The 144,179-nt window shown below is 45.5% G+C and overlaps 3 protein-coding genes across 4 annotated transcripts in view; 2 read left to right on the top strand and 1 right to left on the bottom strand.

Annotated features, from left to right (window-relative positions):
* Positions 1 to 33,807, top strand: part of LOC119435085 (synaptopodin-2-like) — a 116,641-nt gene extending 82,834 nt beyond the window's left edge. Inside the window, exons 5-11 of the mRNA XM_037702043.2 lie at positions 8,284 to 8,508; positions 16,838 to 16,985; positions 18,177 to 18,359; positions 22,739 to 22,842; positions 23,944 to 24,279; positions 29,456 to 29,723; positions 32,629 to 33,807. Of these exons, the coding sequence (XP_037557971.1) occupies positions 8,284 to 8,508; positions 16,838 to 16,985; positions 18,177 to 18,359; positions 22,739 to 22,842; positions 23,944 to 24,279; positions 29,456 to 29,723; positions 32,629 to 32,903 (1,539 nt within the window). The 3' untranslated portion in view covers positions 32,904 to 33,807. The remainder of the gene's footprint in view (positions 1 to 8,283; positions 8,509 to 16,837; positions 16,986 to 18,176; positions 18,360 to 22,738; positions 22,843 to 23,943; positions 24,280 to 29,455; positions 29,724 to 32,628) is intronic.
* Positions 2,561 to 5,121, top strand: LOC119435095 (uncharacterized). Its single transcript, XM_037702050.2, has 2 exons — positions 2,561 to 3,323; positions 4,918 to 5,121. Exons 1-2 carry the CDS (start codon positions 2,979 to 2,981, stop codon positions 4,978 to 4,980), a joined length of 408 nt encoding a protein of 135 aa, XP_037557978.1. The 5' UTR covers positions 2,561 to 2,978; the 3' UTR covers positions 4,981 to 5,121.
* A 30,308-nt stretch (positions 33,808 to 64,115) lies between the features above and the next one.
* LOC119435068 (stress-activated protein kinase JNK) lies at positions 64,116 to 127,800 on the bottom strand. 2 transcript variants are annotated; one of them, XM_037702037.2, is made up of 13 exons: positions 127,610 to 127,800; positions 124,484 to 124,519; positions 117,324 to 117,519; positions 107,287 to 107,416; positions 97,320 to 97,378; positions 87,011 to 87,149; positions 79,060 to 79,225; positions 78,415 to 78,486; positions 72,590 to 72,775; positions 72,273 to 72,397; positions 70,565 to 70,628; positions 68,526 to 68,615; positions 64,116 to 66,670 (listed from the first exon to the last, which is right to left on the bottom strand). In XM_037702037.2, the coding sequence occupies exons 3-13, from the start codon at positions 117,437 to 117,439 to the stop codon at positions 66,570 to 66,572; spliced, it is 1,248 nt and encodes a 415-aa protein (XP_037557965.1). In that variant the 5' UTR covers positions 117,440 to 117,519; positions 124,484 to 124,519; positions 127,610 to 127,800; the 3' UTR covers positions 64,116 to 66,569. The 2 variants fall into 2 exon arrangements, with proteins under 2 accessions (XP_037557965.1, XP_037557962.1); XM_037702034.2 differs by lacking the exon at positions 124,484 to 124,519 and having other exon boundaries at positions 127,610 to 127,799.
* Positions 127,801 to 144,179: the final 16,379 nt, after the last annotated feature.

Genomic DNA, 144,179 nt, shown 5'->3' with positions numbered 1-144,179 from the left:
CACTCAATAATTAACACCAATTACGGTAATTAACTTTTCATTGTTTACTTTACGGCACATTTAAATCTGCGAATCATAGCCGGGGATTTCGCATGGCGTATCCACATCGAACGAATTCTCAGGAGTGCACCAGCTTCGAGATAATAATTTTTAAGGTGTCCGACGAAATTGCATTGGCGTTCCAGTTACTTTAAGAAAACGTGGTTTTATGCATTGAAGCACAAAAGTAACTTTCGTTGGACACTTTGAAAATTAACATCTTGCTACTGGTGCAGTCCTGAGAATTATTTACAAGTGGATACGCCTTGCGAACTCACCCTTGCGAACTCCCGGTTTATATATATATATATATATATATAATATATATATATATATATATATATATTGGTGTGTTTGTGTGTGTGTGTGTGTGTGTGTGTGTGTTGTGTGTGTGTGTGTGTGTGTGTGTGTGTGTGTGTGTGTGGTGTGTGTGTGTGTGTGTTGTGTGTGTGTGTGTGTGTGTGTGTGTGTGTGTGTGTGTGTGTGTGTGTTGTGTGTGTGTGTGTGTGTGTGTGTGTGTGTGTGTGTGTGTGTGTGTGTGTGTGTGTGTGTGTGTGTGTGTGTGTGTGTGTGTGTGTGTGTGTGTGTGTGTGCGTTGTGTGTGTGTGCGTGTGTGTGCGTGTGCGTGTGCGTGCGTGTGTGCGTGTGTGCGTGCGTGCGTGCGTGTGTGCGTGCGTGCGTGTGTTTCACTAAAACATACAAAACAGGGCTGCACCCATAACGGCGCCTAACAAATCAACGCTAATAATAATTTTTACGAAACAGTTTATTCTGGAGCACATATACCAAAATCTCCTAAATCTTCAACATGTTTGTGCGTTAGAAGACCAAAAACTGGGCGTCCTGAGAAATTTCAGGACGGCCCTAAGCTTCGAGGTATGTCCTAACCCTAGTTAACACTGCCTTCAAGTTTCTCAAGCTTAATTTTTGCTTAACATACATATCAAAGTAAATGTATAAACAGAAGCCATGAGGTATCGTGGACAGCTGATCATGTGTGTGTGCCAATGTTAGGGACACTCACAAAGTGAGACCCTTGAGGTTGCGTTATGATATTATTTGTCACAAAATGTTCAGCTGCTTATATATTTGTACTTATTTTCATATTATCATGACTCAGAACCAGCGTCATGAATATTTCTTCGTGACAGGAAGCGCACTTCCTGGTGACTTGTTATCAGGGCGAGACACCACTCGCGAGTCTAAACTGCGTATTCCTCATCACCCGTCTACTTCCAGTTTCATTGGGCACTAAATTGAAGAGCAGTATTTCATAGAACCAAAAAGCAAGGCTCAACTGAAATGAACGTCGAGCAGTGACCTTATAATTTCAACAACAGTGTGCAAAATAAGCATTTTATTAACTTTGTGAATTCACAGATTCCGGACTATCGTTATGCACTCGCCGCTTCTGAAGTTTCACTCCCTAAAATTCGTTTTAATAACATCGTTATTTACTAATACCTGCCCCTTCCTATGCTTTAGCAAACCAGTATAGCGAAGTGAAACGTGGCCTATTTGCTGTCTTAAAAATATTAGTGCTATGTTGCTATATATTCAAGTCTCGAGGCAGCAATGTTAAGATTCTTGGTTGTCTACTTTAAAAAATATTTTCTTTATCGCGTGTTTTCTTTTCTTCACTTATTTAAAAACTTCACTTATTCATAAAAACGACCTTCCTGTAACTTCCGCCCTTGGCCAGTGTGCCCATCCGATGAGTTCACCTCCTCCCAAGATTTTTCAGTTTTAATGTTTTTTTGCTGCCTTCGCTATATATATACTTGCATGTACGACATTATGGATAACTTGGGAACATAGACGGCGGCACCGCATCGCTGCGTTTCGACTTAGGCTGCTTTCTGTGAGCTTACGTGGATCCTCACCTTACTTCCTACAATGCCTCGCCAGGTCCCCAGATTAAAAAAGAAAGAAATTTCGCTGCACACGCGCGCTTTCCTCGAGAAACGCTGTCGGTCGTCTCGTCACCAGTTGGTGCAAGAAGGCAAGCGAACCGTTTGCACGCTTTCGTTTTCCCAGCATATCCACGTGAGCATTGACTCCCGAGTTCGACATCGGCTCCAAAACTGACGCAACCCAAAAGTGACTCAGGGCGACCTCGGCGCGGCTAGGTCCTGGCGCTGCGACGCGCGCAGGATTCCTCGAGGGAGCGGCGGCCATGTGGGTGCTGCGCATGACCGTGCTCTCCGGACGCGCAGTTCAGCGTTGAGCTTGGCACTTGCACAGCGCATATTTTGGTATTGTTTTAGATCAAGCCAGCTGCGTAATGACTGCGGCACCAGCTTGAACCCAGTCTCCAGTTACGCGACCGCGGGGCAACATCTTTCGGGCCGAAGCCGCGCTAAGTTTAGCGCAACCGACGCCTCAGTGCGGGGAGAGCCTCCTCTCCCTTGTAAATGGCCCCTTCTCGTCTCGCTGGCCCGGCGGCGTCTGTGGAGGGCAGACAAACAGAACGACATTCCAGCCCGTTTTAAACCTCCTGGGTATTCAGTCCCTGTACACCGGGCTCTAGCAACAGAGAAGCAAAAGAACCCCCCAGTGTCATTAATTGCGTCCATATTTTCATACTTCGAATCAAGCGAGTAAATCGGCAGGAAATAGCGAGAGCTCGAAGGGCTCGGAAAGAACTGCCTTTTTACTCTTTGCTTTTTTCTTTCCTTTGGGCCGGTGGAAGAGAGAGCCTCCTGGTGTTGCCCCTCCCCTTTCCCGCTGCTTCTCGGTAGATGTGCTTGGCTTTTACAACACGTCACGCTGACGAAACTCCGCCTTCCGCGAAGCCAGCGCATCTTCTCCCTCTCCGCGACTACAATTGACGCAGCCCTGGAGCGCCGCTTTATAGGCGTACTCTGAATCTCAGTCGGCTCACGAGTCGAGCACTCGAGCAGTCGCACACCGCCACCGAAGCCCTACCTCTGAGCGCAATGGAGGACAGCACCAAGGTTCCGCTGACGCCCGGCTCGGTCATCAACGTGCCGCTGGGCGCCACGCTGGAGATGCAGCTTAAGCTGCCCACCGAATCTGGCAGCGGCATCATGGTGCCCGCCGGCTGCGAGACCGACGAGGGCCAGACGGTGATGAAAAAGACCACGCAGTCCCGCACTGAGACGCAGCAGTCCAAGCGCGTGGCCACTCACGGCGACCAGACGGTCAGCGAGTCCAGTCAAGCCGTGCGAAAGATGATGCAGGACACTCGTTCAATGGTGCACCAGTCTTCCACCGAGTCCAACGAATCCCAGAGGATCGTGAAGAAAACGACTGCGCAGCAGGTGAGCTTCGTGTTGCCCAATCGGGTGTTAGTTGTAACATTTTGCACTGAACAGAGCCGCAATAATGTGCTGGCTTGAACTGTCGTCCAGCGAGCACGTTATTGGCCGGTCCACCCCTGACAGAATTGCTATTCCAACGTGCAGACTTGTCTAGCGCCAGCTTGAACCTGAACAGCAAAGAGAAAACTCGTGCAATCTTATGATTATAAAGTCAGTAAAAATTTTAAGTTGTTGTGCAAGCACTGGTGAGCCCATGAGCTCAGATTACGCCACGTCTCCAGTTCATACGTGTGCCCTCCTAGTTCCGCATTTTGTAACGGTCCGTTCATTTTCCCATTCTTTTCGCACCTCGTCATTAGCTCGGACGTCGCTGCGCCTCTGTTATCGCCTAGATAGGCCACTCGACTCAGCGTCTGATAAGAAAATAATTTAAAATGTAATGGATCGTTACGAATGCGGCCTTTGTTTTCATCAAACTAATGATCAAGAAATGAAAAGTTTTTTTTTTCCTAAAGCGCGTTCTTGGCGGACACTCTGACAATACTCAATACTTCTCAAGACTGTATTTCATTATTTGCCTTTAGAGTCAAGGGCTGAATTCACAAAGCTTTTCGTTCGGAAGTGTTCTTTGCTCCTGGCCGGCCACCTCCGCTCATCAAATGTCTTGCCTCAGGATTGGCTGAAATTTGCTTTTACGAACAATTCTAGCGTAAGAGAATTTCGTGAATATGGGCCCTGGGACCAGATTCACAAAGCTTTTCTTTCGTAAGTGCTCTTTGTCATTAATCGGCTGCCTTTGCGAATGATACGTCCAGCATCTGAATTGGCTGTCGTTCGCTCGTACGAACAATTCTAGCGTAAGAACCTTTTGTGAATATGGGCAGAGCGCCCGAATTCCCCCCAAGAAAAAGCTCTTATGCTAGAACTGTTCGCGAAAGCAGATTCTTCAGCTAATCGCGATCTTGGAAATATTAACGAAGATTGCTGTCCGATGGCGAACAGCTTGCACGAACGAAAAGATTTGTGAATTCATCCCCAGGAACCGTATTCACAAAACTTCTTTCCCGTTAGAGCATTGCCTCATTGGTCGGCATTCGGGCGCCCGCCCGTCATGATAGCGATCGGCGTGAGAACGAGATCACTGTCCATGCAACGGCCAATCGTGTGCCGCACTTGCACGAGTGAAGGTTTGTGAACACAGGCCCATCTTTTCTTGATAGTTTTTCATTTCAATGCATCGTCTCGTCGATGTTGGAAGTGGTGACAATGTGTCCCGTTGGCCGTGCAATTCAGTGTAAATAGCGGCGTGTTCTCCGCATCAGTGGCACTCCAAATGTGCAGCTTGACTAAACGAGGCACTTTGTTGGCACGACTTGTTTTAAGCCAGCCTACAAGCCCTCACGTCGTCAATTCTTTTTCAGCTTTACAAACACTAGTCTGCCCCATTACTTTCGAAAGCTGGCGTTTAACCTTCAATAGATGAATACATATATCTTTATTTCTTGGATTTGTATTGAAAAGCTGATCACTACACGCGAAACAGTGTTTCGTGTTCGGGCCCTGTTTCATATGTTCGTTTGTCTTTCGTTTGCAGCAAATGAAGTACTCGAAGCAGACCTTCTCATCAACCAGCAGCTTTGAGTCCTCTCACAACTGATCTGGCAAGCCGGGGACGGCGGTTTTTGGCTGTGACGACCTCGTGGACCTCTCTCATTCACTACTCCGTTGAAATAATACACAGAGCCTATTTACTACGGACGTACCACATCGCTCAATAAACAATTTTTATGTAATAGCATTTGTGTCTTAAATTACGTTTTTCCTCGAAGAAGGCATAACTCAAATAGAAATGATGCCCTTTCAGTATATACTTCTCCCGCTTCGCATTACCACAGAGTCACTACTAGCGCGAAAGCGTAAAGGGCCCCGTGTCGCAGAAAATCCCGTGTCGGCGTCGGCGCTGGCGTCCCGTGAGCGAACATTGCCGTACATATTTAGGTATGTGTGTATGCCATGCCTTGCTATATGACATGCGGTATATGCGGGTTATGTTGCCACACCATTCTATCACTAAAGTTGTTCATACCAGGTCTTACATTCTTGACAAAGTTATTCCTCGAAATTTGGAGAATGACAGCCCACAAACAAATTCATGAAACTAGGATCATGAACTAGGCAAATTCATAAACAATCATGGCGAAGTGGGCGTAGCCAGAAAACATGGGACCAATAGCAGAAGGGCTAATGGTGAAAAGGCGTCGCATCAGGAATTATTTTTTGTGCGGTTTAATCATGCATAATCAGTTAGTACACGTTATATCAGACAGGGAGCTATCGCGGTTTTCGTTACGTCGCGTGACAGACAGGCGAAGTTGGGAGTGGCCCGAAAATGTTTTCACCGATCGTGGAGGCTGATTTCAGAAATTATAATCAAAACAGTTTGGGATCATTTTACGTTATAGCGCCCCTGCATTGCATTACACGTGCCATGCATTGCCCGGCCGTCGCCATGGGTAGGCCCCGGGTGCAGCGCACGGCAGAAGAGGCTGCCGTACGCGAACGTAAGCGCGAGCGCGATCGTGCCCGTAAGGCCGATCCCGTGTGTCGGCAACGGCAGAGCCTCTGACCGGTCGTCTACTACAGCGCTCATAAGGCAATACTATGCAAGTGTAGAGTCGTCCGTGAAAGTGTGAGTGTGTGCGTGTAATCAACGGCTACATGGTCTAAAATGAAGGCTATGCAACTTAACGAAATCGGTCTTCATTCAACTTCAACGTTCGAAAAATACAATTCTAACAAGCAATCAAATCACATATGCAGCGCATCGGGTCGCTCAGCCTTTCTTGGGTTCGTTGCGCGGTCGTTGGCTTTGGAGTTTTACTTTGATTCAGTTTGCATGGGAAAAAGCTTCGTGTTCAACCATCTTTCTTTAAGAAAGGGGCTTTGATATTTAGGTGTATCAGTACCAACAAGCCCAACAGTTAACACTGTTGTGGATGCTTAAAGCAAACTTCTAATCTGCGACTACTATTACAATACTTAATCGTAGTAAATGCTTCATTATCACTCGCACTAATTCGAAATTTCGACACTGCTAGCAGCACACAGTGAAATCAATCTAGAGCAACACTACATAAATAAGACCGTGCGCATAGGGAGCTTGCACTTTGTTTCAATTTATTCGAGAAACATTAAGCTGCCTGAGCGTCAATTGCACAGAATACCGCTTGTGTCCCTTCCAACTGTATGGCCCAAACAATCCACGTGCAGGTTGCGGACGCGTTCAGGCCCAGGTTTTCTGCGATTATTTGTTATGGCAATAAAGACATCAAATATTTAGTGTTAGGAAAGCTCACTATTTATAGAAATATTAAGCTCGCTAAGCTGACTGAATTGTAAGAAAGCAATACAAATTGTCGCATAGAATCACTTAAATAAAGCGTACATATAATTTTACGAAAGCAGCCATAAACTATCTTCCATCAGGGCCTCCTCCCTATCGTCGTACCTTAAGATTTAGTAAAATGGCAAAGCCCAGCCGAACAGGTAACAGCTAATACGACAAGGGTGCATTGCTGAATTAGGAGCCTACGGCATTAAATCACTTTGTGTGTCAAGTTACGCATTGGGTTGGACGGGCTTTGTCATCCCAGGTCAGCCTTGATCTCAGTCCCCTTATGTATGACTGCTTGAGACCACCAGGTGGTAAAATGCAGATTTCCATAGCGTTCACTGTGACATAACTCCATTCTTGTATTCTCTCTCTCTCTCTCTCTCTCTCTTTCTTTCTTTCTTTCTTTTTTGTTTGTTTTAGCGTGAGTGACGAGACAAAAGGCTTGGCTGGTCAAACCGAGCACTCGCGATGGAGGACTTAAAAGTATAATAACAATAATAGTACTACTACTACTACTACTAATAATAATAATAATAATAATAATAATAATAATAATAATAATAATAATAATAATAATAATAATAATAATAATAACAATAATAACAATAATAATAACTACAACAACAATATGGTAGATCCAGCGCACTCATTGGAATCAACGTTAAGCGAAGCTTTCTTGAAGCGTTGCAATTAAGTGGTATGCAAACTGACACATGATGCGTGTAATTTTATTTTGTATCCTAGTACTCGCAAGAAACTTCGTGTTCTACACCGCATTTTGGAGCATAACAAAGACGTGCCTACCCGGAAACAGGGCATGACGCCGAGGCACCCCCCCCCGTGATCCACATGACCCACGCGATGGCGGATTACGTTGTCTCCGGGATAGGCACAGTTTTGATTACACCATCTCCGGAATGAGCCCATTTTACTGGGCGAGAAGCCGACCGAGCAGACGTGCCGCCATACTCCGGGAAGAAATGCAAGAAAGCTTCCCTTTAATAAAGAATTACGCGCTTGAGGACAGATATTCGCTGCTGCGAGAATGTTCAGGTACCGTTTCTTGGTTTCATTGCGTAATTGCGTAGAGAACAGTGCCGGTCACCGGCACATGTGTATGGCCAGTACATGTGGCTCTATAAGCCGAAAAAGTGAGGCAGGATGATAGGCAAATAAAGCTTCGCTTTAAAACAAAAATGATAATAACAATTATTTGCGATGGTTTCACCGCAGCGTTACTCCTTATGCAGCAGTGCACGCTTTACAGGGGAACACACGCACGCGCACATCCATCATTGCTTGCATCACTAGTAATGGGAAGATGCGCTCGAAAGCCGCTAACTTTCAGCATTCGGGTTTACGCATACGAATTAATGGCTTCATTTCGCCAGTCTCAAAGGCATACGTGTCACAAAGCAGCACAGTAGGTGCACCTAAGTTGTTTCTTTAGTGCATAACAAACATTTTTACAGTGAATCCAAAAAATTATCCCATTGGATCTGCCACGTAAAGGTAGAGCAATCTTCTCTTTTTTTTTTTTTTTTTGGTCTTCGCTTCACCGTGCAGAGTGTGACGGAGACGAAGAAGGAGACCTCGCAGCTGCCGTCGGGGGGGTCGCTGCTCTCCACAACCACCACGGTGACAAACCGTTCGACCAGCACTAGCAGCAGCACGACCAAGAAAGCCCCGCCACCCACGGCACCCAAGCCCAAACTCAAGCTGAACACGGAGCTGGCCTCAGACGTGGCCCGTTTCGGCTTCCCTCCCGAAAGGCCCTGCTCCAGTGCCAGCGTAAGTGAGCTTGATCCTTGCAACACGCCGAATTTCGGTAAAATGTAGCGACAGTGGTACATGACAAGAAAACAAGGGCGATATAGTGAGCAGAAAATGATTTTATCCCGTGCTGAGGACTGGCGCAGAGCAAAATAATACTAATAAGAGAGCTCGGCGTAGCTGAGAGAGTGAGAGAGAAAGAGCAAGGAGAGGAAAGGCAGGGAGGTCAACCAGACGAGCGTCCGGTTTGCTACAATACACTAGGGGTAAGGAAAAGGGGAATAGAATAGAATAGCTAAAAAGTGCCGTAAAGTATTCATCAAAGTACAGCAGGCTTCTGTGATTTTTATGCGTCCCAAAATATCTGTTTGCTGCAATGTTACTCACAAGGAAAGACTAACGTGCACGTATTATTCAAAGAGGCAGCTCTAATGCTACGCCTGACTGCGAAATTCCAGGAAAATAGGAAAAGGTGTTTTGTGATTTCTACTCTAAATGCAAAAGGTCGTTGTCTCGTAACATAATGTCGCGATGTTTCATAGTTCATCTTCTGCCACTCTGAACAGTTTTAAAGAACACTTTCCACGTATTTTGCATGGCGTCCTCTACGAAGGTGCTGCAACGGCGATTCGAGATACAGGGTACATATTTTAGCGAGTCCATCAAGTCAGCTCGAACGCTTTGAAGTCTGACAGCTATGCGATCACGATAAGACGAACTTGTGACACGATGCGTTGTCCGAGTATGCAGCAGTCCACGCCGTAAGGTCATTTAGCCTTGTAAGGATTTTGTAGTTATTTTGAGCAGCTGTGTCTCGCAGTGTGTATGCATTCGTCCCTCCTCCCACAGTGGATGAAGACTGGAACGTGCTCGCCGACCACTGAAATGCTAGATCAACTGTGGTCAACTTAGACATTAGTATCGATCCAAGCATAAGTTTCCCGCCCTTTTGCTCATAAGCAACAAGAGCTCCACATTCCATATAATGAACGAAAGTTCCGATAAACAGCACGGAAATATTATTTTACTTGTTACAGGAACCACAGAACGTTTGGCAACAATTTAAACGACGTGCCAGGGAAAAGTTTCTTGGTCGGTCAGATAGCTCAACTTTATTCAAGCTTCTCTCCGCAATTGATTAACAAAAAAATCCGGAAGAATTGTGAAACCTTGCAGAATAAAGCAGCATTTGAGACAAAGAGGACGCAGTTTCCGGCTACCACGACTGCTTTTTTTTTTGGCAAAATGGCGTTTCCAGTTCCTGTGACACTTTTCCGTACACGAATGCACCCTCCTCACCACTTCCATCCTGTCGGGCTGGGCCAAGGTTGCTGCGCCAGTGACGGCAGCGTTTAACGTGCGACGGTTTACAATTAACACTCTGAAATTAAACCTTCTAAGGTAATAACGATACATTTAATGTTTGTTTCCACCTGTAGAAGGTACGCACAACGTTTCAAGCATAAATTATTAATCGTTTAGTTGCAGAAACAATTTCAAGCTTTAACTAACTGCCCGAAGGAGCGTTTCAAAGGCACCGACTGCACTCGCAAAATTTTCTACGGCACCTGCAACGTAGCTACCACTTTGACTTTCATCAGCACTTTCCTGGCAACGAACATTTCATTACTACGAAGAGTCATCTTGATACATCCAGCAGTTCGCAAACTGCAAACGTTATAGTCCCTGGCAAGCACCTAGAAAAATCCCTATTATGATTTATAACTCACTATGGTCCCTCCAATATACCAACAACTTTGAATATTTTCCCAGCGAGTTCCTTCTAAAACACAATTTATTCCCAACCTATAAAGCTCCGAAGCGCAATAAAGATAATTTTGTTCGGCCTCGGGCACACTCAAGCTGTAGTTTTGTAGTTTTTAGACACCGATCCCTTCCTCCTTTGTTATATGCAGGAAATATAGACAATTTCAAAAAATATTTCACTACGCACCTGATTATTCCATATTCTTGTAACTTTGCCCACACTTCGAGCTTAACATGGCCAACATTTCTTACAGATTTCACTGGGAATTCCAATGGTTCCATTAATTAAGTAAATTATTGTCGACATTTGGAGCCATCGCCACTAATCTAGCCGCAACAACAGCTTCAGTGCAAAAGTTTCTCAGAAAAACAAAAACAAATTTAACATAAGCCCCCCTCCTCCTCCGCCTCCTCCTCCTTTAAAGTGCGCATTCTTCGAAATAATCCGGTTCCTCCGCGTTCAGGCATCTGTAAGTTTATACATCATCATTTCTTCGCGATCACCATGCATGTAAGAGTTTGAAGCTCACTAGAACTGTAACAAGTAGAGATTGTGTGTTTCTCCTCCAGTACTGATTACTGCACACTTGTTCTTTTTTGTCAAAACTGTGCGGAAGTTGGATTGCCTTCGAACCAACAATATACTCTAGTGCGATTGAGGTCTGTTCAAGAATGTCATTGAGCCCGTAGACCCATTGAACTAGGCAAGAGCAGCTGCTGTATGCGTTTGTTGAAACAGGTGAGCTTATGTCTGCTCTTTCTCTTTCCTTGTTTCCAGCAATTCCTTGTTTCCAGAGAAGTGTTGGCATGAGTGACATTCGTGTTTAGGCGTACGTAAAATGGTATAAATATTTCCTAGAAGCAAGAACTACAATTACAAGCTGTGCGAAGCATCGAAGAATGACCACCTTCTGTGCTTCACTTGGCTTTTCATTATTAAAAGAATAGCGCTCTGTTTTCTTGTTTTTGTTGTTTTCAGGATATAACATTTCGAAGGATTGATGCTGTTTTATACTTTCTTTGACAGCTTGCTACAATAGTGTCTCTTCGTGGTGCAATTATCCCTACATTGGGAAATACGCAGGTTTCTGAAAGCATAAGAGATAGGTCAGTGAACGCGGAGAAATGGTCTTTATGGATGAGGGCTATGCTAAACACATTCATTGATAAAATATCTAGGACAGCCGTCAGTAGTATAATACAAGGTCGCTGAAATATCAGGCTAAGTTTTACATAAAGTATCACCGACTTTTAGTCTCTCAACAAATAAAGTCTGTAACTGAATTTTTGGTGTTTGTATTCACAAATACAGACGATAAATGAATGCGCAGTTCTGGAATCGGTGGTCGACTATGGTAGTGGGTATGATGACGACGGGCGGTGCGTGGCACCAAGCCCCAATTGTCTGCTTCGCCGACGCGCTCTGGAATCTAACTGTACCACGATCTCATCACGCCCCATAACGCTCCATCCGCACAGGTGTCGCTCACCAGTGCATGGCTTCTACTCCTAAAGGAATAATTTTTAAGTTCGAGAAGTGGCTGCGGTAATGACCCAGGCTTTCGAAAACATGAGCTCAGAAACCCATGATTACAATTTACTACAGCCATGATTACATTCAGCTACCAGTGCCATTTCATGGCGCTGGTAGGTGGATGTTGGAGCCATTAAGGAAGTTGACTGAGAAATACGCTTACTATATAGGTGGTACACGGAGCCATCTGGCTCCCACTACTTGCAGCAAGATCTACTGCCTTATCATAAGTGTTAATGCACTTTCACGTGCTTTACCATCATCCCTAATTAGGAAAGTTTAAGAGCCTGCAAAGCGCGATCTTTATATGGACAAATGAAATATGTCATCGTTCAAGCAGTGATAGACGATTGCACGGGTTTGCCTATCTCACTGTCTTTTACCACACACCTGGCTCTAACGTGCGATTCCTGTAGACCTGAAAAAAAAAACATTGAACATCTGTTCTGCACCAGTCCTCAATACGACGGCAGGCGCATCGCTCTAGAAGACGCACTAGACCGGCTTAATTCGAGAACATTTACTGTGACGGAAATTCTTGAACGGGGACCAGGAAGCTGCTCTTGCGCTACCGCAGTTACTGAAGCCTCTCAGTGACCGTGTAAAGTCCTCCTGTGCATCCTGCTGCGAGCACGCACTATTCATTCTGTTCCTCTTGCCTCTTTCTACTCCCTCTTTCCCTTACACCCAGCGTAGGGTAGCAAATCAGACGCTCTACCTGACCTCCCTAACTTTCCTCTCCTTACCGCCTCTCTATCTCTTAAATTTTGCTTTAAGCACGAGATTCCCGCAATAGATATAATACTGCCAAGCTCCTGCCATCTACTTGTTACTAAGCTTCTGTTTTTTCGGTAAGCTGCACAAGACCTTTTCAATATTACAAACTGCTAGCAATAACACTAATATTGTGAGTTGGCCAGTTAGCAACACACAGCGTGCAACCCTGCATGCTCTAAAAATAATTTTGCTCAAGTAGACCATGCGAGCTTCTTTCGAGGGAAACCTGTGCCACTTTCTACGAACACCCTAAAAAACTAAAGTCATTCTTCAACAGAAAAGGAAGAGTAAACTGAGCATGAGTAAATAAATTAGAATGAAAAGCAGCAGACTAAACTAGCCTATTGGCGGGCTAAAATAACCGGGCTTTATTGCCGTGGCACGCACAGGCCTGTCGAAGCACGCTCTCCCTTTTGACCCGTAAAATTGCTGCTCAGTGCAGACAGAATGAGACAAACGAAGGGTGGAGTTAACCAGAATAGCACCCGGTTATCCACCTATGTTCGGCGTCAGAGGGCGAAGACATGAAAATGATCTCCACCGCAAAACTTTTGCGAAAGCTTCTATACAAAAGAGATTTTTTTTTTCTTTTTGTCGTGTGCCGAACTTGTCTGGCAAAGCTTGTGTGCTCTTATATTCTTCTCTGAAAGAACCACGAGAACGTGACTTTCTTGTACTGCGTTGACAACTGCTTATTCAACGGATGTGCTCGGAAAGGGACGCAATTGCGGCGCAGTCTGCAACTGCACCTTCACGAAACGCGATGCTGCAAAACTCATGTTGCTAGGTTCTTTTATTATTGCTAATACTTGCCCTTCCTTGTCCGATATTACGAGCACATCACGGCAATTTGCTTGACTGATTGTGGTAGTGTCCATGCCTGCTGCTTTGGGGCGCTATCTTCATATGCAAACTGCTAATGTTAATGAATTGATGCTGAAGCCGATCGAGCAGGTGTGTTGTCCTTAAGAATTAACAGTGCCTTCGTCGCCCTATGCTGCGACAGTTTATGAGGTTGGCATTCCGGAACGGTTTATTCTGGAAATGGTCTGGTCATCAAAGCGAGCAAGCTAATTTTGACCTCGTGTTTATGAAGTGCTTATGAAGTCGGCATTCTAAAATTATTTGTTCTGGCAACGGCGCTAGTTACTTAACAGTTACCGTGTGCTGCGCTCGCGAGCGGCTGTGATCGTGTGTCTGTATCTGTTCTTATCTTTATACCTGTTCAGTCCCCCAGTGTTGGGCAGCAAAACCGGATCTTCTGTTCTAGTTAACATTCCTGTCTTTCTACTTTCTTTTCTCTCTCTCTCTCTCTCTCTTTAATTCAACATCCCGATTATTTGTTTCACATACCGCTTTCATATAATACCTGCGGGTGCATATTTTCGGACAACAAAGCAGAGGCTGCTCATTGCATTGCTACTTTTTTACTCAGTACAATTCAAGAACAGACAGTTCTGAGCACAATATCATAATACCCCGGTTTTTTATACATGTCATTTTGAAAAGTTCGAAATTGTGGAACTTGAAAAATCCTCTGTCCGTGCTGTCGGTGAACACTAGGTTCGAAATTACGTCAACTGAGTGATAATACATAACACAGTTCCACCTGCAAGGCAACATTAAGTTTATATAAGTGTGCCTATCCAGAATACAACAACATTTGAGAAAATCAGATTAAAAGCACAAAGGTGACCTCAAATATCCAAATAAGCCCCTAAATAATAAAAGGAATAAGCGCAGCGCAGAAAATAGCCGAGGCTATTTCTTTTCTTTTTTTCTTTCTTTTTTTATTTATTTTTCTTTGTTTGTTTGTTTGTTTGTTTGTTTGTTTGTTCTTTCTTTTTTTTCTTTTTTTAGAAAAGAAAGTAAATAGACGCAGAAGAATTCGCGGTATGTCTTGAGATTCAACACCGGGCGCGTCCATTAAACACCGAGAGGCGCCTCCAAGCTTCCTGTCAGCGACTCGATGGCACAGTCGCGATGGGCCCGCACTCCAGTCGCAGAGGCGGCCCGTTTATTTCGGGCCGAATTTACCCTTTGTCGTTCCCCTCCTTCCGAGCTCCTTTTTCCGGAGCGCGGCGTGGGTCGAGCGCTCGCAGCGCCGCCCTCCGAGAGGCCCGCTACACTGCTGACTACTCTCGAACAACTTCTGGACCGTAGCCACAGCTTACCCTTCCTCTTCGTGTACCGCTTGCAGCGTGCTTCGTTTCGGGGGGAGCCAGCGCAGTCGTCTGCCTCCCCCCCTCTTTTGCGCTTTCCTTGAGTCCACCTTGAGCCCTTGGAAGCCTCCAATAACGCAAGCAAGAAACACGCAGGACGACCGCGCGCACGGCCCGGCCGCTAAAGTTTTACTCTCGGCGGTGCGCCGCGCGAACCTCGATGAATCGTGATGAAAGCGAAGGTGATCTGTAGAGTGACCGGGAACAGCGATACGCGACGCGAAGGAAGTGGAGGCGAAAGAGGCCGGCCACCCGCGCAGGCGAACCCGCCCGTACAAGTGAGAAGGTGAGACGCCTGCGACTCCCTCCCGGACCGCCCATCCAACACCACTGCTTAGATTTCTGCGTTACGACATTTCTTTTTCTCTCTCTCCCACACTTTATTCCGGCGCATGCACCCTTGAGCACGCACCCACTCCGTGCTCTTGCTTGGCTCTTCTCCGGAAGTTGACAAAATGTGTTGTTATCAAAACAAGTCGTCGACGGCTTGGAGCGGCTTCGGCATTGCAACCTGGCTTCACGTGTGCAGTCCTCTAGCGTCACCGCAAGCCTCTGGGCTCTATTTTCAAAGCGCTTGACTTTCCCTGGCTGCGCAAAACGGAAGCGGACTATTTGAGAGGAACTTCGTTTGCGCTTAGCCTAGCTTGCGGAAGGTTACCGTGCTTTTTTTTTTTTTTTCGTCCTTTCGCTTCCGCGACCTTAACCCTGGTGGCTGTTGGTGCCTGCCTCATTTCCGCATTTTTTCCTTTGCCCTTACAACATGCAACCACCATAAATAACGAATGTATGGTTCGTGGTCATGCCAATCTTGTTCAATATTAGCACTGCTCTGACTCGTCTTTTATCTAGTTATTCGCATTGCATTTAACGTGCTCGTCTTTTGTTTAAATATTCTTTAAACGTGTTATCCTGCACATGAACCACAGTTTTTGTTCAACAAATTGTTTGCATCCATTTCATTTGCAGCATGTTTTTAGTCACTTGTGTTGATACAGGAGCAATGTCGCGCGTACTTATCCTGTCACATGCGGTGACAGAACTATACCAACAGTCTTGTTTGTTCCATGTCTGTAGTTGAAATGCCCCCCCCCTCCCCCCCAAAAAATCTAAAGAAAAATAAAGAAAAATAGTTATGAGGATTAGAAGAGCAAAATAGGATGAGTTCGTAACGATCGAATATAATTAAAAACGCCACGCAAATGAAATCATGAACAAAGGCCACATAAAACACGTTAATTCTGTCGGATGACACAAACACGAAATAAAAATGAATGTTATGAACCATCCGTTTAATGATGTGCTCTCCTAATTTTCTCAACCAACTTTTAGAAACTTTCATCAAATATTTTCTATGCTCAGTGTGGTTCCACGCACTTTAGGAGGCATATTTTGTATTTATTTATCCGATTAATTCATTTCTTTTCACCCGTCACGCCGAGTGGCCCGTGATGCCACTGACGCAGGCGTAGCTTCATGCGAAGGCGAAAAGAACGACAAATGAAGAGAGTCTTTAAGGAATGCGGCCCCAAATGCATGTATTTATTAATGTGAACTCCACGCGCCATTTCTCAATCATAGTGTTGAGTCGAGTTTCGCAGCACAAATAAGTATGAAAACCGTGAAACGAATGAAATGAGGCCCATGCAGTTTTCCAAAGTATAGAACTTGTTAGGTGCAATAAGGCATTAAATTCATTGTGGCGTCGTCGCGCTTACTCAGCCACCTCAACTGTGATGGCAACTATTGTGCTTTTTTTTTTCCTTTTTTTTTTTTTGGCATGCAACAGCCCAGGGAACTCCTAGCATTCGCGAGCTGTGTTCCTCACGTCGCCGAGAGACACTCTGATCGCGTCGTTTGCGGCTTGCATTCTGCGCTGCTTGATCATTGTCGAGCGTTTAGAGGGGCACACATTTTCAGTCGCAAGCAATACCTCGCGTCGCTTCCCCGAAAGTCTCTGCTCGTGCCTGTAGGCAGCGCTGGCGCCAGCGTTCCTTCTCCACACGAGTTCGCCCGACGCACGATTTCTCCTTTCCCCGCGCATGTGCAGGAAGCCAGTGGGCAGCCGGCGCAGCACGCCGGAGGTTCGCAGGACAGTCCGCTGCTGAGCCCCACGGGGCTCCTGCTGCTGCCTAAGTTCTACGAGCCGCCTACGCAGAACTCCGCGATGGACGTGCACCCGCTCAGCCTCCACAGGAGTAAGGCCGGTCACCCCTCAGTAACCTATAATTCTTTTTTTCTTCTTTATTTTTAATACTTTTGTGTGGTACGGCGAGAACGGTACCTATGACAGTGCTGATGACAAACCACCGTACTCTAAATCAGGGTGCCAAGACTTGAAAGAATATAAGTAGTATATACGCACCGCGTCTTTTAAATATTTTTCTTTTTTTCTTGTTGCTGCAAAACGTCAGACAAGGTTATATAACCGAAAGTGACAGTCATGCTGCCCCCGCTTTAACGGGGAAAAGGTCGAGTATGATCACAGAGCGACGCAGAACGTTTTTACTGCACATATTTGTGAAATAATAAAGCTAAATGCAGCAACGTACATAATGTGTAACATAACACACTATCATTTCACGAGGGAAAACACATTAGTAAAGGGTACTGCTGTGACTGCTTAACGCAGCCAGCCCGATCTAATCTGGTGCAAGGTGTTCTGCCTAATTACTGAATAAGCTTCATGATTAAAGGTCGCTGGTGGAAGAAGCACTTCGGCCTCTTTTATAGAGCCCTCTCTAAACGTTTTTATCGTGGCATACACGCGCAATTTGTGAAAGAAACGCGCCTTCTGGGCCTCTATCACATCTGTTATAGGCACGTAAAAATTTTGCACAACTACATAAGGTGACGCTACTGCACAAAACATTTTTTTTAAAAGGCAAGCGTTCTACAATGCGAGAGCATCAAAAGCTTCAACTCCAGTCAGAAACGTCCGCCGACGGACATATAATGTACTAGCATTGTTGTATTCATTCGCAGCAAAACTGATTATTTTAGTTTAGTAAATCAACAAAACTTGTAGAAGTTCAAGTTGTAAACAAAAACAGGGTATTTCTGTTGGTTCTGCACCACTTATCTTTGTATTGCAGTCGCAGCCCTCGCTCAGCGGCTAAAGGTAAAATTGCGTTAAGGGGAGCACTCTGTAATAAACGTGCGCCATTTCCAGAAACATAACTTCCCCAACCTAAAGCACTCTTGTTTTTTTTTTTTTGTTTTTGTTTTTCGCTTGTGGGTGAGGGGGAGTGTGAGAGGTCAAGGGCGAGAAGTTTGTTCCGAATGTGACATAAAGACGTTGCGCAAGACATCACGTTGCTGCAAGACTTGTTTTACTCACTGCTGTATTAGATGTCACAAAGCCCTTTTTCTCTTCTTTCTCCCTGCAGAAAAAACTTTCTCTTCATCGAGCTTCTACGAGGAGCCTAACTGCATTTACCCCACCGTAGAAGAACAAGTAGAGCTAGCTCGCAAAATCGCCGACTCTCTCTCGGCGGACACCAACCGGAAATCTCGGGGCGCCAACATGTTCTTCAAGAGGGTCAAACGCTCCCACAAGTGGGTCCATGAAGGTTTGTTTCCTGATCACAACGTGCTAGTCACCAGTGTTAATGTGCACAGTATTGTTATTTTTGTTCTTGTTTTCTCCTTCTTTTCTTATTCTTTTTTTCTATTTTACTTCTTTGATGAGCAGCGTACTTGACATTTTGGAAAAGCCGCTCTAAAGAGTCCTATCCCCATTTTTCTTCGCTTAAAGGGGCATCGAAGAGAAGATTCATTTCAGCTGTATTAGTAGATTATCCTTCTTGAATACTAAAACAGCCACTTTTACTACGAGGAGAGGCTTGGCAAGCCAGAAGAGACGCAAATGCGAACGACGGCTGGAGACACTGCCTGGAGACGCTGCCACACTCGCTCCCTATCCGCAGTGGGCCCGCCGGGGTGAAAGGTGGTGGGCGCGCAGTGGAATCCCTCTGTCTCGCTGACCGATTCTCTCCGCCATTTCTGGACCTATACGTGTCGAATGCGGGGGACGGCGTAGCCGAGCAACCATCAAATTGTGCCGTGAACTCCCTCAAACGCGACTACCGCCGCTCGAATCGACAAACGTACTGGCGAGCTGCGTCAACAGCGTTAAAAAATTGTAAGCAAGTGTTCGAAAGTATCACGCTGCTGCTCTCAGCTAGGTTTCCCAATATCCCAACTGCGATTCAGTTATTTTATACTTTTAAGGAATTGGCAGCATTTAAGGGCAATGTGTAGCGTAGTTTTCACTTTTCTAGCTTATTTAGAAACGTTACGAATAATTATTTACCCCTCATATTTTCTTTCTTTTTACTTTTTCATGCATGATTGAGGCTTCGCACTCAATTGAGGCTGCGAACAGCATCAATCTGTCCCAGTTCCAGAAATTGAACAGCTTGCCGAGATCGTGGTCGACACCAGTTTCACCTGGTGTCGACCTCGCTGAACTAAAGGATGCAGCTTTATTATTTTTGGTGACTGCAACGACAACTTTAAGAGTGATGTGCACGTGAAGTTCAAAATATTAGATAATTGGGGCTTTCAAAATAAATTACGCATGCAATCACTCTAGAGTGTGATGAGCGTGTCTAATGAGCGGGGAAGAATTGAGCCCGCTGCCCTGGCAGAACTATAAAAGCCACCAAGGCTAAACGTAGCGAAAATTGGGGCTACACTATGGAAACTCTGTGCGAAATTAAATGCGGTTGGATCAAACACAGCCTTTGTAAAAAAAAAAAAAAAAAAAAAAAAAAAAAAAGTCTTATTCAAGTGTTAGAGTGTGTGATATGGCAGCTATCAGCTATATTTCCCAGTGTTCAGACATAGCTGTAGGTTACGACAGGTTTATATTTTGGTGAAAGGGGAGGGAGGGGCATGGTATCTGCAATGTGCGGCAAAATCTTTACGTTCCTGGTCCAGTAGAAGCGTTGCAAATAATTGCTGAGCCGTCGTTTTTTACAGCGAACCTCTTTACGGTTAGGGTTCCGTGAAATTTTCATGTGTGCGAGCAAAATCTACCATCATCAGCAATCGCTCATACTTCCCTAAGCAAGCAAAAAATGCAATGACTCATCCCTCTCGTTTTCCGGGGGAGCAGTAGGGCCCGTAGTGGAGACCAGGCCGGCTCTCCTGGAGCAGTAACTTCGCTCGTGCCAGTCTTTTCGTATGCTCCTTCTCTCTGCACGCGCCTATTCCTTCTTTCTAGTTTCATTCTGCTGGAAGGAATTTATGTTTACTATGTGATTTAGTCCTATCAGATAATTTAGCGTGCGAAACTAAAACAATAATACCGGCAAACAGAGGCCTCGGGAGAGCAAGGGAGGGAGGGTAAATGGTAAATGTTATGGCGAAGTAACATGTGTGTTGATTAATTACTGCCTTTTTTAAAAATTTCCAACTAGAAGTGTTCCAACGCATTATATGCGGGAAAGTTTTCAAACGGAACAGCCATATATATATAAATATGGACAACTTTTTAAAGTATGCGATATATTACAAGAAACTGCAGAATTTATAGCAACCGTTCGAAAGATACAGCTTCGCAGGAAATCGGGTAGCAATTCTCTAAGGTCGCACACATCTGCTGTCTTTTTTTCTTGTGAATATTGCAAGTAATTTATGTGATTTTACATCGTTCCGTATAACCTCGACAATACTATTACCTTTATGCTGTAGACAAACACCAAGTACAATTCTTGGTTAAAATTGTTTGTAGCAAATGTGAATTTTTTCATGTGCGCTGTACTGCTCCTATACTGGGCGGGATCAGGGACCTTTGTAACGTACTCATTGCTTCTTGTCCCTGTATCATCTTGAGAGTTTATGTAGTTGCGAGAAGTAATTGTCAATACAAATAATTTTTGCGGCCCCCATGGTTCACGATGTGTGATTGATATACAGGTATTTGCCTGGTATATATATATATATATATATATATATATATATATATATATATATATATAGAGAGAGAGAGAGAGAGAGAGAGATGGTCACATCGTTTGCGGTCCCCCCCCCCCCCCCCCCCCCCCCACGTCGAGGAGGTACGCCACTGGTGTTATCGCGCTGTATGCTCGGCGACTGTTCCTTTTCAGTGATCAGACACAGCTTCCGCTCAGCGAACTGCGCGATATGTAGAAAACGAGCTATTATAGGTATGACCGCGGTGAGGAAATGAAAAAAGGAAGGTCCAGCGGTACTCACGTGCTGCAAAGTCTTCACTTCGTGCTTGGTAAAGGCGAGCTGTTCTTCATTATCCTGACACATCATTATCTGCCGCTTCCAGAAATCATAACGAGGGCTTGTGCGTTTTTAAAACGTCCTCAACATTTTTTTTTTTTTTGTCGCAGTTCTTATTGTCGTTATTGCTTGGAAATAGATTTTTTTTCTCCTTTTTTAAATGTAAAAAAATGGAGGATGGGCCTCTCGTGAGCCTAGGGAGATGTTCAATCAACCCAACTCGCTTTTGTTGTTGTTGTTATTGTTGTCGTTGTTGTTAACAGTAGAGAGAAATTGTTGGGTGAAATAAACCACATAGCGTTTAGCGTCCTTGATTTGGGAGATTAACACCTGGCTGTTCAAGTCGGCATATTAGATTAGGTTACCAGGCCTCGATTGATGGCGACAGGACATGCAAAGAAAAAGTTGGCCAATGCGTAATGTACACTCTTATGGAATGTGGGAGAGAGAAATGGCTTCGCCACTGCCCGAGATTTTGTTACGCGAAAAACCTGATCTCAGTCGTTTAGCTGGCTTATTTCATCACGTCCTTTGCACGACCGCCCCTGCCAACACCGCTTATATAACATGAGCCCCACAAATACTTGCAGGCGTGCATGCGTGCGTGCGTGCGTGCGTGCGTGCGTGCGTGCGTGCGTGCGTGCGTGCGTGCGTGCGTGCGTGCGTGCGTGCGTGCGTGCGTGCGTGCGTGCGTCTCGGGTACAACGCCGCCGTCGACCTACTCGACGTTCACGCGGGGTTTGTTCCGAAACCCTATAGTAAACTTTAGGCAAATTGACTATCGACAGTACCGGTAGAATTTTTAGTATCGATGATACTATAGATAGCTTTGCTGTAGTTCACAAAAGAAGCTATCGATAGTAGTGCGATAGTTTACTACCGTTTGGTATTAATAGTGTTATCGATAGCTTTGCGTTTGTAGGTTAACGATATTACCAAAGGCTTTGCCAGTAACTGACAGTCAGTAACACTCATGTTCATGCATTTTTGCTACTCTTTTTTGTTTGTTGTGGTGGGTTTTGTGTAAGTTGTGTTTCTGTGGGGTGTCCCTGCGTGTATCATTTCCCTTGTCATCGTTTGCGTCTATAGCAACACGCTAAGCGTTCCACGATGTAAGCATCCAGTTTGCATTGAATAGCCTCTCTCTCTCGTAAGTATACGTTCTGTCGATGAGTACCTGGCAGAAACCACACGTTGATGCTACTCATCAAACTCACTGCGTTAGTTAAGTGCTTAAAATGAAATCATATTTTCGGTATGAATGGTGCCTATTGTTTTAGAACTGTCTTTAGTAAGTTTGCATCCATGTGCGTACTGCCGTAATAAGAAAAAACAGCATAAATAACACGAACATTACTAGATTTGAGAGACCATATGCAGACGGCGCATTGGACATGGCGAACGGTGGACGTGACACCGGAAGACGTTTTTATCATTTGGATTCTTATAGATTCTACAACGTGGATGTTGATATAACCTGCGTTTCGCTATCACGTTAACCTCGCATTTGTTGTGTAAACGAGGCGGTTATCTTTTTTTTGTTGTTGTTTTTGTTTGGGGGGAGATACCTTTGTTACCTTGCAACCTTCTAGTAAATGGCGAAGAATAAGTGACCTATACTTCAGATATATAATGTCCATGGCTGAGCAAGTGTGTGACTGTATTTGTCCTTGCTGCCTCTTTCCTCCAGCTCCCGACTACTCAGACTCTGAGGCGACTCTGTCTGGCACAGAAACGTCCAGGGAGGAACTTGCAACACCAGATCCAGCGACTGTGCCGTACAAGATAAGCAAGGTTGGTTCAAAGAATGCGACGCGGCCCTCAGCATGGCGAAAGACGACTAAGGAAAGGAGAACACTTTGTCTGGCGTCAGCATTTTGTTTCGGTGCCATTCTTGCCGTTCCTTTCTCGTCTATGACTCCTGCTGTAGGTATTCAGGTCGAGGAACCCTGCGAATTATTAAAAAGAAAGAAGGTTCACACAGCATGTTGTGTAGATGGGCGACATGCTAATGAGGCCCGTTTAATTTGTCGACTTTTTCATGGTTTCCTTTCATTTCAGTTCAATACGAAAACATAGTTACGTTGTCATGTCTGTGCCGATACGATTCGCGAATCTGATGCCCTTAAGACAAAAGCTGCTTTCCTTGTGCGGCTTTACACCCCGCTTCGCTTTAGCTGGCCAGTATTAAAAACACAGTTGTAGTTAGCACCGAGCCTCGTCTTCATACAAAATTGCACAAGTGTTAATGTCGCGTCACGCACCTAAGTTACGTTCGAGTAAAGGCCTTGCAATGCTGCGTAGATGGGCCCTGCGACGTTATTTCAAATGTAAATCATTTTGTTTGAAATTATCCATTGTACGGCCCCGAGTGCACGTGCAAAGGGAAAGTAATTCAACCTAACCGTTTAAACGAGAAGCAGATGAAAGTAAACCCGTCCTCTTTCAAATTCCACTCGCCCAGTGACTCCATAAACTGCTACCAATGAGAGCAGCGCTATCATGAACGTGCACGGGAAGCCTACTATCTATATTCAGCTTTCTCGCCATACTCTGTGCTCGCACTTTTTACGGCGGCATTCTGGGGTCGTAAACCGACGATACCGATGTCGCGGGGGGCTCAGGGGAAAACTGGGCAGGACTATTAATCTCAGCTTACTCCTTCGTGAGGAAGAAAGGATGAGCAGTCGTCCAAATAAAACAAATACATCCTTTAAAGAGGTTCGTGTTGAAGCCGATTCGCTACGTAGGGCAACTACACCCCCTTGTTTCGTCTGACTGGATTGTCGACGTGCCGGTTTTTCAACTATGCTAGAGTGACGGCTTTCAATCGCATCCCCATGATAGGCCTATGTGGTCTTGCAGTACAACTTTTGCTAAACTTCCTACACGCAGGGTCCCCCGAAACTGAAACTTATCCTAGACCCAAGGCACCTACAAGACGCCAACACGCTGCGCTCGACGGGTATCAGCATCGTCGAGCACAACGCCATCAGTCCGGAGGTGTGCCTCGATCTGGTGAAAGACCTGAACTCGCCGTGCGGCAAAGGAGCGGCCATGTTCGCCAAGCGCAAGAAGAAGTCCGAAGACTGGGTGGTAGACGTGGAGCGCATCAAGGCCCAGCTGGGAGACCGCTGGCCGGAGCCGCACCAGCCGGTAGCTCCCATTCGCACGCCCATCAAGACACCCGTAGATCGCTTCAAGGAGTCGCTGGTGAACCCCAGGCTCAGGGTGAGTGCGAAGGCAGCCGTCACCTCCTTGACGTCACCACGACGAACCAAGGCACCAGCTGGTGCAATGGCACTATATAGTTAGACGAAGTATTAGCACCGTGGCCAACAAGATTAGTCTAAAAACGTGCACTTTACGCCTCACCGAATTCAGTATAAAGGGTGTTTTGAATAACTTGCGCCAAACCTCGAAAAAAGTAGGCACGCGCTACATGAGCATAGCCGGCACATTGTTCACAGTCCTCTTGAGCAACACGCATTTCCTTTTTTTTTTTTTTTTTTTTGCATTGAGCGATAATTGACTACTTAATGAAGATTATGAAGCTGACTGTTTAACTGTCGACCCTAAATATAACATTCGATGTATAAGATCTTCAAGAGTGAGTTCAGAAACACGCTAACGATTTATTTCAACGAAAATAGCTCTTTTTTTTTTTTTTTTCTTGTCGAGTTCCGAAGAAATCGCGCAGGATCTAAAAAAGTACCACGTGTCTAGAGACGCTGGTGCGCTGCCGCGTTATAGCGCTCGAACATGCTTCTATCTAAAACCCCTCTTTTTAAAAAGTAGCGCCAACCACTTCCCTCCTCCTCCGTTCCACTATAGTGTTCTAGAATAGGGGTAGTGGGCTCAGATGACGGCTCCGCTTGAGGCCCTTGATGTCGCCTCCGAGAGGTGGCGCTACAAACATTCTCACCTGAAACGTTTTGCAGTCTGGCGCGTACGCTATGCGGGTTATTTCACTGCATAGCGTAAATCTAAATAAGTTCTTGCTATCTGTATTACCGGAAAGGCGTCAATTCGCATTTTGTGCTATATATATAACTTTGCCATTGTGACTGCGACGGCTCGGGAGGTGTTATCGATGACCTCGCGAGTGCATGAATTTGGGCGCTGGTTCACCACTAAAATGGGCAGCTTGCGGTAGTTTGTAGCAGTTGCCAGTTACTGTGATGATAATGTGAGCGCGATGATTCCTTTAACGATGATTCGTTTACAGTACTAGTTATCACCGTGTAATCGTCCACTGCGGTCCAGTAAGGCCAGCGTCGAGCTAGCGCCGCTCTCATTAGCAGTGGACCGTTGCCCAAGCTGACCGCACTTGGTCAAGTTGCGGACAGTTTTATTGCATCATAAATGCATATACACGACGTGTGGGTACACATCGCCGGAAAGAAAAACACGGCGCATCTATTTATGAAAAATTGTTTTCCCTAAACTATCAAACAAGCTTATTTCTCATTGTATACAATAATTCGAGCAATGATTTCAGCGAGCAGGCGGCAGTATCATTGAGCGCATAAAATTGCTTTTATTTTCGAATGCACTTTCAAGTTCATACATTTTATTAGGAACAGCATCGAAACAAAAACGATGTAAAATATTGTTGCAGCAGTGAAAAATAGGCAAAAAGGAGCCCAACCGAAGAATACTCGAAGAACTGCACAGATTCCAACAATATTACAAGCTCCCTGTTAGTGCATGCAGGAAATATTTCTGTTTACAACAATAACAATGTTTACAAAAAAAACATTTTTTTTTTCTCACAGAGCACACACTAGATCACTTTAAGAGCAAGCTTAAGAATATGCAGTACGGCGAAATGAAAAAAAAAAAAAAAAGCTCTTTGCCGTGAACGACATGAACGAAGCCCCTGATTATGTAACGCGGTTCAAAGTGCAATTCGCACACGGCACATGTTTGGTCAAGCTTCTTTTCTTCACAGTGTAAGTTCCTTTCCCACTGTTGTCTCCTTGTGGGACGCTGAATAGAGACGCCTTCGGCGAGCCTGTCCGGCACCCTGGTGCAAAACAATAATTGCGCCGGCGACTAGGCATAGTTTCTTAGCGCACCGTAGAACGAGCACAAAGGATGTCCGAGGACGTTGCAGAGACAAGTCGACGAACGTTGCACTTTACAAAAACAATCAAAATCAAGTCGATTCGCGTACTCGTGTGCAGACTGCAGCAAGCAAATGGCAGTGACAGGAGCGCACGCGCTGGCACGGGTCTTCAGGTGGAACTAGCTTCAGCGCCCCTAGCGGCCTCCGGCTCCGGCGACATACGCGGCTTCAGCTGGAAGCGTGCGCCGCATAGGGCAGAGAGCACACTACCCAATATTCTAGTACACTGTAGTTCCACTGTCGCGCTCGGCGCGGCCAGCGCGATCTAGGCGCGATCTCGACAGTGGCGCCGCTCATGTCGACCCTGCCGTAGCAGACGATGGCTAACGCGCTACTAGAGGAAATTCGCGGAAAACTTCGATCGCGCCCTGCGGGGCAGTTTTTGAGGCGCGATTTTGCTTCGTCAGTCAGTAACTGGCCTTAATAATGCCTTTTTGGAAGTAGCAACGCAACGATGCGAGACGGCGCAAATGCCAAGTGTGCAGCAAGCGTTTGCGCTCGCCGGATGGTAAAAAAAAAAAAAAAAAAAAAAAAAAAAAGCATTTTGCCCTCGTCTTGTCGTTTGCGGCAACTGAAGGCACAGCAGCATGCCATCACAACGAAGTTCTTGTCCCTAACACGTTTGATCCGTTTGTGCGTACAGCACTTTCGTCGCACAGGTCCGAGAATGGCGGTCGGAGCGAGCTGGAAAGAAAAAAATATATACAAAAGCGCAACGCGTGCTTCCGCATGACACGGATTGGCCAATGGGAGAGCCGATAAGTGGTTCTTGAGGGAAAGGGAAAGGTTGGCGCTATCTTCTGCAGCCCTTGAGGGAGCACGGCTCAGCGCCAACGGGGAGGGGTAAGTGGGAGCGAAAGAAGGGATAGAGTGGAGTCGCCATGGCTGGGCGAAGCAAAACCGGCAGGCATAGGCGGCACGTATCAGGCCGAGATGGAAGGCCTTGGTGTGCTGCAGAGCGGAGGAGGCTGGGGCGATAGGAGGCGGCAAGGAGGAAACGCCGGGGTGAGCGCGGTGGCGGCAAGATCTAAGAATGGCGCTACTTTTTATGTAGAGGGGCTTTACTTTTATCGAATGATCCAACCATGACTGCTGCTGCGCGTAGACAGGGTATACGCCTACTCTTAATCGAAGGTGATGGATTCGAGACCACGGCCCTCGCCTTCACGTTTGTCACAATAACTTGCCTGCTGAAGTGATGTGACCACATGATATAGCGATAGCTCATGATGCTGCGTTATCGTTTTCGCTTTAGACAGGCTATGGAAAGGGTGAAAGGGCTGTGCCAGCGAATAGCGATGCATCCGAGACGAAGGTTTTGGGTCGTTGCCTCGAAATCATCGTTTTCATGCATTCAGTCTACGTGTAACACAGTATTCACTTAAACAAGTTAGATGACACAATGTGGCTGCGCAAAAGCGCATCGTTACTTGGTGCTTCCAGGGCTTCATTTAGTTATCGTGCGCTTTCTTTGGGGCCCGGAAACATCTAAACCACAGCAGCTGTCTCAATGGAAACATATAGATCGGGTGTTTCTAAATATGTTCTACAACTTCTCCACTGATATTCTTGCGTTGAAATCAGTCTTTTGATGCATAGTTCACTATCTTTAAATTCTCATCGCAAAAAAATACTCTCAGTGCCTCACGAAGCTGGTCAACAATATATTGAGTTGTTTGTTGTTGCTGCCTCTAGAGTTGGTGCATTCACCTGCTGTGCACCTGCCTTTTTTTTTTAATTAAACGTTCTGTATACTTCGTATGTAAAAATTCGATATATAGATAATGCGATATATAAAATGATAGGCCCTTAGGCAAACGGTGGCTAACTGATTGGTGCGTCCGAGAGCCGCTGAGTTACTGCACGCAACTCGGGGAGCAGTTTCACCCGAAAGGCGAAGCATCAATTGCGATAGCAACTTAGCCGAGAGCTATACGGAGTAAGGATAGTAGTTTTATCAGCTGTATAACTTGGACATGCAGCAGCACCAGCAACGCGCAAAACTGTTGTCGACGCCGTCGCCGTTTTGCCCGCGTTCGCACCGAACGCGCGCGGCGTTGGTGACTATTGCCAGGGCCTCTGGGGGCGGCTCGGAGGTTTTCGACGAGATCAGAACGGGAAACTCGTCGAGCAGCGTCGGAAATCTTTACCACCTTCTCGCCTCGCAACGTTTTTATATAAATACGCATTTGGTGCCGCAGCTAAACGTCGCCTCTCCTCCCTCCCTCCAGAACGCGTGTTTGCTCTCCGCGGTGTGTTCGCTCCCCGTGAAAGCGCGCGTCCCTCGCGCCCTTTCACTCGCACATACAGCGTCCGGCGCGCGGTGACGATTTCCTCGCCGTTGACGTCATACGGAACCTCACGGCGACCGCGACGGCGATGGCGACGGCGACGACGACGACGACAGCAGAAATCCTCTTAGGGTGTCCATATAATTGCTATCGCAATAATAAATGTGCGAGTATTTAAGCTATACATACCCTGCATTTGAGTTCATTTTGATTTGTTGTTTTCCCATGAGTAATTTCAGATCCTCTTTTGTGATGATCTCGGTGATGCATCTGTTCGAAGCGCTCTATGCCTCCGAACTTTAATGTGCTCTATATTGTTAGCTTTGCATCATTTGCGACGTCGCTTACTCAATTTTGCTTGAATTATAGCATTGCCAAACTTTCTAAGCCACTGCACGCTCAAGCGGGCCTGTCATCGGACTGCGTACTGGGGCACATATTGAACATTTGCCCTTCCAAGTCCCCAGAGATTAAGACCAGGATAGGCAATGTTCGTCCCTCTTCGTATCTTCAAAGTGCCAGGCACACCTTTTCTTTTTTATTTATTTTATGAAAATAAACGAAATAAATGTAGTCATCCTATAATAGTGATGGATACTCGTGTTCGCATAATAATAATAATAATAATAATAATAATAATAATAATAATAATAATAATAATAATAACAATAATAAGGAGACCTAGTCATTCAGTGGGTGGCTCCAAAACATTTGACAAATACTGTACATTCTTCCATTGGTCAGCTGCGATATGTCCGTAAGAGAATACCTGACGAAGCTTTTATTCGACTAACATGGCGAATACACGTTCTGAACTATCAGGGCTTTCGATTAGGACAGCGCATTAGTTATGGAAACGTTCTGCCGCTAAACAATGGCAACAGCTCGGAAGGAGCTACCATCACCTATTACACAAAATGAGGTAGGAAAAAGCAGTCACAAGAAACATAAGTGCCACGAATTTGTGTTTCGCGCTTCTCTGCAGCTGGTGAAGAGTCCCTGGGAGGCGGCGCTGGAGTCTCCCATTGGCAGCTGCGAGAAAGCTTTCGCCATGGTGCGTCCCGAGGAGGTCGTTGAAAGCGTGATCCGTGCCGCTGAAGCCAAGGGGGTCCCCGAACCGGCTGCGTACCAGAACGGGCTGGCTGGCGCCTATGAGCCAGCCGCCTACGAGCCGCGGCCGTCCGCCGCCCTTTACAATCCCAAGGACCCGTGCTTGGCCAGGGCTCCTCGGGGCTGGCGGGGCACCGCCACGCGTAAGTGCGATGCATTAGCCACTGACGTTCAACTTCGCAGAATGCTGACAGTTGTGCGGATTTTTACACGCTATCCTGTCACTGACGCCTACCAAGATCGCTCCGTAGGAAGTCATTTTTGTTGATTATTCTTTCAGACTGGTACCTCCTCGTAATTGTGTGTTGCTGGATACAAGGGCCGTTGCATCGGTTTTCTTATGCCCAAACCTGGGGCCATATTCTCGGCCAAACACCCTTTAGGGGATATTTCCACTTTCGCAAGACTTCACGTGCATAGCACAGGACATGTTGGCGTCCACGGGCGTCAGTGTTCTATGGCATTGTGCTAAGACAGCGCGCTTGGCACAGTGCCAAGAATGCGGTCGCTCTTAGACGCTCATGCATCCGGTGCTGTCGTGCGAGGTATCTCGAATATAACAGTATCCCCGAAAAGTGATCAACCGAGAATACGGCCCCTGGTGCGTTATAAAGTAAAACTATTCCAAGCTATTTCTATTCCATTTCCGCAATGAGCCATCCACGATTCCCCAGCAAACTTTTGGGCAACCTCCACTTCGCCTGTCTGTCACGCAACTTCACGCAATGTTACGAAAACCGCGAAAACTCCCCACCTGACATGACATGTACCCACTGATTATGGATAATTAGAACGAACACAAGAAAAACATTTCCTTCCGATTCTACGCCTTTCTCACCATTAGCCTTCTATGATTGGTCAAAATGTTTTCGGGCTGCGCCCACTTCGCCTGACGTCACGCGACGTCACAAAACCGCGAGAACTCACCCCGTCAAAGTGGCATGTACGCACTAAAGATGCATTAATATGCCGAACAAAACTGGGCCCGAATTCACACAAACTTCTTACGCTAGAATTTTCCGTAAGAAATGATTTTAGCCAATCCGGATGCCAGACATATTATTAGTGAAGGCGGCCAGCCAATGGCAAAGCGAACTTACGAAAGAAAAGCTTTGTGAATCTGGCCCCTGATTTTTTTTTTTTCGGAATAGCCAGAGACTATCCCGGTCCCAAAGGAATAGATGTCTGTCTACCGATCATTCGGACACTGACTACTCGGAGCAGTCATGTACCATGAATCTATTTGCCTATATTAAACATTTTTGCGTGGCAGTATAATGTTGTCAAACCCTTTCGGCACGTTTACGACATCGCTCTGCCAACTCTTCTTCGCTAAGGACCAGTTTTAGCGGCATTTTTAACCTCCCGTTGCACGCCGCCGCGAATTTCGACCAGCCACCGCAAGCTAAGCAAGGGGAAGCGGGCCAATCGCAGACGCCGGCACCACCCTCCTCATTCGGTTATCTACTTTCACTGCGGGTAGCCGGCCGGTCGGAGAACTGGCTAACCTCCCTGTCTTTCCGTCTGTTCCTTCTTCCTTCCTTCCTACTTTCACTACGCTAGCACGGCCCCCCGAAACCCTCGCCACTGCTGCGTGCTCCTCACCTCTTTTCAGCTAGATAAGAAAAACCTGTCAACATAGGCAATGCTATTCGCTTTGAAAGCAAACAAAAGTGACCTCCTATAAATGAGGATAGAGTTTCACTGGTCGGTACAAACAACGCTGCGTACGTGTCAGCGCCCGATGCTTGCGTCAGCGGTTGCGTAAATTTGACGTCGAGAGACGAATAAAAATAGACAGGAATAGTTTTACATTATAGGGCCCCTGGTTTGGTCATAAGAAAACCGATGTGAGGGCCCATGTCTCCAGCAACACGCAATTAGATGGATCGATGGCAGTGCACTTCATATGAGTGAAAGTACAGGGGTAGCGACCGAGTGCATTGGATTGATTGGAAAGTGTTCTAGGTTTCTAAACGCATACTACTTGAATTTAAAAAAAAATTATGGGGCTTTATGGGTCAAAACCACCATCTGAATATGAAGTACGCCGTAGTGGAGGATTCCGGATTAATTTGGACCACCTAGGGATCTTTAACGTGCACCTAAATCTAAGTATACATGGGTGTTTTCTGCATTTCGCCCCCACTGAATTGCGGCCGCTGTGGCCGGGATTCGATCCCGCGACCTTGTGCTTAGCAGCCCAACACCACAACCACTAAGCAATCACGGCGGGTCATTACTTGAATGCCCAGCGTACCGCGAAGAGATTTTGCCTTGAACGCCAAATAGACATGATTTGACACGCTCCGCTCACATTACGTGGCATGCTATCCTATGCCCTGCACTTCAAAAGAGCGGCGGGCTTTGCATTTATTGTTCCGATATCTTCCAGAAGTTTGCCTTCTCGGAAAGGTTCGCTTCATGACATAGAAAGACCTGTAAATGTCATTATCGGGTTTAAGCACTCATTTTATTTCTATTTTTATTTTTCCCACTTTAATTCGATCTAATCCCCTTCCCCCTCCCTATGCAGAGTAGCATGTCAGCGGTCGTACGCACGCCGGCAAGAAAAAGCTGTCTTCCAATAAAGAACTTCTCTCTCTCTATGCCCTGGGTATTTCACGCACTTGGTCAATGTTCTTTTCCCAACTGCAATAACAGCAAGTGCTCCAGAGGGGATTCGCTAGATTTTCCAATGATGAAATCGGACGTTTTATGTTACTCCTATAGACTCAGAACACGAAACGTAAACAGCGCCCGTGTTCACCTTAAACACGTTTCCTCTGAGCCGTTACTGCGTTGTTTCCCTCTTTGCTTTTGTCACTAAGCTGCAAGATAGAAGTCAAGTTAATGTTCTGTCTGCACGCACGCACCTTATTCCTCGAATGTTCGCGATCTTGGTTGTAAGCCTCGGTAGGTTATTACATTGTCACTGCTACGGTGCACAGCTCGCCAGCTGTCGCAGGACGCCGCAGTAGAGAACCGTACTGGGCATGCACTGCAAATCTCCTCGCATGTGGCTGAAGTGCCGTGTTTCATGTGCAGAGCCCGCTCCCGAGCCCAGCGGCGGCTCCTGGCCCAGCGCCGGCGGCAGCGCTGCCCCGTCCTCGAGCGTGAGTCCGTGCCCGCCGTTGCAGACTGGTGGAGCCGTCCAGCCCAGCGCCTTGAGCCCGCTTCCCGCATTCGGGTTGCCGGCTGCGAGCAGCATCAATCTGTCCCAGTTCCAGAACTTCAACAGCTTGCCGAGATCGTGGTCGCCGCGCTGCTCCAGCCAAGCCGCGTTTCGGCCCGTGAAGGCCCCTACCTTCTACGCCCGCTAATCCCAAGGCCGTAGCTGGAGAGGCTAGTGTTGAAGTCAGGCTGTCATTTGCTGGCTCAGCAAGAACACCGCCCACGCAAGCCCTTGCTTAGGAACCATAAATGACCGCCAACAGCCGCAAATACCTTAGAAATTACCTTCTTTTTTTGGCGGCGCAAGTACCGTATACGTCGCCGTGCAGCCAAAGCTGCGGGTTGTCTGTCATATGGTACGTATTTTGCGTATCTTGTGACACAACTTCGGGCTACAACAGACCTTCCTAATACGAACTCTGCACGCCGACTTGCACAACCAAAACGTCCTCCTTTTGGGGCTTCCTTCCACATCATTGCACACAAATGTACTTATCAGCGTGTGTGCAAGGTGCTAAAGCTTATTTCAGGAGCGCAGTAATCCAAGTGTTAATTGCATCGTTGAAGAAACTTTTATGCCTTCTCGCTTCCTGTTGTCCATGTGCGCCTTGTATTTCCTGCGCACCACTTAATGGTTCGACCTCCTCAATGCGATATGTGCAGAAGTCTTCGTATTATCCGGACTATTCACGATTTGTAAGAGATGTTATCTATATCCTGCAACCTTCTTTCGTGGCTCGGCTCATCAGTTCTTGTTGCATCGGCAAAAGACACGTTGACTTCAAATGAAATCATTGTTGGCGACTTGCCTGCTTCCCACCTTTTTCCTTAATATTTAAGAGGCAGAAATGCTTTCATGAGTGATAATGCAGTGTGTGTGCGTGTGTGTGAGTGCAGAGAAGACACAAGAAGAAGAAGAAGATAAAAGCCCCAAAAAGCGACTCAAAAGAAGGTCCCGTCATACACCTAAAAACAAACGGAATGCGCTGCAGGTTGAAATTGACTATACTAGTACCTTTTGCAGAGGCACATGCTAATAAAAACACAAAGTGCCGCGACATAGCACATTGGTCACCACGAAAAAAAAATCGCGAATGAAACATACCGCTCATGATGGAGGAGTATGTTTTAATGCAGAGAAAAGAGGAGACCCGACTCATGAAACACACCACTGTGGCAATGCTGCCACGTGATGTAACATTAAATTGGCGTAAATAAGTTGCTCCGAAGTTGAGGCGCAGCTTCGGAACAGTGGCATTGACTATAGAGACATTCGAAGTGGGACAGATGACGCTAACAACTATGCACTTCGTAAGGAAGTCCCCACTACGCAGTGATCCCTTCGCGTTCGGGATTCTCACTGCTCATTTTGCATACCCTCCAAGCAAGCTGTATTTTAATGGTTGTGTTCGCACAAGAGAAACTAGTTGCTAATATGACACAGCAATGGTGGACGCTGATGCACGGATAGCACGGAATTACGTCGAGTGAAGCACGAAGCATCGATAAAAGCACAGTTGATCATAAGTTCGCCAACCTCAACACTGCGACACCACACGACCCATGACCCGACTGAATTCGACCGGGCGGCACATTTTATACATCAAGAAAACGTTCGTGTATTTAATGACGACGTGTTTGCATGTTTTTCTGAGCCGCCGAGCACGGATCTTGCGCGAACGTCCGGCAGGTGGGCTTTCCTTGCGAATCAATCCTGGGGCCGTATTCTGTAACGCTTCGGTTTTCGAAGGATTCGGTTTGGCGGTGGCGTCACATTGGGGCGGTCCGTTGACGTAATGAAAACAAGTGAAAGGACAGAGACCAATCGGCGCGAAGGTTTCTTTTTGTGGCAGTGAACGTCACAAACCGAGTAATAATATAGCAATTTACGAGCGCTTCTTGGTAAATAAAAATAATTTGTTCATGGTATTGATGAGGTTTACGTTTTTCATCATGAAACGCGTGTGAGTTGTACTGGCGGTGAGTGACTTAACGAATTTTGTTTACTTCGGTTGACCCATTTATGCCGCTAGGTGGGACGTCGTACGCCAACTTCGCGTTGCGGCCAAAATACACACTCAAGTTCCTCGCACAGTCGGAGCGCTGTCTCTTTTGAGAATCTTAATTGTCGCCTGAATCCCTCATCTGCCATCTCAAAGGCGTCTTGTCGACGTCGAGGTTGTCGCTGTCTATCACGGAGGCTCGCTAAAAGCACGATAACAGGCGCCACAGGCACCGCACACGCCGTCATTTTGCTCCGAGTGCCGCGATCTCGCCCGTGCACACGGCACGCACAGGCTCTGCACACGGCACACCGCACTTCGGATCAGACCGAAGCAGCGCGCGCGGCTTCGCTTCGTAGCAGACGACAAATTCGGTTTCCGCGTGATTGACATGTGCGTGACGTCAGCAAAAAATGCGTTCGCGCCCTGAGGCGGTGGCGTCACCCAGGCGGCGACCAATCGCTGCACGCAAACCGAATCCTTCGAAAACCGAAGCGTTACAGAATACGGCCCCTGGTTACAGTAACGCACTCGCATGGCGCACATCGAAGGGCTTCGACAAAAGGCCCTTCCGAACTCGCAAGAGTATAGCGCATTTCCCACAGTGCGTGACACACCTGGAACACAAGCGATGGCACACTGCAGCCGAGAGGCGGCAGGTACTATACAATTTCTCGCTATCACACACGCTACATAACACGACACGTCTGAACCGCAATCGCGTTCGACATTGCAAAGACGCGTGGCTGGCTCATCAAATTTCATGAGCGCCTGTGCCTCGTCAGCCAAGATAACAGGCGTGTGTACCTTATGCGCAACCGTGCACACTGCAGAAACAAGGAAGTGTCAAAGTAACTTAACCGGCAGCTAAAAGGTAAGCAAGGGCCCCACCACAGCAGCGCCCTATACCGATGTATAGAATAAAACATTTCGTTGACCAGTTGATCATTAAAACAATCACTGTGCCATACGCACAAGGATCTTGACAACAAAGCCTTACAATAGCGAGCGAGCGCCTTTCCTTCAGCCGTGAGAATTTTCCAGTGGCGCCAAAAACGGTGGAAGGATAAGGCATTTACCCACTATTATCTATTCTGCCGCATTACCTTCATCATTTCTCAGCTTAGCTGTTTCATTTATTAAAGTGAGTTCGCAACGATGCCGATCGAAAGTACGAAAAGCACGCGAGAAAAATGGTGTTTCTATAACACCATACGCGAGTAGCGTGCGCCGTGGACTGCACATTTAGCGGTGCTAGGGGGAGCAACCACTTTCCGCTGTAAATACTCACTAACGAAACGATAAGATGCAAGCGAAGCACCACGACGATATGGCCTGCGTTGGCACAAATGGCCCTTCTCGCCTAGCTCATTTGCTGAAACTGCATCAGCGCTGGGGAGTTATTGGCCACGCACAATGCGCTGTAATAGCGAACAGCTCGTGTGCCAAGCGCGAGGATGACAGCGTACAACGGTACCGCTGAGAACGAATAACAAACTCACGGCCTTTGTAGCGTAACCGCAAAAGAAACATTTTTTTTTACCCCAGTAGATGAGAAAAAGCAGCCTATAGATTCCAGTTTGCGTGCGTGCGATGTTCTTCTTTGTCGATGTTTGTTTGTTTGATTCTCGACAAACGGCGGAATAAAACCTTTCTGCTCCCGTCTCTTTCCGGATGTCTGCCCCCTTTTTTTTTTTTTTTTTTTTTTTTCCAGTTGCGTGGTGCTTTCCAGGTCATCGGAATGGGCACACATAGAAGCAATACGGTAGAAGCAATACCTAGTTACTGCAGTCAAAATATGTAGAAGTTAGGAAAACGCATGCGTTTCTTATCTCTCTACAATAAATTTTATTTCCCATTTCTTACATCCAATCACCCTATAGGTACGCCTAAAGAAGTCGCCGAACAGAGCATGGGCGCCTTGTGCAATCCCAATGAATCGAAACAATCTCCCTACACACCCCGACACGGCTCACCATTCCCTTTCCAACGCTGTATCACTGATAAACTTTAGGAGGAGCGAAGCACCTCTCTCCTAAATATCCAATGTCCTCTCGGGATCATAATATCACTTGCATTTGAGTGCGGTGCCGCCTTGCGCTCCAGTTCATCTATTAATGTGGGTCGTCGTGGTTTGCAAAACGCGCAACGTATTGGGCTCAGTGCCAACTTATTTTTGATACTAGGTGTTGCTTGCTGGACTGCGAAGTGTTTCAGACCACATCGCGTTTGATAGGTCGCGTTCAGGCGAAGTAATTGCCGGCAACTTTTACAAGGCCTCCTGCACCAAGCAACACCCCTCCTAATAAACCTAACCCCCGCCCCTGTTTCCACGGCCTTTAAAATACATTGCAAGCTTTCTGCAACAAACAATGGTTACGCCTGGTATTCGCAACACTTTACAGGAACTGCATGCACTGGCCATTCCCCGGTGTTTTTCAGCGAAGCTAGCATTGCGACTACATTAGCCCTAAGCGCAATCTATAGAACGCTCGCGTGACTTCAGGTCCGGTATTCGCGTCTGTCATCTGCTAAATCCGAGCGGCGCATGCGTGCCTCCAACAGTGTTTCTGTTGGTTCGCACTAGTTATCCATGCTAGTACACTTCTGGTGTCCTTTCAAATAGCTTTATCGGCGGTTTTCGTTTGTAAAAATTTCTAAAAGGTTCAACAATCTATTTCTTAAAAGCAACGTTCACAGCACCGGCCGACGGAGCTCGGTCCAGCGTGTTTTAATGAGTGGTTGTTAACGCTAGAGCGGAAGTTCAGGTGAATAATCAAAGCATAAACTAGAAAAACAGGATAGAACAACTGTGTAAGAGACTATATAGAGAAATATTTGCTGGAGTTCAACAAGCATGTAAGAAGTGCTGGCTACATATAAATTCTATAACATTTACTTTGATCTTAATCCGCTAACACTTGCGTTTTCATGACTAGTAGGTCATGGTGAAACATGCAACTTTCGCATTTGTCGACTGAAACGTCCAGCAGTAACACGTGGACTAACCTACCAAAGATATCGAGATTCTTCCAACGCCGTTTGCCGTGTGAACTGCTTTAAAAAATTGGTTAGCAGTGTGTTCATTTCGGCTGGTTTGTACATCTTTTCAAATAGCAGAATTTTGAACAGCGTGACACAAGATGGAGAAAACAGGCACAGGAAAGCGCTTTGTCCTGTTAAAAAAAAATTGTGGTTTTACGTGCCAAAACCACCATCTGATTATGAGGCACGCCGTAGTGGGGGACTCCGGATTAATTTGGACCACCTGGGGTTCTTTAACGTGCACCTAAATCTAAGTGCACGGGTGTTTTCTGCATCCCCCCCTGTCGAAATGCGGCCGCCATGGCTGGGTTGCATTGCCTTATGCCTCTTTTCTACGTGCTGTGTCGCGCTGTTCAAAATTCTGCTATTTCACAAAAATAGGGTGTTCGACTCTGGTAGTAGGAGCCAGTATACCACAAGGGAAACGGGTTGAGGCTGTCAGTTGTCGGTATGCGCACAAGGAAATGGCCAGTACTTATTCCCATTTAATACTACGTGTTGCACTGATGTTTATAATTTACAGGTTTATATTGCTTGAGGAACAGTTATGGCAAGTTCGTTTCGAAAAGCTGATCTAGACAGCTACTCGGCCCAACTTTTTGGTCGTACGGTTGCAGCGTACGGTTGCAGCCAGCAACCGTACGGTTGCAGCCAGCAAGAAATCGAAACCACACTTGTCGTGTGGGACAAACTGAAACTATAATTCACGAAGGTGGTCTAAATCAAGCACATTCAGGACACTTGTGATGTCTTCTTTATGGGTCGGTGCTTCGTGGACTAACGAAGTGAATAGCTGTTTGTACTTAAACCATAAGGTTCGAAACATCGTAATGCTAAAAAAAGTCGCAGTTTCGCCCGAAAGGCGGCGAAGCATCGATTACGATAGCAAATTAGTAGACAGCTATACGAAGTAAGGATATGAGTTTTATCGGCCGTATAAAGTTGTAAATATTCACTCACTAACTAAATAAACAAGCACGGTGTCAGGCACGCAGAGGTAAACATGAACACATCTCGCTCGATGACCGCGGAAACTCGTCAAAACGCTGGAGTGACAAAGCGCGCCAGCGGCAGAGAGCAAATTTACCTTCGCGGTGTCTGCCGCTTCAACGCTACCTAAGCGTCGAAAGCACAGTGCATACGAAGCTACCGGCACTCGGCGCATGCACTTTGTCCCCATCGCAGATCGCTTTGAAGATGAGGCCCACGCGGGCGCACACGTCGTCCACATCGCAGATCGCTTTCAAGATACGGCGCTCGCGTGGCAGCTCCGTGAGCACCAGCTGCGGGAGCAGAACACACCCCCCCCCCCCGTCACCTCCTCCCCGTTCCTCGCACGCGAACGAAGACCGCGCGCTTCCGGCCGCCTTGCTCTCTCGCGTGTGCGAGATCAAGCTGCGGTTGCCGGCTCCCCTCGCACGCTTTCACTCGCACACAGCGTACAGCGCGCGGCGACAATTTAGTGGGGACGCCGTAGTGGGGGACTCCGGAATAATTTGGACCACCTGGGGTTCTTTAACGTGCACCTAAATCTAAGTACACGGTAGGGATGGTAATATCGATGAACGGTTACTCGATTAATCGACTAAAAGTCTGCCACAAAACAATTAATCGTCATCAATGTCTACCTTTAATTTAATCGGTTTAATCGATTAAACCACTTTGATTAATCGTTTTCCAGACAGTGACTAAAGTGGCTCGAAAATTTTGAAATCGTACTATAGAATGCGGAGTACGAGCAACTACAGCGCGGCTGCGAAGACCGAGAGCGACTGTCGACTGTTTTCCCGAGTCCTGCCGAGACGGCCAAGCGCTTCCCCGCTTTACGCACACGTCACACAGGCTGCCTGGGGCCGAAGATAAAACCCCTATATAAAAAAGTAGCGACACTCTCCTCCTCCACCTTCCCTCCTCCTCGATTCTCCTCTCTTGCGCGCTCGCTCCTCGACCGTGGCGCCGCCTACACCGCTCGAGCGTAGCAGACGACCTTTCGAAGAGTGAATGCGCGCTTAGCAAGGCGGTGCGTTTGAGCGTTTGCGTTTGCTTTCTAGCTTCGAGTAACTTCGTGTACAGCATAGAATTTCTGTAAGGAGGGTTATATAAATTCAGTGACGGCAGGTTTTCGTTTATTCCTGTTTTGAAAACTTCTTTTAAGTACCTAAACGAGCGCCAACGCCGTACCATGGCGACTCCGAATGTATCGCGTGCGCTACAATTAGGTACGTAACATTTGTCAAGCGCGTGTCGCAAGATCTTGTTGCGAATTGGTGTAAATAATAAGTTTGTGATCGACTGTCAACATCTTGGCGTCCAGCAAGCCCTCGGTAACCCAAATAATCCGCACCGTCCATACCATGTGAATTCGCGACGCGTATCAGATGACGTAAAAAGGCTGATAGAGGACACAAACAATCGCTGCTCTGAAGGTTCGATGGGGCATTACAAGCTACAAAGCTGTCTACATGCGTGCTTGCCAATCTTATAAGCACGCGCCAAGGCTCGGGGTGGGCGCTGGTCCTATTATGTATCTAGTGCCTCATACTCGACAGAATTTTGCGCGGCCGGTCATCCAGTCGGGACTCTGCGTACATAGAAAATGAAATCACTTTTTTAGCATTCGCTCGCGAAGCGGGAAGGCGGTAACAGCGCTTCACTCAGTCTCAAACTAGAGCATAGTGAGCTTACGTTCAGTAAATTATTTTTTCAGGTTTGTGACTTGCCACGTTAGCTCGTCCGTTCACGAAGTGACGTACTTGTCGCGAACAGAGTTGCATTAAGGTACATGCTTTGGGAACGGTTGCGAGTGGGTGACCGCACGTTTCTTTGCGAGTGCTCCACCGCCGCTTCTTAAAATTCACACACTTTAAAGCTCACGCGAATTAGCATGTATGTGCGTCTCAAAGACCTTTGATGCTGTCATTTGGCGACGAACGCACCCTGTAACTCGATTTTGGTAGAGTACGCACGTTTTTCATCGTGCCTTTGTATCGCTTATCAACCGCGCTACCGCCAACGACAAACACGAACGAAAGAGGCAAACAAAGCTGTTCGCTGTAAAGAGGGCTATTAAGTAACCACAAACGATAAAGAGTTGCTTTCCTAAGATGACTTTTTACACTCGACCCTTTAATTTTATCAAAAGGACTGCGCAGAATCTTTAAAAAAAAAGTTCCGGAATCAAGTTTCGGAATGACGTTCTCGCACGCAGCCTCGCGTGCCCGCGAATGCAAGCCTGTAGGCGTACAAAACGATTAAGCGCGCCGAATAAACGTCCAAATACACCAAAGTACACGTACTCGCAACTTACCTCGCATAGTCGTGTGGAGGGTGTTAGTCTGAAGTTCTTCCTGCCAATTCGATGAATCCACGTCTTTCTTCTTAACCCGTCGCGCTTACCGGACGGTATCGAGAAGAGTCGCTTGCCTTTGCTAGAAGTATTTTGGCATCCAAAGGCGCAGCAAGCCATGGTTATGGAAAATGCCTTGAAGCGACGTCGCACTTGCCACAAAACTTAGTTTAACGCATTCTCAAACTTAAACAACAAGGAAGAGCAACGGTACCAACGTGCGCTCCTCGCCAGTTGGTAGACGCTTATCAAGCGAAAATGGCGACGGAGCGTGATCGTAAACAAACGCAGCCAGCGTCCGGCGGCTCGGTGGTCCACGTGATGCCATTAGGCCAATACCAACGCGGCGTCGGCCTCGGACAGGGTGTGCGAGGAGGCGGCGGCATTCTTCAAAGCGTGACGCTACTTTTTTATATAGGGGCTTTAGCCGAAGAGAGCCCGCCCCCACGGAGGAAGAAAAAAAGTTGCCGCAGTTTCACCTGAAAGGCGAAGCATCAATTGCGATAGCAAAGTTGTAGAGAGCTATATGGAGTAATGATATTAGCTTTATCAGCTGTACAAACTTGGACATGCAGCAGCATCGGCAACACGCAGAACTGTTGTCGACGCCATCGGCGTTTTGCCCGCGTTCGCTCAAAATGCGTGCGGCGTTGGTGACTGTTGCCGGAGCCTCTGATATAAATAGGCACTGCGTGCCGCAGCTAAACGTCGCCTCCCTTCCCTCCCCCTCCCCACGGCCTTTCGCTCGTCGGAAGAAGGCGCGTTTGCTCTACATACATGGTGATTGTGAAGGAGAACAGAGACGCCTACTTCTGCAGCCCTTAAGCGAGCACGGCGCAGACCGCGCGTTTGTTCTCCGCCGTGCGTTCACTCCCCGTGAAAGACGCGCCCCTCGCGCTCTTTCACTCGCACATACAGCGTTCGGCGCGCGGCGACGATTTCTTCTCCAAATGACGTCATACGGAACCTCACGGCGACGGCGACGGCGACGCCGACGGCAGAAATCTGCTTTTGAGTGTCCATATAATTGCTATCGCAATAATAAACTACGGAAAGAGCATTACGTGAGGCAGCAAGTCTTGGCAAGCGAACTCGCCGTCAAGCCATTTCCTTCGCTTTTTACCTCGCAGTATAGGGTCAACACGTGACTCTGAGAGGCAACGTATTGGCCGATAATGTTTGGTTCGCAGTAGTTTCAAATCCGTGCGCACCCATTCAGCTGCTGCCCTGCACCCTGCAGCGAGGCAGCATTAAACCTACCGCGCGCTCTGATGTGGCGATCACGTGTTGGGCCGTTACTTCTTGATGTCTGTCGTGCTGCGATGCTCTCTTCTAATTTCTCCTTTCTCCATGCCCACTCTCCTCAGTGTACCATTTTTAACATACAGGGTGTTCATTTTTAAGTTTTACGGAATTTTTAGAAAGCGCCAGTTGCAGGTAGCACAATTCCTATCATTGGGGAGGCGGACATTAGTACGAGAAATCGAAACACATATTCAACTAATTAAAAAAATACTAATTAATATCATAGTTAATTAATTTATGAACATATTGCAATTTACCAATTGCAGCCGGTGAATTTATTTATTTATTTATTTATTTATTTATTTATTTATTTATTTATTTATTTATTTATTTATTTATTTCACGTACTTTCCAGGCCCGAAGGCGTTACAGAAAGGAGTGGAATCAAAAACAAAAAATAATGCAGCAAAAGTACAAACTAAAAATATTAACAAAAGGCATTCGAACAGCGGTCTTGAAGTTGCTATAGTCGGTGGTGAGTGCGACTGATGCGGAAAGGCGATTCCAGTCCGTGTTTGTCCTAGGGTTGAATGAGTTACTGTACCGGTTTGTGCGGCACAATGGCACCCCGACTTTAAGGTTGGGGTCAGTGCGGGACGAAATATAAGACGGAGGGGCAAGAAGGGTTTCTTTTAAAAGGGGGTTCAAATGAAAAACTTTGTGAGAAAGGGAAATACGGGAACATTTGCGGCGTGACGAAAGATGAGGTAAGTTAAGAGTTCGTTTCATTGATGACATACTTGCAAAGCGAGAATAATTGGATAAGACAAAGCGTGCACCGCGGTTTTGGATACTTTCTAGAGTAGAAACTAATGAAGACTGAGTGGGATCCCAAATGGCTGAAGCATGCTCCAATTTGGAGCGAACTAAAGTTTTGTAAAGAGTTAGCTTCAGGGACGAAGCGGCACAGCTAATATTACGGCGCAAGTAACCAACCATACGGTTAGCGTTATTAGCAACATAGTCAATATTCGAATGCTAAGAAAGGTTATTTGATATGTGAAGGCCGAGATACTTGTAAGAGGTAACTGACGTCACAGGTGCACCATTAATAAAGTACGTGTGCATGACATGTTACGAGATATTCGCACGGCCTTGCATTTATTTGAATTTAGTTGCATGCACCAATTAGAACACCACTCAGTTACGCGGTTAAGGTCGTCCTGCAGTTCTTGGGAATCGGAAGGATTAGTAATTTTACGGTAGAGAACACAGTCATCTGCGAATAACTTTATAGAAGAACAAAGAACGCAGTTCGGAAGATCGTTAATATAGATTTAAAAAGCACCGCCCAAGCACTCCGTACAGATGGTTAACCAGCGAAGCTGAAACGTGCGGCCCCGGTGTTTAGCAGTGGGTTAATCCCTAAGCTGTATTGAAGCGTTTCTCAATTATTGGTTACGTGTTTGTGTTTCTAGTGGAATGCAAGCGCCAATGGCGCGCGGATGCTGCTAACCACGACGCCGAGCTAACTCGAGATATCGAACGCATGCGACAACGGCGACCCGAGCAGGAGGCGTTGCGGGCAGAACAGCGTCAACGTGGCAATGGCGGGAACGCGTTCGCTAACGACGTCACTAACGGCGCTGCCAATGGCGCGCGCGCTTGGGTACGACGTAGAGAACGACGTAACTGACGGCGCAGCCAATGGAGACGTTTATCAAAACATGGGACGAACGGTTTTTCGTTTCGCCTAGCCATATACAGTCGCTGTAAAAGAGAAGTGGACCCAGGACTGAGCCTTGAGGAACACCTGCTGGTACATTAGAAAACAGGTGTATCCACTTGTAAGGCGTATCCACTTGGAATGAATTTCCAGAATGACACCAGTTTGGTGATATGCACGACCAATATATGCACGACGCAGAATTGCCGCGCGACTGGTCGCTCGAGGCACTTTGCGTGTATTCGCGGGCTTCTTTCACGCTCGGAAAAACACTTTTATGTAGCACGTACTGAGCAGCATAAAGCTGTATCGGGAGTTTTTCATGTTGCTCTACAACTTTCTCATTGACACTTTGATAATTAGGACTAGATAATTAATTACAATTACCTAATTAAAGTTCAGTAACGAAAAAATTACCGGCGGCTACTCCAGTGTACTGGAAACAATACGGACTAGTTTGCTTCGCGTAACGCCGTTTCTCTTTTTTTTTTTTTTCAAATCGTGCTGCATGATAGCTGGGACACCCTGTATATGTAAAGAGAGGGGGGGGGGGGGACTCGTCGGGTCCCAGACCGCCCCCCCCCCCCGAATGAGTAAGTAGAATCTTTATTGAAAATAAATAAAAGGCACGATGGTTGGGTTCAATAGATTCCAGGGCCCAATAGATATAACCAATAAATTCGTATCCACACCCCACCCCCTCGCGTTCTGGTAACACTCCCTCCCAAAATCAAAATTCTGGATAAACCCTTGTTTTGAGGAGTGCTCCATGCCAGTGGGACCCCTGCGAGTTGCTTCTAGGGTCTTCCTCCTTTTTTGTCGACTGTTGTTGCTGCTGGGGCACCTTGGGTCGGGATGCGGACCGTTTCCTCTGACCCGGCTGTCCGGACCAAGCTCGGCTCCCCAATGGCAAGCGGGTCCTGGAGCGGCTGCAACGATCCGTCCTCGGATGGAACTCCAGCTCGGAGTTCACGTCTTTGGTGGCGAACCACCGTAGCTTGGTCTTGGTTGGTTTCTTGGTCTGTGGTGTTGATCTCGGCTTTACCGGCTTTAGTCTTTTGGGACATGTGCGGTCATCCGTTGGGTGATCACCCTCACAAATTGCGCATTTGTGGGCGCACGCGTGCCCATCGGCGTAGAGTTACTGTGTATGCTCCGTGCCTTATATACAGTAACTCTACATCGGCAGGCTCCCGCACCCCGCACGAGCGGCACACCTGTATGTCGGGCTGTGGACACACGTCGGTGCGGTGTCCCAGAATGTCACAGATACGGCAGAATGGTACCGCATTTCGGCAGGGGGAGCAGAGCCCCCCCCCCCCCCCCCCCCCCCGAAGTAAGAAACACACCTTGGCACTTGGCTGCCTAGAAGGTTAGCAAATCACTTTGTGAGCCGTTCAGCATTCTTGCGTCGATCAACACCAGCCACTCCGGCAAAATGAAAACTCTCCGCCTATGCTTCAACCACTGCAAAAACTGCGGAATATTTCATGCTTATAAAAATGTAATGTTCACAGACTGCTGTAGATTTCACCAAAGGTTCAGTACTATAATAAACACGGTCCGTTCTTATGTTTACAGAAAAACTTTGACAGCAGCCGAATATGCTGGCCAGCTAGGGTGGATCCAGATAAGAACGAACAGGCGGTCCTGGTCACCATTCCCGATTTTGATGAAATTTACTTTAGGCACAGCTTTTGGGCCCAGAACAATGATTCTGAACTTTTGTTCGCCTGAAAAAAATGCGCAAATTTCGGCCGTCGAAAACACTTTTCCGCCAGTTTTGCAATTTCTGAACTTTGAGCACGCATAGAGAAACAATGGTACGCTTCTCAATCACAATATTTTTCCCCACAAGGAACAAGTGAAATTCTACCTTATGAGTATTTTATTGCACTTGGCTACGGAATAAACTTTGAGAAAAAAAATCACAAACAAGCTAACCGGACCAAAATACCTGTAATTCAGGAATTTATTGCTCTAGGCTAATTAAAGTGAGGATAATAAAACTCAGCGCACACGAACTTTTATGTTTTCACATTCCTTAGAAATAATTTTCGTTGTTTTGTCAAGCACCGTTATAATTAAAAATTGCACTGAAAATTAAGTGGTTTGCCATACACATCGAAATTTGAAAATAGTTTTCTGAAAAAGGCCATTTAAAATTTTCTTGAAAATCACTCTGGTTGAAGTCAAGGACGTTGTCTACCACTGTGCGTAAAGAAACGTTGCATTATTTCAGTACCGAACAAGTTACAATGCGTCAAATATGACCACACTCGGCCTAGCGGCCGTGCCACTGATATTGTGCTGCAAGTCGGACGCAGGTAGTTCAAAAATAATTGTACCCGACATATCCATAAAGAAGCCCTCAAAAAATAAAAATAAGAAAATAGAAAAGAAATGCACCGCCAGGTTGCATGGTGCCTCAAGCATTTCATCAGTGCTGCTTCGATTGTAAGCGGAGTCCGCCTGCGCGTGACACCGAAGTTCGGAGAGTGATGAGATAAGCAACGTAGAAAGTGAAAGGCGAAAGCTGTCAGTGCGTCAACATGGTATACACGTAAATCTCGTTATAACGAAGTCGAACGGGCGCCGAAATTTTTTTCGTTATAACCATTAGTTCGTCATAGCCACTGACTAATTATTATACGGCTAATTATTGTATGCGAGGGTGTACTCACTACAGGTAAGTCATCGCGGAGGCATTAGCTCCCGTCACAGCCGAGTGACTGTGTCTAAAGTAAAATGCTAATCGAAAAACGGCGAAAAAGTGGGATCAAACACAGAAACACTAGAACTGATTTTATTGTGCTCGACGCTAGCTGCGTAGCCTTTCATGTAGATGGCGCGAAAAAGTCTGTGATGCTTCGCTGCTGCATCTTCCTCAAGCGAAGGACGGCCTTCTCAGCAGCAGCTGCTATCTCAAGACCACCTTCGCCGTCTCCGTACCCGCCAAAGTCTCTGTCTTTTCTCTGGAGTAGTGCGCACAGCACGCTAACAGAAGTTAGGCTTGGCCAGCTTGGCTTAGCTAGCTTGGTCAGCTTGTCTTGGCTTGGGACGTTGCCGGTGCAGCGCAGCCGCGGGAGATTTAAACTGGTACATTAAAAAGCCTGCAAAGCGCCGCGTATTTTAACAAATCAGTATTTTGGGTGCAAAGCGGGCGGTTAATTGTCATTTTGGAACGAAAATTTTTCGTTATATCCCTTGATCAGTATAAAACTTTTTCGTTAAAAGGAAAATTTAAACACATGTGTTTCTATGGGGACATTCAAGGGGAATTACGATTATTTCGTTATATCGATTATTTCGTTATAAACCGTTTCGCTATAACGAGATTTAAGTGTATTACATTAGGTCTGCCGGTAGTTCTTCTGAGGACGCCTCCAGTGCACGCCGAATGTTTCTTCCTCCGCTGTGATGGCTGAAGCCGCAAAGTATAGCCTGAAACGCGTGGTTTGTGCTGACTATCTGCAGAGACACCAGAAGAAAATTTTGTATCAGCGGAAGTTTCGTAGCGTAGAGTACTTGGGCATTGTTTAAATAAGGCAACACCTGCCTGACACAAGTGTTCCTGTTCGAGAAACAGATTTTCTCTGCGGGAACTGTATCAATTGCTTCAAGGCACTGACCGCGGATTCTTCAACTTCCTCGGCTCCTGAGCACACGCTGACACATGAGAATGCATCGACACTGGTTGAAACATCTGGAAATGACGTTTCATCTGAGTCTGAGGAGGTATCTACGTCTTAAGAAGTGTTCGTTCCAAAACGAGCGGCCGTTGAAGAGCTCGATAGGTATGTGCGGTGCCCAGATGTTTCGCTACTAAAACCTCCACATTTTATTAAAAGAAAACATCGAAGCTCATATGCCAAGCGAAAGGAAGGAGAAATTGAGCATGGTCTAAAGAAGACATTTAGGTCCAGTTCATCGCAGCATATGACACAGAAAGCCAGCCTGTGACACCGACAGAAAGCTGCAATACCTGTTCAGACTGGCTGAACAACTTAAAGCAAGCCTTTGAAGCTTCGGAGTCGTTCAGTGAGCGTTGGCGTCTTTTAACTGCTTTTAACAAGCTGCCAAAGTCGCTTGACATCAAATAGATACAGCATGTTGTTCCAGCAGCGACACGCTACATGGTCCGTAAATCCAGAAAGTACAAAGAAAACCATGGTGTGTGATCCGGCCCTAACCCTTACACAAGAAAAAGGTAAACCAGAAAGATCTCGAAGCAGCATTGCACTATTACACTGAAGGTGAGTTTAAGTGTAGACAACCAAGCCCAAATAAGAAGGATGTGGTTCACAATATACTGGATTGCAAGAAAGAATTTATTGTGAAACGTGCAATGACACGTCGCTCTATATATACGTGAAACTTACCGCGTGTTTAAGGAAGCTCATCCTGACACTGCAATCGGTCGGACTAAGCTCTTTGTAAGTAGGACTACTCTTTGCGGCCGAAATATGTCACGCCCACGCCGGCCGACACAGGAAGTATGTGTCCGTGTGTATTGTGCCAACATAAAATTGACAATATGTGCCATCAACGCTGCTTCCGATATGGTGCAAGTTTTGACTCCTAAGCTACCAAAGGTTACATTAATTTACGCTCCAAAAGCTGCCATTGAATCTTTCAGGCGATTAAAGACAAGAGAATGGGTTGTGGTTCCTGCAAGGCCTGGTATTCAGTCGTGCCGTATGTGGGAGTGCAAGCGGACCCATAACTCGGAACTGCAGTTGTTCGTGGCAAGAACAGTTGCTTCGGATAAGCTACTTCTTCGAAAGTGAAATCGAATGTCACATGTTGTTAAAAAGGTGCAAGACCAGATTAATAAAATACAACCCCATGGCAACAGTACCGTCAGCCTTCTTCCTCGGCCACATTGGCATACAACATGCGCAGTTGGTCGGGTAAAAAAGGTTGTAACCCACACAGGACACCATCGCTTGTTGGCAGGGTTATATTTGAACAATGAATATTGCGTTGAATGAGTTCTTGCATAGCTCATCAAATCAGAACGCACGAAATCAATGTTGTGGCCGCTAGGCTGAGTGTGGTCACATTTGATGCATTGTAACTTGTTCGGTACTCAAATAATGCAACGGTTTTTTTTAACGCACAGTGGTAGACAACGTCCTTGACTTGAACCCAGAGTGATTTTCAAAATAATTTAAAATGGCCTTTTTCAAATAACTATATTGAAATTTCGATGTTTTTGGCAAACCACTTAAGTTTCAGCGCAATTTTAATTATAACGGTGCTTGACAAAGCATCGAAAATTATTTCTAAAGGATGTGAAAACATAAACGTTCGTGTGCACTGAGTTTTATTATCCTCACTTTAATTAGCCTAGAGCAATAAATTCCTGAATTACAGGTATTTTGGTCCGGTTAGCTTGTTTGTGATTTATTTTCTCAAAGTTTATTCCGTAGCCAAGTGCAATAAAATACTCATAAGGTAGCATTTCACTTGTTCCGTGTGGGGAAAAAATATTGTGACTGAGAAGCGTACCATCGTTTCTCTATGCGTGCTCAAAATTCAGAAATTGCAAAACTGGCGGAAAAGTGTTTTCGACGGCCGAAATTTGTGCATTTTTTTGCGAGATAAATTTTTTTAAACAAAACTAAGTTCAGAATCATTGTTCTGGGCCCAAAAGCTGTGCCTAAAGTAAATTTCATCAAAATCGGAAATGGTGACCAGGACCACCTGTTCGTTCTTTTTGGATTCACCCGCCAGTCAAATACACCAAAGAACAACAGTGAAATTTTTTAGAACTGTGTAGGGTAGCAAACTGAATTTTCAATTCAGGTCAAACTCCAAGCCTGTCTTCTTTCTTTCGTCTCTTTCTCTCTTTAGGTGCTTTTGGTGTCACCAATCTGCGGAGCTCGTGCATTCGAGCGACTTAATTGCTGTTGCATTTTTTTAAGCAGCAAAATAGCACTATAGTCGGGTACAACTTAAGAAGACAGGAGAGGCCCCGCCCAGATGACCGAAGCGCAGCAGCCGATTTCCTCCGCGACTAAAGAAATAGTCCCGTTAACGCGACTCGCCCCGGCTTGAAGCGCGGGCTGCCATGTTCTCCGTCGGCGGGGACACCGGCCGTCCGGCTCATGACGCAAGTCTTTAGTGCGCGCCCATTGGTGGAGGCTCGTATGCAATCGCCTTTGAGGGGGCAAATGCCGCTGCCTTCTAAAGTTGTACCCGACTATAGATTAGCAGAAAGGAATTCCACAACGCTTATAGCACTATACCAATTTATTTAGGGGATTTTGGTGTCAGCTGTCTGCAGAGTCTCTGCTGGTCCAGCTACTTTTAAGCAAACTAGTAGTAGATGAGCAGCAAAGGGTCTGTCGCGGTGCCACAAGTGGCCGTCCGCGATGGCCGCCAAGGAAGACAACGATCAGCCGGGCGCGAACTACAGAACGTTCCCGACGTCGTCATGCTGCTTCTCTGGTCAGCCGCTGCTGGACATCGCACCGCCACTCACACAAAAAAAAAAAAAATTAGGGCAGAACTCATCATTTACGATAGCCATCCAAATATATGTGAATAAGCCGAAACGCGTCATGTATGAGGCGTGTACTGCAGCCGGACTGCTCTCTCGCCCTTCCCTCTGGACGCGTCGCGCCATTTAGTGGCGCCTAGGGGAAGTCCACCATGCCCAGTGGCACATATCCAGTAGAACATACCCACGGGAACGGCCCACATTTTTAGACTGCACTATCATCGGGAGCGTCCGATATATTTGGTTAGATAGACAGATAGCTGAAAAGAAAACTGGTCTGACAATAGCAACAATGCTATTCGCATTGAAAGGTACACGGCTAGTATATACCGGCCGCCTACAGGTTTATTATCATAAAACGCGACAATAAACTTCTGTAGCAAATTTTGGTATCACTTGTCTGCAGAACCCTTTCTGGTTGTTTAGAGCAACTTCATCTTTTTTAAGCAAACACCAAAGGTAGCACAAAATCAGCAGCAAGTGGTTCCACAAAGCTTAGCATTCTTAGTGGAAGTCTGCTTGAAACATCGCCCAATGCCTAGCTATAAACAGCTGCTGCGGTAAAGTTTCCCATGACTCAGCTGATTGCGAGAGAAAGGAGGAAGACAATCTTGTTTTTCCCAGCCCATAAAAGGAGCACAGCTGTTAACAGCTCCGCCCGGCTTCTGACTACCAGCGAAAACGCCCCACCCTTGGGACCATCCAAATCACGTCCCAGTATCCTTGCATCACTTCAGAAACAAATACGACATCTGCTAGACATTCGACTTCGGCTATTTTACCAGGGAAGCCCCAACGATATTGCATCTGGATCTTGTTCAGCCCATACGTGAGTAGTACTGTAGTAGTCCTCCCAGACGCTTGATTTTTCAGTTTCCTCGTAAGATTAGTTAGTTGAATTGGGTTTCGTGGCGCAAAAGCGACTAAAGCTAGTGCTGCGCCATCCTCCTAAGATTAATGTTTTACATATTCAGATTATAATCCCAAGCTTTCGTGTCTGCAGTTCATGTACACATCGTACATTGTGTTTTTTTTTTTTTTCAAGTTACGTTAGAACTTTGATAAATTCAATGTACCACGTATTTGTGCATGGCGGACGCACACGTACCGCACTTCCGCGCGCGATGTATCTGATCTCGCTGTTTGGGCGTTCTGCCCGTTCTGCTGTGAACGTATAATATTAATTAGAACAAACACTGTGCAAAAATTTCCTAATATCTGCATGTTGCGTACCGAGCATATTCCCATTATGTCCCTCGATCACGCTCATGCAAGGGATGTCCGCAGGACGCGGAAAATGCGACGAAACGATATAGTGCGAGAGCTCATGGGTTTGTCGGCGTGTCGAGACTCGATCCCACCTGTGAATGCGAAATTAGCGTATTCAGTGACAAATTTGCTGGTGAATATCTCGACACAGAAACCGTCTGAAAGTTGTCTTTGAATACGATTGTCCTGTACTTTTAACATGAACATATACCGCAATCGCGAAAATGAAAAGTTAGCATATTTTTGTGGTAACATTTTGTATCCAAGAAAGTGGCTATGGTGGCCGGAGTAGCGTGTACTAGAATTCGTATTCTAGGCCACTCTGGCCGGAATGGTCACCGCTGTAGTTAATCGCAGAGTATCGCACACGTAACCGTTTTAAAACCGATTTGTTATGAGCTCGCCATTAGCTGCACTATCACGGAAGCCCAAGAGCTGGCCATCGCGTTAGCCATCCGCGAAGGCCAACACGCAAACCACTGACGATCCTCACGGATTCCCAGCAGGCCTGCCGCAACTCCCTACAGGGAAGAATAGGAAGACCTCGCACAAGTCCTAGCCCAAATACTCAAGGAGGACACCGAGGACATCGCCACCCAAGCAAGCATCTGGATACCGGGCCACACTGGCATCACGGGTAACCTGTACGCCGACAGAGCAGCTCGGAGATTCGTACATAGCCGAGCACTCATCACGCCGACTGCAAGGGGGGGGGGGGGGGCGTATTCTGTAAGAATACACATAGTGGACTGTCCACTTCGGCTGTCACCATTGGCTCCCGCTTCACGAGCGCGAAGGAGACTGGCTGGCACTTTCGCGCTCGTGAAGCGGGAGCCAATAGCGACAGCCGAAGTATACAATCCACAAGGTGCTCTTCCAGAATACCCTCCCAGATGACCCAGGCCCAGTTGACCCTGAGTATTCAGCCATCCTGAACTACCACAGAAGGAGTCGCTTGCGATATCCACCACCCCATCGAAAACTAAAGACTGAGGATGCCGCAGCCTGCCGTAGGCTCCACATAGGCAATTACACGAACCTACACATATTACATCGCACACACCCCACAGCCTACAAGGACGAATGCCCGTGGTGCGGGGCCACACCAACCCTATAACACATTACGTGGGAGTGCACGCTACACAACATAGAACACCACGAGGGAGCAATGGAGGCACTGCTGTCCAGCTCGGCCCTCGACGACCAGCTCAAGCTGATCCAAGATAGCGGAGAAGATATCAAGAGCCAGCGCTGGACTAGGGGCTCCCGACCATTAGCGATGCCCCTTCAGGGGCAACACAAAACTCCGTATTCTTCCGATAAAGTTTATCTATCCAATCCTATTAGCTACAAAGTGTCATTGCCGTCCAACGTTAATAAAAATTTGATTACTAAATCTTGGGTAACTAGGCTGCTAAAGAATCCAACAGGGATATTTCTTGTCCGCCCTTATTGCCAATTTTGTCCTGCAAAATGTACTTGCCGCCAGCCTCCGCGTATCTGCGACAGCGGCGGATCCCGCTGTGCGGGGGAATAAAAAAAGTCGAACCCGGATATATCGAACACCTACACATAATGAATTATTGTTTGTAACAAACAGCAGTAACGTCCTATTACAATTTAGAAACAGCAGTAAATGTTTATTTTATATATCGAATAGCCTATATATCAAACTTTTATGTGATCCCTTTCAGATTCTATATATGCGAGTTCGACTGTATTATTATCCATTATTTTTAATTGGAGACAGTCATCGCTGAAACACCCGGTGCTGGCTGAGCACCACAAAACAAAGTCCACTTTCCCTCTTTACTGAGTTGTCGACGTCTGCGCTTTGTCATGGAGAAATTACACAATGCCCGAAGTGCAATTTCCTGCAGAATCCGCAGCATACAGTAACTGGAGGTATAGTACAAACTGCAACAAGCGAATCAAAGTGCAACCAGTGCACTACTGTGTGTGAACACAATAAATATCCTGAGAACAAGCAGCACAATATAATGACCACAATAAAGCATCAATGATGCTCTGTCTTTATCAGTGCGCACCAATTAACCATGCACACAATGTACAACTCGGGCGCCCATGTGTACAGTACTCACGGATTGAAACGCGACAGTCAAATTTTTGTTAGAACTCCTTATGTGCAATTACTCGAGAGTACCATGTCATGTTGCTTCGAATCTGGTCACAAAAGGTGATGCGGACTCTGATCCAAGCGTACGAGTCGAGATTACGCCGATGTCACACGAACTACCGACGGTGGAAACAAAAGTATGCGCATTGGTTAGGCCTGAACTGTCGCGTTTCAATCCGTGAGCACTGTACAGTTGAGTGAGCCAGTGAGATTACTGTGGCAAGCCACACGACTGTTTCCAAGGCAACAAGCCATGCACTGCGCCGAATATAGGCGGTTTCATGCTAGCGATAACAGCAGCGAGCGTGCCGCCCCCAAGAAACTTCCGGTCACGTGCCTTATCAGTCTGCTATGCGGGAACTATAGTGTTCTAGAATAGGGGTAGTGGGCTCAGATGACGGCTCCGCTTGAGGCCCTTGATGTCGCCTCCGAGAGGTGGCGCTACAAACATTCTCACCTGAAACGTTTTGCAGTCTGGCGCGTACGCTATGCGGGTTATTTCACTGCATAGCGTAAATCTAAATAAGTTCTTGCTATCTGTATTACCGGAAAGGCGTCAATTCGCATTTTGTGCTATATATATAACTTTGCCATTGTGACTGCGACGGCTCGGGAGGTGTTATCGATGACCTCGCGAGTGCATGAATTTGGGCGCTGGTTCGCCACTAAAATGGGCAGCTTGCGGTAGTTTGTAGCAGTTGCCAGTTACTGTGATGATAATGTGAGCGCGATGATTCCTTTAACGATGATTCGTTTACAGTACTAGTTATCACCGTGTAATCGTCCACTGCGGTCCAGTAAGGCCAGCGTCGAGCTAGCGCCGCTCTCATTAGCAGTGGACCGTTGCCCAAGCTGACCGCACTTGGTCAAGTTGCGGACAGTTTTATTGCATCATAAATGCATATACACGACGTGTGGGTACACATCGCCGGAAAGAAAAACACGGCGCATCTATTTATGAAAAATTGTTTTCCCTAAACTATCAAACAAGCTTATTTCTAATTGTATACAATAATTCGAGCAATGATTTCAGCGAGCAGGCGGCAGTATCATTGAGCGCATAAAATTGCTTTTATTTTCGAATGCACTTTCAAGTTCATACATTTTATTAGGAACAGCATCGAAACAAAAACGATGTAAAATATTGTTGCAGCAGTGAAAAATAGGCAAAAAGGAGCCCAACCGAAGAATACTCGAAGAACTGCACAGATTCCAACAATATTACAAGCTCCCTGTTAGTGCATGCAGGAAATATTTCTGTTTACAACAATAACAATGTTTACAAAAAAAACATTTTTTTTCTCACAGAGCACACACTAGATCACTTTAAGAGCAAGCTTAAGAATATGCAGTACGGCGAAATGAAAAAAAAAAAAAAAGCTCTTTGCCGTGAACGACATGAACGAAGCCCCTGATTATGTAACGCGGTTCAAAGTGCAATTCGCACACGGCACATGTTTGGTCAAGCTTCTTTTCTTCACAGTGTAAGTTCCTTTCCCACTGTTGTCTCCTTGTGGGACGCTGAATAGAGACGCCTTCGGCGAGCCTGTCCGGCACCCTGGTGCAAAACAATAATTGCGCCGGCGACTAGGCATAGTTTCTTAGCGCACCGTAGAACGAGCACAAAGGATGTCCGAGGACGTTGCAGAGACAAGTCGACGAACGTTGCACTTTACAAAAACAATCAAAATCAAGTCGATTCGCGTCCTCGTGTGCAGACTGCAGCAAGCAAATGGCAGTGACAGGAGCGCACGCGCTGGCACGGGTCTTCAGGATGGATGGATGGATGGATGGATGAGGCTGAACCCTTCAAATCGGGCGGTGGCATACGCCACCTAGCCATGGCTATTAACATAATTTGTACTTTGTGGTGGGTGAAATTTCACCCCTGCCTTAATTTTATCCACCAATCAGATAACCTCTGTTTGGTTATTTCTACCCGCTTAAAGTCTATTTTGCCTTCACTGTCCCTAAACCCCAATGCTTTGAAAAAATCAGCCCCGTTGCCTTGCACTGTAGGGTTAAGCCCCTTACAGAAAAGTACGAGGTGTTCAGCCGTTTCCTCTTCTTCTCCACACGCACAGCACAACGTGTCTATACCTTGGTACTTGACTCGGTACATCTTAGTCCGCAATACTCCCGTCCTGGCTTCAAACAACAAAGAGCTTCCCCTAGAATTATCGTAGATATTTTCTTTGGCAATTTCTTGCTTGAAAGTTCGGTATGTGCCCAGTGCTGATTTCGTCTGCATCCCTGTTTTCCACAGACCCCTCTCTGTTTCCTTAACCTTTTTCTTAACCACTGTTTCCTGGTTTGCACCCCTCCTGCAGTCCAAATATTTGATTGACAGTTTTCTGGTCAGCTTCCTCCATTTTGTATCAACATTCCTCATGTACAAATAACTGAAAACTCTCCTTGCCCACCGCTTTTCTGCCATCTCTCTCAATCGCTCCTCAAATTCTATCTTGCTGCTGGCTTCCCTGCCCTCGAATGACGTCCATCCCATGTCACCCTGTACCCCCTGATTTGGTGTATTTCCGTGTGCTCCCAGAGCCAGTCTACCTACCCCTCGCTGCTTAGCTTCCAACCTTGCTCGAACCTCTGATCTCATGCACAGGACCGCATTGCCGAAAGTCAAACTAGGGACCATCACCCCTTTCCAAATCCCTCTCACCACTTCGTACCTATTGTAATTCCAAAGTGCCCTATTTTTCATCACAGCTGCATTTCTGCTACCTTTAGCCGTCACATATTTTTCATGTTCCGTTAGGTACTCAGCCCCATTGTTTATCCACACTCCAAGATATTTGTACTTATCCACCACCTCCAGCGTAACCTCCTGTATCCTATGCTCGCTGCCCTGATTATCATTAAAAGTCATGACTGCCGATTTTTCTTTACTAAACTTCAAACCTAAGCTATCTCCCTCTTTACCACAGATGTCCATTAATCTCTGCAAGTCTTCCTTGCTGTCAGCCATAAGTACAATGTCATCTGCATACATCAGTCCTGGTAATGACTGTTTAATCCATTCTCCCTGCTTGGAATAGGAAAGGTTGAAGCCAAGTCCGCTCCTCTCTAATTTTTTCTCTAATCCTTGTAAATACAGCATGAACAACAGAGGTGACAGAGGGCACCCCTGCCTAAGCCCCTGCTGTATCTCTATAGGCCCAGATACCTTGTTTTCCCATTTTATAAGCACCTTGTTACTTTTATAGATATCTTTTAAAAGATTTCTTACTCCATCTTCCACCTCTAGAGTGCCCAGTATGTCCCACAAATCCTTTTGGATTACACTGTCATATGCTCCCTTGATATCCAGAAAGGCAAGCCATAGGGGCCTGTGTTCCTTTTCTGCTATTTCAATACACTGTGTCAATGAGAACAGATTATCTTCTAACCTTCTTTGTTCTCGGAACCCATTTTGTAGTTCCCCCAGCACCTCCTCGCTCTCCACCCATGCCTGCAGTCTGTCCTTTATAATCTGCATCACCACCCTGTAAACCACTGACGTCACTGTTATGGGACGGTAGTTGTTTATGTCGGCTTTGTCCCCCTTTCCCTTGTATATCATGCTCATCCTGCTCAGTCTCCACCCGTCAGGGGCTTTACCGTCCATTATCATTTTGCTCACTGCCTCTCTTAATGCTTTCTTAGATTTTGGGCCCAATGTCTTTATCAACATAATTGGGATGCCATCAGGACCTGTCGACGTGCTACTAGGAACCCTCTTCTCTGCCCTTTCCCACTCGCTTTGTGCCAGTGGAGCCACTGCACTGACTAGTCCATCCTCACCTGATTGAGCACATGCTATGTTTCGTTCTTTAAATTTTTCTGTCATCATTGTTCTTATATGTTCCATTGCCTCATCTCCCTCTAGTCGAACACCTTGAGCTGTAACTATAAACCTCTGCTCTAGACTAGTCTTATTACTCAAGGAGTTGAGTAATAAGACTAGGAGTTCAGGTGGAACTAGCTTCAGCGCCCCTAGCGGCCTCCGGCTCCGGCGACATACGCGGCTTCAGCTGGAAGCGTGCGCCGCATAGGGCAGAGAGCACACTACCCAATATTCTAGTACACTGTAGCGGGAACAAAAAGCATGTTTCCAAGTTGTTTCAGTGTACGGAAAGTCTCTTTTTACGTTTTCAAATAAAAGAATGACGCATAATGCCTCAAGGCTAATACTTACATTTTTTTTTTTTTTTGTAACTCACTGGAAACTGCACTTGTACGTAATACTATGGTTATGTATATAGACGGTAAAAGGGTTACAGATCTGAGGGCTTATGCTTTAACGCATGGTTGCTTCTTTGCCAGTTACATTTAGCAGCTACATCAGTGGGCAAAACCGGAAGCCGTGCTGGGCCTATGTTTGTAATCAGTGAAAAGGTCTATAGACACGAGACGTCTGCTCTCAGAATTTCAGCGACGACCACCCAGTGCTGAAGCTGCGGGCAAAACGGTTCGGAATAGTCCCTCCAAAATGCTTCAGTTCGAATTGGGTTCCAAGATGGTGGAAAAAATATTGGTTCAGTTTGGTTACAGTTCAGCTGAAAACGTTTCAGCTCCGGTTTTCAGTTCTGTTCCAGTTCAACACGCCCCGGCTCAGGGCTTTCGTTTTTGAATGCACTGTAAGGAAGAAGTGCGTCGTGTAGAGCTCTGCAGCCGAATCGCCAGCACTACTGCAGTGGGGCTCGTGCTCGACGCTGTTCCTGGTGCGCCTGGCGAAACCTACGCTGTTGTGTCTTCCTGTCGGCGTCCTTCGTGCCGTCCACAGCCGTGCTAGACTTCCTTGTCATAATTGGTGGAGGTTTGCTGGGTCTCCTGTAATCCTGGAATTGCGCAGCCGGATCCTCCCTGCCATCATGACCTCCGCAAGCACCACGAGCGTACCACCACCTGCTCCCCAGTCCTCCGTATGCCCCGGCACACTCCGTCAGCGGGACCCTCCCATCTTTAGCGGTGCTGATGTCCACGACGTTGATGACTGGCTATCATCATACGAACGTGTCAGTCTTAACAACAAATGGGATGACACCACGAAATTGACCACCGTCCCTTTTTACCTTACCGGAATTGCCCACTTGTGGTTTCGCAACCACGAAAGCGAAGTCCCAAGCTGGACTGTGTTCAAGACAAAGTTCAGCGAGGTCTTCGGCCGCCCTGCTGTTCAAAAGCTTCGTGCCGAACAGCGTCTGCAGTCGCGCTCTCAGCAGCCTGGTGAGACCTTTACGAGCTACATCGAAGATGTCATCGCTCTCTGCAAACGCGTCGATGCATCCATGACTGAGGGCAATAACATCAAGCATATCCTGAAGGGCATCGACGAGGATGCGTTTCAGATGCTGATTTCAAAGAGCCCCTCGACTGTTGGCCAAGTTATTGAACTCTGCCAAAGCTATGACGAGCTCCGCCATCAACGCCTCCTCACCTGCCGTCCTGTTCCCCATCAGGAATCGTTGTCCGGCTTGACCTCTCCTCTTCACGATTCCAACCTCCTCTCGCAGATCAAGGCTTTCGTCCGGGAAGAAGTTGCTCGCCAGCTCTCCCTTATGTCCAACCCGCCGGAGTCCAGTTCGTCCCTTAGTCCGACCCTACGACACGTCATAGAAGAACAAGTGTCCGAGGTCTTTCCTCTGGAGCGGGCGCCTCAACTCACCGCCCCCCTGACTTACGCCGACGCCGTCGCACGACCACGCCCACCGACGTACCGGGCTCCGCCTCCGATGCCTAGCCCTGTTTTTATTTCCCCGCCACCACGACCTCCAGTCCATCGAGCAATTAATCCCTGGCGCTCCAGACCGCGATTTACCTCTTCCCCGCCCTAGCCTTCAACCAGTTTCTGACCGCCGTTCTCCTTCTCCTCGTCGTCGCTCGCTCTCCCCGATGCGTCGACGTCCCTCTACCGCTGACACGGAAAACTAAGTGGCGCAGTTCCCGAGGCAAGAACTGCGTCATTGTCGCAACGCTCAAGCCCTCTTCTTTCGCCGCCCAACGTTATTGATGTCGCTGTTGAAGGTGTCTCTGTGCTTGCCGTCATTGACACAGGTGCCGCCATATCTGTGATTGCCGAAAAACTATGCCGCTCAATACGAAAAGTTACGACGCCTTTCTTCAGTCCATTACTCCGCACGGCCACAGCACAGCACGTCCAGCCGGTGGCTGCGTGCACCGCCAGACTTGAAATTCAAGGAGTGCTCTACATCGTCGAGTTCGTCGTTCTTCCCCACTGTTCCCACGATATTATTTTAGGTTGGGATTTTCTCTCTCGTCACCAAGCTGTTATTGATTGCTGCCATGCAGAAGTCGCCTTCTCTTCGCTTGGCAATGCCATATCTGACGACGTTTCGCTTTCCTGCACCAAGTTATCCCTCACTGACGACATCCAGATACCTCCGCACGCATCCGTTCTGGCACCTGTATCCTGTTCCATTGCCTCCGACTCTACCGTACTCTTCACACCTTCCACTGCTTTCGTTCGTCGCCGCATCTCACCACTCCCAACCGCGCTGCTTGGCCTTCAAGCAGGTGCGACTCACCTTCCTGTCTACAACCACTTCCCATTCCCGATTACGTTGCTTCGCGGTGAATCTCTCGGCACTGTGGAGCCTAATTACGACACCATTACCGCGTTGGAACTTCCTAATGGATCGTCCGAGGTCAACACCCTCTCCGGTTGTCCCGTACCTGCCACATCGCCTGAAGACGTTTTCAGTCACGTCATCGACAACGCCTTAAACCCCAAGCAGCGTCATGACCTCCTCCGTCTCCTCGACAAATTTCGCCCTGCTTTTGACAGCCATAGCACTTCTCTGGGTCGAACGACGACTGTATGCCACCGGATTGACACCGGTGCTCACTCACCGCTACGGCAGCGACCATACCGCGTATCTTCGACAGAACGACGCGTCATTGATGGGCAAGTAGGTGAAATGCTCAAGCGTGGCGTCATTGAACCACCCGACAGTCCATGGGCATCGCCAGTTGTTTGTTAAAAAGAAGGATGGCTCGATCCGCTTTTGCGTGGACTACCGTCGCCTAAACAAAATAGCCCGAAAGGATGTTTATCCATTGCCACGGATTGATGACGCCTTAGACTGCTTACAAGGTGCAGAGTTCTTTTCCTCCCTCGATCTACGCTCTGGTTATTGGCAGGCGCCTATGGCTGCAGATGATAAGCCTAAAACAGCTTTCATCACACCAGATGGCTTATACGAATTTCGTGTGATGCCATTCGGCCTTTGCAACGCGCCCGCGACTTTTGAGCGGATGATGGATACTATTCTTCGAGGCCTCAAATGGAACACGTGCTTGTGTTATTTGGACGATGTAGTAGTGTTTGCACCAGATTTTCCTACTCACCTTGATCGCTTGGAGCAGGTTTTACGCTGTCTCAGTGACGCTGGCCTCCAACTCAACCTGAAAAAATGTCACTTTGGGGCACGGAAGCTGACAATTCTCGGACATGTGTCGAAGGACGGCGTTCTCCCCGATGCCGCAAAGCTCCGTGCTGTTAAAGAATTCCCAAGGCCAACGTCTCTAAAAGACTTGCGTAGTTTCATTGGCCTCTGCTCGTACTTCCGCCGCTTCATTCGAAATTTCGCTTCGATTATGGCACCGCTGACAGAGCTACTTAAGGGAGATACCAATCTTTCCGCGTGGTCCCCGGCTTGCGACGAGGCCTTCGCGACGCTACGTCGCCTGCTTACAACACCACCGATACTGCGCCATTTTGATCCAACTGCTCCCACGGAAATCCATACGGATGCTAGCGGCGTTGGTCTTGGCGCTGTGCTGGCCCAGCGAAAGCCCGGCTACCAAGAATACGTCGTTGCTTACGCGAGCCGCACTCTTACGAAAGCCGAAGCAAATTATTCAGTCACGGAGAAAGAATGTCTAGCGATCATCTGGGCCACTACAAAATTTCGTCCATATCTGTACGGCCGGTCCTTCGATGTTGTCACCGATCACCACGCACTTTGCTGGTTGTCGTCCAAGGATCCCTGCGGCCGCCTAGCCCGGTGGCAACACTACATTTGCTAGTAGGTATAGCGCACTGATCTCCACTAGGGTGGAGATCAGTGTCCCGAGCACTACGCCGGCAAGTTTCGCACTTCGCCATCCGCTACGGCATCGTCTATCGCCGTAAATAGTTCCGACGGCCGCAAATGGCTGCTTGTAATACCCCGGCAGCTCCGCACCGATTATAGTGTTCTCGATTATTATAGTACACTGTAGCACCGATGTATGCGCCGCTTTCCACGTCGACCCTTCAGTGTGCACACGCTGGTCTCTTCAAGACCTACACCAGACTACGTCATAGGTTTTATTGGCGCGATATGTACACATTTGTGCAAAAGTACATTCGCTCTTGCACAGAATGTCAACGCCGCAAGCCTGATTCTTGCCGCTCTTCTGGACCAATGCAACCTTTGCCGTGCCCGTCATGACCCTTTGACCGGGTTGGAATAGACCTATACGGGCCTCTTCCATACACAGCTGCTGGCAATCGCTGTGTCATTGTAGCTATAGACCACCTCACGAGGTATGCCGAAACGGCCGCTCTACCAGCCGCGACGGCTCGTGACGTTGCCTCCTTCCTGCTTCAACGCTTCGTTCTACGTCACGGCGCTCCCCGCGAACTACTGAGCGACCGCGGCCGCGTCTTTCTCGCCGATGTCCTTCAAGAACTTCTCACTGAGTGCCGCATTATTCATCGCTGTATCACCGCATATCACCCGCAAACAAATGGATTGACAGAACGCTTTAACCGAACTCTTGGCGACATGCTTTCGATGTATGTCGCCTCCAACCACACCAACTGGGACATCATCCTTCCCTATGTCACGTACGCCTACAATACGGCACCCCAGGCAACGACGGGCTTTTCTCCCTTCTTTCTTCTGTATGGCCGAGAACCGTCATTTCCCATTGACACTATTCTTCCTTACCGTCCCGACTTATCAGAGGGTACACCGGTTTCAGAAGCCGCCCGGTATGCAGAAGAATGTCGGCAACTAGCTCGCTCCCTTACAACGCAAGAACAAGCGCTACAGAAATTTCGTCATGACGACGGGAGCCCCCACACCCAGTTTTCGCCTGACGCTCTCGTTTGGTTGTGGGTGCCTCCTACTTCGACATCAGGTGTCTCCTCCAAGTTTGTATCCCGATACCATGGACCCTACCGGGTTCTGCAGCAACCTTCTTCGGTGAACTACGTCATCGAACCTCTGACGCCCCCTACGGACCTGCGTCGCCGAGGCCGCGAAACGATCGGCTCAAGCCGTATCACGAGCCCTTCGTCCTCACGACGCCTTAGGCCTCCTGTGCGGCTCCGTCTTCAGCGAGGGGGGAAGATGTAAGGAAGAAGAAGTGCGTCGTGTAGAGCTCTGCAGCCGAATCGCCAGCGCTACTGTAGTGGGGCTCGTGCTCGACGCTGTTCCTGGTGCGCCTGGCGAAACCTACGCTGTTGCGTCTTCCTGTCGGCGTCCTTCGTGCCGTCCACAGCCGTGCTAGACTTCCTTGTCATAGCACAGGTTATTTCTATATTTTTATGTGACCACTTATGCAATTGTTCCGCAATTTCTTAAAGTGATAAAATGAAACAAGAGTTTGTATTCATTATGCTAAAAACATAAGTAATATGTAGAACACTTGCACTTGGGTTATGCAGCTTTGGCTGCTTCTTTCTGGGGTTTTACGTGCCAAAACCAGTTCTGATTATGAGGCACGCCGTAGTGGAGGGCTCCGGATTAATTTTGACCACCTGGGGTTCTTTAACGTGCACTACAACGCAAGCACACGGGCGTTTTTGCATTTCGCCTCCATCGAAATGCGGCCGCCGGGGCCGGGATTCGATCCCGCAAGCTCGTGCTCAGCAGCGCAACGCCTTAGCTGACTGAGCCATCCCGGCGGGTAGCTTTGGCTGCATAGCCAGAAAGCTGCCCACAGTTGCAGGTCACCATTTGCTACTGCCCAGCAGCAATGCCCGACGCAACGAACAAAGCAGTGAATATGCTAACTTCATGCACATTCCCACTGTTCCTTCCAATTATATGAGTAATGGAGACGAACAACCATAATTCAGTGAATTTTTCTAATTTATTTTCCCTTGGTTTTTGTTGAACAAAAGTAAAAACCAACATAAAATGCGCAAAAACGAGGAAAACAATAACACGACGCCTATGGTGCAAGCGCAGCTTGCGAAGGCTGCTCCAGTGAAGGCCAACGCAAGGGAAATATCTCCCCAGAGGAAACACATGCACACACATGCACACACAAAAGAACTCTCTCCCCAATGGGCGTCACAGTAAAAATCAAAATGTACAATGTGTTTTTTTTTCTGTTCTTTATACAACGTCGTCTCAAAAAGGCAAAAACACTTCACCACCTGTCCTTCAAAAACCTAAAAAAGGGGCTTGTCCATCAGTACAGAGCGTATTAGTGGGACTCTAGAGGAAGTAAGACTATTGCGTATATATATGTACAGACATGGCGGCTAATCCTACCCGATCAGACGAGCAGGAAGAACAGAAAGACTGCATCACCTGTGGGGTGTGCCCCAGACCCTGCAGCTAGTTGGCAAACCTGTCAGTGACCTGGTTCCACAGCTATCAACCTTGCTCTGTCACTCAACTACACAAGAAACAAACATACACATTCACACACTTCTCTTTTAACTGACAAGCAGCAGCTGAACCAAATTGTCTGCCCACCCACACAAAAGGTTCCTGGGGGGTCAAGCCCATGTTAAGCGATGGATACAAGCCCAAGGCTCGGCTGCTGTGTTGGTGCCTCGGCGAAATTGCAATCCTCAATCATAACTCAGCCCACTTTCACACTGCTGTGTTCAGTGCTCTGTAGCAGTTACAGACAATCCTGAATGGCTAACCAAACAATGTAAAAAAAATCCCCTCCTCCAAAATCACACATCACAAAAGTTTGCACACTCATAACAAATGCCTCTGCACTTCCACAAACACTTGGGAGCAGTCTTGTGTATAACAACAAGGATGATAAAAGCACAAGAAATGATTCCCTTCTACATGAAAGTTGAAATGAACAGAATACAGACAAACGACAGTATAAGAAAGAACAGAGTCAGTAGGGCCAACTAACAATCGGAGACAGATGGTGCACACAATACGCAATTGCAGATCCTATTAAAAAAAAAAAGACAATTCCTGTACTAGGATGTCTTGCATGCAGCATGACTAGGTTCCACGTGCCTCGGGCCTGACCTCTGCACTCAGACTGAACAAGCAGCCTCAATGGCCTGCACCATATCTTGCGTTCTGCCACAGCCACTTGTAAAACCTCAAAGAAGTCCACTTCAATTATCACAAAATCTGCCAAAAAAGCTAAAGGCATGCAAATTTCAGCTCCATACAATGAGCATACCGCTCCACAAGCTCTATTCACTGCTAAAAGCAGACTTTTCATCCTCACTGCTTACACCATACTTTCAGTGATGCTAGTTGGCTAAAAGCTGTAACAGAGAAGCCAAACTAACATGCCTGCAAAATTCATTCAGCTGTTGGCCTGAATAAAAGCCTAGTAAGCCTGTCCATTCTTGATAGCTCTCTTCACAACAGATCCCTCAGTTATGAAGAGATAATAAGGACAATAATTTATCTTGCACAATGAGCACGATTCTATTCATTTCTATCATGCACTTTTTTTTCACGATATTTTAAATACATCTGCCTTCTTCAGAAAAAAAAGAGAAAAAAAACATTCAATAAAGACAAGTGCCTAAACACATAACTAGATGCATTCTTTCACGAGCCTGTCCACATGGGTAAAAGCAAAAGAAATAAAATGGCATAAAATAACTTGCGCAGTGCTGCAGCTTCAAATGTTGCAAAAAAGAAACAATTATGAAGGATTCAACAAAACAGGTGTCTCTCAGCTTGTACATAACTTTACAGTTTTCACTGGTATCTGTTTGCTTTCACTGATGTGTGCTTTCCCACCAATGTTAACTGCTATAAGAAAGCCAATAAAAAGCCAATGCCAAGAGCTGCATTTATGGGGCAGAAGTAATGCAACCCCACCTTTGCACAATACGGCTGCAAAGAACTTCAGGAAGACCATGGCCTGTACACACAGAACTGACATGGGAGAAATTTTCTCCAAATATCTTCTTCCCGGGGACACTGCCATAGCCCTTGCAGCTATTATACTGCACACTGCAATCAGCATATAGAATTCCAACATTTACTACTGGTCAAATCCCTAAAGACAATTGTCGTATAATCCATTCATTTGACCTCACTGGGAGAAAAGAAGTTGTAATAAGACAAAACTTATTAAATAAAACCACCTGCCCAACAGCAAGCATGCCCATCGTGTGGGGCCTCAAGATCACTCCATGGCCCCATGTCGTGAAAATCAAGGCAAGCAATGTTGAGCTTGTGGTTATGGAGAAGAAAACTGCAGAGATGGACAGCAAGAGAACAGGTGGTGCACGAGTTCTTCCTCCAGAGGCTTTCTGGATGCGTCTCCCCTCAGCTGTCACAGCTCTTCCCATGCAGCTAGGACTGGTAACGCCGTCGATGGTAGCTGTTTGCTGAAGCCCCTCCATTGGATGACTGGTCCACAGACTGGTCTCCATCTATCACTTCTATTGCACCATCTGCACATGTAACATGGTGCATCAGCCACTGGCAACAAAACAATGTACCAACTGTGCTGGCTTACAAATATGCAATAGGGTAAAAAAATAAAAGAAACAAAGATTAACATTTTTCTACCTCAGGAAAAGCTAATGTTAGTTGTTTCTAGCACCTCCTTCACCCACACCCTTTGAAATGAAGCCAAATGAGGCAACTTTTGAATGCTGAAGCAGTACACAAAAATAAAGCAGAAAAAAAGCAACAAATGGCCACACCAAACAGAGCACCCAACACCTCCGTTGCACATTGCAAGCAAAGCCATGTGAAAAAATCAGTTCCATACAGCAGCAGAGCTAACCATGCTGCTTTGTCTGTGTTTGTACTGCTTCCAGATTTTAGATGCATGTGTTTTGTATGAAAATTTAAAGCGGAACTATGGTTACTTCATTATATTCATTAGTTCATTACAACTAATTTCTTTATAATGAAGCATGACTGTATCCCTGGAAATTCAGTGGAGCACAAAGGAGCTTGTGTCGGGACATTCCTCTGACCAATTTCATGGTTTCTCTGCGTGCAAGTAACCTTTCTAGACATTTCTGTTCTTGCCCTAACGTTAAGCTTAGTACATGAGTAGGCCTCGCTATGACAAAGGTGCTTCAGCCCGGGCCCTTCCAAAATTCAAGTTAAGGAGGCTCAGATGACTCGAGACACGCCCACAGGCTGGGCAAAAAATGGGTGTTCAGGTCAGTCCAAGCCTGTATGCAACAATGTGCCCAAGCGTGGATCATCACCTCATCCACTCTGGAGCAAGTCTGCAAATGCCCAGCATGGCAAGGAATGACTTACAATGTGTTCCACATTTTGTGCTAGCGCAGAGTATGGCCACTGCTTTCATTGGCATTAAAGCACTCCTCTCGAAGAGCGAGCAGCGCAGATTCAACAGTGAACTTCACTGGACAGCAAATTATATTTAAATTGCTCGAATCAATGCGAAAGTGTGACCTTGTGACACAGGCATCAAACTCCCCAGAGAGACCCCTCAGCATACTATAAGTCAGCATCTTCCGGAAGTATATAATTATTATTGAAATTCGAAAGCATATTTTCGTTTACGTCAATCTGTTTATTAAACGCTGTCAATAAATACACACAGTAACAGTAGCAACAAGCACACTGATCCAAACACTCTCCTTGGTTGATGTCAGCTATTAGCCAATAGCATAGCAGCTGCGTATGGGAATCTGCTATATTACGAAATTAAACGTCCAGAAGAGAGTGAAGGGCAGACTTCTGTTGAAATGAGAGTTTAAAAAAAGCGTGACTTTGTGCTCCGCTTACAAGCTCCACGTGCCGTGCACAACTCCAAAATTTGGCTGAGATATTCACAGCAGCGTACGCTATCTGCAGACTTTTTTCACCAAGTTTAATGGGTGGTTCAGGACCTCTTCCAACATTCCAAAGCAACACAGGGACTATGAGATGCCACAATGGAAGGGCTCTAGATTAATTTTGACTACCTGGAGTTCTTTAATGCACACCGAAACCATGGCACAAAAGCGTTTTTGCATTTTTATCGTATTCTATCAATGTTGCCAGGAAGTGAACCCACAGCCTCATGTGTAGCAGCAGAGTGCTTTACCGCTGAGATACCACAGCAAGTAAGAAATCAACTGCTCATTCCACCAACTCAAAAAAAGAAGAAGTAGATGCTTTTTCATTTATGTACCAAGCCCTGAAACAAAACTGTTACAAGCACTGCTGATAGCACTGTTGGAATTCTGATTCAAGGTACTGTAGATTTAAAATGCAAATACTCCTCGCAGCATGGCTAGGTTTTACAATGCCATTATGTTGCAGTATATTGTACCACACCTTGTGAGGAGCCATGCAAAGCATTGCGACCAGGAGTTCCAAGGCTGTTGTGAGTCTGCTCATACTCAAGGACTTCCTTGTAAATCAATTCTGGAAATACATGAAAAGTAAAACAATGCATTTAGTACGCCGCAAGCTTTGTTCGTTTGTTTTATAGCACAAAGGAAACCAGGGCTGTGATGTGCAAGTCACAAAACATGGTAGAAATTCTTACTGAAGTTACATAAGCAATTATAGTTTCACTCCTTGCCTATGTTGCCCTGTGAAACATGCATTTTCACTGAATGTTATAATGGGTTGTAGGGGCATGTGTTGTCTGTATAATTCATGAATATACTTTTGTCTGTTTTACAATATCACAGCTTGTAATTAAAATGCATATTGTAAGCGGTTCTAGACGTTCCGTGCACTTGGGTTGCTGTTTCTTTCCTCAAATAGTTGTGCATTAGATGTGTGTCCTATACATAGATGGACGCCATAGAACCACTTTAATCAAACGCTCTTGGTGGCAGCGGCACATTTTCATTTCACCAAGGAGACGTTGCGCAAGATGAAGTTTGTTATCTTGCAAGTTCCATTCACAGTGCCATTTTGATAAGAGAGCTTGGTGAATAGCTCGAAGACAGCATTTAATTGCCATTGCTGTTTTAGTGACTATGTTATGCGCAGCCTTTGATCCACACTCATCTGCTTTTTCATTACCGGGTATTCCAATGTGACTTGGGACCCTGCAGAGACTAATAGATTTAGTTTCAGGAGTGCCAGATATCACCCTATTAGTGGCTCATTCTCCGATCTTAAGCAGAGGGCTTTTTAATGCACTTAACGATTCTGTGTATATGTTACACAGCAAACTATCATAATTGTTGGGAGAGTTGGTTTATCATGAAACAATGAGCAGCTCAAGCAGACGGCACACAAAAGGACACATTAAGACAGTACTGGCAATGAAGCTCCAACAGTTAAAGAAAAAAAGAGCACCATTTAAATTACTGGACATTCTGCACTTGGAAAATATAGATGGGTGACTCCACACCAAATCAACCAGTATGTTTGACGATCGTAGATATAATTTAAAAATTTCCGTGTGTTTGTGAAGTTCAAAATGCGTTCTCCACGTTTACTTAGCAAAAGTTTTCTTGTGCTTTTTAAGACTTTATTGTCCTTGCCCAGCTGAGCTAGAGGGCTCCAACCAACATTTTTTTGCAAATGTGTGTTGTACGATCCAGTTGTTGAGATCGTGGGTATGGCAAGCCAATGATGTGATGCGACGACCAAAATAGTCAATGTTTTAAATAGCAGAATAATTCGAGTGCTTTTGGCACCGGCCAAAACAAATAACATTGCAAAGTTAGAATTTTTTTCCTCACGCAACACAGAAAAAAACAAAAAAAAAAACAGAATGGTAGCCCCAGCCAACACAGTACAAGTGAAAAATATTTCACGCGTTAAGTTTCAGTAGATCATCTGGGGGAAAAAAATGTTAAATTTATTGTGAAAACTTCTGTATTCAAGGTTAAAAAGTTGCTTTGGTGGTCTGCCTAAAAATAGATGCGCTACATCATTAGATAACCCTACTTCCTTGCTATGCGCGCGCACACACACACACCATTATTCTCGTGTAAGGACTACACTTTTTTGTCATAAATTTAGACCCAAATTTCTTGGGTGAAGCCCATACACGAGTAAAGACAGCAGCCAGAACATACCTAGTGGATCAAGTTAGTAGACAACTTGGGTCAATAGGTATGTCAAGAGGTTAGATACGAACAAACATACCACAAGCTGGGTGAAGTTCTCCAAGGATGCTAATCACATTATTACACCATTGCCATTTTAACTGCTGCTTAACAGCAAGCAATTAGTAAACATCCTGTAATGCAGAGTGCTCTGCAAGTCCAGAGCAGTATCTTTGGTCATTTACAACAGGAATGTAAAAAAAAAAAATCTAACTACCCAATATTACCCTTTTAAGCATAACAACTTGAAAAGCCCTAAAGTGTTTGATGAGGGTATAAAAAAAAGATAACAGCCCTAACCTTTCCACTGCTCCACCGTGTGTTCACGTTCATCTACGGAGTGGTCATATGACGCAGGTGCTGGCTGCAAAGCACACAAAACAAGCACCTATAAAACAGCCACCCCTGCCAAAGCTTTCACCTTGTTCGTACAACCGCAAATACTGCAATAGGTGCACCACAAAAACCAGCAATATTAAGTCAAGTTACAAGCACAAAGAGGTACTACCACAATGTGGCATTCATCATCCAAATACTATTGTGAGTTATCTTTCACATGCTTTATAAGTTAACCAGGAAGCATTCATCCAAAAGATACAAGAGAAGGCAACATGAACCTGAACATCAGATGACTAATTTAGTGCAAGACCTTCAAAAACCATAGTTTATTTACACTCAATCTTGCACACAACTGGTCTTTTCATGCTAATACAAAAGTTGGTAAAGCAATCAATGCTGTCCTTGTTCAGTGTAATAATGCGATCATTTGTACCCCCAGAGAGGAAAAAAAATTTTTTTAAAGAAGCACTACAAAAACACTTTGTGGGATGCATGCCAAGTGGAAGTAGGCAAGCAACGTGTATATAAATGTGCTTCCAATGCTTGTTTGCACTATGTGTGCATAATAAGCTTATGTTTTAAGTGTGTGGTCCCTGCACCTCCCAAAAAGCAGTACTCTAAACTGCTCATTATTAAGAATCGTTTTTTCTGCATTGCACTTTTATATTGGGCGTTTTTCTTTAAGCTTCTATAAAGTGAGGGTTGCTGGGTTCAATACCATTCTACCAATGTTTAGCCACAAGCAAAAATTAAGTTAACGAAAGGTCAAAATTTAATATTCTTTTTTTTTTTCCCATGATTCTCAGGCATTTCCTTATCATGGAGGAAAATATTAGACAGAAATGCGAGGTAGAAGTTCAGAAAATCGCACTTTTATAGTGTGCTGCTGACAAAAATCGGGTAGAAAAATTGGGTGTAGGAGGTGCTATCGCCAAAGCGGATCGCGCACCTTTTCATTATCAAAAAATCACAATTTTGGAACAGTCGTAAAGAGATCAGAGGATCGGAGCTTCAGATAGTCACAGCGCAGTATTTTACCATGCAAGAATAAAAACAAAAGAAGAGTAAAAAGAGGAATAACTGTTGTTGCAATTCGTTACTGCAGCCATGTGTACAAAAGAAGAGCTCTTATTGGCTGATGCATATTTGAAGTGCCGGCGCGCATTTCCACACTGACGAGCTGTGCATTTCTTTGTCCCAGCAGCATTTGGCGGTCATGACAGGCTGTGTCACTGGCTCACGTTTGTTTCGTTAATTAATCAAAAATGCAAAATCACGAAGGAATAGCCATAGTATCGAAAAACGCTTAGTTCCCAGGGATCCTGTGAATGTAGGATGTCCACCCTTAAGAAGTTTCTGAGGAGAACCCAGCTCAAGACTATCTAAATTTCTTAATATGTTAAAAATGCAACATTTGTTTCAAGAGTTTTAGTGCTCTTTGGTCAGAACTGGCCCTTGCACCATTAAAACCCATTAATCAATCAATAAATTTCAAGATGAAGAAAGCTATGCATTTGCAAGATTACACAGCTCCCAACCTTAAGATATAAACTGAAGGTGGGAACCCATGAGCAAATTGTTACTTTGTTACAATGTTACAACGTTACATCACATTGCTCAAGAAGTTGGGGAGACTTCAAGCACTTGAGAATTAATCAGGACCACTCACCGCGTTCACTTCAGCTTCATCATACCACACATTGATGTAAGGATGAGCAAGGGCTTCATCTACGGAGATACGCCTTTCTGGGTCAATCACAAGCATCTTGGAGAGCAGATCACGCGCTTGACTGGCTGCAATGCCCACAAAGAAATGTTAAGTGGGACAGGAAATTTCCCAGCAAAGACAAAATGCCCTTGCGGGGCCACAAAAGAGACAAGATCTCACACTTAGAGCTGTCCATGAAGCTGTGTAGGTATGACAGTCAAATACATTGAAAAGCTTGTGCTTAACGTTAAGTTCAATGCACACAACAAGGCGCTCACCTTTCAGCCGGCTGTGCTCATGACTATCGGAAGGAAACAGCACGTCTGGAAAGAGCTTGTCGAAGCTGTAGCCTGCATACCGAGGACGATTCTCCACATAGTTGCGCACTGTTGGCTGCAGACGGCGCATGAACTCTTGTGATGGTGTACCCAGCTGTTCAATGATCTTATTCCATTGATCAATGTCTGTACAAAACCAATGGTCAAGGAATACTTTTTATGTCCAAGAACAACTTTGCCCGTTTCCATTTCCTACAAATAAGACAGCTACACCCAACAGAGCGAGAGAAAAATCTCTCGCCATGTTTTCAGTCCTGCGGCAAAAGTGCCACATGCAACAAGTGAAGAAAGAAAAGGCTAATTTCTACTGCTGTGCCTTTCCAACTGTGCTCACGGCAATGTGCATTCCTCCAAATTGGTTCGGTTGGACACCAGTGCCAATTTTCCCTCACAAATCTGCATCACTGTAGTGCAGGGACATTATTAGTGTTGTTTATGTGCATGGACTGTTTGTGAGAACTCTCTAGATTGTGCATGAAGAAAGAAGAAACAGAAGAAGGCGAGCCAGGGGCAGCTTGCGCGCTTGACAGCGTCAAGAAAAGAAGCAAGAGAAAAGGAAGAAGAAGAGAGGCGGGGGGCCGAATGGGCAGAGGGGGCTCGTGACTGGGAAGACGCAGGACCAGTGCGCTGTTCCGGGAGCTCCTGCCACGGTACCTGAGGCGGCCCTGAGGACCGCGCCTGCCTATCGGTGCAGACACGGAGTGGTGCCTGGTGTGACGCCGTTTGGAGCAGGCCTGGCTGTTGCCTGCTCGTTGCCGCCTGTTGGAGCAGCTTCAGGCTGTGTCCGGGGCAAGGCCTAACCGAGGTCTTTGCTCGAGGCCTAACCGAGGCCTTTGCTCGAGGCCTAACCGAGGGCCTAACCGAGGCCTTTGCTTTGGGGCCGCCTCTTGCTCGAGGTGGCCCGTGAAGTTGTGGCGGTGGAAGCCACCCGCCTGACACCGTTTGAGTGCTCTGGCCACGATAATACAGCCGTGGGCAGTCGCCTGCCTCATCCGATGACCCGTGCTGTCATCCTGCCTTGGCTCGCCTCCCACGAGGGTCATCGTGCGTTGGTTCATCTCCAACAGAAATCGTTGCAACTGCTCAGACAACCTACCACTGATTGACGACATCAGGACTGAACCCGTAAGACCTACTTGCTCTTCTCTTGAACGCTGCGCGTAGGACCTCGTGTAGACGTGTTTGTTGTAAGAACTTTTGCTCTGTATTCTGTGTTTAGTGCTTGTCTTGTCTCAGTCCTATCATGTTAGATAAATGTTCGTTTACATCCGTTCGTGCGTCTCTGACGTTCATTACCGCCTGACTGCACACAGACATACATGCCGAACTATTCCATCACAATCACCTTTATGGCAGTTGCTACACTCTAAACCTAATCATGTGACAAGTGTGCCACGTGAGGACCACTGAACCTCTACACTAAAGTTAAAGAACACTTGATGCCATAGAACAATGCACATGTTAATGGGACCAGACAGCAAATGCCAATCAATTTTGTAAATCAACCAGGGCCGGTAATTTGCAACAATGCCTTTTCCGGTGGCCGTGTTCGACGCTCTGCCCAGGGCGGAGTGTCGAATGCAGCCACTCACGAATGTGAAAAGCGCCGCAAGGCATTAGCATCTGGAAAAGGCATCGCTACAATATACCGGCCCAGCATCAAATTAATGAGCTTACTCTACCAATTTACCGGCTCAGTTGTATTTTTGCTAATATAATTGTGATATTAATGCCTTAAAATAAGAAAATCGTGTTATAGAAATGCACCTGCATATGATTGTTCACATCTAGATTTTATATATATATATATATATATTCGCACGTATGACTAATTCAGGAAAATGGTACATTGCAACTTAGTCAGTCAATGTATAATTTTGCAATGAGCCCTAAGGTTGCGCTTTCGTTTCAAAGTGACTGAGGCCGTCTTCTCAACTGATGCCATTAAGGATACTTTTATTTCTGCACGGTGTACCGTCCAGTAGAGTGCCTCACTAGGGTGACGGGTGTTATGCCCATTGGCTAAGTCAATCAGTGAAAGGAAAAATTTTTTTTGCCTTTCATGAACCTTCTTCCACCTTGCGAAATTCCACAGAACTGATTTGTCATAAGTCAATCAGTTTTGGCTAAAAGTGGTGTCCTCGAAAGTGATTGACACACATTATGCTCGATATTAACCATTGCCTTTTTGTTTTGAGCTTGCTGCAAACCACTGTATGACAAAGCACTGCGCCTGTACTGTTTGTATGTCCACTCCTGTATGAGCCTTCCAAGGCTTACAGTGTTGATAAATAAATAAATAAATAAATAAATTATGGCCTCTAGTTTAACGAAACTTATGCAATGTTTTGTGCTTGTCATCAGATCATAACTCGGCTGTCTTACCGCAATGGCTGTAGTTGTTTGGAAGGTAGAAGAATATTGCCACTATCTGTTCCAAGCTGGCGCTCTGAACGAAGTTCTTCTTCTTTCTTGGGTTTTACGTGCCAAAACCAGTTCTGATTATGAGGCACGCCGTAGTGGAGGGCTCCGGATTAATTTTGACCACCTGGGGTTCTTTAACGTGCACTACAACGCAAGCACACGGGCGTTTTTGCATTTCGCCTCCATCGAAATGCGGCCGCCGCGGCCGGGATTCGATCCCGCGACCTCGTGCTCAGCAGCGCAACGCCTTAGCTGACTGAGCCATCCCGGCGGGTGCTCTGAACGAAGTTGACTGGGTGCACTCTCTCTCAAGAATTCTGGCCATCTTGGACTAGTTCCAAGCTGGCGCCCTGAACGAAGTTGACTGGGTGCACTCTCCCTCAAGAATTTTGGCCATCTTGGACTATTGCTTGCCGCTTTGCCAGTGCAGTGCTAATTTGTCACAAACTACTGGAAGTGTCAAGTAGGCTCAGCCCATGCCACAAACGTTTTCTGACAGCAGGAACGCCAGCAAACACACTTGTCCATTAGGCCTGCCAGAAATTCTAAGGATTGCTCAGAGCGTGGACTTCTTTCTAAGGCAACGTCGGCGTCCCCATGAACATCAATGTGGTACTCAATGTGCAGCATTGTTTGTACAAAATGCCTCATATCCAAAGCATGACAGTGTTTTATTGGACATAAGGGCTGACTACTAAATCTTGACTAGAATGCCAGTAATGCATCTCATGAAAGTTGTTATACCTTGGCACAGAATGCAAATTTGCACTGTCAGTGGGCATATTGTTACACCACTGGGCATGTGCACAGTGGGAGTTGAAATTAGCAGGTTTACATTTCTAGCCAGCTGCCTTGTATACCGCGACTGTTCAGAACTCATCCTGCTGGTTTACTTTTTGCGAGAGTATGAAGCCATTAGACACCTCCATGAGGACAGTCATCTTCTCAATAGAGAGCAGCAGACAGCCTAAACGACTATTGCTGTAGCGCAGTTCATGTTGGTGCCGACAGTGTAATTTTACCACCACAGGCAAGTGTCCTGCATGCAGAAGTTAAGTGACGACAAAGCAGACACAGTAGGCAATCTTTCACTTATGCAGATGCAAGGTGCCTGCACAGCCCACAGTCTCGTCATACATACTTCTTGATAGACATTCTGCACCTCTCATGAATAATGACCCTATAGCAGCCGTTACGGAATGTTTTGTGTGTGCGGTGGACAACACAGCCCCATCACTTTATGTTAACATCAATTAGGGCAACTTGGAGCAAAAATCAGTGGACTTCAGTGATGCCTCCGACTCATTTACTGCAACAGCAGGTTTTCACAGGAAAACACCACCATGTTCTCAAGAACAACTTCTTCACAAGCTCTCGTTCTGCTACAATATTGGCTTCTGTGGCCTCCGTAACACATGCACAGATGCCATCACTCCGAGTGTGCATGGCACCCAAAGCCCCGCACAAATTACTAGGTGCGGGTGTTTCATGGTAGCTCAGTGGTAAGCGCATTCGTCTCACAAATGTACATCGCCGCAGGAGCGGGAGTTCCCGGTGGGCAATGTTTTTTCTTCACCATGCAGTACTGGTGAAGTGGAAAATGATTGGTTAGCCTGACAATGACAACATGACGTAATGCAAAGGACAGACAGGCACACACACACACAACAACCTAAGTTACAGGTAATGCTACAAGAATTGTCGCTCCAGTTCAAGAAGTGCTTCACACTGCCTTCTAGGGTGTGCCAGACACTCATCACAAAACACAATAATTACAAACCGCATTTTCCAGACTATAAGTTGCACCTTTGTACAAGTTGCACTCCTCCCTTGTCACAAGTTTTAAAGGACAAATTGGTATATGAGTCATATTAGTGTATAAGACCCAGCTAATTAAACTTGGTTGGCATGATGAAATGCAATTACGGTGACGCTCGCCTCCTGAAATCATGGGTTTGCCAGCACTCAAACAATTCTATCTCAGCTATTGATGAACCAATTTGAAAAATTCTTGCGGCAGAGCACTCCCAAGAGGGCACGTAACAACTTCTAGCGCATAACCAAAATTTTCTATGTGGCCTGGTGAGGGGCCCTTAACACGGAACACGACGCTGTTCCGCTTCGGCGATCACTCTTGGTCGCATGAATTGAGAGGTGCATTCGCAAGCAGTCGCATTTGACAATCCACATCCGCAGAAGTTTCCATTTATTGTCTGTATTCCTTCATGGCGCCAGTAAAGGTTTGTTATATTGAGGTCCTGTATAAACACTTCATTATATTGAGGTTCAAAATACATGGTGCTCTATGAAGACAAGAAGTTATAAGTTACATACTTCATTATAGTAAGAATTTCGTTACATTGAAGTTCATTAGATCAAGGTTTAACTGTACTTCACTCAAAGCCATTGAACGCACAGTCAAAAGTTCAGCTACTTCCGCCAGCAGCGTCGGGGGTCACAGTCGGCTTCTGAATAGCTTTCAGAGACCTAGGCACGTCACTTTCATTGCCTCTGCGGTATGCCATGCTCGAAAAGAAATGTTCTTAATGGTCATGGCCAGTGTGCATGGTTTTAGGCATATACATGTTGCACCATTGTATAAGATACACCGAGGAACATTTTGGAGGAAAAAATGACCTATAATCAGGAAAATACAGTACTATAACAACGCCCATCCTACATGACAAAAGTGTTACCACATTTGGCAAAAGAACACGATATGGTTTATGTTATCTGTAATTTCTGGACACCCTCCACAGCTTTCGCACTGACACCTTATCGATTAGGTTTAACTAAAAGTTAATTAAGCATATTAAAATAATTACTTGAGCACAATAAGAGAGAGAGGAAAAAGGATAAATGAAAGGCAGGGAGGTTAACCAGGACTGAGCTCGTTGGCTACCCTGAGCACAATAAAAAAAGTAACTCGTGAATAGAATGAACAACGTCCATCAAAACAGTGACTGCTGTTTGCGTAAAGGCCTTCTTTTTTTTTTTTTAAATTCTTGGCGACATTTAGTTAGAACACAGTATAAGACAAGGGCTGATTTTTCTACTAATTCTTGAGAAAACTATTTTCCATTTTATACATGTTTTACAGTGGAATCTCGTTGATACAATCTTCACGGGAATGGGAAAATAAAACTTATCATCTGAAATCGTATTATCCGAACATAATTGTATATAAGCAAAAGAAATGGTATATAAGAAAAAGACATACTATCAAGAAAAATGTATCGTGCAGAATCGTATCAATGAGATTCCAGTGTAATTAAGCATGTGACCAAAGTAATACAGTTTTCAATACAAATGACCCAAGATTAAACAGGCAAGAAGGATACGATCTGTGCCAGGAAAGAGCACTGCACCTCGGATCATTTCTCCCATTATACAGCCAACTGACCAGATGTCCACTGCAATAGGAAAAAGAAGAGACAAAAGTTGTGAAACTAAACTTAAATGTGTCAAAATTAGGCCTATGCAAATATTCAAAATTTTCAAGTAATGGATCGAATATTATGTTTTCCATATTCGTTTTGGCTCAAATTTTAATATTCTAAGTATTTTTCTGTATATAAGCCGCACACCTAATTACAACACCCCGAAAAGAAAAAAAAATCCGTGCATATAACCCACGAAAATGACACATACAATGCTCAAATCTTTGTAAAAGCAGTCTCCATTCACGGATGCACGAATCGTTCACATTGTATATTGGGCCAGTGGCTCTGTTCCCCACCTCTTCGGCGATGCTGACGACAGAGAATTTAGTCCTAAAGATGATTTCACGGCAGCGCAGCCCGCACTGCTGTGAAACCACACCTTGAGGGAAAATTTGCACTGCCGTGAAGACACACCTCAAGTCTAAATTCGCATATAACCCGCACCCCGATTTCACCCTGACGGTGGAAAAACTAGCCTTTTTACACAAACTCTTATGGCTGCTCACAGTCTGTAACTAGAGAAAGCCATCAAACAAGACTCACCATTTTCTTTGTAGCCCATGCCAAGAATAACTTCAGGAGCCCGATAGTAGCGAGTGACCACATAAGGTGTCATCATAAATGTTGTCCCTGCAGTTCGTGCCAAGCCAAAGTCCAGAATCTTCAGCGTGCAATCCGACTTAACAACAATGTTGCTAGGTTTCAAGTCCTGGACATAAAAAAGAATGCCTCAATGTGGACAGTCGCCAAAACAAGGCATTGCATTATCTGGAAATTTATACATGTGCTGTACATAGCCAGCCAATAATTTCACACTAATAATCAAAAAGCAGAGTGAATAAAATCCAAACAAGAGAGAGGCCCACAAGAAGATGGAGGCTTGAAGTAATTAACTCTTAGCGGTTTCGTGTCAGGCCCCTCCTGCCACGGGAAAATGTTGATTCCGGTTCAATGTTGATAGTGCACAACACGCGTGTGCTTGCATTTGCCAGTTTTTTGGATTGGTAGCACCAGCATTCGGATTTTTCGCATGAATTCTGGCACAAAGCGCTCACAGGATCGCAACATTTTCTGCACGTGTGTTTCATAGGCAAAACTCAGGCGAGTTCAAATCATAAGGTTATTTTAGTGCCAAGGACTAATATATTTCGCCTCCAGATGGTCAGCAAACGTTCTCGGATTGCAGTGCTTGCAGTGATAGGAATAAGAAAGGTGGCAGGAAGGATACTGTATTCTACTGCAAAACCTGCAGTGCAAATCCTGGCCTCCACCCAGAAGAGTGCTTCAAGTGCTACCCCACAGTACTCAAGTACCGTTGAGAGCGTCAGGAATATAAAGTTGAGAGCGTCAGGAATAAAGAAATTTATCTGAAATAAATCACTTGACATGCGTTTGTCAATTTTTTTTTTTTTTTTTTGCATTGCATCCGAAATGTACAAAATAGCTGTCGAATGGAACGACCACAAATTGAGTAAATGCTCATGACCGTAACGTCAACAGAGGTAGCACAAGGACTGTCGCTGGCTTTAGCAACATTTCTTGTCCTACCTCTGCTAATCACTTTACAGTGGATACAAATTTGTTATACATACATATGTTTGTTCAATAACTACCAACAATAGCTAAAAACACCTTGGGAACAAACTCTCATGCCATCATTTCCATGATCAGTATTTTTCAATGGCAAATTTTAAAAGAGTGTGAGGGGTCCATTTGCAATGACCCATCAGTGTGGAGATTTCTCCGCTACATATATATTGAAAACAATGACCACAGTTAATGCCAAATCTGCCTTGAAACTTCAAATGCTTTCAATACAACCAGACATCACGCCCTGCACCCAGCATGCATTTTCACCTTTTGCATTGACAGGGTTCGTACATGTTTCCAAGGCAAAAATTCAAGGATATTCCAGGACTTTTCAGGACCTGTCACAGGTTTTTCAAGCACCCAAAGCGGCATCCAAAGTAGGATTTCTTTACTCTAACATTCCCAAAAATGATTAGTTTTATTGCTCTTACAATAAATAAATGTGCATCACAATTAAAATAAAAATGTCTAGCCTTGATAAGATCACAAAACAAAATGAACGCTTACAACAGCGGCTGAGATTTCTCTAGTATAGGCTGGGTGAAGTGCACCAATTAAAATTATTCAAAACATTCAGCATAGGGTTATTGCACTTAAATAAAAAGAAATAAATGTATATCCCAATGATGTTAATAATGTCTAGCCTTGATCACTTTGCAAGTTCACAACAATACCAAAAAAAAAAAAAGTTCACAAAACCCAATGAATGCTCTCAACAGCTACTCTGACTTCTCCAGTATTATCTGGGCGAGTTTACCGAACATTTCCAAACCATTCGGTGTAGTCTTGCTCCACATCCATTAAATTATAACAAATAGATGTATACATATTGCAATTTTGTAAAACATGCATTGTCTTTATCATTTCTCAAGTCCGCAATATTAAAAGTTAACACAGCGAACACTCACAACAGCTGCTCAGGCTTCTGCAGTATTAGCGGGGTTGGTTCATCTAACATTTCCAAAACATTCAGCATATCGTATTTTCCGGTGCATAAGACGAGTTTGTTTTTTTTCGGAAAAACTGTCGTCAAAATCGGATCCGATGGCCACGCGAAGCGCGCTGGTTGACTTAATTGCTACGGGGTCTGTGCACGCTATCGAGGTGCCGGGTTCTTCTTGTGATCGAGTTCCCGAGCGCCGTGCGAGAAGGATGGAGCAGCAACGCAAGCGGCGGTAGGCCGACCGCGAGTCGATCGACCCCGAAGTCGTCACATCTGCAGATCGCTGTCAAGATACGGCGCGCGCCGCTGCCCATTTGCTACGAGAGTACAGGCAGCCCCACCTCCCTCCCGGGCAGCCTTCCCGCTTTCCTCCCTTGTGCGCGATTCCGCTCACCGTCGTACGCTTTCACTCGCACATACAGCACATGGCGCGCGGGGACGATGTTATCGCCATTGGACTTTATACGGAACATCGCGGCAGCCACAACGGCAGAAATGCCCCTGGAGTGGAAATATATGGCACCCATACGCTTGCGCGTGACCCGCGTTCACGCAGCGAAACGTCACTAACTTTTTTAAATCGCTTACCGAAACAGGTGCGTCTTATATGCCGGTGCCCACTTATAGAACGGAAAATACGGTAATGTTATTGCACTTATATTATCATAAATACTATTACAACAAACCTCCACCCAAAGGCACTGAGCATCAGTGGTAAAGTTGCTCGACTGTAGCTCTCTTTAGCTTCACTAACTTCACCTCGCGCAAGAGTGAAAGCGGGACAAGGCAGAACGACGGGCAAGGAGTGAAACGAACGATAGGGTGAGGAAAGCAGCGTAAACACAGCCAGCCGTGCCAGCACCGCGAAGCGCGGCAACGTATGCTCTCACTCCATTTGTGGTTTGACGCGGTGAAGCCTTTTATTTTTTCCGTGCGGTTACCGAACCATATGTGTGCTCGCGACGGCGTATTGTTTCTGAAATGGGGAGTTTGTCAGATCAACGCCCATCTACCACAGAAAGGAGGTCGCAATGTCGATATCGGAGTGCATTGCTCACGAAATTCAAGGATTTTCAAGGAAGGAAAAAATATTCCAGGACTTTCAAGGGCCTTGAAAACGCACTTTTCAATTTCAAGGGTTTTCAAGGATTTCAAGAACCTGTACGCACCCTGATTGATCATAGACTGAGTGCCATACTGTGAACTGTGTTTTTTTTTTTTATATACCGTGACACAACTTAACTTAAATGCTCAAAACTGGTTTTGCTGTGTCTCGTCTGCCCTCTCTATTACACCACTGTCACTGCGTCACCATCAGGCCACCTAATTTTCAACAGCTTCATCCTCGCCATAGAGTGAAGAAAAAGCTTTGCTCACCACTACTATGGATCGAACGCTTGCCCCTGCGGTAATGTGCAGTAGGGAGCTGGGCACACTAGCTATTTAACTACCACACATTCCCAGTTCAGCTATTGTGCAGTACCTTTACAGCTATAAATAAACTTGCGTGAATATGTCTGCTGCCTCAGCATGAACTTCGGATGATACAAACATTTTACATAACCCAATGAAATTTGTATCAGAGATTTTACTGTCGTTTGTAAGCTGGCATCTTCCTTTCCATGCAGAAACTATGCTTTCTCTTTGACGCTAGACTTTTGTGCGCACTATGAAGAGACTTCATTCAAGGAAAGAGTCATGCGGTGTGTGCAGCATCTTCACATCCATGTCCATTTCAGATTATGGTATCTAGCTGAACTAACAAACTGAAGCCAAGCCAATCCAAAAGTTCTGGCAGCATTTATTGTAATAAGTATCACCAACACCTCGCTCATGATTGGCTTGTATTAAAATGTCATCAGTTGGCCATAGTCACAAACAGAATTTTTTAAACCTGCATCTTTCAAAAAACATGTGCTCATATCTGACAAAACAAGGTGTAAAAAATGTGAAATTAAACTTTGTGGAAGCAAATTTGTGAGGTATGTATAAAATCTTTGTAGACCCTTTACAGGCCAAGGGCAGCAAAATCTCACCCGAGCTCAATTTGTTAAAAATGAATATTTTATCTAAATTATTGCGGCAAAGCCGTAAGACTAGCTACCACACAGATTTCTAACCATGTTCAGACTTTCCCGTAGCAGTCAACAGGAACCCCCCCCAAGCAGTGTATAGCTACACAATAAGACAGATATGACGTCAATCCCAGAATCACATGTGACTCACTGGGAGCTGTTCCAGAATACTTTTTAATCTTAAAGTATGTGAAAATGTCTTTGGATGTGAAGTGACACACAACATGTGCGTGAAGCAATGATCAGACACATCAGTTCAGGTTAAGCCAAGTCACGGTTCTGCAACACTTCCAGCAAGCTGTAATGGTGGTGCAGTTTATAGTTTTGGTATAGAAAACATGGCTTTTTAAAAGTTGATTCTGATTCGTCTGTTTGCATTCTGCAGACTAAATTTAGCACTGAGCCCTAAACTATCAATACAGATATGTTTTACGCAATGCAAAATTTCGCTACAGTTGGCCTTTCAACTCTCTCATGGGTCACTGAGAAGGAATAAGCAATTCTTTGTTGCAACAAAAATTTCATCAAAATAGAATTTGGCATAGTGAGGTTCAACAAAACTGATTAGCATGTGAAACCATTCATACATTAGATTAGCTCAGAATTTCCCTTTCAAGATATAAATGTTCAGTACTCGAGCATTTCATGTGTGCCACCCCTCATAAACCTTTTTAAAACGTTCCTGTCCGTGCCTATTCCCATCGATAGCCCACTACCGATGGTTGCAAATTCATATTTCGCCGCTTTCCAAGCGCTCCCGGACAGCTAGTGCCATTTATTGGGTTATTTAGGAACTATTTAATCAGTTTAGGTTCTCAGTTTTCTTTTTTCGCCGCATGCGGATTTTTAAAGCATCTCTGGAGAAGGGGGCGTGTTGGGTGCGATGTGTGCTTGTAGCTTCCAAGATGGTGCCAGGCGCAGCTCCTGCACGGAAATGTTGCATCTGCGTGCATTTTTGGACTATGGAAGCAACACCGACGTGGAAGACATCTTTGGTTCGTCAACTTTTACAACAGAGTTTCGCATTCTTTGCGGAACCGCTTCAAAGCTGCCGAGCACTGAGATAAAGATATCCTGCGTGTTCTAAAGTTCGCAGTTCTTATCTGCAGGGTTTTACAGTAAAACCTCGTTAATTCGGATTTCACGGGACCGAAGGAAATGCCCGAATTAACCAAATGTCGAATTATCCGAGGCTATCCTGAAAACAATAGGCAAATGCTTACTACGTCAACACGCTTTTATTTAATGAATGAGCAAAAGCTGTTTCTATATTACACAAAATCAGTGCAGAAGCTGCAATTCTCGTCATCTCGTGACTGACTAACTCTCGCAGCGGCGATCAAGGCCTCGCGACTTCCTTTGCAGCCCGGTCGCGGCGTGCACCTTCATCTGAGACACGCTTTTCACTATGGCGTGCGCATCCCAAACATTTTTTTGCCAGTGAGCTGATCGCCAACTGATCATCCATCTATCGCAATGTAGCCGGTGCTGATTATCCTCGACAGCTTTGCATCAAGTCAAAACGAAACAACTGTTTGCCGCAACTGCTGCAGTTCAGGAAACAGCGGCAGCCATTGACACGATTATGAACGGCGACTTTGCGGTGCTGAAGGCACGCGGCCAACGCACGACCGAGTCAGAACAAAACTACCGTTCACTGCAACTGCGGACGAAACCGCGGTCGCAATCGCATGGATGGCGATTACGCAGTTTTTTAAGCTCGCGGCCAACGCATGTACCGAGTCAAAACGAAACTACTGTTTGCCACAACCGCTGCGGAAGAAACCACGGCCACTATCGACGCGATCATGGATGACGACTACGCAATTATGAAAGCATGCTGCCATCGCGGCGATAAACGCAAGAATAAAGGCCTTAAAGTCACAAATAGGCACGAAGCGTTCCCGTGTTGCTGTCGTTCACGTACGATTTCTGCTGATGACTATGGCGATGCGGACTCCACCGCTTCGTTTCGGTTGGACCCTTGCACCATTTTTGCTGTTTTACGTCGTACATTTGAGGCGCTCCTCGCTCGTCAAGCTCAGTTGTTCGAATTAACCGATGTGCGGCCACAATACGTCCGAATTAACGAGAGTTCAATTGCACTGAATAATGCATAAGCCTGCCGGGACCAGAGGACGAGTCCGAATTACCCGATTTTTTTAATTAACGAGGGTCGAATTAACGAGGTCTCTCTGTAACAACCTTCGTTGAGGATCATTTGCCGGTGTCCACGCGAGTCAAGTTTCATGTGAAAAGGCACACAAGTCCTTTGCCTTTAAAATGTATATTTTGCAAATTTTTAAGATCTTTCTGTGCAAAGGAACAACGTTGTTTTTGATTTGTTTCTTTTTTTTTCCTATAAAATATTTGGATACAGTATAGACCACTTATAACGTAACCGCTTATAGTGCAGGACCAGATATAGTGCGGTCTTTTCAGACTCCCGTTAATTTTCCCATAGCACTCCATGTATACACGTATCGCTTATAGTGCCGTTGCGGGAAACAAAATACCGGTTACAGTGCGGCTGCCTGGGAGTACGGAAGTCAGCGGAGACGGCGAATGATCGCCTCAAACGGGCGCCTCAAGGAGTGCTCGAGGAAGAAAGAGAGACGAAGTGGAGGAGAAGGGCACGTGGTGCGAACGAACAAACAGCCAGTGAGGCTGAAACCAGAATCTTGAGTGCGAGCCGTGAAATATCACGGCGCGCATAGCGAGCGAGTGCCACGAAACTGCCAACGCCATCCGACGCTCGCTTCACGATAACGGCAGTAAATGAAACTTCAGGGAGCGGGCGGCGCCGGCACAGCACGGCAAAGGGCGCACACGGAGACCGTGGAATGTGAGGGAGGAGGGCGGCAGGGAAGCGGATTTCGCCTCGGCAACTCCGCCGCTTCGGTGGCTCCCCTCGCCCTCCCTCGAAGCTCTCTCGCTTTCGACTGTCACCGTGCGCGCCCGCCGCCGTGCAGGCGCCGCCGCTCCAGCCGGCCCGGCGCCAGCTCCCCGAAGTTTCGTTTTCTGCCGTTATCGGGAAGCGGGCGTTTGCCGGCGTGGGCAGTTTCGTTGGCCAACCTGGGGCAGCGCCGCTGCTTCCCTCTGCCCTCTGCACCGTAGCCGCAGCATGCAAGGTCAACACGTGACTAGAAAGTAGAGGAAGCATAAAGGAGAAAGAAGTGTTCACTGCCATTTTCTACGCGTGGCTACGGTAGCGTGGCGGAGACGTCGGCACAGTCGGCACGTACACGCATGTTCCGGCACAACGCAGAATCGGCGACCTTGCCATTTGAGAGAGGGTAAAATTTTCGCCGCGTTTTTTCTTTCTTTTTTTTTGTTGTTTTGTTCGCGCGCGACATTGAGGGGTTTCTCCTAAGCTTTTACTCTATGGCGGTGCCGGAGCAATGCCGGTCGGAGGCGCTGCCGCGTTAATTATTTCGAATTAACGAGATTCGACTGTAAATTGAATGCAGACGTTCTAGCCGCATTCGTCGACTGTCGCATACGCGTGGCGGCTCGGTGCACATATTTTGCATATGTGCCGGCCTTGAAAATTGTTGCTTTGGTTATAGTGCGGTACTGCTTATAGTGCGGATATTCGCGACTCCGGCGACTTACGTTGTAAGCGGTCTACACTGTAGTTTTTTTTTTTTCAAATTATTTTTAATAAACATGTTGTTTGAGAATAGTACCGTCAGAAAGAAAATTTTCTCCTCTTTAATTCAATACTATACACTTTAGCATCAAGCATGCTCTATGATAGGGAAAAAAGTATTTACTAGATTACCCAAAAACTGCTGCTTTTCCCATGGGCAGGAAAGTGTTAAGCACTTACAGACTGGAGGAAAAAAAAAAAAAAGAAAGACGCATAGCAGTGCAGTGCTCTCACTCTGTGAATAATGCCAGCCAGGTGGAGATGCTTGATGCCACAGAGCATTTGGTAGAGAAGATAAGACATGCGTTCATGATCAAGGTCCATCTGGATCACCTGGCACAGGTTGGCGTCCATCAGCTCCATGACCAAGTAGCTGCAGGATATCCCGAAAGGCCACATTCAATATCAAATATAGTCAAACCTCACTATAACAGTCATACAATATGAAAATACCGTCATTATATCAGACATTTGTTATGAGTGTACACACTAATATCAGTGAAAAAACTAACTTTTATCATGTCCATACGAAAGAAATGCAAGCGTGATGCCTCCGACAACACGATTCACATGCTCCACGACATAATCCATGGTCTCCGACGTAAAGCTGGCCATATAACTAGAATTACAGTGCATCACACACACCAAAACACAAGACGGGCAGAAAAGCAAGTATAACAGATAATGCAGTCACGAAATAGTCTCCAACAACATAGAATATAAATAAATAAATAAATAAATAAATAAATAAATAAATAAATAAATAAAGATCATTCCACTCCCACGTACTGCTGGAATTGGTGTAAGTGAAGTTTTGATGAGCTGGCAAGAGAAATGGCGCATCAAGATTTTCGCAGAAAACGCGTCCTGTAACGGTCTTCACCCATGGTGTTGAACCTTGCAGAGCAAAGGTGAGTTTAATTTAGGGGCAATAACCTCGAGCGATCAATTTCAGTGACACTTTCACCTGCACACGTCCTGTGCGGAGTCACGTGAAACCTTATGAAAGTGATTGCATCCCTGAAAGCGACACCTTCTACTCGGCGAGACAGCAGACGATGACCACCCTCATCAGCACGACAAGCCAAATTGCGAAGACGTAGGTAATGAAAGCTTTGCTTTAAAAATAAAATTAATGAATGGTTCACCAGTTCACTTGCTTCTAGCTGCACAACTGTCTATAGAACTACAGAAAGTTGAGCTAGTTGGTAGGAATTCATCGTAAAATAAGGTAAGGCATGCAGACACGGACACAAGAAAAGAGAACCATACAACACAAGACAACACGTCGGGTTCTCTTCACGCCTTACCTTCTTTCACGATGACAACTGTCTATGCATTTAGATAGGCTGTTAAACCGGCACCCACAGCGGAGAGCATTTATTTTTCTTCTGACGGATCGCTCTCGGTGGCATGCACTATCATCAACCGTAGTGAGTGAACTGGTAAACTACAGCATGGCCGGCCATTCACAGGTTTGCATAGGACCAAAGTTGGGAGTGTGGTTATTATGACGGGAGAATGCAAGTCCGTTCATTGTGAGAGTAAATACGGCATACTGGAATTGTTTTACAGTCCATATAACGATCTATTAGTTATGACGACCACATTTCAGTGCACTGATGATTTTTCCGACCCTCCCTATGGAAACTGCTTCCAGATATAACGAATGTTTTTTAAATCACTGCACTGCTACAATGAATGCTTCGAACCCGGTCACGATAATAAGGTGGCACACGCGAAGTGCCAAAGGCTGGAAGCGCGACCAAACTGGGCGCATGGCAGCGCGCGCCCTGCTTTAGTCCAACCGCGACGATGATACGGCCTCCGAGATGAGTGATCAACCGCCTCGCGTCTTCAAGGCACGCCTCCAGGGCGGAGGCGTACAGCATAAACAGCATGGTGTGGGGTGTGAGCTTTCACCACTTTTCGACCATTTTTTGCAGAACTATGAGTTCGTTATAAACGGGTTCGACTGTATTACTCAAAACGCTGAAAAAATTAACAAACTTTGCTTTCGAAGGGTCCTGTGAAAAGACATTCATCCCAGCTAGAGTTACCAGCACCATAAACAAACAAATACAGTAGAACCCCGCTGTTACGTTTTTCACGGGACCATAAAAAAATAACGTAAGAGCCGGGAAACGCAAGAGCCAGGAAACAAGAAAAATTGAGAAATGGGAGTAGTGTTGAACTGCACACAATATTATTTTAATTCTTACGTGCGACAAAAAGTAGTTTTGCCCGACAGCCGAAGTATCGATTGCGATGAGCAAAGTAAGAATAGTAGTTTTATCATCTGTATAAACTTGTAAACATTCGGTTATTAACTAATTAACAAACATGGTGTCAGCGCCCACAGGCAAACATGAACACATCACACTCGATGAGCGCGGACACGCGCAGTTAAGCGTCGCTGCAGAAGCGAGCGAAGTGACCTTCGTGCTGTTGTCTATCGCTTCAACCCAAACTGAGCGCCGAGAACACGCAGCACGCACAAAGCCACGAGCCGCCGACGCACCTACACTGCGTAGAATCTGCCCCCACGCAGATCGCTTTCAAGATACGGCCCGCGGGACCGCCGCGCAGTATGATGCCAGAGCACAACGCTGCCCGCTACCCCCCTCGCTGGTGCCTCGAGCGCAACGGAAGGAGGCGCGCTTCCTCCCTGCTTTTCTTTAGCGCGCGAGACGCGGTCGTCGGCTCCCCTTGCACGCTTTCACTCGCACATTCAGCATACGGCCGCGCGGCTTCCCTCGCACGCTTTCACTCGCACATAAAGCATACGGCGCGCGGCGACGTATGCTGTATGTGCGAGTGAAAGCGTGCGAGGGGAGCCGACGACTGCGTCTCGCGCGCGAAAGAAAGCATACGGCGCACGGTGACGGCGTTATCGCCCTTGGACTTTATACGGAACATTTATGAGCCAAAACCAATTTTAGGGCCGCAACGCGTCCTAGACATCATCTTTAGATAGCAAAAGCGGATATCAAAGGCCATACTTTTGCTGGCGGAAACCGAAAATACGTAATAAATATCGCCCCCAGCACTTTGGGCGGCCAATGCCATCGTCAAGCAACCAAGCCAAGCGACATGAAAAGTCAAAATGGCCGCTCGGGCCGGCGCGGTGTGGCAGTTCGCAACGTATGATGCGGGAACGGTCCCACAGTTGCGACGTAACAGCGGGGTTACCAATGCATTGATGGGAGCTGTGCCAGGACCGGCCGAAAACGACGTAACAGCCGGGAAAACGCAGCACCCGGGAACGTAACAGCGGGGTTCTACTGTATATTCGGTATGTTGCAAATTGGCAACATACCAAATAAGTACAGCCTATGCCCTGGCAATATGTTTTTTGGCTCAAATGCCAGATGTCACGCATTCGCAACAAGCAATGTTTTCCAGTGCTGACATGCGTCGCCATGTAGGAGAAATAGCAGGATGCTGGCAAACATTGTTTGCTGTCACAATCAATGAGGTGCTCGCATGTACAGTAGAACCCCGCTATTACGTTCCCGGGTGCTGCGTTTTCCCAACTGTTATGTCGTTTTCGGCCGGTCCCGGCACAGTTCCCATGGAACCCAATGCATTGATAAACCTGCTGTTACGTCGCAACTGTGGAACCGTTCCCGCATCATACGTTGCGAACTGCCACACCGCACCGGCCCGAGCGGCCATTTTGACTTTTGATGTTGCTTGGCTTGGTTGCTTCAAAGTGCCGGGGGCGACACTTATTACGTATTTTCGGTTTCCGCCACCAAAAGTATGGCCTTTGAGATCCGCATTTGCTATCTAAAGATGATGTCTATGACGCATTACGGCCCTAAAATTGGTTTTGGCTCATAGATGTTCCGTATAAAGTCCAAGGGCGATAACACCATCGCCGCGCGCCCTCTGCTTTCTTTCACGCGCGAGACGCGGTCGTCGGCTCCCCTCGCATGCTTTCACTCGCACATGCAGCATACATGCAGCATACGGCGCCACGCCGTATGCTGCATGTGCGAGTGAAAGCGTGCGAGGGGAGCCGACGACCGCGTCTCGCGCGCAACAGAAAGAAAAGCAGGGAGGAAGTGCGCCTCCTTCCGTTGCACTTGAGGCACCGGCGAGGGAGCGAGGGGGGAGAGATAGCGGGCCGCGTTGTGCTCTGGCATCATACTGCGCGGCGTTTGCCTGTGGACGCTGCCACTATGTTTGTTAATTAGTTAATAAATAAGCGAATGTTTACAAGTTTATACGGACGATAAAACTACTATTCTTTGTATAGCTCATCGCAATCGATACTTCGGCTGTCGGGCGAAACTACTTTTTGTCACACGTAAGAATTAAAGTAATATTGTGTGCAGTTCAACACTACTCCCATTTCTAAATTTTTCCTGTTTCCTGGCTCTTGCGTTTCCCGGCTCTTACGTTTTTTTTTAACGGTCCCATGAAAAACGTAACAGCGGGGTTCTACTGTACTACATTAACTATTTCCTACAGGTTACGTGAAAATAAAGAAAGTGAGCTCATGATTCTGCAATATTTTTCGAATGGTCTACATCACCGAGACTACAACGGGTATGGAGTGAGCTTGAGGGTGCAGTTAATTTTTGCATTACTGCTTTGGTTACAGTATGTTGCGAATTTGCTCCATTCAGCATTTGCAGCGCTCAATGAGTGTAGCAACACGTTGTCCAATGACCTGGAAAGTGCATTGTTTTTCAGCAGGATATGGACGTTGGATCCATTTACAGTAGGAAGGGGCTTCGCGCACACCTTCCACTGGAGGATAAATGCAACGACAGAAGCGACGACAGCTGCCCAAGAGGAAGAGAAGTCTTGCGAAGTCTGTGCATGAAGCCCGCATTAGCAGTGACAACACTGGACACTGGCCAGCGGTCAGCAGCACACACCAGGGTGCAAAAGACAGACAGTGTTTTATGTTTGGAAAGTGCATTGTGCACCTGTGTCAGAACAAAAATTTAAACTGTTTTCAGCTTCAGTACTTTCACCAGCCATAGGTCGCCAGAAAAAGTGTTTGCCATTCGTTACTATGGGGTATTCTTTAGCACCAAAAAAACCAATTTTACGCAAGTTAAGCCAGGAACCGAGTTATATTTGTTTATTTTTCTCCCAACATAAATTAGTGGAGAAAAATATATGAAAAAAATCAAGCTCCTAATGATGCAGACGCTGCCATATGCGCACAATTTCCTGTGCAGGTCGTGCTACAGAGTTGCTTCGCCATTTCTAGTGTGTATATTTCCACCTGGAGAATGGCAGCAGGCAGCTCAAAAGTGGCAAAAAAGAAGCGAAATATGCAAGCTACTGCCATGGAAGAACATAAATGCAAAAAGGCCACACTTCTGTTTCGAGGGGTTAGGGGGCCACAATGAAATGCAAATAAAATAACCTTCTTCTGACACTGAATTTACTTTTTTTTTCATTTTGCATTTTTTGAGAAATGTATGAAATTACAAAATGTGCATTTGTACAATACGTTGGACAGACTTGCTAAGGCGCGGATATAGTCCAACGTAGCATAAGCGCATGCGTGTGCCCGCACACACGTCACACTGGCGAGAGCAACAGCGTCTATAGTTCGACGCACTGGCGCAGCCAATGTAACCGGATGTGGCCAATGCGCTCCGACGTGCCCGACGTCGAGATGGCTCTTGCTCTATCTGCGTGTTGGTCGGGCTGACTGAACCGACCCACAATCGCATGCACACGAAGAAAGGCGCCCACGCCGCTTCGCCGGTAACTATAAAATAATGTGTTTGCATGAGAAAGGTGGATATTTTCCCAAATATTAAGTCCCACGCTGTTTCTGAACTGGAACAACTGCAAAAAATCTGCATACATTAGTATTTGAACCTTATTGGCGACTGTGCCCTTATCGAAAAAGAAATCGGTACACGACACTATGCCTACAAATTCAGAAAAAAAAAAAAAAAAACATTGTCAGTACTTTGTAGGGAAGCCATTTGCTTCGATTACTGCTCGACAGTGACGAGGCATGGATTCTAGGAAACTGTAAATGATCGCTAGAGGTATCATCATTCTTGCTGCAAGGCATGGATTCCAATGATCACTAGAGGTATCATCGTCATCCTTGCTGCAAGGCATAGATTCCAAGAAACTGTCAATGATCGCTAGAGGTATCATCGTCATCCTTGCTGCGGGTGACAAAACTTCTTGTAGGCGTTACTTGCAATTTTCTGCTTCAGACGGAACCATTATTACCAAAGGTGTTTGATAGGGTTCAGATCAGTAGACTGGCTTGGCCGCTACAGCAGGGTCACTTACCTCTTTTTGAACAAACCCTTCATAACTGTCGATGTGTGCTTTGGGTCACAGTATAGCTGGAATATAAATTGACAGCCAAAATTTCTTTGTACCCGTGAGAGCAGAGTCTTCTCTAGGGCGTTCTTGGACACTTTCTCAGTAATTGCACCATCAGTTGTGTGAAGTGAGTCAAGTCCATGAGCTGAGAAGCAGCCCCACATCATCACACTTCCTCTCTGTGCTTCACAGCTGCAGCCTTGCAGCAAGGTTTGAATTTTGGCTCGTTTAACCATGTCACACCATTATATATACCGTCACTCCCAAAGAGAAGAAACTAGTGTTCATCTGACCAGACAACTTTTTCCCATTGCTTACAAATCCAGCTGACATGTGGTTTTGCTCACTTTACTCTGGAAAATCAGTTCTTCGTGACAAGTATTTTCTTTGCTGGTCAGCGTGCATTCAGTTCAAAAGATCAGCTGAAATCTTATGGTCCTTGTAGACACAAGGGGCCCAGTCTGAGGGCGGTATGAAGACACGCCTTGAAATACCAATTCTTACAGTGAAGCTGTATATGGCTAGGGCAAATCGGTTGTCCGCGAACAACCCACGAACTGGCTCGTTGGCACCCCTTGGCGCAACAGCGCGAACGCGCTCGGGCCACTGCTCACGCATTCGTCGTCTCCTTCCACAGCTGGCTCCGTTGCCGCTCATGATTCAAGCGTAGAATTTCACTTGTCTTCTGTCGTCGGAATGGGGAGGCCACGTTTACAGGGGTATAAGCCATTCATTGTCCTATGTGACAGACTGATTTAATAACAGAGATAATTCGCAAATGTGTGTGCGTACCTATCGTCACAATGAACGCCAACCCATGAACTGGCTTGTTGGTGCCCCTCGGCGCAACCGCGCTCATGCCACTGCTCACGTGTTTGTCGTCACCTTTTTTCCACAGCTGGCTCCATTGCCGCTCATCATTCCAATGTAGAATTTCACTTTTCACTAGTCGTAATGGGGAGGCCACGTTTACAGGGGTATGAGCCATTAAGGACAATAAGAACCAATACGGCCAATAAATATGTTCGTACCTTTGCTCAAAATTCTGTGTCACCTCTGTGTCGTGCGCTAAACAGCTTCGCTGATCATCCACCTTCACAGTGGAATGGCTCATGATTTTTTTTTCTTCAAAAAAAAAAAAAAAAGTTTTCATCTTTTGTAAAGTAATCTTACAATATTTTGCTGATAGTTTCCTTAAGAGGGCGCACTTTAAGGGCCTGCTTTGGTAAGACCTGTAGGAAACCTCTGCATTCCAGAAATGCTGGGATTCAAAGCGGAAGCATTTACTGGTCAGTAGCCGAGAGAAGCAAGAAATGCTTAAGATGCTTGGTGGAAGAAAGGATGGGAAGAGATTAATAGAACCAGAGTCGTTACAGGCATAGGTAATTGTACAATATAGAGATAGAAGTTAAGGTGAAAAAAAAAAAAACACCAAAGTGAATGTTGCGCGGAATCGGTAGACCCGATTCCGCGCAACATTCACCCAGTACACAATCAGGGTAAAAAATGTGCGAGAGCTCAGGCAATCCTCAAACAGATCACTCGACAGGGACTACACGCTCTATTCGTAGACGCCGCTAGATGCGACAGTGAAGACGCGTTCGCCCTATCGGTAGTGGATGCGAAAGGCAATCTGGTGAATGCGGCCTCTGTGCGCACCAATTCTACTCACGTGGCGGAGGAGGCGGCTATCGCCCTGGCCATACACAGCGCACATTCTCCCCTCTTCGTCTTCTTGGACTCCCGTACAGCCGTTAGGTCCTTTTCGGTGGTGCGCGTATCGAAACGGGCGAATAGAATTGCGATCAACAAGCTCACTAATTTCAGTCAAATTGGCATGGAAGCATATTTCCACATTTCATGGTTCCCGGCCCACCTGGGAGACTCAATCCAACCGCACGGCTGCAACCCCAATGAAAGGGCTCACCGGCTGGCGCGCGATTTCACGACCCGCGCAGCCGTCAACGGCCCTCCTCATAACGAGGCTAGCATCCAGAAAGACCCATTGTGCACCTTTCACGAGATCGTCTCACACTACCGCTTGGAAAGAAGGTGGTTCTCTCCTCCTCACCCAAAACTAAATAAACTACAAGCTAGCACGCTCAGAATGTTACAAACCCGCACGTACCCCACTCCGCGGTCCCTTAGCAGGATAGACCCGCACTTCCCGCAGTCATGACCAAATGCGGAGCCGACTCGTGCTCTTTCGATCACATGCTCTGGCTGTGCCCAGCCATAGAAAACTCTATGCTTGCCACAAAGGAACAGTGGGAGGAGTTCCTAACGAGCGACCACCACCACATGCAACTCCAGGCAGTCCAGAGGGCCCACGACATCGCAACGGGATTTCGCCTCCCGGTGCCATCGTGGGCGGAGCCACCGACTTGACCTCAGGGAGCCTTCGGCTCCCCCTGGCTAGTTTCTCAGGACCAATAAAAGTTCTTGTCACTGTCACTGTCACCAAAGAGAGATCATCAAAATGCTTGACTGCGATAAATGTAGTAAAACCTGACAAGATCAAGCAGGCTAGGTGACTATTGCCGCCCAGTTTCAAGAAAATACCAATAAAAATCATAATCATCATCATTGGCAAAAGATTCCAACAAATGTGCACATGAGCCTGCCAATCCTCAAGTCTGGCATCTTTGATGCTATTTGCCATGTTAACAGCAGAAAGTACGCAACTTTAGATGTCTCACGGCTAATCAGAATTGAATCTGGTCCATTCTGTATTTAATCTTGCTTTGTCAAGGCCCACTCATCTTATGAAGGCATCTGCCAGCCTCTGATAGAGCAAATCAAGCAATAAACGGGCAAAACTCGACAACGTGAAAGCTCAACGATAGCCTTGCGGAGCCTTGAGCATATTAGTCTTCTGGCACTTAGCTTTCATGTGTATGTTGCAATTTATAATTTTTATTCTTTTTTTTCTTAAACGAAAATTTCGTCACTTTTGAACAATTTGAACAATTTATTCCCGTAGTTTACAAAATACAATTATACAGGGTAAGTACAACCGGAGGTCCCAAAGTGAAAACTGTCGGGGGGACCTCCTAACATTTCGTCATTTTTGTGCTACGCAAACATCAATGAACTTTTACTCAATCAAGATTTTCTCTTGAAACTTTGCAGGCTGTTTTAATACATATGAAGGCGTGCAATGAATTAGGATTATAAAGTTGTACTCATTATTTTATGTTATGGCCTGTTATCTCAGAATATAGGTTCGCAAAACAGCAGTTTTATGTTGCATTTTAGTTTTTAATGGATACTACTTCCCTAATCATGCGTCACAATTCTTTATTCTAGTTCATTGCACAAACCACAGGTAGACATGCATAAGTTCCAAAGTATTATGGGATACAGCAATTGGTTTCAACGATACGAGTGCTTGCGTGAGGGGCAAATTTGGCACTTTTTAATGATATACATTGAATTAAAATATTGCAATATTTTTTAATGCTTTAAATGCATAAACAGCATTAAAGCGATCTTCCTAACAAAGTAATAGCAGTAACATAACTTTATCCCCTTAACTAAAAATTTGTCTACAAAACATCCTCAAACCTAATCCTTGGAATTTGCAAAGCTTTTAGTTTTGGGTACGTTCTGGGTACTTAGCACTTGGTGGTGAACAAGAGGTGAGCTGTGGCAAGACAGGTCCAAGAAATAAGAGTAATAAGCTTAAATCGTGATTGTGCATTTGCTCACTTCAATAATTCACAATTCTGAAAACAAGTTGGTGCGATGGTGCTACAGACACTCTTGTACTGTATTTGTATGAGCACGTAATGCTAGGGGGGATTTTTTATGATGCCCCATTCCCTTTCATTGCACTGAGTTGGATTCCCATTGAAAACCCATGCCTCCTGTGACCAAAAGATGGTGGTGGTGGGGGTGGTGGGTTGTAGCAACAGGTGGGTTTAGCCTTTTGCTACAGAGCTAAATTGTCCTGGTGGCTAAGCCAACCATGTTATTCAAGTGTAAAACTTAAAAAAAAAAACAAAAAAACATTATATTCATGCCAATATATAAATGCCGACATTTCTCTTTCAGCTCAATGACATCGAGCATGTTGCTCTTAGGGACAATAGTAGCGCAATAACTAAGGCTTGTTTACCTTTAAACTCCAATGCACAGGCAAGCTTCTAAGTCCAAAACATTGCCTGTTATAGAGACCACTGCAGAAAAGTTCCAGTAAGCAGATGCAAGTACTCACACATCTTGAAACTCCTCCAGCGACTTCTGTGGGGTGAAGGCATTGAGCAGGCCAATTATCTGCAAAAGCAAAGTCCCCTGTTATGCAAGCAACTACAGTAGTAGCAGTAAATACAGGGGTGAGTGCTAAAGAATACGAATTTCGAATTGCATAGATGGCACATCTTTAGTCAGATCAAATCACAGAAATGTTTGGAGATCAGTGTTCAAAAAATAAAAAAAGTAATGCAGGTTTCTTTGAAAGAAAATGTTTTACAGCACCAATTTACAGAAGCACAAAACATTAATGTGCACATAGTGTTTAGAGCAGATACAGCCCACAACATTCAGCCAAAAAAAGAAAAAAAAAAAGCATTTAGGGGCGAGTGAATACAGTAAAAGCTCGTTAATTCGCACCTTATTAATTCGAACTTTAGGATAATTCGAACTGACTGTCACGGTCCGGCCACGCAGCATAGACATCTATGGGTAAACCAAGTCGTTATTTCGCACGTGCATTGGCTCCTCCATCAATAATTCGAACTGCGCGCTGCCATGCGGTAAAAAAAAAAAAAAAAAAAGGAACCACAATAAGTGGTTATGACCATAGTGCTGACCGGAAAAAACCCAAAGAAATAAGAAAAAGTGCGGTCCCCTGGAATGTTTTGTCAGCCAAGGAAGGGCGGGCATGGCCTTCGAGACTAGAGGACGGCGGGCGCGCTCTATTGATAGCGTGCACTCCCAATCTTGGAGGCCATAGAGCGGGCCACTGTAAGCCAAGCCAGGCCAACCCAGAGGATAATCCAACTAGGCGGCCCCCAAGATCGGGTAGTGTGACTCGAAATTAGTGATTTAGTCCAGAAAACCTAACTTTGGGGCCTAAATTTGCCCGAAAAATCCATCACAAAATTGCATTAGCTCTATGCAGGGTTCGTACAGGTTTCCAAGAAAAATATTCAAGGACTTTTCAAGCACCTTTAAAAAAATTTAAATATTTAATATGGTAGTCCGCACATGTTACATTTTATTGGACAGAACAAAGGAAAGTTATTTGACTTAGTGCACGTACAGTTTCTTTCGAATAGATGAAATTCTAAAGCTCAGAACAGGTCTTTCAGTTTCTTTTCTATTTGCGTCTTAATGCTGCTGAGTTCTTCAGCCTTCGCTTTTGCAGTCTTTCTCAAGCTGTTTGATTTCACCACATGCGAGATGTCACCACTTCTCTCAGCCTTTTCTGTATATCCATCTGCAAAGGCCTTTAAATCGGCAACGACTGCCTCAAGCTTCTTTTTCTTCGTCTGCAACCCTTCAACTTCTTTCATAACTTCTTTCATGACTGTGTGCCTTTTTGTCTGCTTTGTTTTCCTGGTACCGTTTCCTTTCAGAAGTGTGCACCGTAATGCTGCCTCGCTGCGGACACAGCTATTCTGAGTTCTTTTGTTATAGGAACATTCAAAATTCCACCTTCCCTGTCCTCTGCGTCACATATGATACGCTGTAAAATGTATGACAAACCTTTCAGATTCTCTATGGAGATTGACGCTGAACCCCCGTTCGACAGTTGCTTGCCCATGGCTCAAAACAAGCAACAGCCTGACTGCTTTCCACAGCTCTTTGTAGGAGGGATTGAAGCTCAGGAGGTCATGAAAAAACTCATCCAGCCTGCTAAGGCTCCTCTCAAATTTTCGCACGGTGGGGGTCCGAAGTATCCAGCGCAACCCAAAGTTTGTAATCGTCGTTGCTGAGCCAGGCATTTTGTAATTTACATTTCCCAGGCATTATTCTGAACCATGCGCACCACTACCGAAACGGGGGGAAAAGCAAACAAATTGTCGACACCAGAGCACGCACGCAGATAAACAAAGCACTATGTGGCCAACAGACAACGCTCAGGCTATGAGGCTGTACCTGTTTTTAGTGGGTTGCCAATAAATCCAGCCCAAGGCAAACCCCCCAAAAAAGTGAAATACTACCAAATTCAACTGTTAAGATTCATGCAACTGCTTTTTCGTTACAAATAAGCATGATGGCACAATTTGTATTTTTGCCGAGGAGGTCAAGACGCTCTAGCCTCATTGTGGCCAGCAACTTATGGCTTTTGGCCAACCCCGAAGTCGAAGCAAGCCAGAGGGGAAAAAAAAAAAGAAAAAAGTGCGCGATGGACGCGCACTCGCTTCTTCCTCGAGCAGGAAGTTTGACTTCGCGGTCCCGGCGTTGCGGAAACCAATGAAGCTTGCCGGGACCACCCTCAACCGCCATATAATGTGAGTCGCACTGTTGGACCCCGTGAAAACCCCAAGAATTCAAGGGTTTTCAAGGACGGAAAAGAAATTCCAGGACTTTCAAGGCCTTGAAAACGGAACTTTCAATTTCAAGGGTTTTCAAGGATTTCAAGGACCTGTGCGCACCCTGTCTATGGGAACCCTGACGGTGCATATATGAAGCCCGGAATAACCATCAAGTCCCAATAATCTGTTGGCTACTGTAATGGAGGCGTTCAGTGTCACATGCCTATTCTTCAACTTTAAGGTGGGTAAAAGATGAAGCTCTGCATCACTTTTGCACTTTGGAAGACAAACTGATGACCATCACTTGCAGAAAAGACGCAAAAAGCGATCACAGATTATTTTGGTCAATAAATATTCCGAGTTACAAGTGCTTTCTAGCAACCAGGTCTCAATTCTGGCTGCTTTTCAATTACTTTCATGAGTTCGAATTCGGTTTAATTCGAACTCCTTAAGCGTCCCTGTGAAATTCAAATTAACGAGCTTTTACTGTACAACAATATTTCAAATAACGAATCGAACACATTCCTATTCAATTTCATACTCGAATCGAATAGTTAATATTCAAAACATCAAACATTTATCGAAAAGTTTTCAAATAATTAGCACCAACAAGCAAGTGCTCAAAAAAGGGCACTCTAAACAGAGAGGGGTATGATTTTCTTGTTTCCATCCTTGGACTACTTAAATCTAATGCAAACCCTAAGCTTTTAAACCATTGTGGACTCAGTATGGGTGTTGGGGCAATGCTGCAGCTTAATGCTCGTGTGACCACGATGATCATGTGCCATAAACTAATATCATATGGTAAGAGACTTGGTTTATCTACAGCCTTCAATCACAGAGCTTTCTGGTGACCATGCTCTCGGTGGTACCCAGGTACTCTCACTTCGCTCATGAAGCTGCCATTCTGCTAAACATTTCATTCAAATTTTAATTCCCGACTTTTATTTAAACGATGGGGACAAAATATCGCCTTGAATACTATGGTCACTACTATATAAGAACTTATTTCCGTGCACAGTGACAAAATAACAGCTCAAATACTCTATTCGCAACTCAAATGAACTGCAGGGGGCGCTGCGAAAATTGGCCGCGTGTGGCTACACTGTGCAACATGGCGGTTATACGGAGGTCCCCGCGTCGCCGAAACCACTGTGTTTGATCTACAGTACTGTAGTTTGACTATTTTCGTGCAGTGTGATGCCGGTTTGCGCTGTTTTGTGGAAGGAAAGCGAGTAGCTTACGCCGACCAAATCATTTTAGCCGCTCTGAGAGAGGCACAGTGGGTAATGAGGCTGAAGTGGTCGCACGGCGTGTGCAAACATCTGCCGTGACAGCGGACCCGCGCGAGATTCTGATGAAAATCACCAATGTATTCTTGAACCCATTGGTCATACTCGTGCACTGTTTGGATAGTCGGAAAAGTACAAGCACGTTCCTGCTGCTTTGAGTCACTGTTAAGGCGCGGATAGATAGTCCGGCAGTAGCGCACCCAGGATCTCTGCCAGGGGGGGGTTGACAGTTTGCCAATACCATCTAAACAGCACTAATTTCGATTTCTTCACGGGAAATTGTCAAAAAAATGCGCTTTTTGCGAGTGTGCAGACGATTGCGCGTCTTACATCTTAGTTGCAGTACTCAAATGCGTAAGGAAAGAAAAGCGATTAAACAAAAGGGGGGGTTAAGTCGGCCTCAGGGGGGGGGGGGGTTCCAACCCCCGAATCCCTCCCCGTCGGTGCGCCACTGTAGTCCGGTGTTTCGAGCGTGCGAGACAGCGGCCGGCGAAGTTGGATACGTCACGCTGGCCTCGCCAGGATTGCCGAAATATTACAACCTGCTCAGTTTGGTACGTTTAACATGGCCCGCAGCAGCGCACCGACTTGCTCGATCAGCTGTTTCCGCTGTACATGCGGATAAATGTGCGGCCGGCGCGCACTTTCTCATTGTTGTTGCCTTAACACATTTTCGTTCGGCGAAGGCTCAAACTCTGCACGCTCTTTTCAGTCCAGAGAGCTAGCGAACCTAAAATCAAGCTTTGCACTTTATCGCGAGCATGCACTTCGAATCTGTGGCGAACCCTTCTCGCTACTTTTGCGTTCCTGTTATCTATTTTACATTCAAGTTTTGCGCAACGTGACTGTTGCTTCGCTTAGCTGCGTGGCCTGACCATGATTGATTACTCCCTGCTGTCTACGAACATGTCGCTTATGGGTGCTGTGTAAACTAATGAAATAAAACAAATGTTTCTGTGTAAATTAATGTTAACTAAGCTACTGCATTATGAATCTAATTAATTTTCATGTTATTCTATAATTTACGTATCCTGCACTTTAAGTGGCCAGAACTGTGTTCGCCTCTGAACTGCCAATTTCTTTCAGACACTGATAAGAGATACAATTGCTTTGATAATTACGCATTTTCAAATGAGCACCTACTAATTTGCACTAGTTACACGGATAGCGTGTCCAGGTCGCAAGGAAGGCGTACCGCTATGCCACCCCATAGGTATTTTGCATGCTGGCGCGTACATGTTGTGCTTACATAGAACGATTTACCGACGTTACCCGGGAGTACCTGAAACTCCGATGTAACGATCGATTTTCGCTGATGTACCATACTCGGTAGTTCCACGTTGTGCGCCGCATGTATCCGATATAACAGCTTTAATGAAGGAAAGCTTGAGTACCGTGGCGACATTTGCATCATAAACTGCATTACCACGCCGGCTATCACATGAAACTGCTTGTTGCAGCACGCTTACGCTGAACGTTATCGCGATGGCAGTAACAACCTCAACGCAACTTCCTGAAGTTCACTGTAGCGCTTTACTGCAAACATAGTACAAGCATCTTGAAAGTTTGGGTGACAGCGCAAACAGACGATCACAAGAAGGGAGACACGGACACACAGGCGCTGTCTGTGTCTCCCTTCTTGTGGTTGTCTGTTTGCACTGTCACCCAAACTTTCAAGATGTACCAACTCGCCCAAAAAGAAGTATTGATATAGTACAAGCAACAGTATCGCGTTCTCTTCACACAAACAACAAACCGACCCTCGCCTGAAAAAAAAAATGAAAACTTTCTCGAGCAAGATGTTGAGAACATAACAATTGCCGTTGTCGCAGCTTATGATAAGATTCGCAATCCACGTGGCTCTTCGACGTCGCAAAACTGCAAAACGCAGCATAATTCCACGGCTGTGCGGAGTTTCGTTGATCGTGGCACGAACCCGCTCGCAGTGCGAAAGCTACGGACGGAGCGTCTGCTCCGACGCTCCGACCTCCGTACGAGGTTTCCGGCGCTCGCCGCTAGGTGTCGCATGAATGGCTGGAGTCGCGAATAGTCACTGCCATATAGGAGCTTATCTCAGTGCCTAGCGTTCTGGCCTTCTTTTGTCGTTGGTTGAAATTTCTTAATGTTTCGGGTAAAAATTTACGCAACTTGAACAATGTATTCAAAAAAGTATTATTAGAAATCTATTTTAAAATTATATGATTCGTATTCATATATGAGTGATGATTCTTTATTTATGCCCATAACTATATACAGAAAATTGAAGTGAAGCTAAAGGCCAATCGGCCTGACGGGGCTTCACCACGAGGTAAAATAGAAATCTGATCAACAGAAAAATACTAACAAACTAAATTCAGCAAACAGTGGCTATACACGTACTAAATACAAATGTAAAGAGCAGCAAAAAGTATTCACAGTAACAAAAAAGTATAGGTATCTAGATGTGGTGTACAGAACATTTCTGGCAACTGTTTCCGCAACATATACATACATAAAAGCAAGTTTAAAAACCAGGAAGATCTAGTCCTTTGCATGCTTTGTAGACATTATTAACATGAGCCATAACATCACACATAATGCAATAGACTTCAACAATGGCTCATACAAGGGGCGCGATCTTGTACGCGTTCCAAAATGGAACGGAGGCGTTCCGTTCCATCGAGCCGCACACGATTGGTCAATTTCAACCGCGACGTTCAGATTGACCAATCGTGTGCGGCTCGATGGAACGGACGCCTCCGTTCCATTTTGGAACGCGTACAAGATCGCGCCCAAGCTTTATTCTCAATGACTTAGTTGACATCACTATCTGATTCGTATTTGATTCAGTTTTAAAAATTACTATGCACTTTTAGATTTCTTGCAGTTTTGAATTCAATTATTCAATGGGACAACTAAATTTTATTAACATGTGGGGTGTGATCTTACAGCTGTTCGGAAAGCTAATTGTTCGCGTGGCCTCGCGTGATTGGTTAGAATCGCATTTTTGCCGACAAAAACCCTATTTTGACCAATCACCCGAGGTCAAGCGAACGGTTCACTTTCCAAACCGTTATAAGATTGCGCCCCTGCAAAGTAGAAAAGCTGCAACTCATTTATGCATATGCTAGTTACACCCGAGAAAAAACATCCATGGCCGTGATTTTTTCTTTTTTTAATGCATGCACAATGCAAGGAAAGCATAGCATGGTTACTACCATCAAGGTTTCCTCCCGTTTTTTTTGTTTTTTGTTTTTTTTTATGAGCTCTAGCACTGGCATCTAGTGAACTAAGGGACATCTTGAACTGATGAAATGATAATGAAAAACTCAAGCTCCTAATGATGCAGACGCTGCCATATGCGCACAATTTCCTACCACTAATGGCTTTTTGCCTTCACATTGTTTCCAAAGATGCTGTCTGTGCAGGTCATGCTTCAGAGTTGCTTCGCCATTTCTAGTGTGTATATTTCCACCTGGAGAATGGCAGCAGGCAGCTCAAAAGTGGCAAAAAAGAAGCGAAAGATGCAAGCTACTGCCATGGAAGAACATAAATGCAAAAAGGCCACACTTCTGTTTCGATGGGTTAGGGGGCCACAATGAAATGCAAATAAAATAACCTTCTTCTGACACATTGAATTTATTTTTTTTCATTTTGCATTTTTTGAGAAATGTATGAAATTACAAAATGTGCATTTGTACAATACGTTGGACAGACTTGCTAAGGCGCGGATATAGTCCAATGTAAGCGCGTGCGCGCGCCCGCACACACGTCATATTGGCGAGAGCAACAGCGTGTATAGTTCGACGCACTGGTGCAGCCAATGTAACCGGATGTGGCCAATGCGCTCCGACATGCCCGACGTCGAGATGGCTCTTGCTCTATCTGCGTGTTGGTCGGGCTGACTGAACCGACCCACAATCGCATGCGCGCGAAGAAAGAAAGGCGCCCACGCCACTTCACCGACAGTCATTCAAATTGGCGCACGGGATGGGGACTGTTCTGCACATGCTCCAAAGATAGCTGCGTATGGCGCGCGCATTGAAGTATAGAGGGGATGGCATTTCAGCTGGCGCAGCGAAACCAGCGTAGCCTGACTGGCTACAAACGAAGCTGGCCTGCGCCGATAATGTCGGACTATAAACGGGCCTTTAGAGGTTCAATTTTATGAAGACTGCAACTATGAACTCGATTTTTTTTTTAATTTAGCTGGTTCTTCATGCTCAAAAACTGAATAAATTTATTCCAGGTGTAAGTGCAAACGTAGTAGTCCTGTATGTATAAGTTGAGATTTTTAGAGCACTTTTTGGATGCAACCTGGTAACTCAAGACTTGAGGCAACTTAAAACTGACCCCTAGTGGCACTGAGCCATACAGATTCCTTAAAGAAAAACGGATTAGCATATCCATTGTTCTTGGTCTAATTTACATCTAACACATCTGCAGCCATTTGATTGATTCATTGTGGTCATTCAAGAGTCCATGCATAAGTAGAATTAAAGGGGGCAGAGTGAGGACATGGGTTTTCGTAGGCAATCTCTGAAGGCTGGTGGGGTTCCCGAAGGCAAACAAGTTTGAGAACCCCTGCAATAAACAAAAATCTGGAAGCTCTCCTGCTTAAGCTGAGCTTCCAGATTTTTAAACCTTCCTGATATTTTTTTTTTCATTATCATCTATGACACAAAAGGTCCAACTCCTATATTCTGTAACAGCAAGTGATAAACAATGCATATATTTAAATTTATAAGCTAATCACACAGCCAGCCTCAGAGCCTATGTACTGCATTGTTGTAGCACCATCATCAGTGACAACCATTGCCAGAATAGAGAGAAAAATTCTTGCTATCGTGACCCACGAAATGCTGCTGTGAAGGTATGACGTCAAGTAAGGATACAGATTATTACTGCGATAGCAATTATATGGACACTCCAGGCGCGTTTCTGTTGCCGCCGTCACTGTGAGGTTCCGTATAAAGTCCAAGGGCGATAACGTCGTCACCGCGCGCCGTATGAGCAGATGATGGCAGCTCAATCTCGCGCGCGCAAGGGAGGAAAGCGGGGAGGAAGCGCGCTGTCTTCCGCAGCCCACAAGGCTCTGGACGGAGGGAAGGGAGGGAGCGTGTTCTACTCCGGCAGCTGCTGCGTAAGGCGCGGTCCACCCTATCTTGAAAGGCATCTGTGACGGAGACAGAGTCCACCATGCGCTGTGTTTTCGTGGCTTAGTCTGCGTTGATGAAGGTCAATTTGCTGGCAGCACGAAGGACAATTCACTGGCAGCACGAAAGTCAATTCGCTCGCTGCTGCTGCTGTGCTTCCTCAGCGTTTTGATAGTTAGTTTCTGCGATCATCAAGTGAGATGTGTTCATGTTTGCTTGTGCGTGCGTGACGCCATGCTTGTTAATTTAGTTAGTAAGCCTATGTTTACAAGTTTATATGGCCGATAAAACTACTATCCTAACTTCGTATAGCTGTCTGCTAATTTGCTATTGCAATCTATGCTTCGCCTTTCGGGTGAAACTATGCCCGTCACATTTCAGTTACTTTTGTGATTCAATGCATAAAACGGCCTTTTGTTAAGAAAGTAACTGGAATGCCAATGCATTTATCTGCAAAGTTTGGGAATTAATATCTCGAAACTGGTGTCATCCTGAGAATTCGTTCCAAGTGGATTCGCCTTGTAAACTCCATGGCTAGAATTTTTAAATTGCAATATGGGCCATAAGTTAATTACTTTAAAACTTAATTAGAGATTTTTTGTTAATTAGTCAATTATGCATTTCAATTTTTGAGCAAGTAATGTCCACCTCTTCGAGTAGACCAGCTCATGAACTAGAATTATGCTATCTGCCACAGGCAACCTTTAAAAATGTTTGCTAAACACCCTGTATATGGGCTAGCATTCAGCTATCCCTTTAAGCACACACGGCAGATATTTCTGCATCAAGCATTCAGCCTAACATTGCAAATATAATTTCTCCTGTAGCGTTATCTAGCAGAGAGAATAGCAACTGGTAGGGCTTTACATCCAAGAGTCACACCCAAGCTTTGAAAAATAGTGTAGTGGGGGCTTTAAATTACTTTTCCTTCACCCCCCAGCCCCCTTTGGAACACAGCTGTCACAACCATGAATTGAAATTCTGAAGTTGTGCGGTGCAGCAGAATGCCAAAGCCACTGAGCCACCATGGCTCAAGAATGACCAGTCTGTCATTATTGCCAATGTTACTACACTGTCCTCTTCAAATGCCATGTATTTTTGCATTTCAGTGTCCTCAAACACATACATACATGGAAGTCGTCAAACATTATCGCAATGTCCATAGCTCTCATATGATAGAAGAGTTTTACCTTCTGTGGCCGCAATGACATAACCAATATAGCCATTTTACATACCCCAGTATTTCAGAGAAAGAAAAAAGGGAAAATGCTCACATTTTTGTGATTGACCAGCTTCATAAGCTTGAATTCCCGATATGCTCGCTTGGCATGGGTCACATTCTGAAAAGGACGGCTGAGCTTCTTGATGGCCACATTTTGACCAGTCACCGAGTCATAGGCCGCACTGGAATGAAAATGCGTCTACAATGATTCAAGAGAAAAAATTTCAAAAAACAAAGCTGGTTACACAACACACGATACATGACAATGAAAAACTGATTAATCCTTTTCAGCTTGCAGACACCAAGACATCAGAAGCAACCTCCATCTTGCAAATAGATTAAGAATTGTTGGGGCCCTTCTACATTTCATTAAACAAATTACAGAACAAGCTGACAGCAATAAAAATTGACACCAATTCTTTCTCGCCGTCATATACAACCATTGCTCACACATGGGTGATTTAGCTTAGGCCTTTGTTTCACCTTGTTCCATGTGCTTCACTACTATAGTGACACCTTGTAGATGCAGAGATGCTATATTTATTTTATTTTCACTTATTTATAGAAATACAGCACGCCACCGGGCCAATAAAAGCACCGTACAATATAAACAGAAGTCAAAATGACAAACTGCTACAACACCCAGGAATCAACACAACAGGAAAATAATAATGTCAGCCAGAGTACCTTTAAGTGAAGATACACAGACAACATACACAAAATATTAAGCAGAAGCACAGTATAAAAGAACTACACAGAAAGCAAAACCAAAGGCAGCTGAAAGTAATTAAGCAATGGCATCCAGATGTTCAATGGACAAAATGCAGTCAGGTGACAAGATTATTCCAGTCACTAATTGTTTGCAGAGAGAATAAGAATATAAACACATTCGTTCAGGCAAAATAAGGAGTCAGGGAAAGCGGGTGCATGACAAGTGCAGAGGGAGGTAAGTAGAGCTAAGTATGGTGCAGAGTCAAGGACGAACTTAAAACTTGGCAATAACAACATTAACTGCTCAATTTTGCCCCAGGATTGTAATGAAGTAATCTGGTTAGATTCCATAACTTATGCAACCATATATGGAGAACACTTTATGCTGAATCTTTACCTTCCTCTACTTTTGCTTTGCAACCGAGCCACGATGTGTAAAGGGGCTTTGCAACATGCACAAGAAAGCTCCTTAGATGGCACTGACAACACTGTCACTATGTGGAAATTTTGTGCACCAGATACGTTATAAAGCGGGACTATGGTGAATGGATAAGATTATGTGCTCTTAGTGTTCATGAGGTATTGAGAGTACTACAAAAAACTACAAGTTTATGTTTTACAGTCCCATTTAATTATTATTTACATCACAAAACAAGCAATGCAAAATAACTTTTACACAGGCCACACAAGAGGCATTGGCCACCAGTACGCCTCGGATGCCTTTTTCAGCTATTTATCTTCATGGTTAGCTTAACACAGCGAGTACAGCGTTTTGCCCTAAATGTGATCAATTGTGCCCCCATTCTTTTTCTGTAAATTCTACATGTTTTGTCTGGCATCCCCACAGACGATGTTTATATAATTAGGGTCCTGTGTTATCAATTTTGAATTCCACATAATAAAAAATGTTTCCATTAATATATTTGTCCTTATAACTGCCTTTTTTAGGGGTGGATATTTTTCACCACTGAGCTTACCATTTTTGCTTTTTGTTTTTTATTCAGTGAGTGTTTGGTTTGGTTCACTAATTTTGTTGAGGCTGAAACGAGATATATGACAGCAAGCCCAGCCATTCAACATTGTAGTTGCTTGTAACCGACAGAATAAAAACAATCTTTGAGAAGCAAGCTAGCATGTGCCTCGCACAAGGGGGCTTGCATTTAAAAAAAGAAGGGGGGGGGGGGGGGGTAATTGTTACAAGCTAAGAGTACATATATAGTATAACTTCCGATACAGTGACAGCCTACTTTTCGATATATGCACCAACCTTGTTTAGACACCTGCAGTGATGCTACTGACCCATGCCATTTTGGAGCAGTAAATGGTCTTTTGGAGTAGGTATCATAAAGCAATTGCAAAACATATTGAGCCTCCACACTATGTAAGCCATGCGAAAGCAATAAATCGTCGCTTGTTCATAACTTTAATCAAAACATTAAACATAACATCACAACTTTGTTGCAGTCCTCACTGTTGACGGCGAGATAAGAAGTGCTGCCCGAAGGTGTATTATGTTAATAAGAGCAAAGAAATAACACACACAAAGAAAAAGGAAATCTAAGTGCGGCGATCAAGGGCACGGATTTACCCCCCTCTTCATTGTCTTTCTGAAATAAATAGCGGCAGAAGACGCGCTCTCTGGGCTCTCGAAGATATTGTCCTTCACCGTACTTGAAGCCAAGTCTATCAGACAATGAGGTCTTCCGACTTTACATGTTAAAAATCCCTTAAGTGGCTTAGACCTAAGCGCAGAAGCACTTGGACGGGCTACGTGGAGACTTCAGAGGTGTTTGAGGATTTTCACCATTATCTCAGCCGTACCACACATCTTTTAGATGGAGCACTCCATGACACAAAATTTACTCCAAATTATACATATAAAAATTTTATGAATATTTTTGATAAAAACACTACACTAGCTACACAAGTAGTTACGCCCTCCTGACAGACAACTTGAAAATGACAGAGTTCCATTTTGTTTGTTTCTTCAAGAGCACATTTATTTTCAATTATTCATCACCAAATTTGACACAGGCTAGTTTCTCATTCATAGGCAGAAGTCTCGACACCAACATAAACCTATGTGACGTAGCTTACTGTTGGGCAAAGGAGGAAGTCAGTCTTGCTTTTACCAGCCCAGAGGCTTATTTTGAGTAGTGCCGATGCTATCATACGCAAGAGTGAAATGAGAGGGCAAGGAAAAAGAAGCGAAGAGCTGAGCGCCATCAAGGGCCTTTCATTTGCTTTTTGCGCACATGGGGTTCACATGACTACAGTGGGTGGGCTTTCCTCGGCAACACACAAGTCCCCGTCACAAAGTTTTTTTCCTCCAGAAACATACGCATGGGATGACATGTCGTCTGCTTGGCACTTCCGATTCAATGGTTCCAGCACAGGATTCTCCATTTGCAGGCTTGATCGTGCTTGCATTCCGTGCAAAATGTTGCCCACCCTACACTGCTTATTTCTAATGCCTGCAATGGTCGCATTGATGATCGACCACAAAAGCTGAACAGAGGCTGTTATTTTGGGTAACCTTTGAAATCAAATTGATTAAACGCGTGGATTAGCTATGCCCACTGTAACAGTTTCAGATTTACCTTCTATAAAACATCCCTGCCTTCCTGATCTCCAGTTAATGACGAGCAATTTTTCTACATTGCAACTATTCATGAGTGCTAATAGATTTGAGCTTGAACCAGCCACACGCACTGTTATGTCCACCTGTCACAGCCATTGATAAACAGCATTGCATAACTACGCAGAGTATTTAAGAACTACTTTCATGGAAAGCAATACCAGCAACACATTTTGATTTTCAAACCTTACAGCATTGTATTGACTCGCGGTAGGTTATTTGCATTTAAAGGGCCCCTCACCAGGTCTGGCCATTTTGAGCTGGCAAGTGCAGTGCATACAATGCACACTAATGATTGTGTCTGCTAAGTATTACATAGCTACGCGCCACTGAAATTTCAAATCAAATGCCATTTGCCCTTCTCGCGGTCGCCGCGCTCCAAGCTGGCGAGTTGACGTATATGTGCAAGTGCACCTACGTACATGTAGCTGCTGTGACGTCACTTTCAGTGACACACGACTTCGAGAAATATTCAATTCAACAGCAGTTATTTGTTTGATCTGTTGGTTTAATAGACGAATTGAAGTTTAGAGAAATAATAAAACTTACAAACCAAATGCCTGTGTGTCTGTTTTACTTCATACCATAGCAAGGGTGATGCCTGTGTGTCTGTTTTACTTCATACCATAGCAAGGGTGATGTACATCCATTTCGTCTGCTTGTTCCCACATCGTGCAGTCGCGTGCGCTGTGAGCGAAACGATGTCATTTTCTACCCTGTTCCATGGCGCAATCATGCTCTGTGATCCGCTTGCATCTGCCTCAGTGTTCTTGTAGCACTGACTTGTACCACCAGTCAGGTGGCATTCTCGTGCACAGCGCGAAACGAGACGTGTGCAACAGCTTGCGCGCACGGGAAAAAGCGCACGAGAGAAAAAAAAAAAAAAAAAAAAGGCGGGGCCCGTGAATTATGTGTCACGCGATCCTCCAGCTCCGGTATGGAAGAACACAGGGAAGGAATTTCGCTTGCAGAGGCTAGACCGGGCAAGTGGAGAGCGTGTCCTTGTTGGCGGAGACGCTCACCTCCCGAAATCATGGGTTCGCAGCACTGAAATATTTTTACATTGGCTATTAATGAATCAATTTGGAAAATTATTGTGGTAGAACACTCCTAAGAGGGCACGTAACAACTTCCAGCATATAACCAAAATTGGCTATGTGGCCTGGTGAGGGGCCCTTTAAAAGAGCAACTGACACCGCACCAAAGGAGAATTATTATTATTATTTATTTTTTTGACAACAAATATCTGCGTTCATTGGATAATTTTAAGAGCTGTTTACCTGTCTCGATCAGCAATATGATGACAATGCAGTTATTCTCAACACGTTAAATCCATGACGAATGTCGAAGGGCTAAGCGTCCGAAACATAGAAATTCAAGGGCTGTGAAATGAACATATTTTGGCACTGATCTGATACTTACAGTTTCATATGGCAGAAAATGTTTTCTAATACAGGTCGAGTTTCTGTTAGCAACGATATGTTAATTGACTTTGTTAAACACTTCAACACAATGTCTCCCCATCAACTAATAATAATGTTCTCAAATAGATTGAGCGTTTCGTACACAACCACAAGTACCTAACCCCTTACTGCATTAATTTTTATCTTCATGTAAAAAAATTAGACAAGCCTTTGTTTAGGCCAGATATGCCTGAACCAACATCACTTTTCTAAAGAAATGCTTGGTTGAAAATTTATGAGCAATAATTGTCATGTATCATATATTGATGCATGTATCCTTTTTCCTAGAATTGTATTTCACCCGCTAAAACTTGTAGTTATCTCTCAGCGCAAGACGGGCACCTGCATGACTTGGAACTTGCTCGAATGCTATTGTTCTACTGCTATCCGCTGTGTATGTTCTCGCCGAACTTTGTGTAGGTAATCAGATTGTAAGCACGACATGAATTGTGTAGTACTTTCTGGAAGGCGCCAGTGATTACACTAGAACGTTCGACGAGTCATGTATAAAAGCCGATGCGCTTGACCTAAAGATCAGATTCCAACGATTTCCAACTGTAGTCACTGTTATCGTTGTGCTTTGAGTGTAGCCAGGGGCTGTATTCTGAAACGTTCGCCTAGGCGAAATTTCTTTTTTCGCTTTCCGGCGTTCGTCGATTGGCTGTTTTAGCAAAATTGGATGAGCTGATTGGGTGGTTGAGCCCGACGTCATTCAATTTTGCTCAACCAGCCAATCAGCGCGCACGCTGATTTCGCCTAGGCGAACGTTTCAGAATACGGCCCCTGTTTTTCAGGGCAGAGGTTCAACCAATAAAGACTTAGTTTCGCTATACACAGTTATTGCTACTGTGTTCTTCACAGTCACTGTAACGTGACAATATCATACACTATGCAGTTACGGGTATATTTTTTGACCATGCAAAAATACATTTGAATTGCAGAACTTGCCATATCAGAACCATTGAAAAAACTTCACACATTGCTTTAAGAGTTCCGAGCGTATTTCGCACAGCTCCAGCTAACACAAGTTTGACACAAGTGCGACATCATCCTTGATTGACTAGTTCATATCTAGGTCTGATCATTTATGACTTTGGTTTTATGTTAATTTTTGCATGTGTTTGACAAAAAATGAAAAACCCTCTTGCCTTTCTTCAAGAGTTATTTGTTGCTTCTATTGTTATTAGCTCCTGGAACATGCGAGGCCCTACACAATCATCATAAGCACTGCTTGCAATTTCATTTTCTTACCTATTTTGCACCAATAATGGCTCTAAAAAAAAGTATAGCTGGTCACGTGGCGCACAAATAGCACTTGAGGTCCCACGGCAGTGGTCACTTGCTTTCCTCGTCAACTGCTTCTTCCACTCTCATATGTAGTAGCATCAGTGGAATTTAATATACGCGAGACAGGAGCGCTGCTGTTATCAGCTTCTCCTGGCTTCTAAGCTGATGTGCTATGGAATCCCCTACAGTCTTGTGGTGGGTTTGTCTGTGTACTTCGTGTTAAATTTGAGGATGTATACAGTCACCGACTGATCTCTGGACTGGCAGGGGGCCAAATAATCAGGCAGTTAAAAAAACGTACATCAATCATAAAGTAAATTTAGTTGCTTTTTCCAATGCCTGCAGTACGAAAAATTACCTTTATTTTGCCCTGCGTTGTGCTACAACCGTGGTTGACACAGCGAGGGTGCGTTGCTTCCGCTCATCGCAAAGTGCAGATATGCGCACGCAATCTTGACTGCGTAACATTCAGCACTAGCTTATTAGGCTGTATTGCGTGAATTCAGCTAGGAGATTTCTGCCCACACGCGTGCTTTTGCCGTACCGTTCAGTAAGTGCATAGTAGGCTCTCTCGGTAGTTACCGGCAGATCACCCACAGATCTGTTCTTGGTTTCCACAGCTATCAGTCTAGTCCTTTAGTATGGGATCTCACACCCAATCGCTGAAAAAGTCTACTCGTCCGGGCATATTGACGACGAACTCTCCAAGCCCCGTCAGCGAATTTTCACAACCGCCATACTATACAGCCAGCATAACTAATTAGGATCCGGTGGCCAAAGTTCGGGTGTCGTACGGCATTCCTAAGGCCACGAAATGATCTTGCCAACGAAAGTGAGAGAAGATAGACAATAATCTGAATGGCAGCAACTCTGTTCACAGACATTATGTTTGAGACATCATGCATGTTGACAATGCCTTAAAAATCAAGTAAGACCCCTTGGCGTCCAAAATTTCTGTCATCGTTATACACTACAGTCGATCCCGAATATATTAAACTCAAAGGGTATCGCAAAACAGTCTGATAGTATATTGATAACTCGAAATATAAAATATGCCCATTTTTGAAACTTATTTGAGATCTCCGCACGTCTCGAACAGTTTCTCAAGATCATGAAAAGTTGTAATTTACCAATTTGCTTCTCCACGGCTGTATCGAACGCAGAAAAGTTAACTTATTTTTTGCACACGAATGTCGCAAGTCACTCGCGCTGCGGAACGATCTTTGATATACTGACTATAATGCTAACCCTAAAAGCCCACGTCACTGCACGTGAGCACATTGTGCCTCGCGCGTATCAAAGTGCATGTTGCATATTTTTTTTTTTTTAATAAGATTGAAATGAACACACCGTGGAAGTAAACCGGCCGTTGAATATGCACTGTGCCACCATCAGCACACTTGTACAGCTAATTGCGCATGAATGTGCCCGGCCACGTGTCTGTTACAATACCAAAAATACACCTTTTTATATAGGTCTCACATGGCACACTTTCAATTGGAACCAAATTTCTCTGTCACGATTGGATCCAATCGTGGTCGAGAATTTTGATCCGGATTGATCACAATCAAAAGTTGCCATGTGACACCGGTATTAAACAGCCGATTGTCACACATGAGAACCAGCCAGGCAGGCTTGTGTGGGGTTTTGGAACCGACTTCTTGTTTAAACCAGTCACACTCGCTTCTTGACCACCCTGAAAAGTCACGCGTCTCTTCTTGAGTGCCGATCTCTGTTCAGACATCTCGCGTTTCCTTCGTTCTCGGCCCATCCCCTATGGCCGCTGTGTCGGTGACTGCCAGCAATACATACACGCTGTTAGTTTCAAAAGTGGCCTTCAGCTTGCAGAACATATGCATAGATTCCCAGTTACGTGTAACCGTGCAAGCGTGAATAAACGCATTCAGCGCGGACCCCCGAATCGCACAGCGATGAGTCCTGCGCGCCGCTGCCACAACTGTCTTTCCATGTAAGTAGGTGTGGCTTGCAGTGGTTGTTTAATTCAAACTGTGTAAAGATCCATACAAGTGGAGGTTGGAGTCGGATTTGTTTTGGGCACTCGCGGAATCCTAAAATGCCTTTCGCGGAAAGCCCTTGTCTACAACAAGATAAACCCAGCACTACAGCATCTACAGTTCGGCATCCTATGTATGCCCCGGCCCCACTCAGTGAAAAGATCAAATTTCTCAATGGTGTGGAGGAACAGTGCTTGAGGACTTCATTTCCTTTTTTGATAAAGCCCGAGCATTCCTTTTGGCACAGGGTGGGTGCAGAATTATCAAATTTAGTGAAAATGTAGTCGCATATAACAGGGTTCACCTTTTGGGACGGTTTGGCGCAATTGCCACAGCAGCAACATCAATGCACTTGCTGTAGCACAGCGCAAAGTTTTCTTTGTCAGCGTTATACAAGACTGCTACCAATGACTGAAAACAGTATGTCACCCCTGTCCAAACTGCAACATTTCTGTCAAAACGTCTTGTCAAAAACCATGTCATACAGAAAGAGGTGGAAGTCAGAGGGTGCAATGTCAGCACTGTATGGAGAGTGGTTGGAGATTTCCAATCTGAACTGCAAGAGCGCAGCCCACCTACTCATACCCGTTTGCAGCTACGCACTATTGCGTAAAAACACAACGCTGGCACTCAGCTTCGCAAGTCTCTTGTTCTGTATTTCCCTTGACAACTTCAACAATGTTGCAGCACTGGTTGGCATTGATGGCATGCCCCTAGTGCAAGAACTCAATGAGCAGGACATCCTGTCCATCCCAAAAGGCACTGCACATCATTTTTCCGACAGAAAACACCACTTGAAAACTTTCTCCTCGTGGGTGATCCACTGCACTGCCAGTGCAGTGACTGGTGGCTGGTGCAATGTGGGACACATGTCCATCCCCTTGACAATGCAGTTCAAGAATCGGTCACCTTCACTGTGGTATCACTGCAAAAATGTTGGTGCTTCTATGATGCATTTCAGCTTATGTTAAGGTCTTAGCTCCTTTAGCACCGACCCTGCACACAGCCTTTAATAGCCCAACATATCTGATGGCGATTTCAAGCAACAGAAAGTGGTAGATATCTCTTCAAACTGACAGGAACATTCTGAATTCAATTTCAATTGCTTCAATCAATTCATTTCTTCCAATTTTTTTTTAACTGCTTGTGGCAAATCTTCCATCAGTTCTAGCACAATGAGTGATGGTACGCCAGTACGGTCTTCACCTAGCACAATGGATCTACCTTCTGTGAATTACCTGCACCACTGTCTGACCTTACTGTCAATGCACACTGTGCCCACCAGCTGGTGGATCTCTGCTCAGATCACCTAGTGTGCAGACTACAGGATGAACCTTGAAAGTCAGTGGGAGTCTGTATAAGAGCAGCCACCTTTCATTTAGCACTGCTCAACAGCAACTGCCTCCACAGCGCTGAAACCAGGTTGTGGCTTATACAGCCAACATCATGTCAGCGCAGGTGGATCCTGCTCAGATAAGTTGTGCTATCTTTCAGACCTTACTTCCTGGACGTGCCTCTTGTTTGTATTAGCAGCAACATTCAGTACACACGAAATTCAATTTAATAAGCAACACAGTGCATGTGTCAGACACAGCCCAGCAATGGCCACGAGATCATCTTATGTCACTTGCACACTTTACAGCAATACTGAACATAATTTGGTATTCAAATGGCCCGAGTAGACTATACAGTGCTAAAATTATGGGGTTTTACAGGCCAAATCCACGATTTGATTATGAGGCACGCCGTAGTGGGGGACTCCGGATAATTTCGACCCCCTGGGGTTCTTTAACGTGCACCTAAATCTAAGTACACGGGTGTTTTCGCATTTCACCCCCATCGAAATGCGGCCGCCGTGGCCGGGATTCAATCCCGCGACCTCGTGCTTAGCAGCCCAACACCATAGCCACTAAGCAACCACGGCGGGTACTATAGAGTGTTTTGAAATCCCTTAATGTGTTCAATAAAAGCTCACCAGACTATGCCCTGGGCCCCAGAGCCAATGGACTTGAGGTTCTGATACCTCCGCAGGATGGTAAACTTTGTGTCAACCACTTCAAAAGTGTAAAACAGGCTCGAGTGCTTGGACATGGCGCACAGATGGCAGCCAGAGCACAATGTCTCCTACCGCCACCAACCCAGCGCCATGACTACAACCCAGGGAGGTTGCCCTGCAAAAAATTGAAAAAGCATTTGTCTACAACGGTGACATTTTAAACAAGGCAAGCAAATATAATACAAACACCTTTCATAAAAAATAATAAGCAGGAGTATGTGAATGTGAAGCTTTCTCATCAAACTAAATATGAACATTAAGAAACATAGGCTTCAAGAACGTCATTGAATGGTGGATGTTTACATCTTTCTTGGAAAGCAGACAAAAGAAAAATTAACAGAAAAATACATTTTAAAAATTCCAGGCAAGTCCTTCACTAACTGCAATGCAAGACACTTTGAAACTGTACCTGAATACAGGTAAAAGATAACACTTAAGATGTAAAAGGTAACACTAACATAAGATTTCTATTGAATACAAATACCCATTCTTGTATTTTTAAGTACTTGGTTACATCATGGTTACATTTAGAGGTCCATGTAAGCTATCATTAAGACTTGGCTTTGAACTTAATTAAAATTGCAGGGCCAAAACAGCACAGTGGATTGAGGGACGCTGTAGTGCAGAGCCCCGCATTAATTTTGACCATTCGCCCAAATCCCCGAATAACTTGCCGGACTTTCAATAAAGTCATCGTTCTTCTTCTTCTTCTCGAGTTCTTTATCATGCACCTAAATCTAAGTAAACGAGCATGTTTACATTTAACTTTCATTGAGATGCAGCCGAGAATTCAACCCATCACCTCGTGCTTGGCAGCAGAATGCCATAGCCACTGAGCCACCACGGTGGGTACATGGAAATTTATTGAACACTCCTCTTCAAAACACATTTTAAAAAATTTCTCTACGAAATTTTCTCTATTATGAAAGCATGAGCAACAAAGTGAAAGGCAAGGAGCTTAAACAAAAAGCATAATCAGTTTACTACACTGCACTGGGACTGGAGGAGGAGGGGGGTGATTTAAGGCTCATAGCACCTGCCATATGGCACCTGCTTTGAACCTTGTGGCAAAACTTCACAATATCTACAAGTTGATGCTTAGAGAGTACTTGCATTAGTAGAGCAATGCCTTCATTAAGACTAGTTGCTTTGCTTATGTGCTTAAGTGTGTTGCTTATCTTACAAACAACAACAGACATAAAAGAAATTTAGAACACGTACAAGAACCCATGGTGGACAAATACAGGGCACTCATATTCATATGCCGCATTTGTCCCTGTATCACATACTTCTGAGAGCATGTGCTCTATGACAGATATTAGTAAAAAAAAAAGGGGCTGATCTACTACAGAGGTAGTTTCATTATCATGTGCCCCCCCCCCCCAGCCCCCCCCCCCCCCCGACCACAGACAAGAACTTCGGAAGTTAGTATTCTTCGGAAATTAGTATTCAACAGACTTGCCACACATTGTGCCCTTTTGCTTTTGCCTCACGAGACCCAAGAAAAGAATTTTGCCAAGACCACTTCTGAAAACATTCAATAGATGTTTATAGGAAAAGGCACGAGTATATTCATACTAGTTGAGAACATAAGTAGGCCACATGCCCCGTGATCGACCCTTGGCTGTAAGAAGCGACAGCATACGAATATAACGGGGAAATGCCCCAGCTTTATCAGTACATACCAAAGCCAAAAAAATGAGAGAATTTCAGGAGGTTACCAGCAGCACAATGCAACTTCCGATGCAAGAACAAACAGACTATCATAACAGCACCGTGACCATGCGAATTTCCATCATGCGATAGATGTTCTACAGTGGTGAGATACCGAAATTCCCCTGCTCCAACAATCTGCCAAATGAGCTTCACCATGCAACAGTCATACCTTCCAGCCCGTGAACATTAAATTTCATAAAACTCCCGCAAACCCAAAACCAAATGGGGCGGTAGTAGCACACAAGCACTTGATTATTTACAGATGCAGAACAGCGATTTTTTAAGCGCCTTTGCTAGTGTCGATACTGCCTGTTATGGGAACTTGTCTGAATACAGCTCGAAGCAAGTACCCCTCTGGTTCACCATCAGAAGTACATGAGAAGTTATGTCATCTTGGTATATGGCATCTTGCACTCTTACAAGAGGGCACCTAAGGTACCCTCACAGGTATTGTTTTTACACTTTTTTTTTTTTTTGCAATCTTGCAGCACCCCATATTTCAACACTTTAAAAAAAATTTCACAAACAGAATTTATTTTTTTGAGGAACTTGATGCAGCAATCATAGAATTTTAGAACAAGCCCCAGTTTGTAAAATTTACAGGAAATTTGGGAATCAGTAGTATGCAACAGCAATGGGCCAGCTTGGCTTAAAATGCAATGCAGGCATCTTTAGGCCAAGCTGGCCAAGTGGAAGTAGGCAGCCATCCCATACATGGCCCTTCATTTGAGTAGGCACACAGTCATAATCACAATAGCATCCTATATTTGGCTGTAACTAAATATTTGAAATATATAAATATCACATTTCAGATAAAAAGCTTAAATTTGAAAACAAGTATTCAGTGTCATATTTAAAATCAAAATAATATTACACACCCCAAATAATAAGCAGTGATTGGTTTTAACATTCCAATGTTACACTTTAATGGTGGCCTTCATAAAGCAATACAAGTAGTCAAATGATGAAAGGCAACAACTGTGTTGTTAACCTAATTAACGATAACAGCAAAACTCTTTTTGGTGGTATTCTTTTTCTGACTTTTTATCATTTCTAAGGACAATCTAACAGTAAAATTTACAGGGGCCATTGGTACGTATCCACAACAGTTGCACAGCAACATGTTTGTGAAAGGGATAGGTCAGCCCTATAATATAGGTATCTTGAGAAGGTTGCAGAAAGCAGAGTTATGTGTGAGGAGTTATGTACAGAATCCAGGGAGAGCAATCTCGAGGAGTCGGGGGTCTTCCAAGCCGTTCCAACCCTCAGCAATGGTAGCAGCATGAACTGACACCTGGTTTAACGTTATACTGCTGTGCAGCAGCAATAACATGATAGCAGAAAAACTTATCATTGCATTAACACCAATCTTGCACAACATCAGAAGCAAGAGCACCAGAGCAGCATTGTTGGGCGACTATATACCACTGGTGGATCTGGAGAGGTTCCCCCCCCCCCCCCCCTCTCAAGACATGCTGGTACTTCAGCGCCGACAGCATTGTGCTTGCAGTGAGCACTCACCCCTCCCTCATCTCATGTGTGCGTTAATGAGGGTCCCCCCACTGGAAGCTACCCGTGGATCCAACCCCGCGATATACCCAGTACAATGTTGTAGATGGCTGCATAAAAGAATAGGATGAAACTAGGTGTGTCTTCTATTCAGCCTGCCCCCCCCCCCCCCTCCCTATGCTATCACCAAATTCACCTCTAATATGCCAATGCACATGAAATGAATGTACCAGTTAGTATGTTAGCTATAGTAAAGTGAGATCTAGCAATTACTAGGACACCACATATCAGTGAAAGTTCAAATTTCGAAGCAAGAGTGATCAAGCTGTTTCTGCATGAAGTTTGCTGCGACATATAAATGGTGTCCTCACAGAAAGGATTACATTCAACACCCTCCAGCAAAACAAAGCATTTGAATGAGCATATAATAAGGGAGTTTCGGAATAGGGGCACACAAGCATTGGTTGCCCAAACCAGCGACTGCTTTGCATTCCCGGGTCACACAGAGCCAACACATTTTACTACAGGGTTCTGGGTTCGCATTAGCACCAAGCACTTGCAACACCGTTACGGCTGCAGAAGAAAATTTTAAAATCAGTCATTGAGAAATGAAATTGTGAAGCATCACAATATGCCCACCCGTGATATGTTTGAAACTTTTGATGAAGGGTCAAAGCCCCTTTTCGGGCTCATCAGTCCGTACTGAAAGCAATAACAGCAGCGTTAACAGAAGCAAGAAATGTGACACAGCAAACACTTATCATTTGTCTTAGCGGTCTAGCGTTTGTCCTGTCACATTTATTGTGTCTGTTGTGTTTTGCTTCGAATACTGCTTAAGTAGTATTAGCCAATTAAGGCAGTGCTTAGCTTAATAATTTGTCTTCATGACATTTGCTACCAAGGCAATCTTGGTTCTCATGTCGGAAGCAATGCAAAGTAGCTGCCGTCATCAGCCAAGGCAATCCAAATTAGGACACACCAGCCAAAAACATTCCACTTGAGGCCTACGAGCTCTCGATCACAAATCGATCTCAATAACAGCAGCAATTTATCGTTCAATTGTTCTCATCTACACGAGATAAGAAAATGATAGCGTTTATCAGTATTTGTTTATCAGGAACATTACTGGTTAATTAGAAATCAGGTCAGATCTGGTGCCGTCGCTTCGATAGATGCCACACCGTTTATACAAAGCTTAGGGGCACCAAAGTTTCAACCCAAACCCAATGAAGCAGTTTGAGTTCAGCCCATGCACTGTGGCGAGACACTATTCGTTAGGGGCACCCTAGGCTTGGGCACCCAAGCCTAGGGTGCCCCTATTTTAAAAAACTTCCTAATGTCTACTACTTTAAATTTCAACAATGAAGGTCAAAAACGGACATTTGAAAAAAATGCCATATCCTTTTATACCTTTTACGTACACGCACCACTGTACTTGAGTTTCTACCCTAGGTGGAACTAAAAACTGAAAGCAGGGACAGTGATTTTTACACCCCTCAACCAGAAACATCTAATCTTTCATGCAGAGGCAGACCTCTATCACTTAAAGAAATCCCAGTTGGGCTGAGACTCCAACACTTGCGCTTCAAGGTCACACAGAGAGCACTGAGGTTCTGCCCCCTCCCCCCCCATATGAAGAACCCTACTTTTTCAAAATTATTTGGAGCCCACCCTTCCATTGGCAGTCATAGTCTTGGTGTACCCTTCAGTCATGGAAGTGATAAAGAGTGATGTATTTATTTTTCATGTTCACACCTAACATGCTTATGTGTAAATAACATTGCACATTAAAGCATGCTGCCCCCTAAACATGTTATAACCAGACATGAACACTCCCGACTAGCTGCAACACGACGGTTGATCGTGCTGTGTGGCAAAGTAGTGGTAAAAAACAATGCTGATAACCAAGGAAACATAACAGCAATAAACAGGTCTACTTGATGCATCTTGTGTCACATTTTTTATTTGGCCCTCCTGTGTACAAATTAAGGCTGAAAGTGCACCAAAATAAACATTTGGGCATATTTGTATTTTTCTCCCGGAAAAATATGTACAACCTTCGGCAAAAAAAAGAAAAGGCCAGTCACCCATTGCCAACTGGCCTTTACTTGTTGCAATAGGCTGGAAAATTCAAGTAAGGCGATTTTTTTTCCATTTGAACAGACTAATATTCACATCTTCTCTTTAGCTACAATGTCTTTTTCCATAGCCACCACCAGAACTTATTCCCTTTGGTTGTTCTTCGAAAGCTCTTTGCCTTTTTAAGAGAATTGTCAGTTTTTGCTCCAGTGTTTTCACAGAAAATACCTGCAGCTGCTACAGTTTTTTGGAGTTTGAACATCTCTACAAACTTGGCAAGTTCCAACTCAAGTGCCTTCCTCTTGCTCTGTCAGCGAGTATTTGCTTCATTTTTTCAATCCTCCAAGTATATCCAGAATGTCGCCACCTGCCCTGCTGCACCAGAGAATCTCATTATTGGGGCAGTCAGCAGCAGTACACCACAGCTCTTTAGAGCATCAAAGATGATTCGCTGAGAAATGCATAACTCCCATGTTTTCAAATGCAAGGTACCTGTTCAGACTAAACCCTCTCTCAAATATTCACTTGGCCTTAAAGCTTTTCATAGCATTGGAAGACATCAGGAAGAAGACATCAGCAAGAAGATATCAAAGTGCTCCAGATCCTTAAATCAAAATGCCAAATTTCATGTTGCTGCTCATCATCACAGAATATGATGCACTGAAAATAGAACCATTTTGGGCCATGTCCCCTTATTCCTCTTGTGGTTCACAAGATTTTTCCCAACTTCTAAAATGGAAACACATAAAACGAATGTGCAAGTGTGCATGTTAGCTGTACGTAGCTAAGTAAGATGCAGCAGGTGCCAAATTTCATGCTGCTGCTTTTCACAGAACTTTATGCACTGTGCCCACAGGATGCCTTCCTGTGCTCAGGTTTCCAATCAATTAAGTCTGATTTAAGCTTTGCCAAATATTTATTTGTTTTAAACATTTGTGTCAAGGCATATTCTTTTAAACAAATTCATGGTGATGCACATTAAAGCTGCTAACATTCTTGTGTCAATGCAAGAACGAATTCAGGGCTCAACTTAAATGTATGTAACTGCACCCGATAAACTGACCAACATTTGGGAAAGTGGCACACTCTAAGGGAACCACGTTATGCCTCCTGTACAAGTACAGGAAGCAATGGTGAGATGGGTTCCATGTGTGATGAAAACATGTGGCAATCGATATGTGGCAGTACCTTTTTGGACAAGCATGTTGTCACTGGTTGTTGACACACTACACAATGGTCATGCTGCAGAACTTCCAGAACAGAATATATACAAACAAATAACCAGAGAATCTACAGCATAGCATAGACACAGAGTTCACTAATTTTGGATGTTTAGTTATGCGGACAGTTGGACCCCACACCAGTTTTCAAGGAGTCTTAAGGGCCCTGGAAAGCTACCATACAGATTTTCTTGCTATATCGTGATTTCTATACATCAGCAAACTTTGAAAGGGCCTGATGTGACATGAAAAACTTCTTGTGTGGGAAATATCTTGGGAGAAGATTCTACAGAGCACTAAGAACAAAAATTTCTAAAAACTCAAGGTAGTTGAGCAGCACATCAGGGACACATGGCATGGAATGATCCTTCTGGTAAATTTTTACCACTTTTGTACATGTTCTGTGAAAGTGAGTGTCCTTCGAATGCTAACACATGAAGCAAAAATCCAAACTCTCTCTCCTATCATATACGATTTGCCACCAGATGCACACAGCAAATGGACATTTTGAACATTTCACAATGTACCAAGCTTCCCATCACTCCCAACACTTACAAAATGTGAATGCTTGGTGAGGCATCGAAAGCAAAACTGAAAGGAAACAAAACAAATAAGCTCTTAAAGCTAAACATATCCTCTTCAGGCATTGTTTGCATAATTGTGCATGCCAAAATAGTGCACCAAAACAAACGCACTGATCAAAATAATATTTCAAATGTGTCACATGCACCTTCAAGCATTTAATTGGAAATGTGGTTCAAATTTCAAGGACAAGTGCAAAGTGTTTTCCTAAAACAATTATGTTGGAAGATTCGACTTGGTGTTTGCTTCTGGTGTCAGTATATCATCCTGTAGTGGGTTAACTTTCATTGTTCTGCAAAAATAATTTTACATCAAGGATATATTTCAAATGGTAGGGTAGGTGCTAAACAATTTCATGATTATGAAAAAGCAAGAAATGTGGTGAAACTAAATTTTAAATGGACAGTATTACCAGGTGCCTGAAGGTGTTATAGTCAGTATATCTACCATACTAGATATGAACCCTAGTAGAAGAAAATAACAGTCAATTTAGAGGTTAAATGAACATGTGCTGAATATTAGCTAGCAAATGCAATTTTATTTTGCTGAAACAAATATATACAAATTGCAATTTCTTGGAACTACTTGAGCAACAAGCCATTAATGATGCAATGCATGCTGAAGAAAGAAAAGGGTGAGTGAGTGAAAGAAAAGGGTACCAATAAAAAGAAACCATGCACCATTCACTTACAAGATTCCCCTTATATCTATGCACATCGTGCTATATGTTGGACGATTTTGAAAGTATGTCCCCGTGTTTAAATTAGCTTCAGAAAGATCCAGGATGAGCACGAAAAAAAAAATGTGTGACATTAAACATTCGTGAAGCTACCTTTGATAGCAATGCATCATGGACATGAAATGTTTTGAAAGATACCTGTTCAGCATTGCAGAAGAATTTGTACTCTGGAATTAATATCAGCAAATCAAGCTGTCTGTCCCAAAGAAAACACTTGGGCTGTGAAAACCAGGCGAGTTTCAACCATCCATTTTTTTTAATTTTATTTTATTCACAGGCATGAAACATACAAGAGCATTCATACCTTACCACATAGAGGTGTAGTGGCATTATAGAAGTAAGTTTAACTTGACAAATGGCACAGCCCAGATGTTCTAGAGCAGTGCAATATTGGTATTGGACAAAAATGGAATATGCTTTGCTATACAGGTTGCATCTGTAGACATTACTAAATTACAACTTCACAGCTAGCTCATCTAAAAAAAAAATGCAGTACTAGGTTCTAGTGTTAAATGCCTTACAGTAATATCTGGCAACACATCACCTGATACCTCAATGTCAATATGAAAATTTTCAATGAACAAAGGCTACCATGAGGCCACAATTATTGAATAAATTTTATTTAAGAGGGGATGGCTATGTGGTCTATGCTGGGATGCGGGAAGATGGGTAGCAGTATAAATACACAGTACGACCAAGGCTAAAGGAATGTGAAATTAAGCCTTATAGGTTTTTGTATGATTAACAAATACACCAAGCCCCATTCAGAAATGCAATTCCATGCTACTTCTCAACTCATAACAGTAGTCGGGAACACAATGGTGCTGTCAACAGCCAAGCAGATACTTTTCTGCATATGCCAGCAGACAAAAAAAAAAAAAAAAAAAAAAACAGCAAGATTTGAGAGACTATCTTGTAGAACATGTTTCAATGTGCACCACTTTAAAATAATTTGCTTACCCTATTGTTCAGTATAAAAACTATAGCATAGCTGTCAAAGCTAATAATTATATGCAACACTAAAATTGACCAAATAAGAATTGACCCGGAATGTCAACATAGAGTGGGAAATAACATTTAATTCAAGAACTAACCATGATCAAAAAATAAGGTGCTTCAGCAAAACAAACACACAAATCGATGCATAAATCCCCTAGGCATCAAGCTTTTGGTACAGAGAATGCAGAAAACGCTTTTTTTTTTTCTGTTTTCTCTGCAATTGCAGATACACAGGGCAATAAGGTTATTCCACTCCTATTTCACACTCCAGTGCTGGCAGAAGCATGTAGAAGCTCTATTTGTCTAAATGAAAGCGATTCTTTAGTTGAAATCAAACAGTAAATTTACTAAGTACAAAAATCGGCCACATATAAGCTTTCCTTGCGTTTATAGATATTTTATGTTTAGAACAAATGTCGGGATAGCGGAATGCATTTACATTAATTCACATTCCGCTACTTAAATTTGGTTTGGTACATACTCAAATCAGCCATGGTCACATGTTCATAACACATGCATGCGTCATGAATGCTTGAAGGAGTGTAGTACAAACTTAAATTAGGGCACTGCTGCTACGAAGCCATACATTCCAACTTCGCAAAGAGATGGTATAACTGCACCGTCGAATGGGCAGCAACCCAGTACAGTGGGGGAAAACTTCTATAAGAAAAAAATATATATCTGAACGGAGCTATAAAACCATTCACAGGAAACACAAGCGTGTGCCTCATAAAACAAGTCAATGACATTGGATGGCTGCTTCACGCCATTCGAGGTGAGGCGATCGGTTGACTGGCCCCATGAATTGTAAGCAAACTACTAGGCAGATTTTCAGAAATAACTTTAAAATTACGATCTCTTTAGTAAGAATGCATGTTGAAATCATGGTACCAGCACTATGAGCACGAATAGGTTAGTTAATGGTGCCTTGACCACTGACCGAAGTCAAGGCAGAACTCGTAGGAGTCAGTACATACTGGCGAATTTAACGAGCATAGCTAAATATAAGGCAAAAAGCAGAATATTAGGCTTAATATAAAGGCCAAATACCGCACCGGCTACGATACCATGACCCGCGGTGACACCACGCAGCTGCAGCGCCTAGCCGACACGAGCACATCAGGAGAAATCATGACATCAACGCTAGCTTAATTAGTTTAAACCGGTTTCAACAAACATCTTAAATACCTAGTCCAGTTCAATATATCTAACCTGAACTACAGATGGCAAAATCTTAAAACATTTCCCTACAAACGAGCCTAGAAACATCGTCACACTAGGCCTAAAACACTGCACGGGCGCATTGAATGGGACGGTGCCGTGTTTTGGATCCGGCATCCAATTCCGTACGGACCGCATACCTCGTTGTGATCCTCGTGAGTCCGGGCTACAGACTTCAGCCCGTACAGTCAGGTACGAAGGACGCCGCTTGAATACCTACTGGAAAATCTAATTTATACTTATTGCACTTGGCCCCGCAAAAGAGGTTTCTGTCAAATTTTTCGCAGAAACCACACAACACAATGGCGCCATAAGCACTTTTGCTTGACGTCACACGGTTATGCGGAGGAGCGGCACTCAACAAAAATAACAACCAATGCCATTGCTAGTTTCGGTTTCGGGTTTTGTCGATATGTGTTAGTTGGAATTTTTGGGTTCCTGTTGGGAGGGGAGACTAAAGATTCAGCTACAGATTCCAGCTCACGCTATTTAAACTATTTTCAGAGCTCACACGAGTACCGTAGGATATTGTTCCTGAAAAAAATGTTTTCTTTGGGTCACAGTTGTCGCATAACACACTGTCTCTACGCCGCAGCGCATTAACTTTTGTCCGTTGCATCAGCCGTGTAACTAAAGCTTTGTTAATAAAGTTCAATGAAAATGGTGGCATTATTTATATGATGGTCATAAGCTTTGCACTAGAACACACTCTACTAGAACCGCTGACAAATGCACGCTATGCTACTCCAATTGGCTACTCTAACCAATTTTGCTGCTGATGGTCATGAAGTGCTAGCAGTTGTAGTATTAGCTATAAATTTACAGTAGCCATCTGAAAATAATTTGTTTTGATAAATAAAACACCTGTGACTGCGCACTTTATGTAAAAAAATGCACCACTGTTCTAATTTGTGAAAACTACAACAGAAGGCGCCACCGTCGCGTTAGCACTATCCCGCGAATGATTGTTGAACCAGTTTCAGTTGGGTGTAGGTGTTCTGTGACTGATCTGCATTGAACCAATACTACCAATGCGCCTCACGCATTTTCTGCGTTCCATTAGTCTATGTAGATGCGTGTACTCTGCTGTACGTACACGTAATTACGCGGCCTTGCCTTGTGGTACGTGCGCCTCTATACCGCCCTCCATAGCCTGCAGTCCGCAATTTGATACATTCATTTTCCTTCTTTCTGCCCTACACTGCCTTCGTTCGGCGCTAAATACTCTTCTCCAGAAAGTGAAGATCATGATACGAGAGTGATATTAGAAACAATAGAAGCGTGTGGCGAAATGCGAAATCACAAAATCGTGCTCACACATCGACGTGCACCTTTCCTAAATGTTAGCTGCACTATATTTTGAAAATAGAGAACTTAAATCCACTGACCTAAGCATATGTTTATCATTCGAGAGTTTTACTTCTGGCCTCAAGATTAGGCTAACTTTTGCAGTTAAGTACGCAATGAACATATCTGGTGTAAGTGACGATGAATAAACTATATTTGGGAGGGGTGACTATATGTTCGGCCTTTGCCCTTCGTCATTGGCCTGCAGCTTTTTTGGCTAATGATGTGTCCAGCATGAGAATTGGCTGAAATTTTCTCTTACCAACAATTTAAGCATAAGAAGTTTTCGTGAATTTGGGCCCTGGTTATTCGTATGAGCTTTGTAAAAACTTTGTCGCAATTTTAAAGTGTAACGGAGCCCTGCAGCAAAGCAAATGTATGTCATTCCCCATAAGTCAATTTGTTGCATTTAGCTTTTAAATATGGATGAATTGTTTTTGACCTTGCGAATGGCTAGTGCCAATCAAGTATCTCAAGAGAGACGAGATGAGGGGCACTACCCGCCACGGTGTGGTATATGTACAGTACACAGCTGCACAGCAGGGACGCTGTGCGCACAACGCTCGGGCTCCGCTGCAGAGCCGATTGAGCGTATACCGCGAGGGCGCGTCCACTTGGCTTCGTCGTTTTAGCAGCCAAACGCACTACGCGCGCCTCTCGCGTCTCTGGAGATTTCCAATGCATTTGGCTGCAAGAACGAAGGACGCGTCCTCACGCTACGCTCAATCAGCTCTGCAGAGGAGCCTGCAGCAGAGACCCCCCACTTCACTGTCAGCAGTGGAGGGGCAAAGTATGCCATTTGCCCCCGAACACACACACACACACACACACACACACACACACACACACACACACACACACACACACACACACACACACACACACACACTCTTTGATAGCGTACGCTTTCGGCTGCACGCTGGAAAATCGAACAGCTGAGACCAGATTTTCTTTCTGGATGAATTAGCCGCGTAAGTAATGTTTTTCTTCATTGCGTATCCCTGGTTTGGGCAGTGAGGATTGTCTTTCGTGCCTCGCCGCGAATAGCTGTAGCAGACGACGAACGGGATGCGCCGTATGCAGCTATTTCAGCTCAACTACAGAAGATCAGCTATACCGGGTGTTCAAAATTAAGCATTTACGGAATTTTTAAAAATCACCTGTGGCAGATAGCATAATCCTTGTCGTTGAGCTGGGTTATTCCAAGAGGCGGACGTAGCATGAGAAATTGAAACACATATTCAACTAATTAACAAAAATTGACTAATGAACTTCTTAGTTAATTACTTTACGACACATATTGCAATTTACGAATTGTATCCGGTGAGTTTGCAAGACGATGCGCATCCTTTTGAGATGAATTTCCAGGATGACACCAGTCTCGATATATAATTTCCCAAAGTGTGGGACGAAATACATGGGCGTTTATCAGTTACTTTTGTGCTTCAATGTATAAAACTGCATTTTGCTAAAAAAGTAAGTGGAACAACAGTGCATTTTTACGGCGAGTTTGATGGCGCTTATCTCCAAACTGGTGTCATTCTGGAAATTCATTCCAAGTGGATACGCCTGACAAGCTCACCGGCTACAGTTCGTAAATTGCAATATGTGCCGTAAAGTAATTAACTAAGAAGTTAATTAGTGATTTTTGTTAATTAGTTGAATATGTGTTTCGATGTCTCGTGTTACTAATCTCCGCCTCATCGAATAACCCAGCTCAATGATAAGAATTATGCTACCTGCCACAGGCGATTTCTAAAAATACCGTAAAACTTAAAAACGAACACCCTGTATATAACCGCGCTTGCTGCCTGATTGGTACTGCCGCTTTCTTGCCTCTCAGTGTTACGTCTATCATTTTCCTTTGCATCACTCGTTGCGCTATCTTGGGCTTCTGTCTGAAGTGTCTTTAATATGGCGTGCAAGTTTCGGCCCCACAGCTTAATTATTATACAGGGTGTTTCAGCGAACACTTTCAAAAAATTTTAAGAATTGCTTGCGGCAGATAGCGCAGTTCTAAACTTCTAGTCCATGGTTGAGCTGGTATACTCGAAGAGGCGGACATTACTTGCACAAGAAATTGAAATGCATAATCGGCTAATTAAAAAACATTCACTAAAGTTTTAACTAATTACCGTATGGCACATATTGCAATTTACAAATTCTAGCGGGTGAGACTGCAAGGCATATCCACTTGAAAATAATTATGTGGATGACATCATTTAGGAGATATGCGCCGTCAAACTTGCGGTAAAGATGCATTGTCGGTCCACTTACTTTTTTAACAAAGCGTTGTTTATGCATTGAAGCACAAAAGTAACTGGAACGTTAATGCATTTCTCCACAAAGTACGGGAATTAATATATCGAAACTGGTGTCATCTGGAGAATTCGAAGTGGAACCGCCTTGCGAACTCCCCGGCTAGAATTTGTCAATTGCAATATGTGTCATAAGGTAATTAGTTAAAGACTTAATCAGTGAATTTTTGTTATTTAGTCGATTATACATTTCAATTTTTTTTGTGCAAGTAATGTTCTCCGCTTCGAGTAGACCAGCTCATGGACTAGAATTATAGTTAAAAATTTTTGAAAGTGTTCGCTGAAACACCCGGTATACTGGCATAAACAGTTTTTCTTAGTACAGATTCTTAATAAAAACCTTATAACCCTACAAGTTTCTAGGCGAGGCGGACATACTTTGCCGTTAATAACGCGAGCTTCGGAAGACTAATTAACAAACATTTATTAACAAACTTTTTTTTATTATTGCCTTAGGGGCAGTTGTTTAAATGGCGAACTTGACGGCAGTCACATTATAAGGCGCCCTCATTTTTTTAAATCTTGAAAGTCGCTCCTAATTCGAGATATTTATCATCGAATTGAAACCATAATTCCAGGCAATACCGAAACCGAGCGCCGTGGGAGCGCACAAAAGGCGGTCCTTTATCATATCAGACCGAAACGCCCCGTGACGACAAGCGCGAAGAAGTTGGAAACCGAACGTGTCGGCCAGTCGCAGCAGCTATACTGATACGGCACACCTTTCCTGGAAAGGGTGTGCAGCTGTGTGTCGGGTCAGGATTTGCTACGGCATGGTATCATTCAAACTTCACCCGCACTTCTTTACGGGGCGTTGCCGCCTGACGCGCAGCCGGACTGGCGCAGTCTCGATATTGCCTCGATTGAGCTTTGCAATTTGATTATGAATATCTCGAATTCGATGCGATTTACAAGATTTTGATGCGAAATCGTGAAATGGCACATCGAGCGAAAAAAGCCGGCGGCGCATCTGTAGTAGCGAAACTTCCCATTGGCTGCGACGCCACGTGGACCTCGGACCTCGACGGAGCAGAGCGGGCGAAAGTTTACACCGGCAGCCACGGTATGGGGAACCAGCGCTGGAGTTCCGAGCTGACACACGGCGCCCCCCTGCAGACATCGTGCGCATTGTTTAATCGTACAAACAGAAGAAAATGGCCAGTGGTGGTGGCTGTGAAAACTTTTATTTGGTTAATAGAGAGAATTTGGGGGCCACAGAGTGCCCCGCTACATGGTCGGCGTCCCTAGTCCGGGAAACCGCATGACAAGGCCCCGGTCTTGCGCCCGTTTCACCAGAGCCCGTTGGGACTCCAGCGAGGAGCAGTTGAGGAGGGCAGTCTCCCATGCCTCTCGGGAAAGGGTAGGGGAAAGGGGGAGGTGGGGATTTTTAGTACACGCCCACACCATATGGAAGATATCACAGGTCTCCCCACAGTGCGGGCACCGTCCATCCGTGTTGGGATCGAAATCTTTGATGATTGCAGGACAGAGTAGCGTACCTATCTGCAGGCGCCATAAAGTTCTCTCCTCCGCCTTACTCAGCCCCTTTGCAGGAGTCGGGAAAAGGCGGTGGTTATCGATATAAGTGTTATAATTTCCCTGAACCGCAGCAGCGGTAGGTTTGCCTCCGAGCCAGAAGAGCTAGGGTGAGGAGCCCGGTGGGTAAGCGCTCGGGCAGCCGCGTCAGCGTCCTCATTACCTCGTAAGCCCTGGTGGCCAGGAGCCCAAATAATACGTTTCGGTACGTGTTGGGTCAATGGCAGCCCGTCTTAGAATTTGACTGGCTAAGGGGGAGATCTCCCCTGTCAAGTAATGATCACATGCTTTACGGGAGTTCGTGATGATGATTCTCGAATTGGGGTCCGCGGCAGCAAGTGCTATCGCTACTTCCTCAGCTCGCGCTGAATTTTGGGCTCGGAAGGAGAGCCCATCAACGTGCTTTTCCCGGTGAACGACGGCGGCCGTGTAAAATCCAGTTCGCGACGGCCCTGCTACGTCTAATAGTGTACACCAGGTCGGGAAACCCAGTTGTCTCTCAAGCGCCCGAGCATGTCGTCTGGTTTCGTACATGTCGGTGTCCATGTTACGAGGGAGCGGAGAGACCTAGAGCATATGGCGCCACAATTCTGAAATACGCTCCGCCTCGTTTGGAGTGCAAGCGTGTTGGATGTGTAAGCGAATGAGCAGGCGGCGCCCGGGGGCTGTTTGCATAAGCCGCGTGTATTGGTTCACGAGGTGGGCCTCCCGCAACTCCTGGTAGGAGTTTAGCACCCCCAACGCCTTGAGTTTGACGTTAGAGGTAGCCACCGATAGATCCAGGGCTCGCTTAGTTGCATTGCGGATGATGGCGTCTATTCGCTCGTCTTCTTGCTTAGTAGTGCGAAGGTATGGCACAGCGTAGAGGATCCGGCTAGTCACGAAGGCATGGGCTAGCCCAAGCGCGTCCCTGCCTCGCAGACCGCCCCGCTTGTTGGAAACACGGTGGATCATGCGCCCTACCTGTTCGCCTACTCTCTTGAGTTTCGCAGTAGTGGAGTCCGGTCTGAGTCTGTGGTGAATGAACAGGCCCAGAATCCTGAGCTCATTCACTTCTCGGATAGGACCGCCCGACAGAGAGATGTGTATTGCTGACTTATCCTTTGGGTTCGCTCTGACATGCAGAAGCTCTGATTTGGCTGGAGCACATTGAAGCCCACAGTCGATGGCATACGCATCGGCTATGGAAGTGGCCCGCTGAAGGCGGTCCTCCATTTCCCCAAGGCTCCCCTCAGTGGTCCAGATTGTAATGCGGTACGTACGGTGGGGGACGTGCAAAAGCCGTGAAAAAAAAAAAGCTTGAAGGTCGTCGTTATTTTGCCACAACTATAGAAAAAGCCGTGATGTAGCCCTATCATTCTATTAGTTTTCGTGAGAACTACGAGCTTGAGCGACGGCGACGTTCGATTCAGGCAGGCATGATCGCACGCCGTTTTAACGCTAACATTAACAGCTTCTCCGGCAAAATATCCCTGTGCCCCCATGTACATTTTATTCCAGTGAAAGCGGAAATGGCAATGCCTCTATATAGTACAAGAATATATAAAGCCGGCATTTTTTTCTGAGGCGCTAAGAGTGCCAGCCGGCGTATAAAGACGGCCCACAAGGTCTCCAGCGGCGCGTGGGCCTTTGACAGTGCCTGGTGACGAAATTAAAAGGAAGAAAATTAAAATGCTAATCATGCAATCTCACAGCGAACATAAACGGTGAACATTTTGTGTTTACTGCAGAAATAGAGCATTGGTTATGCAGGTTCCATTCCAGGCGTATATATATATATATATATATATATATATATATATATGTAGATAAGAAGCACAACTTCGCGGTTATCTTAGGTTTATTTACTCAACAGTTTCGGTCAGTCCACCGACACCACACTGAGGCAGTTGGCCGCACCAAATTGCAAGCCACCGATGTCATATTGTCTTTTGTAGATACCTGGGAGCTGGGGATGTGCTGTAAGTGTTCACCTAGTGGACATGTCCATTTCGTTTGCTGCTGAAGTGCCGATTGGCTAGGAGCGCCTGTCTCCTTTTGACGCGTGCCCCAACCCAGCCAATCAGAACTTCAGCAGCACATCAAAATGGACATGTCCACTAGGTGGACACTTACAGAATATCCCCACCCCCTTGGACCAAGCCGTGTTCAAGAGATTCTGAGTCGTTCAATCATCTATTGTCCAACTATATAGGGTTATCGCGACTCCGATATTACAGAGGACATCTACGTTCGATATAATGAGAGCGAGAAAGAAGCGGTCAGGAGTTCATCGGCTCTTATCAGTCACTGCATAACCCCTGCCTTCCATGTAATTTTTCTTCGCATACGACTCGGCGAAGCTGCGTTCGCCCGACGAAATCATATGGGAATAACACTTCTTAAACAGCGCATTCAAACGAAAGTCAGCTAGTACACAAAGTGTGTATACGATTGCTAATGCCGCTCAGGAAAGCTATATATATATATATATATTTCAGGGGAAGTTGCTTTGTTCGCGACTTTTATCTCTTTCATGTCTTTCCGGTATAGCAAATTTCAGCATTCTATGTAGGAAATACTCGACGTTAAGCTGCCAAATAGGCTTATTCGTAAAGACGCATCGAAATCGGTCACTCACCGTTTAATCCTTTGCTCTTCTTTACGCTCCGCGACATATATAGTGTCCCATCTTTGGTTTCTTTTCAGTTGCAGCGGCCGTCGGGTCAAATCAATATTTCCGGGACAGTGAAGCATTGCCTCGGCGAAACTGTATGTTGGGAATCCTAACGCTTCCCACTGCGGGCGCACGGTCGTTGCCCCGGCTCGTCGCGCAAAAGGCTTCCCTTCGGCTCCTCTCCCTTTCCGTCGGTCGGAAGCGGCAGTGCGGTGATATAACGCACTCATTGTTCGGTAGATCCGCCCCAATAGATCGGAGGAGTGCCTTATATTAGCCCATTTCTGGCGGGATTCGAACTCTCTCGCGCGAGAGTAACGGAATGCGTCGTCCGGCTCGCAAGAAACTCTTTTGGGTGGCATCAGTGTGATTGACGTTCTCCTGGCCTGCCTATAGTAGTTAGTTCTGCGGTAGCTTTAGTCAGGCCGAGCAAGTTCCTGTGCCTTTCTGTGCCCCTTCCTGTGACACTAGGGCAAAAATAATAAATTGACTCGCCATCCCGGCCCTGCGAAAGTGAATGTCCAGCGAAGCTGTTGAAAACCACCACTATACAACTGCTGAGGGGGTGTGCAATGCTTTATGCACTCTAAGAAATCCCACACTTAATCTCACGCTAAAATGTAAGTTTAAGCGGGACGAGCATGTAAATGAGGCGGGGATGACGTTTCAAGCACAACGTGACCGAAAATAAGCGTGACATTCATTCATGTAAGCGTCAGGACAAGACTGCGTGTCATGGTTCGGTCTTGTGTATATAGCGTGAGTGAGCCGCGTACGCGTGAGAAACGCAAATCACACGCTTAACATCCCGCGGACCGCTCGCGCGGGAACTTTCCATCACACATCTAAAAATGCGAATTGGGGAGCCGGGATATATCACGTGATCTGCATGAAACGTGGGTATGGTAGCGGGGGCAAGGGAAGACATCGCTCGGCGCCTTCTCACAGCCCTGCGGGAAATTTTTCTTGGGGAGGTTGATGAAGACCGTGGTGTTTTGAAGACTTCTCTCGGCCATTTTTGGTGTGGATTCTACGACGGATTGTCACGACCAGGGCTTAAAGAATGGGGGGGGCAGTCACATGAAACTTTTGTTTCATGTGATTTCGCAGTATAAAATAGCAGCTGCCATAGAAGTGTTTTTTCCTTACTTACAATCGGTAGGGACCCTTTCACAAATTTGTTGGGTCCCAAAAGTGTGTACTTTGTAATTGTATAGCTATTTATGTTAAATAAACTTTCAAACTTTCAACCAAAAACAGGAAAGCGAGTATTGTACTGCTGCATGCACGAGACACTGCACATAACGGTCACCATCCTTGTTCGACTGAGATTCTTGGCACAGCAAACTGCTTCATGGCCACCTGAGCGTGAAGAGGCTACCTCCTCGTGAATAAGTGGAGGTTCACCTTGATTGCGCTTTAGGTGACCAGTTAATTTTCATTCGTTTAGTTGTGCATTATGAGTGCTGTGTTATACCAAAACGCATGCATTTTGCCCACTTCTGTAGCTAAGTAGGTGTGAAACCATAAACTATATTGTTGTAATGCCTGAGATTGTCAATGCGCGCTTTGCTTGGCTTCATTGTTTGTTAGCTTTTTGTGGTCGTGTTCCATAAGACAGGCCCTCGGTCTCCCTTCCCCTAGTATATATATATATATATATATATATATATATATATATATATACAGGGCGTCCCAGCTATCACGCAGCACGATTTCAAAAAAGAGGAACGGCGTTACGCGAAGCAAACCTAGTGCGTATTGTTTCCAGTACAGTGGAACAGTGGAGTAGCCGCCAGTAATTTTTTCGTTACTGAGATGTAATTAGCTAATTGTAATTAATTATCTAACTCGAGAAGTACTGTCCTAATTATTAAAGCGTCAATGAGAAAATTGTAGAGCAACATGAAAAACTCCCGATACAGCTTTCTGTTGCTCAATACGTGCTACATAAATGTGTTTTTCCGAGTGTGAAAGGAGCCCGTGAATACACGCAGAACTGCCGCGCGACAGGTCGCTCGAGGCACTCTGCGTGTATTCGCGGGCTTCTTTCACGCGCGAAAAAAAAAAAAAAAAGATTTTTATGTAGCACGTATGAGCAACAAAAAGCTGTATTGGGAGTTTTTCATGTTGCTCTACAATTTTCTCATTTACACTGATAATTAGGACAGTACTTCTTGAGTTAGATAATTAATTACAATTAGCTAATTAAATCTCAGTAATTAAAAAATTACTGGCGGCTACTCCACTGCACTGGAAACAATACGCACTAGGTTTGCTTCGCGTAACGCCGTTCCTCTTTTTTTAAAAATCGTGCTGCGTGATAGCTGGGACACCCTCTCTCTCTCTCTCTCTCTCTCTCTCTATATATATATATATATATATATATATATATATATATATATAAGGCAAACATAGGAAAGCCAACTTTACGTACGTTTCGCCGGGTGGTTAATGCCTTCATCAGAATAATCACTCTGACGAATACAGGACCACAGTATATATATATATATATATATATATATATATATATATATATATATTGTTACGGATGATCGACGTTTATTCACAGGTGAAGACTAGGATGGATGAGGGGTCGGCACGGTGTCGCCACCGAAATGTAGCCGTGGCTGCTGCTGAGTTCTTCGTTCTCCTCCTCTTCTATCTCCTCTTTGCCACGTTACAATCCCCCTTTCGCAGACGAAGCCCACTGGGAGAGTCACTGTTCTTCGGCGTGGTAGTTAAGGCGTGCAACATAAGCGAGCTGGGTTTTCTTGGAACGCCTCTCTGTAGACAAAACCCGTGCAACCACGTAAGTAAGGTCGCTCAGGCGATCTAAAACAACGAACGGGCCCACATAATGTGAGAAGAACTTGCTGCAAAAGCCACGCTTGTGTTGTGGGGTTCATAGCAGCACTAGGTCACCTTTTTCAAAATAAATGGCTTGATGGGATCTATCGTACCAATCCTTCGAGCGGTTTTGCAATGCCAATGTGCGGACGCGGGCTATTCGGCGGGCTTCCTCGGCGAGGCAAAGTGTCTTGGCGACGGAATCCTCAGCGTCCAGAGAAAACGGCAGAATCGTGTCGAGGAAGCTCCGCGGCGATCGAGCATAAAGTAGATAGAAAGGACTGTAATTCGTTGTCTCATGCTTCGCAGTGTTGTAGGCGTATGTTATGAATGGCAACACATCATCCCAGTTCTTGTGGTTAGAGGACACATACATGGATAGCATGTTCGTCAAAGTTCGATTCGTGCGTTCAACAAGACCGTTGGTTTGCGGACGGTACGGCATCGAGTGACGAAATTGTGTTCCACATAGCCAAAGCAGCTCTTCAACAGCGTCGGCCACGAATTGACGACCGCGATCACTTAAGATCACGCGAGGTGAGCCATGGCGTAGGACGACATAATGCAACAAGAAAGCAGCGACGCAAACAGCGGTAGATGACGGCACTGCTGCGGTCTCTGTGTAGCGTGTAAGGTGGTCTACACAAACGATGATCCATCGATTGTTATTCGATGACCGTGGGAATGGGCCCAGGAGGTCCACGCCAACTTGATTAAAAGGTGCGGGAGGGGGAATCAACGGCTGCAGATGACCTGGTGGGGCGGTTGAAGGTCGTTTCCGCCGTTGGCATTGGTCACAACTATCCACATATTGCTTTGTTGTTTGACGCATGTGAGGCCAGTAAAATCGCTCTTGTACACGCTGTAAGCGTACGGGCGAATCCAAGATGACCTGATGTTGGATCATCATGCATGGCGCATGTAGCACAGCACTACGGAGACTCTCCGGGACTACAAGAAGAAAGCGGGCGCCACTTGCAGAGTGGTTGGTTTTATATAACAAGCTGTCACGTATGGAAAAACCGCCACTGGCTTTCGGAGTCAGGGCCATCACAAAAAGAGGTTCCAGATTGACGTCGTTGCGTTGATCCTCCTGGAAGATGGTCGCGTCCGGAAATTCAGGTACAATAGCGGCCAGACAGTCATTCAAAGTGTCTCCTTCAGAATTTGCCGTTGGCAGTGGTAAGCCGGAAAGACAGTCGGTGTCAGCATGCCGGCGGCCGCTTCTGCATTTCACGACAAAGTCGTTCTCTTGTAGTCGCAAGGCCCATCGTGCTAGACGACCAGACGGATCCCGAAGGCTGCATGAGCAGCCAGCATAATAAATGGTGATCAGTGACTATGCTGAATGGGCGACCATAGATGTAACAGCGAAACTTCTGAACAGCAAAAACAGCTGCAAGGCATTCCTGCTCAGTGACTGTGTAGTTTCGCTTAGCATTGCTTAAGCAACGACTGCCATAGGCAACAACGTGTTCGGCGTCGTTTCGCCGTTGAACAAGTACCGCTCCAATGCCTATTCCGCTGGCGTCAGTATGAACTTCGGTAGGGGAACACGGATCAAAATGACGCAGGATGGGGTCTGACGTAAGTAAGAATTTAAGTTGACGGAACGATGACTCACATTATGGTGTCCAGTCGAACTATATATCCTTTTGCAACAGACGCGTCAACGGGTGCACAACGTCGGCGAATTTTGGGACAAAACGACGGAAATAAGAACAGAGTCCCAGGAAACTGCGCAGTTCCCGCGCTGACTGCGGAGGCTGGAAGGCACTGACCTCTTCAATTTTGCGGGGGTCAGGTCTGACTCCATCTTTGTCGACTAGATGACCGAGAACCAATGTCTAAAAAAAATTATGGGGTTTTACGTGCCAAAACCAAGGGAGAACCAATGTCTGTCGCTCCCCAAACCTACACTTTCCAAAGTTAAGAATCAAATCTGCTTTCTCCATGCATTTCATAACCAGGCTAAGGCGCTCGTTATGCTCCTCAAAAGTGCGGCCGAAAATAACATCATCCACGTAGCAAAGACATGTTTCCCACTTTATACCGCGGAGAATTGTGTCCATGAATCTCTCGAACGTTGCGGGCGCATTTCGGAGCCCGAACGGCATAACATTAAATTCGAATAAACCGTCCGGCGTAACAAAGGCGGTCTTCTCTTTGTTGATGGGATCCACAGGTATCTGCCAATAGCCTGAACACTGATCGAGGAACGAAAAGTAGGAGGCAGAATGTAGGCAGTCTATTACGTCGTCAATTCGCTGGAGTGGGTACACATCCTTCTTGGTAATTGTATTTAGTCGCCTATAATCAACACAAAATCTCCACGAGCCATCTTTTTTCTTTACCAGGATGACAGGTGCCGCCCACGGGCTTGATGATTCTTGAATCAAATTTTTCATCAGCATCTCTTGTACCTGGTCCGCAATAACCTTGCGCTCTGATGAAGACACTCGAAGAAGATGTGCCGATCCTGTGTCAATGCGATGACGAGCACGCGAGGATGGGATAGTTGTACGGTGCTCATCTTGAGAGAAGTCCAACACGGATGCCTACTGGGCTAGCAGTTGTACTAAGGTGTCCCGTTCACGTGAAGACAAAGACTTGCTGACCATGCGTAGAATTTTCTGCTCGTAAGGGCAAGTGGCTCGTCCTTCAGTGGAATCCTCGTTCCTGACGACCATCGATGAACAGCACGTGACGTCGTCGAAGGCAGCAATCTTCATGTGTTCGGGAACACGCACAGGGACGGCAGAACAATTTAACGTCCACAAAAACGTGCTACCATTGTTCACAGATACAATACTATTGGGTACCAGTAGGTTCTTCTTCCCACAAGAGTCGCCAAAGGGTTGTACCACGGCGTCAAATGAAGTGTCTGTACAAGATGCGATGATGGATACCGGTGCTAAAGACAACGGAGGCAGCGTCACTCCCTCAGCAACGGTAAACGTTTTTTGTCCAGTGGGTTGTTGATTCACGAGGTCTGATAATGACGGATCCTGACAAGCATCGACCCCAGGTTTTCCGCTATTTATCGAAAGCTTGCCGGCACCACAATTGACTGAAGCCCCGCAGGTTTGCAGAAAGTCTATCCCTAATATAACGTCGTGCGTGCAGCGTTCCAAAATCACAAACTCGGTTAAATAACACTTGTCCGCCAATAACACATTCACAGCACAAACACCAAGGGGACGCAATATTTCACCGCTTACTCCGCGGAATTTAGCATGCGTGTCGAGGGAAAACATCACTTTGTGTCGAAGCCGGTTCTTGAAAGAAATGATCATAACAGATCTCATAGCCCCGGTGTCCACCAATTCCATTGTACATATACCATCAATTGTCACTTCCACTTTGTTTCTCAGCATTGTAACCGGTGGTGGTATCAGTGTCGTGTCGAGTCTGGCGACCTCACCTCCATCGGCCGCGCAGTCTAGTTTCCCGACGGCGGTGTCGGAGCATGAACGTCGCCTCGGTGAAGGAGAGCGACGTTGACATGAAGAAGGTGGAGTGAGACTGCGGTCTGAAACGGGCGAGTCGCGGCGGTGATTCCGTCGAGGACCGTTGATGGGGAAGGTCGTCGATGGAGTAAAGGAGCGTGGAGGCCAGGAATGGTCGACGTTAGGACGTTCAGTGCCATAGGACGTTGGCTGTGACTCGTACCACCTCGGTGCCCAACGACGCTGACGACAGAATCGAGAGATGTGTCCTGTGACACCGCAGGTATAACACACGGGAGGCTCGCGGCTAACGTTCGGGTAGGATGGATATGTCCGTGGCTCCGAGTAGGCCGTTGCTGAACAACAGGCATATTCCTCAGCACGCCCGTTGCCGGTTTCCCGGTGGTAGTTGTGTTGCGTTCTCATTGGCCTTCTCGAGCGGTACTCCTCGACAGTCGTTGCAGCGACGGAAAGGGGAGCTGGTGGAGGATTGTACAGATGTTGACTATCAAGGACCTCATTGTTCAATTCCGTGCAACGACGTAGCATCCTCTCTAACAATATGTCTAATGGTCGTCGCGAGATCGACTGATGGAATGCCGTCTTCAATGCTTGCAACAGTGGTGACGTTTGCTAGCCGGCCAAACTTCGGGATTATGCGGCGCAGTTTGAGAGCCTCAAAGGTACGGCAATGACGTATCACGTCGGTGACTGAGCCAAGATTCTCTTTACCAATGAGGAAGTTGTAAACGTCCTCCGCTATTCCCTTCAACAAATGGCCAACTTTGTCCTCCTCTGACATACGAGGATTGGCCGTCCTGCATAGCTCGAGCACGTTTTCGATGTAGGTCGTGCACGTCTCGCCCGGAACTTGAGCTCTTTGAAGGAGCGTTTGCTCGGCCTGCTTCTTCTTTGCGATTGAATCACCGAAACGCTCCTTTATTTCGGACGTGAAACGATCCCACGTTGTCAGAGTTTCCTCGTGATTATCGAACCACACGAGCGCCGTGTCCATCAGAAAGAAGACTACGTTGGAGAGTCGCGTTACGCTGTCCCAACGATAGTGCTTGCTCACCCGTTTGTAGTGGTTAAGCCATTCTTCGACGTCCTCGCCGGGCTTCCCTCCGAATGTGCGAAGCTCTACCAGATGTTGGCGCTGCTACGCACTAGCCATCGTTTGGGTCGAAGATGCCACTGGTTCCGTGCGAGTGTTGGCTTCGGCGTGGGACATCTGAGACACCGGGAGTAATGCGGGCAATCCAGCGATTCGGTGGCTTCGACGCAGATCAGGAGGTTGGAGAACCGTGTTGTCCGTGTTGCGTGGTGGTCGGGGGTGCCCAGCACCTCCAACCAAAATCTGTTACGGATGATCGATGTTTACTCACAGGTGAAGACTAGGATGGATGAGGGGTCGCCACGATGTCGCCACCAAAATGTAGCCGTGGCTGCTGCTGAGTTCTTCGTTCTCTTCCTCTTACTATCTCCTCTTTGCCACGTTACAATATATATATATATATATATATATATATATATATATATATATAGGTCAAGAAATTGATGCATGTAGTACCAGGATGTTACTGACGTTTCGGCCTAGGGCCAGCCTCCATCGGAGTGAAGGTAGGTCCCCAGCCAGAACGTTAGAAAATTCCTTATATTTTAAAGACGATAGTCTTTCTTGGGGAACTTAAACGCTGAAAATTTGGTCTGTCTGTCTGTCTGTCTGTCTGTCACCCGATTCAGCCACCCGGCCAAAGTTGGACCACTTGCTTACCGCCCATAAACTGGTACGGCTGGTCATACTTGTGAACGTTATCGATCACAAAGTAAATATTACGCATATCTGAGGCGCAACATCACTAGGTAAGTATTAGGAGGTGTGTTCCTTTAATAGAAAATACATAGATACGTAACTCTAAAGACCCTAGTTTCTTAAGCTGCGCTGAAAATGCCATGCTATGCGCGCCGACGAACGACGTTCCCCGACTGCGCGCCGACGAGCGCCCTCTGCCATGGAGGAAGGAAACCCTCTGCACAAGCTCATGTTTCCCGATGTATTGCCAGATGGCGTCCATGTCTCACGCAGCGCCTCCTCAATTTTATCAATGCCAGCCAGATGCGGCCGATTCAACATAAAGGAAGCGCTGTCTGAGGCAGGCCAGAACATAAATGGCCGCTTGATGAAATAATGCGGTAAAATGAAATCTGTTCAAACAAACCTCCATTGCATTTATCATGCCAGGACGGAAATGGTACGAGAACAGCATCACGGGTGGCCGCGGATCAGACCAGCACTCATGTAGTACGGCCGGCAGAAGACTATCGTCTTTCGACGACATTTGCAGCGAAGCACGCAGATACGCGGCAATTTTTTCTAGATGCTTCTATTCTTTGACCTGTTTCACTGCCGCACCCTGTGTTTCACCACTTCACTGACATGGATAACACTAACATGACACGTAGAAAGTCAAAATGGGCATTTTTGTTTGGGTATTCTGGCTCGTCTTGCTACCCTTCTTTTTTAGAGGGCTTTGGGGATTGAATATATATATAT

This window comes from Dermacentor silvarum, chromosome 1, assembly GCF_013339745.2.
Source record: "Dermacentor silvarum isolate Dsil-2018 chromosome 1, BIME_Dsil_1.4, whole genome shotgun sequence".
NCBI classification, from domain to species: Eukaryota; Metazoa; Arthropoda; class Arachnida; order Ixodida; family Ixodidae; genus Dermacentor; species Dermacentor silvarum.
This window is presented reverse-complemented; position numbering and strand designations above follow the sequence as displayed.

Excerpts from the sequence above, each read along its gene's own strand:
- LOC119435095 (XM_037702050.2), top strand. The coding sequence starts at position 2,979 with ATGGAGGACAGCACCAAGGTTCCGCTGACGCCCGGCTCGGTCATCAAC. Across the intron at positions 3,324-4,917 it reads AGAAAACGACTGCGCAGCAG|CAAATGAAGTACTCGAAGCA; the intron begins GTGAGCTTCGTG and ends TTTCGTTTGCAG.
- LOC119435068 (XM_037702037.2), bottom strand. The coding sequence starts at position 117,439 with ATGTCCAAGCACTCGAGCCTGTTTTACACTTTTGAAGTGGTTGACACA. Across the intron at positions 72,776-78,414 it reads GCTCTTTCCTGGCACAGATC|ACATTGATCAATGGAATAAG; the intron begins GTATCCTTCTTG and ends GGTTTTGTACAG. Across the intron at positions 68,616-70,564 it reads CACGGTGGAGCAGTGGAAAG|AATTGATTTACAAGGAAGTC; the intron begins GTTAGGGCTGTT and ends ATGTATTTCCAG.